The sequence below is a fragment of the Populus nigra genome, chromosome 5 (genome assembly GCF_951802175.1).
Source record: "Populus nigra chromosome 5, ddPopNigr1.1, whole genome shotgun sequence".
Taxonomy (NCBI): domain Eukaryota; kingdom Viridiplantae; phylum Streptophyta; class Magnoliopsida; order Malpighiales; family Salicaceae; genus Populus; species Populus nigra.
The window spans coordinates 3,957,972-4,079,545 of record NC_084856.1 but is presented as its reverse complement, the minus strand read 5'-3'; the positions used below and the strand labels follow the sequence as shown (position 1 = coordinate 4,079,545).

The following is a 121,574-nucleotide window of genomic DNA, read 5'->3' as shown; positions in this document are numbered from 1 at the left end:
CGAGGCTCATAATTATATGGATTACATGTCGGCTGACGCAAAGTGTCACGTGGACATCTCGTAACACATGGTAGTGTTATGAATCGCTTTGTTATGTTCATGTAGAGATCTAAATCAATAGACGGATACAATGATGTAGATACGTGATCTCTCCACGCATGCCACAAATTGACATATTGTGCATGAACCACCAACCAATCGTCTTCCTCTTTTCCTCGATTATTAATATCATACATGTTATCAAGTGTGTCAACATCAACATGTATGTGTTGATGCAATCCAAACTGATGCATTTCATGATCAGGGCAATACACCTTAACTATGGCAAAACAATGCATATGAACCATTACTAGCCATAAATTACTTCCTTTCATGCAAAATGGAGATACGCTTCCAATCAAATCAACAATATACGGTGTTCACATCACCTATGAAACCACAAAACATATATATTTATAACATTCACACAACAAAATAAAGTTAAAAAAATGAATAATTCAATTCACGCATGCCTTGTAAGCCTCATGTGAATCCAACTCGCCCCGATAGAACTCGTGAACATGGGTAGGATTTTATGTATAATGCTTAGACCTTTCTCGAACCCAACTAACATGTTCATGACAATTAAGTTAGACAATTTTTTTATAGAAATTTTAAATTTAACAATGTGTTCATAATTATTATCACTAAACTCTAATTGAAAATCCTCTTCCCGTAACAGTGTTGAGCATATGATTTCTCCAAACATCAGTATGACCAATGTGAAGATGCTCTCATGAACATAACTATATATTTACAATAAAAAAATTAGTAAATATTTAAATTAACTATATTTAATAGAATATAATATCAAATTATACATGTAGAAATAATAAATATCCATCGATTTGTTTCCCATTTGACATGCATTGTGACATGTGATGGTGGGCTTGCATAACCATAGGATTATGACATGTGTGAAGCTCATTCAGTTGTGAAATCTCAATGAATTAGAATTTATGTGATATCCTTTACGTAAATACCATTAACATAATGGTTCATGTTTACACTGTAATTGCACATAAGTTGTGGTTGAACATTGCGCTTTGTATTGAAGAGAATTTTTTACATGTCACCGATTAACTGTCTTTATCAAATCAACCTTGGTTCAGAATATTTATCCAACCTCTAACTCAATATTTAAGACTGAATTCCTACGAATCAAAGCTCATCATATAAGCAAACCCACCAGCATCTTCAACTTCAAGAACAAGGGGTCTCATTGTTTGGATCATTGGCTCACATTGCTCATCTTCCTCAACTATATCATCTGCATAACAATTATCTTCCTCATCACTTGGTTTAGATTCATCATAACAATGTAGAGTTTTTATCATACCCAACTAAGGTTACATATAAACCATTTCTTGAACCGATGTTAGGTTTAATGCATCACCAACTGTCCTAGATAGACATGCTACTTGTGATGATTTTGTGGTCCTTTGACTGTAACTTGGGACTCGAGTCAACTCCAAACTCGAAGAGTTTCCTACTTTAGGTTTTTTACTCAAGTAGAACTCTAATATTTACAACCAACCTGTTTGCGGTAAATAACATAACCATTGTATTAAAACTCATATCTCTAGTAATGGGCACATCGATATAATAATTCAGATGCACCCCACTCAACATCTTCTAAGTAACATCAACATCAAATTCGGCTAAATTTCACCCATTCCTCGACATACTTAGTTCTTTAATTCGTCAAATGAACTATTTAACCTCAAGCTACATAACTCGATACTTTATCCATGATAAATGATATCATTATCACTTTTACCACTATAATAACATAAAATTACCACTATAGAAGACATGTTCTGTGAAAAATCACAATAAAACACAATGTTAATTTGTCAATATATCAAATTATTCAAGTTACGTTAAAAAAATCCAAAATTAAAAATAAAACATAAACTTAACCCTAACACTAACAGAATCAACATAACATAATTCATTGATTTTTCTTAGTAAATAAAACAATATGCACACTTGCTTAACTAATTTCATATCTAATTAATCTTCAATTAGGAAAAATCAATAAAAACCTTAACCTAAACCTTAAAAAAAATTCCTAAAAATTCACAAATTAACAAAGTAAAATAACAAATTAATAGAGAGGAATGTGAATATACGTCAAATAGGTTAAATGGGGAGCTAATGTATGGTGGTGGCATTAGTGGTAATAAAGGTTGGGATCAACCTTTGTTGTCACGGGTTGATGGCTAGAGAAAGAAGCGACAGTTGAAAAAAGAGAGAAAGGTCATGTTTGTCGCAGAGATGAGAGAGAGATGATATTTTTTGGTGTTAAAAGCTAAGATGAGGTTGCTTGAGTTGAGAGCGGTGCTGGAGGGTGGAGAAGCAGTGGAAGATAGAAAAAAAGAAGTAGGGAAAGAAGAAAAGAAAGGGAACTGCAAAACTAATTAACCAAAAGATTATGCTAATGTTAAATGCACCTTGCGCAACCAATAAATCATGCATATAGTATAAGTGTGATAAGTGGTTGCGCATTTAGAGTATGTTTGGTAATGTGGTAGCGGTTGTTTTTTAAATAACTTTTCGTGCCGAAATGCATGCCAATGATTTTTTTTTATTTTTTAAAAATTATTTTTGATATCAGCACATCAAAACAATCCAAAATATACAAATCATATTAAATTTTAGTAAAAATTAATTAAATTATTTAAAAATACAGTTTGCACCGCGTTTCCAAAAAAATTTTTAGTCTAATTATACTAGTTTTCCGCTACGCTAATGGGGAGACCTCCCTCGTGATGTGCTTGTGCTGCTCCAGAGAGTTTTGGCCGTTTAGTTCTTAACTTGTAAGATCATTTGGCGTCATGCTAGAGAGGTATTTGGTACCCCTATAATAAATCTTAGATGTCCCAATATCATGATTCCTTAGAATGTGGTTGCTTTTTAATAACATCATTTTTACTATATTTAAGAATCATAATTTTTTAAAACATTTGTATTATCATTGCTAGAAATAAAGCTATTAGCTGGTGAGTTTTTTTAAAAAAATAAAAAGTTTTAATGTTTTTTTCTGATGATATGTTTTCTTAATTTTAAAGGAATGTTATGTTATGCCTCAGAGAATATGGGATTCCCCATAACATAATATATCATGCATGTATATTTATATTTACCACAAAAAATAATCAACTCCGCAAGTTAGAAAATTTAAATTTGTTTGGCTTTATGATTCAAACTGAGATTTAAAAAAAAAAACACATTATTTTTAGTGTGTGTGTGTGTGTGTTTGTCTCTCTCTCTCTCTCTCTCTCTCTCTCTCTCTCTCTCTCTCTCTCTCTCTCTATATATATATATATATATATATATATATATATATATATATATATATATATATATATATATATATATATAGTTTAAAATGCTCAATACCTGAGATAGTATGATTCGTCGTTTGCAAGGAGGGAAAATTCAGAAGGGAGAAAACCTACGGTGTGATGATCTGTGAGCATGACAAAATTCTGAAATTTCCAAGAACACCCCATCTGTTTGTAACATTCCTGCACTGTCGACAAGTTGTGCTGCAAAAAACAAACTGAGGTGAGAAAAGATTGCTTGCCAAATCTGTAAATAAATGGCTGCTAATTACTCAAAACATTTAACCAAGATTTCTTAATAAGAAAGCGTTAATTTTTTTTTCCGATTAGCACTAACCAAAAGAGAATTAAGAGGTGCAAGTGATCATCCCATCTTTGATCTTTCTGTCGACTGAAGGGGTACTTTGGACGCGGCGTCCGTCACTGCCGATCTGATTCGACAACAACTCGCTCGGGCCACGTAATTTAATTTATCAACTAAAATTAGCCTAAATATAGTATTTTGTTGGACCACAAGATACGTTTTTCTCTCTTGCAAGTGACTTTTCACTGTCCTAAACGTTTGTCGAGATTTATAGTGGTCTTTTGTGTGTCTACTGTTGGTCCAAAATTTATAGTAGTCTTTTCACTGTCTTGAACGTTTGTCAAGATTTATAGTGGTCTTTTGTGTGTGTGGTTGGTCCCTGCTAGTGATGTCGACGGCTAACGTATTCTAATTACAAGAACCAAGAAACCAATCACAGTAAAAATCTAATATATTAATGTGTGCATTGCTAGATGTACATGAAAACTTTTTTGCTTTTCATGTTCTTCCCGTATACGCCTTCCTTCTACCATCTTTAATATGGGGTTTTTTTTTTCTTTTTTTTGTTAGCACCTTTTTATTTTAAATATAGATGAAATAGTATAGTTAAAAAAAAAAATGGTATAGCTTGTGCATGTCATGACTATGAAACACAATGCACATGAGAAACGAGAGAAAGAGAAAAAAAAAATGAAAAAAACTCCTCCAATTACAACATTATTGATACCATCAAAAAATTTGTTGTAATTCATTCTAGAACCTCCATGTAAATATACAAAAAAAAAAAAGAGGAAAAACAACCCAAAAAATCAGAAAAAAAATAAATTTCTTTTTTAAAAAGATGGATATATATATATAAGTGGAGAGAACATGAAAAGCGCTTAGAAAATTGTTAAAGACTAGTTGGGGAGGATCAAAATATACAAAGTTGAAAAAACTAATTATCTAATCTTGATTGATGAGGGCCCTGATGATAAGAGAAAATTGAATTTCAAAAGGTAAATTCAAAAACTGGATGTTTAAGGACTCAATTGAAATTTTTCAGGGTTTAATTAAATTTATTGAGGGCTCAATTGCAAAAAAAAATTATTTTTGAGTTCAATTTGGGCTTTAACTAGAAGAAATTAAAGTCTAAAGGTTAAATTGAATTTTTGAAAAGTTAATTTGATAAAATTAGCGACTTAATTGTATAAATATTGGAGTTTGATGGGCAATTAGAGACTTGATTGAAGAGATTTAAATTTAAGGATCAATTTGTAAAAAGCATGAGACATCAGGTATTGACATTGGTTTAATCAGGAGTCAAATTAAAAAAACTTAAAAGTTTATTAGCCTTAATTTCTCGGTGGCTAAGCTAAATAACAATTCATCCGGTTCATGTTCAAAACGCACCGTTTGAAATAGGAGGTAGACGACATGTCGTCTACCTACTATTCTTCTTTTACTTTAGGGGATTTTAAACTAATTGAGTTGGCATCTTTAAACAAATTAATATGAAGTTAGGGGTGATTATTTTCGGTTCGGTTCGGTTTTTACCTATAAAAACAATCAAACTGAAATTTTGTAAAATTCAAAAAAACAAATTGAAATCGGTTCAAACTGACCTGTTTTGGTTCTATTATATTCGATTTGGTTTGGTTATTTTATATTAGAAATCAAAAACTATATTGTTTTTTTGGTTTTTTTTTACTTTCTAATGGGTTTGGTTTTGGTTTGGTTCAGTTTTTTTTTTATTCAATTTGGTTTTTCGGTTTTAGGTTTATGAAATCAAAACCAAACCGAACCGAATATTTTTTAAAATTTTCTAATCGGTTTTTTTTCATGGTTCGGTTTTTTTGGTTATTTTTTTTATTGTCTCAGTTTAATCGGTTTTTCAGTTTTTTCACTCAACCACATATGAAGTTACAAACCTCCAAATCAAGTAAGCTTGGATCAAAACAAAAGGTGTGCACCTCTTCTACCATCTTTAAGTAGTCTCCAATGATGCTTACATCGGAGTTGCTTCGACGAATTCTCGAAAGTGGTCAACTTAGTCAGTCTTGACTATGACATCTATTTTCTAAAACCACTTATTTTTTTCATATGTTCACACTTCAAACATTCTTAATGAAATCTTATCAATGGTTGAACATGTTTCTTGCAATATCAAAGGCTAAAAATAGCTCTTTGGTCTTCAAGTTTAGCAAAACCATCAAAATCTCAGAAACCAAGTTTGCTACAAAACCACCATTGCAAAACTAGTAAGGTTTAGAGCTTTTAGTTGTTAAAACATACCCAAAACCCTCTTATTTGGACCAGAGGGTGAAGCATTGATCAATCATGATCAAACCTTGATAAAAAAAAAACCTAGCAAAACATCATAAATATCCCCTGAAAAACCAAAGAAATGAAAGAAAACAAGGAAAAAACTTATTCTTTGAGTTCATGAGTAAATAAGTTTATTTCTTGGCATCTAAGAGCTAAAAGAATAAGTTGAACATTGAGCAAAAGATTGAATTTTTGAAGGAAGAAGGGCAATAACTATTATGAGCTTGGAAGGTATGAAACCTTCATTTAGTCTAGTAAATGATGTCCATAAGACACACTTTTTTTAAGTTGGTTGTTGATATTCCTGAATACTTAGATGATGTTTGTTAAATTGATTTTGATGAAACCTTCACTTTATCGAATCGGGTTGAAATTTTACATGGAGTAACTTGACATTTTTTTATCTCAAGTTAAAATGTTGGAGAAATCAAGGTTCATGAAGGCATTGAAAGAATATGGACAGTTGGGTAGAAAAAAATAGGGGTAAGTGAAGGGTAAAACAATCATTTAGAAATAAAATCCAACTTCTTCTTCTCTTTAAAGATGGTATGAGCTACTACAAAATAAGGAAGAGCAAAGAAATTGAGGGTTAGGGTTTTCATGCTTTTTCCATTAAATTCATGAGAGAAAATTGTGAAATTAAGAGAATGAATGCCTTAAAAAGAGTTTTAATGAGTTTAAAGAGATAATTAAGATAAAATAAGGTTTTTAAGCTTGAAGAAAGAAGGAAAGTAGAAGTTAGAAAGATGAGGAAGAGAAGGTAAAGGAAAACTTGATTTCCTTTGCAAATTTCTTAGAATACCTTGTGATTAAAAGATAAGAATCATCTTTCTTATGTTTGATTTTGGTTTTGGCATGAATTGAATTTTAAAATGCTGAAAGAATTATTATGGAATGTTTAATTTTATAGGATTGAGTTGCTGTAATGATAATTTTGGTTTAAAAGCATGTTCTTAGACATGAATAACAAATAGGTCTAATGTGAATTGAGAAAAAAAATGAAAGAAAAATATACCCTCCTTTAGTGGGAAGATTATGGCCAAGATACAAAAAATTAGGGGAATGATTGTGTCGTATAATTGTGTGTGTTTAACATGTAATGATGTATTGATAATGTGTTTGAAAAAGGTTTAATTAAGTAAACTTGTTTGAACATGGATCAATGATGGAATACTTTGGAGTTTGAAATTAAGAAGGATTGATGTTATAAATGATTGTGTTGTGTAATTGTATGTGTTAAACATGTAATGGTGCATTGATAATGTGTTTGGAAAAGTTTAAGCAAACTTGTCTAGTTATAGATGAATGATTTGTATTGTATAATTATGTTGGTTATTGAAAGACTTGTGTAAATGATGCTAAAATATGTATTGAATGGAAATGATTGTCTTGAATGGTGAAGAAATGCATGAAAATACATGGTTATGAATCAAACATGCAAACTGAAAATCTAGACAGTTTTATCACTCGACTCTTAGCTGAAATTAAAATTAGTAAATGAAGGAATTTGAAATATGTTTTTTTATGAAAGTTGAAGCTAAGGATATTAACTTTCAAACGTAACCGACTTTATTTAATTTGGAGTTATAAAACTCTAGATATGGATAAAAAATAGAAAGAAAGTCAAACTGAATCTTGCTAAATAGATTGCATGTGCTACAATAATAAGTTGTTTTGGGTGTGTGGATGGCAAAATTAGGTTTTGTTTCTTGCATCAAAGTTTTAATTTTATGTTTTAGCTTTCCAAATAGATAAAACCAAACTTAAAACCGAGTTCTATAACTCTATTTATGATTAAAACACTGAAAAATATATGGGGTTGGGTGGATTAAACAGGGTAGGACTAATCAATTTCAAATCATTGCTAAGAATTGCTATTGATAGGTCTAATATTTTAATTGATAAGAATATGGATGAAAATTAAAAATGAGTGCATATATGGGTCATGATGACAATTGTGAATATCTATGAATGTGGGTTGTTATGATCGAAAGAATACAAGCATGCGTTGTAGATATTAAATCAATTCTCAAAACATGATGGAATTAAGTTATAATATATAAATGTTTGGTAGTATTAAGGAGGATGAATATGTGAAATATTTATGAAATAAATGGGTTAGACTAATATTTATCATGTGTGGGAGAAAATGCTAGACATTGAAAATTGTAGACGAAAAGGCTAGGATATTAAATTTGATTATAAGGTGAATATATATATATATATATATATATATATGTGTGTGTGTGTGTGTGTGTGTGTGTGTGTTGAGATTAAGAAGTTATATTGTCAAGTTATAAATGATAAAATGAGTATTGGTATGAACTAACAAAACTAGTTGGTCAAAAATAACATAATAAGTATTAGATATGAATGAATATGATTAAAGAACAAAATAATTTATTTCAATCATAAATGATGATTTGAGTGACTATGTGAGTTTTACTATTAATATGAGGAACTCAATGAAATTTAGGAGGGACTTTGAAATAGCCAAACTTGGTGTCAAAGGTTTCTATTCGATGAAGAAAGTTTGATGATAGTGGCTTTTGACCTTTATCTCCCCTGAAAATTTAGATTAGGCTAGAGAGATAAAAAAAAATTGTTTAATTTTTTTATCATTTTGAAGTTGAGAGATTAGTTTATAGATGTTTTTATGGTGTTTATTAAGTGTTTTTATGGCATACTTTAAAAAATAGAATCTTAAACGTAAAAACACACCAATTCGATTTTCCAACCACCTGGTGGTTGGGATATGAAATAGCATACAACGTTTCGTTTATATTTTTTTTTAAAAAATAGATGGATGACATGTTATCTGTCCTTTAGAGAAAAAAAAAAAATTTACTAGGTGTTTAGGCCTGGCACCAAACACATCTATCCTTTTTCTGATTGGGCCAATAGTTTGCCTCGACTCTTCTTTTTTTTTTTCATTCTAAAAAAGTTTTTTATAATGATAATTTGTCTACCCTTTAATTTTGACATGGTTATAAATAATATTATAGATTTTTATTGGAATGGTTATAATTGTTTTTTCAATTATTATGTATATAATATGAAAAAAAATTAATAAAACAATAAATTTCTCGGGGATATTTGTTTGAATTTATTATTTTATTTCTCAAAATTGTATATATATTATTGACATGATTTAATTATATTTATTATATTGTTTGCTTTCAATTACATATATAAAATATTAATATAATATTTTGATATTTTTTAACTTGCGTTGACAATAATAAAATGTTTTTTCTAATAATAATTCTAGTTAAAAAAATACTTTCTCTAAAAAATAATAATTTCTCCTGTCACACATAGCGTGCGGGGATCAAACTAGCATCAACAAAGCTCCATCGCTCGGCAACGATTCTTTCGCGTGTCGCATAGCTGTTCTCTAAAGAAGTCTAAAACTTACTCCTTAGATATATATTCCTTTCCGGTTGTTATTTCGACAAATTAAAGCAAGTGTGCCCTTATCTTCATATTGTTGAAAGCTTCCGCCATCTCATTCTGGGTAGCCGGTGAGCTGGCAGGGAAAAAAAAACACGACTACTTTAGTATCTCCACTTGTTAAAAGCCCAAACCACCTCGGCACCGACTCTTTATTCTTCTTTTTTTTAAAAAAAATAAAATAAATAAAACTAGCTTTGTAATTGTACCAGCATCTATATTTTTCTTCCTTTTTCTTTTGAGCACTAGCCGTTGAAGGGCTTTGACCAAATGATGGAAACCAATCCACAGCTTGAAAACGTCCAAACACTAACGGGCATGATTCAACTAGGTAGCTATACCGTTAGAGACCAATTATTTTCATGGATGTCAATGTCTGTCTCTTCCTCTTTATGACAAGCATGTTGAATTAAAATCCCAAGTGGCAACAACTTTCGGAAAAAGAGAAATGAATATTACGATTTATCTTCTTCTTTTTTTTAAAAAAAAAAGGAGTTATTAAAGTTGAGATCCTAACTAGAAGCAGGTGTGAATTCTATTATTTTTCCAGATACATTAAATCTTTTCGATTCCTCGTTAGACAAAACCGCGTATGAAGTATATGATACTTGCTGTCTTTTGCTAGCTGGAAATACCAAAAACACCCTTTCCCACTAGAAGATTCTTCACCATAACCAGTTTATTCCCCAAACTACCCTCCTCGTTGTGTCCTCGGCCAGCAGAATCCTGCCTTTTTCATTGTGTTTTTCTTTTTTTTTTTTTGCCATCGAACACAACAGACCAAAGCAACCACATTATATAAACACAACAGCAAAGAGACAAACATGGGGCGCATCAAAACCGAGAGAGAGAGGGAGAGGGGCAAGGGTATTGTATTTTCTATTCTTGTAATGGCGAAGAAGACATGGTCGTTGAAGAAGGTTATGATGAAGAAGGATCAGCTGTGGCCATGGAAAATCTCTGGCATCAAATGGAAACGTGGTCTTGATTTTCAGTTGAACATAATAGACAACTTGGTCTTCAAGGTTCTCTATGTAGCTGAAGCTGTTGTTCTTGTTTCCACTCTCTGCTTCTTCTATCTCTGCTGTGGCTGCCACATATGAATACTTGATTACCGGCTGCCTGGTTTTTCTACTCATCTATTCTTTCTTTGTTCTGGTTCTGTATTCACCTTTTTGAGTCTGGGGTTTCCAGATTTGAGGGTTTGTATTGGAATTAAGAGGAAAACTGATATAATATCTAATTTGATTATTTGGTTTTGTAGAGAAAATAAATGTGAACAGCTGTCACTTCTTATTGATTTTCATGGTGAAGTCATCAAAATCTCTGCTTCTAATAGAATCGCAGGGTGTGTGTTGTCTCCTGTTAGCCATAATTTATTTCATCTGAGATGTCCTTCGACTTCCAATGTTACTGTGTAGCTCCTCGGAATGTTACGATCGAGGGCATATGCGCAGATGAACTGAGGACGAAAAATGTATCAGATCAAAAGGGATGAAAACTGTATTTTAGTCCATAAGGTTTTCAGGCCCCGTAAATTCAATGTTTCGTGTCTTTACAATCCGAAAATCTTATCTTTCACATTGTTTGTGGAATTGAATTTCATTGTTTCCATTATCAATATATAAAAGATAATAAAAAATACAGATGATTTATGTGGTTTAATAATTTAGAACTACTTTAAAGGTGATATCTTATGAGAAACTAACGGTAAAAAAATATAAAAAAAATTTATTAGGCGTCACATCAAATTATTTTTTCATTCAAAATTTTAAAGTAACCCTAAAATCTTTTCAGCTACTAAAATGTAAAAATTAGAAAAGACTCATAAATAAATTTTATCACGCTAATAATGCTTCCAACTACACTAATATATGAAACACTTGACATGTGCTCCTTTTCCTTCTCGATTTTTAATAACAAAGCTGAAAATAACCTAAAATGGGAAGTGGAGCCCTTACTAGCTTGCATTCTTGTATACCAAAACACTTATGTACTTTCTCCATGACTCTCCATGTAACAAGTATAACTTACCAATACTTTGATCTTTCTGTATTCTATACCCAAAATGAGTCATTTGAGAGCTTTCTTAAATACACAATTGTCATAGTCACTCATAAAGTAACCATGTCCAAGGATAAAAATATAAAACATTTTATACCACTGCATCAATGACAGTTTCAAACCATACAATGACTTCTTCTATAATACATCTGGTATTCCTTACCTTAAATAATGAAACTTTCTAGTTGATGCACAGAGTTTCTCTTATTCAGCTCACTATATAAAAAAATTATCTTGACATTTAACTGCTCAAACTTTAAGACAAATAAATTAACCATAATAAAACATTACATGGGTGTTACTACACTTCATAATTAGAGAGAACACTTAATTGAACTCAACATGTTTTGTTTTTGTGTAAAGCTCTCAACCACTAGGTGTGTTTTACACTTTGCATTCTCAACCCCTGTGATTCTATCTTTTCTCTTGTAAACCCATTTCTTATCAATAATCTTATGACTTTATGGTGGTTTAACAAAGTGACTTGGTCTTTTTATTCATAGAAAATATCAACTAAGAAGACTTTTTGCAATAAATTATCTTTTTATAAGAACAAGATTCATGTTTATCAAGATTCTTTGCTTTATTCAATGCAAAATCAACCGAATGATTATAACTAAATTTTTTATTAGAAATTGAAAAGAAAAATAATTCCAACAAAAAAAAAGAAATTAAAAGAATAAGAACCAAATTGAAAATAATAACACACTATAGACTTGGATTAAATGGTAAAATTAAAAACTAGTAAAACTTTTATAAAAGAGCCAAGGAAAAAAAATCAAATGAATAAGGACAAAATTTTAAAAAATATATATATATAGATTGAAATTAAAGGACTAAATTGAAAATACAAAAAAAATTTACAAAAAAATCCAAGGACAAAAACTAGAAATTAAAAAAAAGGTCGAAGTAGAAATATAAAAAACAAAGAAGACCAATATGCAATTTATGAAAAATAAGAGGAAAAAGAAGGGGAAAAGGACCCCCTAGTGAAAAGCTGCTCGTTCACCACTGTCACGTGCCATAACTGATGGAGAGGAACGTGACATTGCATCCAACAACAAAGCGAAAGAGTAGGTTTTACCATCGATGTTGCTGCACGTGCTGATCAAATTGCACAAACATCTCGCACGCACCAACATCTTTTTAAAATTTAGTATTATTTAATTTGTGTTAAAAAACTATAATGCCCTCAACAAAACAATAAAAAAAAAACTTAAGAAGCCCTTATAAAAAAGTTTAGAGGACCTTATTACCTCCATCAACTAAGCCGAATGTTATTTGATTCAGAGATAAAATAATCATTTTATTGTTGCAATCCATAATAAAATGTGTTTGGTATTGCAGTAAAAACATTGTTTAAACACATTATTTAAATCCTTTGCTGGCGAGGAGACAAACTCTGTTATGGTTGAGGCTGGCATTACGTTGCTGAGGGAGGATGAAAAAGAAAAAAAAAACCGGGGAGGGGGAAGGTATGGCTGGTTTGAGACCAAGGAAGAAGAGAGTAAAAAGCTAGGGGGAGGGTTTCCAGAAATAGCCTTTTCCTGGGGTTTTCTCCGCCTTTTCTTTTCATACTCTTTGAGATCTATATTTAAAGTGAACAGAATTTCTATATGTGAGAAATCAAGTTTCTATCAAGCTGTTTTTTTTAGTTTGAATTTAATTAAAAATCAAATTTAAAAGTAAATAACTATTATTATATTGAAAATAGAGATTATCTTGAAAATAAAGATAAATGATCAAAGTACATTATAGTTCTTAATTTTCATATAAGTTGATAAATCATACTTTTCATCAAAATAAATCTCTGATATTTTAATTTTATATTTTAAACCTTGTAAAAATTAAAATAAAAATTAATAAACCAAAATTAAATTACAACAAACAACATGAAGCATTAGTTGCCTGCACCAGCAAACAGCCCTAGGATCATCATAAACAATATATTAACTAACTTTTTTTATTTTTGTAATAATCAAAGTTAGTATAAAAATATCCTTTACTGTTCAAAAAAGAAAAATCATTCAAAATAACATATAAGATTAAAAATTCTTCCGTTTAAAAATTGTAGAATTTTTTTAACTTTAAATTAATTATTTTTAAATTGTTTTGATATGTTTTATTAAAGATATATTTTTAAACACATTTTCATGTACTTTTGCAGAGTTACCCTTACCACTTTCTGTATTTTCAGTAGAAGGACGACAATCATGCGACCAAACTTAAGAATCACATAGGACTCGATTAAGAAACGGGTAATACTCTAGGGACCAGATTGTACTCTTCTCTATTTTTTAGTTTTTTTCGGATGAAGCTAGCTCAAGGGTCAAGTCTCCGACGGCAGCAACATCATAATGTATAAACCCAGGAGAAATGCTCTCCATCCCCTAAATCGATTCTAAACCTTAAAACAATTTTTTTTTATATAAGAAAAATGGCAACAGCAGCAGCAGCAGTCCAAAGATCTCAACTCCCCTCGATAAGCACAAACGCCTCTCCCTCTCCCTCCTCCTCTTCTCCTCTCCAACGCCTCTCCACTTTCAAAACCCCTTCTGCTTCTTCTCCTCCACCATCTTCAACCACCGCAACCTCTTCTGCTTCACCTCTAGACTCTTTCTCCAAAGATCCATTCCTCTCCCCATTCCTCTCTCCCTCCTTCTCTTCCACTTCCTTCTCCTCCGCCGCCCTCTCCTCTGGTTCCCCTGCCTCCACCGCCGAACACCTCCACCATGCAATTCGCCTCCTCGAATCCCAACTCCGTTCCGAAGTCCTTTCCCGCCATCCCCACCTCTTCCACCAACTCTCGTCCATTAAAGACGCTGAACTCTCCCTCTCCACCCTCCGATCGGCCATCTCTTCTATGCAGTCTTCTATTCGCCGCGTCAGATCCGAGCTTTCTGATCCCCATAACGCTATTAAATCAAAAACTATCCAGCTCTCCAATTTGCATCGTACCAACCAAGCATTACAACACACTATTCGCGCTCTGAGGTTGTCGAAAAAGCTTCGAGATTTAATTTCTGCATCAGAATCAGAGCCTGAAAAATTGGATCTTGCCAAGGCAGCGCAATTACATTACGAGATCTTGACAATGTGTAATGAGTATGATTTGAGAGGAATTGATATGGTTGACGAAGAGCTGAATTGGGTTAAAGAAATTGGGGAAAAACTGCGCAGCCAAGCGATGAAAGTGTTAGAGAGAGGAATGGAAGGATTGAATCAGGCAGAAGTAGGAACTGGGTTGCAAGTTTTCTATAATTTAGGAGAGCTGAAGGTGACTGTGGAGCAATTGGTGAATAAGTATAAGGGAATGGGAGTGAAGAGTGTGGGCTTGGCATTGGATATGAAGGCGATTTCTGCGAGTGGTGGTGGGTATGGGCCAGGAGGGATAAGAGGGAGTGGGACTCCACAGATTGGAGGAGGGGCAAAAGCAAGGGAAGCACTTTGGCAGAGAATGGGGAATTGTATGGATCGGTTGCATTCTATTGTTGTTGCTGTTTGGCATTTGCAGAGAGTGTTGTCCAAGAAGAGGGATCCATTTACGCATGTTTTGTTGCTTGATGAGGTTATTAAGGTGAGAGGGATTTATGATTTTGGTCAGAATGTTTCTGTTTGTTTGCTGGTTTTATATGAATGCTTCTATATTGGTTATGGATCGTGGTGCCTTGTGAACTGCTAAGCAGAGTTTTAATTGGTTTGTAGTGTTATTCTTCTGTTTTGGGTTGATCCTGTACTAGAAGTTGATAGCACTAGTTTGTAATGTAATAACCTCTGCATATCTCTGTACCACAAAACGAAGTTTTTGATCCCCTGTTGTTGAATATAGTTGAATTTATGTGTCCTTAAATAGCAAATTCGACCACCCTGATGTCTAGATAGAAATATCGTTAAGAGTAGGCAGCAGGTCTATAATGGACTCATGTGAAGCGATGCACTGTCCGCAATCCAGTGATTAGCGATATATAGTCTAAACTCGTTTATTTCTTGGTGTTTTTCATTTCCAATAATCAGATATAGTAATTTTATGTACCTTGTTCTCTTGATTATGCCATATAAAAGCTTCCTAAGTAGTTCAGGTCGTATTGATGGTTTCCTGTTTTTTGATTGATTTTATGGGTCATAAACAAATCCAACAAAGAAAAACTCTGATGCTTGCGCATTTTTGTGGAGAGAGGGAGATTTCTTTGGGCCTTTACCTTGATTGCTGCTTGATTTTCTGCCACATTTCTGTCCGTCTCTTTCTTGCTTACAATAAGCTGATATTCTTGTAGGATGGTGATCCCATGCTAACAGACCGGGTTTGGGAGGCACTTGTGAAGGCTTTTGCTAGCCAAATGAAATCTGCTTTCACTGCATCAAGTTTTGTTAAGGAGATATTTGCTATGGGCTATCCTAAACTCTTCTCCTTGACAGAGAATCTACTTGAAAGAATCTCACATGATACAGATGTCAAAGGGGTTTTACCAGCTATTACTTTGGACGGAAAGGAACAGATGGTTGCTGCCATTGAAATATTCCAGACAGCTTTCTTGGCTATGTGCTTAAGTCGCCTTTCAGATCTTGTGAACACTGTTTTCCCGGTGTCCAGCCGTGGGAGTGTTCCTTCCAAAGAACAAATCTCAAGAATTATCTCCCGTATCCAGGAAGAGGTTGAAGCAGTCCAATTGGATGGGCATTTGACTCTTCTTGTATTTCGTGAAATAGGCAAGGTTTTGCTCCTGCTTTCAGAACGAGTTGAATACCAGGTAATTTGGTAAAACAAATAGTATTTTTTTTGTTAGTTCAGGTTTCTCCATTATGTGTTCTTATTTTCTGGCATATCATATGTTATATTTGTGGAGTTGTTATCTATATGACACATAAAAATAATCCACTTGCATATCCTACTTGAGTGTCACCTTAATCCTGGGCTTGATGTGTTTTTTTTTTCATTTTTTTTTTGCAAATAAAGTTTTTTGGATGATATGTCCATGTAAAATTAGCGCAATTCTAAACAACATAAACCAAACTACACTGAGCACAAGTAGAAGAAATGCAAACCATCATATCATGGTGTCCACAGTGGGTTCCCATCATGCTCCCCACAATCTAATGGTTGGCAAATTTTTCATGTCTTGTTTGTGTAGTTTGGTTGTGTGATAAAGACTTCCTCGTAAAATTATTTTCCTGTTATCGGTTGTGTTATATTGTTATTTGTAATTGCAATTCTTGTTTTATTCAAAGGGTGACACATGGCTAATTTCTGGTACCATCATATTAACTAGCTTTGCATGCTTAAAAATCTCGGTTCAGTCAAAGCAACTGCCATCATAGTTTTATTGAGTGTGCTATCTAAATCTGGTGATTTAATGCTAGTGGTGTCTTCATATCTCATGGTGTTTTCTGTTTGATTTCTGATAAATTCCCAAATGTTGGAACTTAAGGATAGAATAGGTTTTATGCTGTAAACTTTTTTCGCCCTTGTTTTCATTTGATCATCTTGCTGTACTGTGCTGTATATTACTTATGTGGCTGTGCCATTTAAAATAATATAAAGCAATGAAGAATTTTCAAAGTGAATGTAATTGGATTCTTTAAGGGGTAGTTTTCTCATGATTTTTGTGGTGGAGAAGTCCTTTCATATATGAAAAAAATTGCTTTGGAATTTCAGATATCTGCAGGTCATGAGGCACGCCAAATTACAGGTCCTGCAACTGCAGCACAAGTCAGGAACTTTGCTTTATGCCAGCATTTACAAGAAATTCATACACGTATATCATCAATGATTGCTGGGCTGCCCACTATCGCAGTGGATGTGTTGTCTCCTGCACTGGGTGCAATATATGGGGTAGCTCGTGACTCAGTGACTCCCCTGTTCAAAGCAATGATTGACCGTCTTGAGTCATGCATCCTGCAAATTCACGACCAGAACTTTGGTGCTCATGGTATGGATGCTGCAATGGACAACAATGCTTCACCTTACATGGAGGAGTTGCAGAAGTGCATTCTTCACTTTCGTACTGAGTTCTTGTCGAGGCTCTTACCTTCTTCAGCAAGTGCTACAACAGCTGGGACAGAAACTATATGCACCCAGCTTGTGAGAAGTATGGCATCACGGGTTTTGATATTCTTTATCAGACATGCCTCTCTTGTACGACCTCTTTCAGAATCAGGGAAACTGAGGATGGCTAGAGACATGGCTGAGCTGGAGTTAACTGTAGGCCAATATTTGTTTCCTGTACAACAACTTGGACCACCGTACCGGGCACTCCGAGCATTCCGGCCGCTTATTTTCCTGGAGACATCTCAGTTGGGAGCATCTCCTCTACTTCAAGATCTGCCACCAAGTGTCATACTCCACCACCTTTACACCCGAGGCCCTGATGAATTGGAATCACCACTGCAAAGGAACAGGCTTACACCTCTGCAGTATTCACTGTGGCTGGATTCTCAAGGGGAGGATCAGATTTGGAAAGGTATCAAAGCAACTTTAGATGATTATGCTGCAAAGGTTAGATCAAGAGGAGACAAGGAATTTAGCCCTGTATATCCTCTTATGCATCATTTAGGGTCATTGTTGACAGAGAATGCCCCCGTGTCCCAAAGGCATTAATAACAAGTATACACCATGTAAATCAGCAAATTTTAGACCTCTACCTTCATGTGAAGGTTTTCCATGAATCTTTATTGTATGTGTTAGTCGAGGAAGCTTCCTACAGAGTGGTGCTAGTATTGCTCCACAGGTACAGTTTTCTCTTCATATAATTTTCTTCACTTAAATTATAGTCATTTTTGTCGCGTGCTAAGTGCATGTAACCACGGAATTCAATGAATAAATCAATTCTCCTGGAACAATGTCAAACTCCAAGCTAATTGTTCCTGAAATGTCTAATTGTTTTTATTATCAGGGCAGAAATTTCACATTTGCATCTTGAAAAAACTGTCATTTTTCACCTGTAACTTCCGATGTAGGAATTTTGAATTTAGCGTCTTTGATTCTCTTACAATTCTAACTCAACTCTCATCCCGAGTAGCATACCAGCATCTAATCTCACAAGTTGTTTTAACACTTGCGTTCTGGGATTCTAGGAACAATGAAGCCAGTGGTTTATGTATTAATATCAGTCTTATATTCTATGGCTTGATGATTCTTTCAGAGCTTTTAGAACCTCCACGCTTATCAACTCGAATATTGAGTTCTCAAGGCCCAAGGGAACTGGATAGCTCATATGCAGCCTGCTGTCTCTGTCCTCTTTCATATGCGTTTACACTCTAAAGCTATGTTTGGTTAGGGCGATGAAACCGAGGATAGAAAGGGAGAGAAAACAAAGAGGAGTCGGAATCAGGTTTGAATTCCCTTAAATCTTAGTGTTGGATAAGCAAGGAGAGGAAAATATGGAATCCAAATCTGTCTCGCTTGGTTGGAAGGAGAAATGAGAGAAGAAACAAGAGAAAGGTAAAAACAAACACGAACAATATCTTCCCCTTTGCAAATCTCTCCATCTGGAAAGAAGAAAATGACAACCTAATCCTTGGGCTTCTCTTGTTTTCCGTCCCTTCTTGGTCCACCGTCTCCTAGTTCCACAGGAACAAGCATGGTGTAAACACACCACCACCCCTTGTTTTGCTGGAATCCATACCGTCACGAACGCCAATTTTTTACCTTACCCACTACCGACTCGATGGTAAGTTGGAATATTAATCCGTCCAAGCACAGGCATACATACCTGTACCAAGCTCAGCGGTACAGTTCCTCCTGACTATGCTGGTAAAAGAAAGCCATTTTTTTTTTGCTAAAAATTTAACAACAAACGATTACTTGCCACCTTAGTCAGAAAATATATCGGCAGGAAATGCAATGGCTGGAGGCTTTGAACACAGATGAAAATTCTGACTGGTTAATTCAACCATCTACAAATCTATGTCAGTCGTGTTGCTAGGTTTTGGCAATAGGTTATCCAAATCCAAGATTTAACAGAGAAGGAACCTTTGCTTCACCAGATTTCAGTGCCGTATGTTCAGTTCTCCTGCTCAGTTGATCTAACATTGGTTAAAAGTCATCAAAATCAGCTTAATCTTTGCTCTTTGACCAGATTCTTATGCCATAACATGGTTACCTTTTAGTTGTTTGGAATCTAATGCAAGCTTTATTTGATCCAAGCCCAGAAAACACATGATGGTTTCTTTCTAGACTGCGAGTCTTGACCATTGACCATTTGATTATAATTTATGTACAAACTTAAAAGGGCATATCCGAAATCTAAAATTATTCAATTAATCGGCAGGGGATCTTTTGTCATACTGTGTTCCTACTTGGCAGGTTCATGCATGTGTGGTGCTGATCGGATTTGTTTTTTGTCCCAAGGTGGATTTTACTTGAAGTAATCTGTAAAATCATCCCTTGCAATGTAGACTAGTACTAATGCTAATTTATCCAGGAATGGGTGGACTCCATAAATCAAATGATTGAAGTTTTCTGAGCATTTCTTTAGACTCTTGTTTTTTCCTCCTAATCATCGTCTGAGTAGGAATTCCATTATCATGGAAGTGGTGCATAAGTTTCCTCCCACAATTGCTAGAGATGTTAATCCTGTCTGATCAAGGAACAGGAGATGTTACTTTAACAAAGAAAAACTTGGTGATTGCAATTAACAGCAGTAATGATTAAAATACAATTAGAAGCATCCTTTGCTTTCAAGCCCTATCTGACCATATATGATCTGGCTAGGAGTTTATTTATTGCTGACAAGGTAAATGACTCATTTTGCATACTACCCTACTGTGCAGAATTGCAGCTTCTTCTTCCTTCTTTTTGTCACAGGCAGGATACGCCATCTCACATAATCTGTAACTCCTACAACGATCAGCAGGCTTTCAGCATCGAGGAATTTAGGTCTGTATGTGCTACATAGGGCTATCCATCACCATAACTGTAGCGTGTAGGGTTAGGTAATTTATGATGTGTTAATTCTGGAAGCATTGCCTAAAGATAGGCACAGAATGTGACCCGCAGCAGGGTTAACTTCATAATTAAATGGAGGGATTGTCCTCACATTTTCCTTTCACATTGCAAAAAGACAGTGAAAGCCAAAATTTCTGATCTTGATTTGACATTGGATGTTGAAATAAAAAATGACACATTCTATCTCATGGAAAATCTTTCATATCCTTTTCATACTGTTTTAAAGAAATCTAACATCAACATATACTCGCATTTTTCAATATCAAGAACTGATGTGATCACTTCTGTCCCATGACAACTCCTCAATACTTGCATAGAACTTAACAGTAACGAGCTCGGATGGCTGTTAATAATTCCTCCAACTTCTTGGTTTATTTTCCTTTGCAAATGGTGACCACATCATTGCATCGTTTTTTTTTTCCAGATCGAAATTCGCAATATTTTGAGAGAACATTGATTGCTACTTGATAAGAGTTAAGTTATCAGCGCCCGTGTGTCTGATGCAATAATTTAATGTATTTCTTGACAATATAAAACTCAAACTTCAGTTGTTTTTTTCCTTCAAATTTCAACATCCTCCCTGTCTCAAATGGGATGTGACTAGAAGCACAAGCAAAAGAAAACGAGTCCATGAATAGTAGGCTGCGTGCCCTCGATGTCCTTCTAACTCCCACACGGCCCATTGATCTCATACTAGCATTATTTTATCTTTGCTTTCTCTCACCTTAAACCAGCTTCAGGAATTGACCCTCCCTCCATGTAAATACAAACCTTAGCATTCTTTGATTGGTCGAGTCTTACATTTTGACAATGAGAGACGGATAGAGAGACAAAGCGCACAGTATAATATAGGTGGAAGGGTGGATGGAAATTCCTAAAAAGATATTGTATTGAAGGAAGGATATCTACATCATTTTCAGCATCTTTAATTTAATTACGAATAGTGTCTTGTCCTGTCTCCACAATCCCTAAACTTCGCATATATTTATAGCTCTTAGTATTTTCCGCTTAAGCGAAGAAACCTGAGCAGATTCCAAACTAAGGAGCATTGAAATTATGGGAAAGAAAGTAAGTCAAGCATCGATGAAGATTTCTAAGAATGAAAAGAATCAACTCGGCAGTTTGATAAAAGTTCTGCGGCCGAAGGTCTACATCACTGACAGCTCAAGCTTTAAGAGGCTTGTTCAAGAATTAACTGGCAATGGCAAGACAATTCCCTCTCCACCACCTCCCTCTAAACCCCAAACAGTACTTGAGAATGTCGCGGTTGTAAATGTCGAAGCTCACGGAGAGCCTGTGAGTAGCATGGAGACACCCATCGATGCATCCATCGATTCGCTTGAGTTTGGCGATCAGTTGGTCTCTTTTACTGAAGAGCTAAACCAGCCTTACAATCACGGAGAACCCGAGAGCAACATGTATACATCCTTTGATGCATCGGTCGATTCACTTGAGCTTTGCAATCAGTTAGTCTCTTTTACTGGAGAACTAAATCAACCTCACAATCACGGAGGACCTGAGAGTAGCATGGAAACATCCTTCGATTCATCGGTTGATTCATTCGAGTTTTGCAAGCAGCTAGTCTCTTTCACCGAAGAACCAAATCAACCTGACAATCATGGAGAACCTGAGAGTAGCATGGAAACATCCTTTGATGCATCAGTCGATTCATTTGAGTATTGCAATCAGTTAGTCCCTTTTATTGAAGAACTGAATCAACCTTACAACCAGTTACATTTCGATGACGTTACATTAAATCATCTATCAATAAACCAACAGATAGATATGTTAACAGGTCAAGATTTCGAGTCCTTGCTTCTGGATATCGAGCAGTATCCTTTCTCTAGCAGTTATTCTCAGACTCACATGCTGGAGGAGGTCAGCATATAAGACTATGAATTATATGGCTTACGGTGAAGGGCCGCGTTGTTCTTTCACCAGAACAACAGGAGGCAAAACCTGTGCAGGGTTTTACCTTGTGATATATGTCTTTTTGTTCATATTTCTTAGTGTGTGTGTGTGTGTATATATATAGAGAGAGAAGGAGATAATTAATACACAGGGAAACATTCGTGCACAATCAACTCCCTGTGTATTCTTTGTATATATAGAGAGCCAAATATTATGTTCTTAAATTTCTTTGCTTTGTATATCATATGGCCTTCATGCTGTTGTATTAATTATTCCGGTAGACATAGAGTAATATCAAATTAATTTCCTCATTGCTGTGTATATAAATTCAGGATTTAATTTAATTCCGTGAGTTGTTGAGATAATAAACCATTCCTTACCTCTTACAATTGCCCGTGCTATTTCAGACCAATTGCTTTTTCTACCGATCCACAAAAGGTTATTTATTTTCATTCTCAGATGCCTTATTCTAATGGGAAAGGGGTATTTATAGGCTAAGCATGAATAGGTTTAACTCACATACATGCATGAACTCCTTATAATTCATTATATAAATTGAGAAGACTCTTCTGAAATAAATAAGATAAATGCATTACAGATTAACTCAATAATTCATGAATCTTTTTAGGATACAAGTTTAGATTCGGTGTCAGGTTTTTGGATCACGCAACATGGCAGTTATCGAACCGGAAGAGGAATCATGCTGGGCTAAAGCCATTCTAAGAGGACTCCATGTTGTATGGTTATTGTTGCCAAGGTATTTGGCTGCTCGCATGGCTGCCTAGCTATGATACAAGCTTACAACGACTCATTGCACAGCTAGGATCGGTGCTGTAAGCATGCCATGCATCCTTTTCTGACACTCTTCCTTGTACAATATCGATCTCTACCGGGAAGCATAATAGCTGTTTCCTTCCACTGAGGGCTCCCTCATTATCATCAAAAGGCTAAGACTCCTAACCTTGAGAAGTTTTGATGGCTGCACTATCAAGGAAAATTATATCAGCAGAATGATCTTTCTCATTTTCTTTTCAAGTAAATGTTTCTTGCTGTAAGAAATAAAATTACGATTGTTTAGAGTAAACTAAACTATCCAGAATTAATAAGCAGATAATAAATGAAAGGAATAATAGAAATTGCATGTTCATATTTTTCATAAAATAACCAAACTACATGCAACAGAAATAAAGTAAATACTGAAAATCTAGAACAAAGTGTATAGTGTACTTGTTGATAAATTTTAGACAAATAAAAGGAAATAGCAAACTTTATTATAAAAAATTATACCCTTTGTCTTTAAGATTAATTTGGTCGTCAATCGGCGTAAACAATCTTAATTTAAGTAGCCTTGCCTCTCATGAATTTAATAACACCACCTCAAAAAATTGCACAATCTTTGAAGATCTACGTGCTAGAAAATAGACTCGATTGTCTCTCTTCGACGTAAGAACCCAAAGTTAGAACAGGACTATAGATAGGGAAGAAGAAAGTAGAAAATAGGAGACGAAGATAGAAGAAAAGAACAGGTAGAAGAAGACTTTTGCTCAGTTTTCATATACTGCACAATCCCCCATCCCCTATTTTTATAAGGGACTCATCAGCCCGTTTCAGGGAAGGGAGGTCCGACAATTCTTTTTTCTTTCCGAAAAAAAACGCAAAAATGAGAAAACTCAAACTTGCTTAAAAAATTCCCGGGTTTTCGTTCAGACTAGCTGTGGTCCGGAAAATGGAGTCCCCGATGAAACGTGAAAAAATCCCGACCAGAAGAATTTTTCCCAATAGATTCACAGTTAGGGACAAGAGGAAAGCATCTTCAGTACTATCAATCTCACCTTCCCCGGCTTCTCCTTGTTCCAGCGGCGAAGGCTGGATCGGAGCATGTGGCTACATGAATTAAATTTGTTAATTCTCTTCATTTTAATCCTCTACTACTCATCATTTATAAGACTTTAATTCCATATTTCTTTTCACTTTTAAATACACAAAAAAATTATATAAGTGGAATGATCTTTCTCACTTGCTTTTTAAGCAAAGTGTTGCTGTAAGAAATAAAATTGCAACTGTTAGAGTAAAATAAAAAATCCAAATACTTTGCACAAAATACAATGACATTTTGACTAGGCCTGAATGACCAACCCTTTCAGACCATTCAGGCCATGCTCAAAATAGTTTGCACTAAGATGTACCAGTATACCAGTGCATTTAGTCAGCCCAAATGGATTATCCATCTCCGCAACACTCTGAGCCTTTCGACAACCATTATTTAGATCTTGACCTAACACCCTATGAATTCATATGCACGCACCTAGGGGAACCGTTTGCAAGGAAAAATCACAAGCTCTAAAGGAGTCGTTACGAGACTCACATCTACTTGCTCATAAGCTATTAGTTAGGGGGGTGCGCAAAATAATTAATAAATTAATTAAATTAAAAAAATAAAAAAAAAATTAACTGAAAAAACCGAACTAAAAAAAAACCGATTAGAATTTTTAAAAAACTTCCGGTTCAATTTGGTTTTGGTTTTGTAATGTTAAAATTAGTAAATCCAAACCGAACCAAATCTGTTCATGTTAAAAGAAAAGGTACTATAAATAAAAAGAAAATGTTTTATATTCTAACCTAAACCCAATAACCCTAGGAGCCACCCCCTTTAAAGACACACAAACACCTCTTTCCTGTCTTTATTCTTCAATTTGTATCTCCACTCTTCAGATCTAGCATCTCAACAACACTCCCAAACCTTAACACTCAGTAGTAGTCAAACCAGAAGAGGCCATTTCTTCTTCTTCTTCTTCTTCTTCTTCTTAGTAGAATTTTTGAAATCCAAATTATTTCAATTCAAAATTCAAATTATTTAAAAAATAAATGCAAGCAAGATAAAAGGATTGAATTAATATTTTAGTTAAGATATTAGCCAAAGTACAGTAAAAAAAATTAACATAAATTCAGATCATCTTCTAGACATGAAATACATCATATTAACAATCAAAATCCACTTGTTTCAAAGTATACAAAACAAAATCAAACAAATCAATTAATTCATAATTCTTTCATCCAGATTTGATTTCTTTCAAAACATTAGATTTTGAGTACCCTGATCATATGAAATATAATAACGAGCTGCTTCCACCATCGTCAAGGATATATAAAACTCATCTGATTCAATAAATTACTTTGATTATTTTTTTAATTTGGATCGAGTTTTATTAATTTTAAATTAATTTTTTTAATAAATCATGTTGTATCATTTTAGGAGATTAATCAAGCTAATCCACAATCCAAATCTTGGATTAGATATCTTGGATTAGATCGCACAATGGCTTCAACCGGACATTTAATAATTTCAGACACATTGATTAGTAAAGAGAAATAATACCATTTATTATTATGCTGGTATGCTAGTCCAAGTTAGACCTTTGGCATTTTATCCACGGGTGCACATAAAATCCAAACCAGTTGGTCACAATGGAGTGGAGTAGCATGATAGCAAAAATAAAATCCTCAACAACAGCTTATTTCTTTAAAAATACTAGGAAAACTAAAAGATAGAAGTTGTTTAAGCTTTCTTGCTCTCCTATTGTTGCACCAATAAAGAGACACATGCAGCGTAGTAATTAATTAATAAAATCTCTTTCTCTCTAAAACTGCACAGTCTCCGCCTCTCTCTCTCTCCCCTAGTTTCTTGTGCCCAACCACAGCACTTGCGTTTCTCTTTCATGGACGCCTCATCCTCTCATCTCTGGACTGTTCTTGCCAACTCTTCCCTTGCAAACGGTTCCCTTACCAGAGAAGAGTACTTCTCAACCAACAGAGAAGAGGCGGATTCCGGTCCGGCATCCTAGGGCAGGATGGAGCTGTTCTCTTTTTGGAAGAGAGTAGGGCCCTGGATGAGCCTGAGTTTGTTCGTTTTGTGTACGAGGTTGACTTGCTTTGTGGTGCCGTTGATACCCTGCCTAGCTGAATAACTGACCAACGACGGAATGGTAAGCTTCTTCGTTAACCTACACTCGTTCCCGCCAGCCAAGTGACTTAAATGCAGAAAAAAAACCTGGGTCTCAGCCGGGTTTACTTGGGTTCCGGATCGACCGGGTTTCGCCGGGCCAACTCTCAGGCGGGTTTTTACTTAGACCCGGCTAGTTTCAGGCCTGGGTCGGCTGGGTCTCGGGTCGACCCGCTGAGCCGGTCCGAGTTTCAAAACTACGATAAATAGAGAGATAGATAACTTTTTCTGGATTCTTTAATTATTGAAGTATTTAGTAGTTGAGATTTGCTCTCTAATGCCATGTTCAATGTATCAATAGAAAGATCTATAGGATTCGTTATTGTGAGGTGAACTATTTCCACCTTCAAACTTTGGTAAGGAGGACAATAAAATTTTATTTCATATCCTTCACATGAAAGAAAGAAATGAATAAACCACAACAAATAAAATTGGAATTAAACCACACAGTCAAAAACTAATTAAATTAGGATTAAAAGGAAAATCAAGAAGGGATTATATAAAAGAATAATCTCTTTATTAAAATTATCAAATACAAAAAATTTATTGAAAAATAAATTAAACAGTCTTATTTATATTAATTTTAGGCCTAAATCTTAATTCTTAAAGAGAAAAAAAATCCTAATAAATAATTTCAAAATTAATATAGAATCAAATTAACATTAGGATTCTCAACTAAGCAATAAATAAATTAAAATAACTAAGAAAAATATTTATAAAAAAAAAACTCATGCGCCACTCTTTTCATGTTGAAATAAACTCGTCATCGAATTTAAATTGTTTTTACCTCAATCTTATAGATGTCCAATTAAAACTTCATTCCCATTTTATTGAACTTCTTCGATTTATCTTCAGCTTGTTGAGCAACTTAAAGAGTATCAAGTATGCTATACTCAAGCAGTCAAGCTTAATACCAGATTTTCTTCTTTCTAGTAACATCTTGTTCATAGCCTCACTCGTTCCTCCTTTCACCTTTAAGATAATGAGCTCATAAATCTTCTTCAATGCATTCCTTAATATGTCCCCATCGTAACCAAAGAAAAACCACATACTCTAGCATATCATTTCTCATCCAATTAATTAGCTTGAATAGACTTATTATCATTGTCATCATAATTGAACCACTCTATAACTTGCCATAAACAACTTTGGCCTTTTGATACTTAATCCATAAATTTAGCAGATGTATCATCACCAACTTTTCATGCTAAGGTCAATATAGAACTTCATTGTTTTATGGCTGAACCACACATTGGTGATGTTGTAAAGAAAGGTGTGTCTATAAAAGAAAGCATCTTGGTTTAAGTTAGTTGGAGGTTTTTTAAAAGAAAAAACCTTAAAAGTGTTGACTTCACTAACGTACATCTACTACCTTTCATAAGTTTAATAAATTTCTCCTGGTATGAACTACCTTAGCTAGATTTATATCACAAACAAGAAACAATACAAGAAAGATAGTAAACACAAGCAATATATAATTTTATCAAATAGGATCGCTATATAAAAACTCCAATTTAAATTTTTATTATTGAATATTTTTTCTTCGAGTAGTTAGCTTCTCTAAGAGATTTACAACTCCTTGAATAAAAAAAACAACAAAAACATGAGTCTTAATAAAAGCACAATAAAAAGTCATAAACAAACTAGGAATTCTAAAAATAAAGAGAAAAAAAAAACTAGCCTAACCAACACCTTATAAAGCTAATTTTAAGGCCTTCTAAGCCTCAATTGGTTACAACAAGCTAATCCCATCATAAAGTTGGGCCTTTAAATCTCTTGGCTAAATTTAAACATGATTCATTGGTTATATAATAAGTTATGGGTTTTTTTATAAGACCGATCACTTTACACAACTTAGGTTGCTTTTTGGCCTTAACCCTGTCCCTCAGGCCATAAATAGCCTTACTAAGCTATCACATAGTTTAGTCGTGGCAAATTTGCAAACGACTTATTAAAACCACCTACATTAGTCTCTTTAAGTTGGAAAGAACTCATCCTTGAGTTTTAGTCTTCTAGATTGTTCGAGCCTGAATGACCAGCTTCCTCAAGACCATTCAAGCTAAGCCTGAAATGGGTTGTACTATGGTGTACCAATTCATGAGTCCATTTGACTAGCCCAAACAGACTAACCTTGTCTACAACAGTCTAAACCCCTTGAAAACCATCATTTAGACCTCGACCAGCACCTTGTAAATTCATATGCACGCATTTAACATCCCTATAATTTGATACACACACACACACTTAATTGAAAAGTATCAATACTTTCTAACTCGTTAAAATTCTACCAAAATTTCAGCAGAGTTTCCTTTGTATTTTGAATATCCAAAGTGTGGACATCAATTCATATCAAAATCAATCACACTTCTTATCCGTAAACCATATCAAACTCATAACCCCATTTCTGATCCAATCATCTTGGATCTCATCATCATTATATCCAGCATTCCATAATTCATTCTCAATAATTCATAACACTAATAGCATTTATTAGTTTTGTATACACAATAAAAATTAAACATTAAGGCATTTACAAGAAATTTCACATCAATTAACATTTGAATACATATATCTATATTAGTTAGACTAATTATATAATTACTACACAAAAGACAATGTCATGTATAATAAACATGTAAGACTTAAACTATATCAAGATTTAAATAACATGCATATTTACATCACCATAACTAGTCATTGATAATTGCTAATTTAATCTGATAACATCTTAGTTACATAACAATATAAAGTGTCTCAAATTACAATCCACAAACTTGATATTACAACATAATAGGCCATATTTGCCTATATATATACAAAAATAATAAATATTGATCACTCCTAGTGAGTCTATAAGGTACCTATAAAGAAAATCAATAACATTTATTAAGTCTCAAGATAAATAGTTTGTTTAAAACCTTAAGAAAATATTCAAACTTTTCATCTAGACAATATTTGAAATCATTCTATATAATCATTCCAAGTTTCTCTTTACATAAATTTATTCAACCCAAAACAAATCTCATAATATTCATAACGTAATTAATTATCTTGGCATTCCCATATTAAACCCAATAATTTGGTACTCTTTGAATACCAATTTCTCCAGCAAAGCCATCATAGTTGCCTATTGATCTGACATTTCTATTTGAAAGCCAACAATCCAGTATTCCTTAACGAATATCAATATCTCTAGCAAACTCATCTCAATTGCCTATCAATTCGTCATTTTTATTTGAAAGCCAATAATCCAGTATTACTTAATGAATATCAATTTCTCCGGCTAACCCATATTAGTTGCTTATCAATTTGGCATTCCTCTCCAGAAGCTAAAAATCCAGTATTCCTTAACAAATATCAAATAAATCATCATAATTTACATATTCAATGTTATATATATATACTTTCATGAACTTACGATTTCACAAATAAAATCAGCAAAAAAGTTTAAGGAAAATTACTATAAGGTACAAAGTACCTACCTGCAATCTAATTATGAACGGCTCCACCAGCTCGTTGATTCACCCTAACGGTCTCTCCTGCATCAACAGGTTTTAAATTAATTATTATTATCACATAACAACAAACTATTTATTCATTGTAACATTCATTATGATTATATTTAGGTTTTTCATCAATATATTCTGGTCATTAACTGTATAAGAAAATCAACTTAATTATAAACAAATTCATGATTCCTTCAACTCTTTACTCTAACTCTACAATATTCTCATTTCAATTGCTAAAAGTTTTTCATTACTAAAAATCATAGATATTCTTTTAAACCCCACAATCCTTCTTAAATCCCTTATTTATATTTTTCACATTACAATTTGTCAACTAATTCATAAATTTTCAAATTCCTTCCCTTTTTTTCCACCTAGGCCGACACTAGCATTCCCATTACCATAAGATTATTTTTTCCTTGATTATCTATTATTTGGATAATTTTCTTCATCTTATGTTAACCATATCAATTTTACACAATTCAATACAATGTACACATTCTCTAAAATTTTGTAATTTCATCCTTCTGGACCCAACCATTCAATTACTTAATATTTCAACATTTTATAAATTCAACTCAATCAAAATCATTATTCACATTATCATACACACATTTATAACACAATTAATAGACAATATTATAGGTGCACAATTCCCCCTTCTTATTCCCTTTATGGTCGGCCCTATAGTTCTTCAAACCTATCACTTTTCTTCATCATTTTTCCATTATTTCACTCCTACAACAACCTACAAGAATCCTATAAGCTCAATTTCTAAGAATTCCACCCCCCTTCCCCAATTTCATCTCAAAAACTCTAATTCAAATTTGATTAAAATCACTTAACTCTTATTTGAACTGATACAAAAAGGTTCCAAACATCCTATCTGGTTACAAAAATATATTTTGAAAGCCAACTAGCTGCAATTCTTCCAAAACTTCTCTCTCTTCCTCTTCTTTCTTCACTCTTTCTCTCTCTTTAACTCAATCTTCTCTTTCTTTGATCTTTCTTAATTTCTAGTGTGGATGTATTTTTCTTTATCAAAACCTTTTTTTTTCACTCCTAAACCTTACTCTCTAACCCTTCAAGGTGAAAGGAAGGAAGAAGAAATGAAAATGTCATTTTCTCTCTCGTTGCACACCATCGATTTTAAGAGAAGCAGTAGCCAAAACAATCTAATCGTTTTGGAAAATGGTTATTTTTTATTAAATTGATCTAGTCGTTTCTTAAAATGACTAGAACAATTCTAGTTTTGGAAAAATGAATATTTTCGACCATAAACATTTCTTCTGGTGTCTTCTTATCTCTCTTTCCTTAATTTATTCTTTTCATTTATTTATTTCATTTCATCGCACTATAATATCTATCATATCATTACTTTTAATTTATCATAGGGTTTACAAGGCACCTCAAGGCAAAATGATGAGTTCTAAGAAAGTCATTACAACATCATATTCTACTAATAACAATCTTCTACCCACATGTCATCTTAAAGGGTACCTACCAACCATCAACTTCTCCACTAATGACTCAATAAAGCACTATACCTAATAGAAAGAACTAAACTCTCCACCAATAGTACAATGATCAACGACTCATTTTTCTCAACACACCACGAGGTAACTATACATCATTTCTCCACCCTTGCTAAGTAAGCTCACTTCATCGAGGTATATAAATATCTCAGGTCATCAGGTAAGTTAACAATGAATAACTACACAATATAAAATACAGAACTTCATTGAAACTAGAATAGACCACACAAGATCATAAAGCCACATTTCTCTTCCTCGACTCTTGCTTTCTACTCCTTACATTTCTGCTCTACACACTTTTCTCCTCCTACATTTACTAACTTAAACATCTGAGAGTCCTCTATTCTAATAGAGGACTTGTTTTATAGGTGAGTGTGGAAACCACCTCATCAACCCATTGCTCTTCCACGGATCTTGATTTCTACTCCTCACATTTATGCTCTACATACCCCTCTCCTCCTACATTTATTAACTTAAGCATCTGAGGATCTCCTATTCTAGAAGAAGACTTTATTTTATAAATGAGTGTGGAAGTCACCTCATCAACCCACTAACCAGTAGTTAAGCTTAGGCACTCCAAGCAATGGTCACGTTTATCATCCCATTAGCTCATTAACTAGGTCAAGCCTAGTCAATTCACCAACCTAAGATCACAACCGTGGGAAGCCTAATCTAGTCAAAAGTTTTCATGACTTCATCAACCTCCATACGAGTATTGCGTAAGTTTTTACAAAGGATTATTTATTAGTATCTTCAAGGTATACACTGGAAAACTTTATAATGACCATCTATCTAGATGTGTAAAGGACCTTAATGTTTTCTTTGTTTATACCCACAACTTCTTGATCAACCTAAGCTTCATCTTGATCCTCTACATCAATGTCAGCAAGAGACATCAAGATAATACCATCTCCAACGATATCATTATCATAAACAATAAAATCATGGTTGACTTTCCATTTCTACTTTCAGAAAAAAAAAAAAAAAGAGTTAAGTTTTCAACAAGGATATATGTGACTTTTCACTAAATTTTACACATAATTAGTCAATGTCACCAAATATATGAATTCAGTTTCTATTATTATCATCTTTTAGTCTACCCAAGCCAATGAGAGTCATGTTCCGTAACTCTAGCACTAGAGTTATGCATCTCGTGCACCTTGCTTTTCTGTTTATCTCTTAACAAGAATCTTAACATTTTCTCAAGCTCAGTAAAGCCATTCACCTTATTGAAAAAAAAATATGATTCAATCAAAAGCTAGTTCATTCTCTTTCATATTTGTCTTGATAAAAAAAAGCCTTTCTAGCATTTAAGGTAAACTTTAAAAAGGATGATCAAGAATCTTATACAATATTGATGGGGTAAGTTGACTTGCTTCTCATCATGATGAGTAAGAAATGGTGGATTTCTTGAGGTTGAGTTGCAAAAAAATTTTTTCTTTGAAGAAGCCAAGGTTTGAGTATACCTGAAAGGAAGTGTTTCTTCATCTTCCTATTTGTCTTCTCTCATTTACAAAACTTGAGCTTTCTCTACCTCTTATGGGTTTGCTTCAATTGCTCCCACCATATAAAGACACAGTCTTTTAATCTAATAACGATCAACTTTTATCATCTTTATGATCTCTTTGTATCTAAAGATTTGTTCTACCTCACTAATTCAATCAATAAATCCCTTAGCTTCCAGGGTGCCTACAAACTCTAGGAGTTCCACTAGAAAACCTAAGTCATTATAGTGATCATCCTAAGCATGAGGTTATTTTCTTCAATTACACTTATGATACAAGTTCTCAAACCTGGATATAGAGTCGTTCATCCACTTGCAAGCTCTAGGAGTTCCACTCAAAAAAACCTAAGTCGTTATGGTGATCATCCCAAACACTAGGTTGTGTTCTCCAATTACATTTATGGTACGAGTTCTCAAATATAGATGTGGAGTCGCAATCCTTCATATCCTAATTCGTCAAAAGACAAGCTAGATGCTCAATCATCATTAGTACTCGAACGTAAGGTTCTTAGGGCATATCCTCTTCAGTTAGAAATTGCCTCATGTACCATGAACATGTCCTCTATAACCTTCATCCATTGCAATGAAAGAGCTCAAGGAGAGATTTTTGGCTATAATACTATATGTCACAACCGAAAACTAATTAAATTGAGATTAAAAGGAAAATTAGAAAGGAGGTGTACAAAAAGAGCTTGAGATAAACCCTAGACACTGTAAATAATCTCTTACAAGAGAAAAGAGAACAATATATTTATTAAAATTATCATAATGTCAAAGTCTTGTTGAAAAAAATACTAAACAATCCTATTTATAATTTTCCTAGGCCTAAACTCTCATTCTTAAAGAGGAAAAAAAACCCCTAATAAATAATTATTGAGTTAATAAAAAATCCATTTAACATTAGAAATCCATTTAACATTAGAATTCCTTAAAAACTCCTACATCAATTATTGTAAAAAAAAAAAAACACCAGAATATATAATGAAATGCAGATAGCATTTAACTTTCCATGTTTGGATTAGATGATATGCATTTCCAGAAACAAAGTATAACAGGCCATGACTAGCAAGAAGTGTTGAGCAATAAAGAAATGAAAAAAAGAAAAAAGATTAACAACAGATTGAAGAATGAATTAACAATTTGCCGGCAAGACAATCTGTGAATACAGTTTTGCTTTGCCCTTTTTCTTTTTTCCTCAATCTGTTTACTATCAGATACAGAATACAAACACAGAATTGATAGTGTGAAAGAAACAGGATCGAAAACGAGTTATTTAGCAAACAATGAAAGCAACGACCTTATGTCATTGTGGGGTTCGCTGTGTTGGTTGTGAAGCTGGGAAAGTATACAGCGATTTCAGCTGCCTGCTCATGAGCTTGCTGTTATGCAGAGCCTGTTGAAGCTGCACATCATCAGACCACCATTGCTCCAATCCATGAGCCTCAAGAAACTTCTGTTTTCCTTTGGACATCACAAACAGTTTCGCTGCAACTTGCCCATTTCCAGGACCTGCATTCTCCTTGTCAGCTTGTTTATTTTCAGTTCCATCTGGGTCGGTGTAGGAGCAACAGATATAGTCACTATTGTTCACATACAAATTAGGCACCCAATTTTTTAATCCCATAGAAGTTTTATAACCTGAAAGAGGTATCCAGCTCCTCAATCCTACAGTATTAGCCGTCTCCCCCCCGTCACTGGTGGCCTGAGTTTCACTACTAGAAGGAAGCATTGACTTAAATCTATTCCAAGCAAACCCAGCCCTTTCTCCTATGTTTCTTAAGCTCATTGCCATAGAAACAGAAGGCGGGTTAAATAAATGGGCCTCCACATACATACCTTCTTTAGCTAATGCTTTTCCCACCTGGAGAGCAAAACCAGCCCCCAAGGAATGACCAGCTACACATACGTTCCTGCTTCCATACATTTCAGCAACTGATCTTAATGCCTCCAGTGCTACTTTGAATCTGACAGAACCTTTCAAACTTTCCCAGGCTAGAAAACGGAGGTCATCTTCAATATCCCTCAGGATTGTGGGGCCTTTGAGTAATGTTCCTCGAAGTGCTAAAACAGCCTTTGGTGCTCCACTAGGTCTAATAAGAACCATGTCAGCTAATGCTGCAGCTCGATCCCATTCTAGTACTGCACCAAATATAGATCCATCTCTTTCATCAACTAAGGTTTGGGTCAATTTGTATTTGAAGCTTCGCCACCAATTTGGAGCAAGTGCATTTTCCTCAGTTCTGTTCTCTTGTCTGTCAGTTTCAAGCAAGTAAACTGCTTGAATGAAGCAGGAGAATACTGTTCGCTTGTGGTTCTCATTCTTCCTGTATACACAAATCATCTGTGAGAATCAAATCACCAAGGATATTGCTGAAAATTCAGATATTCTAACATTATATTGCAGGAAAATTTCTGTAGGTAAGTATCCCCACTGATTGAAAACCACTAATAAGTATGTACCTACTTAAGTTGTATGTCAATGATGAGTTTTAACCATAAGTCAAGAAGAAAAATAAAATGAAAAGAGGTAAATGAGATACAATAAAATGATGATCCAGTCATAACAAATAAGAAATTTAAACCATTTACCAATCTTCTTCGCAACAAAGAAAAATTTGGCACTTTGTGGATAAGCAGATCAGGGCATAATACTGCCTCACAAAACCAGAAATCACTGATTGATCACAAAATCATCATTGATATGAAATACAATGATCACATGGTACAAATAGCTAGGGCCGTGCTCCTTTTCTAATGTATTCTATCACTCAAAAAGGGCTAGGAATCCAAGATTGAACAAGCTCTCGGAAATCCTAGTCTTTCACTTGCTCGCCGCTCTGCCTTGTACTATTGTTCAAAGAAATTACAAAAAACAATTGTTTAGTTCACTGTTAAATAAACACCATAAGAACAAAGCTAAAAATCTGCAAAGTTTAGTAGCCCATCAATGATCTCCGGAAGAAATTAATCAACCAATTAGTCTCTAGAAGTCCAAGATGCAATGACCTCTACTATTAGAAAACTTATTCTGTCCCAGACAACTACATTCTCAGGCAAAGGAAATTCTGAAAATAATTAAAATAAAATACCCCAACTAAATAGCTACAATCTCCTCATTCAAAAACATACCCCAAATCCCAAATTCCAGCAAAAATTAAAGACTCCCGGTAATTTGGTCACAAATAAATGATTATCAATTTTTTGGGTATTGTTGTAGAATCCCAGTGATGGTGAAGTGTCAACATTCATTATGTGATTGAAGAATTCACAATCTCCGATTAAAAAGAAAAGAATTCACAATCTATACCCCCAGTTAAATGAAACAAAAAAAAATCAACAAAAAGATTTCAGGCCCTTAAATCCAGTAAATTAAATGCAACCAACGATCCACCTGGTTGACAAAACTTACCAAAAATATCCAGAATGAATTATCATCCATGACAACTAGGACACAAACATCACGTCCAAACCTTGAACTTATAATCAGGCAACACAAATAAGGAACTCACCACATCAGTAACTTAAACCCAGTTGCCAATTTATGTCATGTTCTCTGTTTCTGACTATTCAAATCTAAAACTGATCAAGACCCACTGACTATTGATTGATACCCAAAAGAAAAAAGAAACCATTGATCCAAAACAAATAAAGAAAAGATGAAACGGGAAGCGTTAGTGATAATAATAAATAATACTGACCAGCTAGAATTGATAAGGTCTCTCCAATTAGGAGAGGCCACATTTCGAGGCCCGGAAACATGAAATGCATATGGGTGCGCTTCTTCTTCTTGAACCACCACTGTCTGCCCCTCTTGTACTTCACCACTACTGTTCGCCATTTTCGCTTTATATCTTCTCTTCTTCTTTGTAATGTTTGGTTTCTCGAGTCACAGACAGAGTTTGAGAGAGAAGGGAACTGTTTGTGGTTTTTGCCGAGGTTGAAAAGGAGATGCTTGAGCTGCAGTGGCTTTCTTTCTCATCTTTTTAGCTAGTTAGCTTTGCTTACATGGTATCTGATTCTCCCTCTCCATCCCTCCTCTCTTCGATTCAATTTCTATCGCTAATGCTCCTATATAATTCAAATTCTTCTAATGATTTTCCTTTTTTTCAAAAAAAAATATTAAATAATATAATAATCGAAAGACTAACGCCTGTTTTTCTCCGGACTCGCCATCTCCAACGGTCACATCGCCTTTTGCTAAATGACCTCTTTGTCCCTGGAGAATGGAGAGAGAGAGCTCCTCTCAACCCTTGTCACATTTGGTACATTCCGTTTACACTACGTGCCCGTTTGGTATTGGTTTTTTTTTTTTCATTGAAATTTGATTTATTTTTAAATTATAATTTTTTTAGTATTTTTTATAATTTTGATATTTTAATGTTAATTTTTGTTTAAAAATTATTTTTGATAATGATATGAAAATATTAAAAAAATTAATTTAAAGTAAAAAAATAAAAATAAATAAATTTTTTTAAAATTATTTTTAAACACAAAAACAAATAGATATTTATAAATATAGCTTTTCACAAATTGAAAAGAAAAGGGAAAGAAAAAGCCATAATAAAATTATAAAGATACGTCCTTTTCCATCAAAGTGTAGATTCCATTGGACTTTTCACATAAACGACGAAAGTGTAATTAATTAGATGTCAAATCATTTATTTACAAATTATTTTTTAATATTATCCTTCATTTCAATATAAATAAGAGAGAAGTTACATCGAAAAGAACTAAAGTGAATTATAATTAAGGGTATAATGAGAAATTAACAATAATTAATAATTTGATTCTTTAACGATAGACAATATTTTTTAGGCATTGACGAACAAGATTTTTAGGACGGGAGAGTACTTTTTTAATATATTTGTTTTTTATTTTCTTTTTAATTTTAAAGAAAAAAGAATGTACCAAATGTCTTTGTATAAAAGTTAATTACCCATGTTACTGAATGTGTTTTTTTTAATCTATGAAAAACTTTAATTAAGAGTTAAAAAGTTGATAATTATGTTTATTAAATTGAACTGAGAAATATATAGACAGATAAATTATAAAAAGAATTGTTAATATTATTAAAAATTAAAATAGAAACCTAATCTTCCATGTAAACAACAAATGATAGATATACATACAGATATTTTATCTTGTAACATGACATGCTCTTCAAATTTTTTATTTAGTAATACATAAATAAATAAAAAATTGTAATGAAAGTAAAAAAAAAATGTAATTTCTTGTCTAAAATCTCATTTTCTTATAAATGTTTTTTTAATAAAAACATATTTTTTTTAGTGATGTGGTTTAGTGCATAAAAACTTAAAACAATTGGAATAAATATCTAAAAACACTTAAGTGATTTTAAATAAGAAGAAAATAAACGTATCTTTTTAATCAAAACCTTTATCCCTTATTCATGCATTCCTCTCCTACTTCTACAAGAACATGTATTTTTATCTGAAGTATTTTTTCAATAAAAACTTATCATAATATTAAAAGTAAGCTGTTAAAAAAATCACGTAAATATATTTAAAAACATAAAAATAATAAATTTGAAAAAATTTATAAAAATTGACCATAAAAATAACAAAATTAATTCATTAATGGGTAAATATCTTAGAGAACTATGCATATTATATATATATATTAAAAAAGTAATGATTAATATGACGATAAAAACGTTAAATATTATTTGAAAAACAATGGCATATTAGGTTACACACTATTCAAAGAGGATCTTAAAATAAAAAGCAAAAACAAGAACGTGAAGGGTCATCATAAAAAGAAGGGGAAGGCGTGCATGGGTTGGAATAACGGGCACGTGCATCTGGCCCATGGTAAAATAAACCCGAGCGCGTCTAAATTTTTTCTTAAAAGGTCGTCCACACCAAGTTGTTTCCAAATTGAATGGACGATGCGCCGTCCGTCTAGGAAGATAAGATAATAGGTGTCCTTCATTTGTAGCTTTTTCAACCATGTAGGTGGCTTCAATAATTGAAAAATTAGGTCAAGGTTTTGTATCTTACAACTCTAATTTTCAATCATTTTTTCATGAGAAAACAATTTATGAATTCTTAAAATCCTATTTTTAATAATAAAATATATTTTAATTAGTCTAAAAATTCAAAATAAAATCAAAACATCATTAAATGTAAAAATCACTTCCCGGTTTTCTCTCTGGACTAAATTTATAAACATTAAATTTTTCAATAAATATAACGACTCAATCGTGTGAGAAAAAATTCTCTTGCAACTTTATATTAATAAATTTGAATTGAACTCATAATCTATCCAGTTAAATAATGACTCAATATCATCAATTATGGTTTATTCTCTATTTGAATTGAACTTGTAATTTAATTGGAACAAACTGGAAAAGCTTTCCACCTCAGTTGCACTTAACATTCCTAAAAAAAACTTAGTTGAAGTATTTCCTCTCATCAATCAACTAAAATCAAAAACAACAACTAGCCTTGAACTCCGCAGCTTTAGAGTGTGTTTGGTATTGCGGTAGCTATTGTGGTTGTGGTTTGAAAAAAATTGTTTTATAAAAAGTACTTTTAGTTGAGGTTGGTTTGAAAAAATAGATGTTTGGTTAAAACTGTGGTTGAAATTGAGGTTGAACAAAAAGTAGTTTAATGTGTTTGGTTAAGAATGCTTTTGAAATTGAGGTTATAAAATAATTTTAAAAAAATATATATTAATATTGATGGTTTTTAATTTAAATATTAAGATTTAACTACTGCTATTACATCATGAAATAAATAATATTTTATATAAAATATTTATTATTGTTCCATTAAATTATCTACAATTCCTTTATGTATAAAATACATTCGACAAGTACTACAATAATTAATTAATGTTAAACACTAATTTTTTAAATAAAACACAATTAAAAAAATATTTTATTTTATTTGACTGGGTCGGATAGGTTGGTAGTTATGTTTTAAAATATATTAAAATAATATTTTTTTTATTTTATAAAATTTATTTTTGATATTAATATAGATAACAATTTAATTTAATTTTTATTTTTAAAAATTGCAAAATAATTATAATTTAACCATAATCCAAACATGGCCATAAATCATCATTTATAAGAAGAAAGCTAGTGATGACTTGGCAGTGGCATAAATTATTTTATCCGGTCTGGCACCCCATGCATTTTCTGTTAGTTTTAATTTCTTACCATGTAGAGCCCGCAAAGAATGAAAACTTAATTATTTACGGAAACAAGCGGGACGCATGTGAAAGAAGCCTTTTGCTGCTTCTTCCAATCTTGCGTTGCAAACGTAGAAAATAATGGGTTTCATGAACAGTAATTAGTGGGTTTTTTTTACCAAATGTTTGGCTCATGCGTTCTGCTTTAAACGCAATCTCCACCGCGTAAACAAAAACAAACAGCCTCTTAAAGTTTAGTGCTCTATTCTAGTTTTTTTTTTTTGTTGTAAAATGGGAAATGCAGGATTAGTTCTTGACTAAGAAGTTGATCTAAGAGTGTTTGGGAGTTTAGAAGTGTAGTTGTAGTTGTTTTTTAAAGTGTTTTTTATTTAAAAATATATCAAAATAATATTTTTTTATTGTTTAAAAATTATTTTCAATATTAGCGTATCAAAATTATCTAAAAACATAAAAAAATATAAATTTAAAGCAAATAAAAAAATTTAAATTTTTTCAAAAATAATTTTAAAATAAAAAATCAAGAATTTAAATAAAAATAGATGTATTAATGTAACATGATTTTTATAATTTGAAGCCAAGCGCTCTCTATAAATGCTTTACAGAAACCACTTTCGAAGGGCAGGAATTTTTCTCCTTTCTAGGCCCACTCCCTCCATTCCCATCTCTTATTCCTAATCAAGGAATCTCTACGTGTCTGTGAATTATCTATTTGTTAAATATGAAAACAATGTTGTTTCAATACAGAGGATCACCACCTCCTCCCCAAGGCCCCAAACAAGTGATATTTGTGGAAGAGAGTTCTTCTGATCCTGGCCATTTTTATTCTTTTTTTTTAAAATTCAGAGAAAAAAGAAGAAGAAAACAAATAAATATTTCAGGTGGCTATAATACAGGAGAAATTTGAAAGTAGCAACTTACCTTTAAATGCAAAAACAGAAGATTTTTAATAATCCATGGCCTCTTCTTCCCTTTCCCAAGTATCTACTTCCACCACCAGTCTTCCATTTCTAATCCCAAAACACAAGCACTTCTTCAAGCTCCACCCGTCTTCTTTTTCTTGTACTAAAACACTTGCTCAATCAGAAGGTACTGCAAGTGGAGTTACAACAGAACAAGACCCTCCTTCCTTTTCAGGTTTGTCTCTATTTCTTCCCTTTCTAGTATTTCTTGAAGGCAGTTCTGCCTTAAAGAACATAGTACAGTGCCAAAACTCTCAGCGACGAAAACAAGTCCTTAACGGATTCCAAAGCAGGAGAACAACTCAGGGCCCTCGATTATAACATGTTATTTACTGTCAGAGTGCCAGTCCTGGTCCTAAGGATTGTAGACTTTTTGGAAATGGACGAACGATGTATATCAAGAAACCTTCTTCTTATTCCTTTTCTTGTTAAAACTTTTGGAGTTGGATATAAAGGATTTGGTGATTGGCCCTATCGTGTGATTTTGATGTTTTTCCATCTTAGGCTCACTGTCTTCCACACGCACACAGCTCGATCTCTTGGAACAACTCACCTCTACCAGCTCACCCGCTGATGGTATGTGATCTCTATACATATACCACAGAAAATTCGTGCCATTCATTTCAGCTCAGCAACAGTCAGACTAGTAAGCTAAGACCAAATTTACTTTCTTTCATGATCAGGTTATGAGAGTGATGGTAGTTCTGGTAAACTTACAATTCGTGACCAGCTGGCGCGATTGGTTGGAGATAGAGATGATGATTTCAGTATTCCACTGGGTAAAAAAAACCTGAAGAAGGTTAGTGCCAACTTCCTAACTGTTTCGCAGAAGAGAAACATCAGAAGACAAGCTTACTTGAATGAAGTATCACAAAGGAATGATTCAGTTTTCTTTGCCACTATCGGAGCTTTCATTATTCTTCCACCGACTCTAATCTTAGGAATTGCCATAATAATTGGTTATGTGCAGCTTTTCCCATGATATTATAGATAGTTTTTTAAATTGTTGGAGAGAAATTAGATCTGATTCTCCAATATGTATGGTGTTGTTGCTTGTAGCTTGTTAGTTTTTGAGCGTATAATAGCTATCACATCTTAAGAAAAAAGAAGTATACAGAAAACCATGGAATGAACTGCTGTTGACATCAGATTGCTAGTATGTCTGAAGGAAACGAAATTGTTCTGTTTTGAAATACAGTTTTGTTCTTTTGTTTATAGCGCTACTTAAGAGAGACTAGTCTTGCATCTTCAGAAAGGAATGATGATAAAGGTGAAAGAGCAAGTAATTTGTTGAGATAATGTGATATATAATTTTAAATTCTCTGATCAGTGATGGAGTTTAAGATGACTTCTTTAAAACCAACTACTAAATGTCTGTGTCATCAGAAGATTTGGTAGGTGTTAAACCATATCAGACGCAAGATTTGCCATAAATCACTCACAAACTTAGTTTCTTGTCTGCCATAAAGGTGTGATGAACACTATTGATGGGTTGTTGAAAGCTACAAGCTAGCATCATTGGAGAATGTTGACACAAAACTGGAGAGAACTTTCCATTCTCATTCCATGGCTATTATGCATCTTCAGAAAGTTTCTGCATAAAGAAATCGATTTCATAAATATCATTTAAAATTTAGAACAATGTTCAATTCTTAGATTGACAAGGACAATGTTCAATTCTTAGATAGTGAGACTCGCATCTCAAGAGAAATCCACTCCTCTGATTCATCAATCTGCTCCTTGCAACCATGTAGGCTACTCGCCAATGCTGATGGCGTTTCAACTTTTCCTTCATTTCCAATCTCTCCGTCATTCTGTTTTTAACAGAGTACTAGATCAGCTTGTCTTTCAACTTCGGCATTTCAGAGGGTAATTCCTTTCCTTAATCCCTTTTCTCGTATCCCCCAACTCATGCTCCAAACCACTTCTCTGGAAGGACAACGATCTATGGTCTTTGCGTGTGATTTCTTCGTTTCTGGATGAGATCATCAGCTTAAGTTTGAGTTTTTCTTGCACACCATATCAATTATTGCTCGTAATTTTTAAAATAGGAGGTCTTGCTATCATACTAGTGCAGAAACTTTGCAAACTGCTCGCATCATCTTTAACAATAATTATTTTATATGCCTATCAAGACATGCTAAGTTGCCTAGTTGTTCCAAGCAATGATCCTTAATGGCATCAAGCATGCAAGTTGCGGATAGACGTCGCTGTTTCAACACTAACCGGGTGGTGTTTGAAAGTATGGTAGTTATTATGGTTTAAAGTGTTTTTTGTTTGGATATATATTAAAATAATATTTTTTTTATTTTTTTAAAATTATTTTTGATATTAGTATATCAAAATGATCTGAAAATATAAAAAAATAAAAATTAAACTTTTAAGAAACATGATTTCAATGGCTATTCCAGACAATGCCTAAAGATACATTTGATCGCAGTGGGATTGCAAAAGAGGAAAATCACTGACAAGGAGTTAGATGGCTGAGAGTAAAGACGAACTATAGATCTTGATAATTACTGTAAGGTCCTAATTTTCCTTTCTTTTCCCGTGGCCTTCATGGAAACAAAACAGCAACGGCTTTCATCTGAAACAAATTACCATTTACCAGATTAGATTCGTCCTCTGAAAAAACACAGAGTTACAATTTCTGTTCCACAGGATCTTAAATTAGTATTAAAACAGTCAAATATCAGAAATTTGTAATCATAATCCATGAAAGAGCCCGAGTTCACTTGACCATGCATACAACACTAAAATCCCAAAATGGTCAAGAAATTTATGTTCAGAATTACAACTCTTTGAACACCAGTAATTCATCAAAAATAAGAAAACAAAAATAAAAGGAACTCCATAAAAAAATGCACAATCCATTTTATAATACTTGCTAGCAGTCTCTGATCCAATGTTAAATGCTTCCAGATACCAGTCCTCGGTAGTGTAGAATATCCAATGATGGGCTAAGTCAGGGTGAAAATGAGTCTCTGATAGTAATATCTCCAAGTTCTCCCTTCCAAGACTCTATTATAGTCGGACCATAATTGTTTTTAACGGCATTTTATCCATATTTTCAACAAGACTCGGTTGCTGATTCCTTTTTCTTTTCACCTGGACAAATTACTTGATGAGTGGGCCTCACTGGTTCATCACTCAAAATGACTCCTTGCTTTTGTATATAAACCCACTTGTCCTGGAACAGGTAAAAGAAGATAATGAAAGAGACCTCAGTGGTGAAAAGTATAGTCCAAAGATGTATACTTCTTGATGTCTTCTGATGGTAAGCTTGTAATCCTGTATATATGCTGATGATTCCCAGCAGAGATACTGCAGTTCCAGTTATCCAGTGCACAAAAAACCACAAACTTCTTCCTTTAGATCCCCTGTAGATAAAGACATTACATATAAACTCAGATTCTTAGCTAATCGAGGTTTGTAGATTCTATCTAACTTCCCATTACTACTCTTTCAGTATGTCCTTTCGGCACTTTCTATCACTAAGAATCAATATGAGATGCTTAATAAATAGTAAATATAGCGTTCCCTTTATACTATATGGGAAACTGATAGGTCTGCCTCAGGTGATTTCAACTAGAAGGCCTGGAAATGGCCGAGTGTGGTTGAATATCGGTTGGAATACCCTCAAATCTCAATATCAAAATACAATGAATTTTGACAGCTTACCGCCGCGGTCGTAGAAGCCCAGTGAGGGCTTGTAACCATACTATACCATATAGGCCTACGCCTATTCGTTGATGGTGATTGTCGAATGAGTTGTTGAAGTTTTTTATAGACATTACTGCTCCTGCTGTGGAGAGAAGTACAGAAAGCATCTGCTGAAAACAAATTACTCGTTCAATCCAGAAATTCAACAGAATTGTCATGTGGTAAAAAGAAGTAAAGTTGTTATCCTTTCACTTGCATGTAAAGATGGGTTTACCTATTCATTTTTGATTGGCCTAGTGACACCTAATTAATGTCATAATTCTGTACCTTTAATATGCTAAATTAAGACCGTAAAGCTATGAACTGCCAATCAAGCTATTACTTTCTTATCGATGTCTTTACTTCCCTCTCAAGTAATAATGAGATTAACAACAAACTATGGGCTACAGATAATACTTGCAAATCAGGAAACTGTTCCGCTTTATTTCTCTTTCACCATCATTAAAAGCTAAAAAGTGGGGTATCTACCTTAAATAAACAAAGCTCAAAGCTTTATTAATGATATCTTTTTGTAACTCTGTAGAGATATTATTAGGCATATGAAATTAACGTAAAGGAAACTAAAAGGAAAAAATTAACCTTAATTGTGGGAAAATTATTGGAATGTGTGACCATAGTTGCAAAAAAGAAAAAGAAAAGGAACTTGCCTGTGAAATAGAATGAACATAGAAAAGAATCTTAAGCCTTCTTCCGCATGCCTCTCTGTGTGACATTCTGATAGCGAGTATCCCAACAGGCATTAGGAATCCCATTGAGGCCCACAGGAGAAATCCATGGAGTGTAATCTCAAACAGTAGTTTAGGACTTAACTGTTATTGTTACAGGATATCAGTCAGTTCATTGGAATCACAAGACGAAAACTGGTTAATTTGTAAAAACTGAAACGAACATGGCAGAAAATGATACACTTCAATCCTCAAACTTGAGCAGTTAGATAAAAACTAAACGTAAAAACAACTATGAAAAATAATCGAATACCTTGTCCATGATGTTCTCGTTGTTAGTACGAGTGCCTGTGGTTTTCAACTGTTCTTGAGTTGAGTTGACAAATGGTAGAAGAAGAAGAATAACAAGATACGCACAGGTGGTGAAAGAAACCAGTTTCTGCAGAAGTTGCATTGTTCTTCAGAAGCACCGCCAAGATTTTTCTGTTATTCCTTTTCTTCTATTGACACCTTGAACTTCAGTTGGAGACTGAGAGGTCTAGCTAGTGCATTAAAACAATGTAAGGACACAGAAAAATCGGTGCAGTGGCGCGCGTTCTTAATGTAACTATTACAAGAAAGCCGAGCTGCTCAGCCTCATGACTTCTCTCCAAAAACAGCAGTAGTCGTTTGCCTCGGAGAATTATCAGTAATTTCACCTTTCTCTGCCTGCCGCATACCCACCAGACCAGCTTCTAGAATGTTATTTCAAGAAATTACAATGCTCATATGTTGAGTTTAAGCATTTCAGGATGAAAGTTAGTTTTAAACAAGACAAAGGAGGATGTTTTAAATAAAGTATTGCATGGAGGTTGATGCTTTTAGGTGGGTGGATTCGAGTAAGAAAAGGGTAAGTGGGGAATGGGCATGGATTGCAATTTCAACCAAGTGGGGTTCACTTTGACAGACCTTTTGATTTAATGGAAGGTAATGTAGAAATACGGGAGCAAAAGGAAGGTCAGATTTCGATGGAGGACAAAAGTTTGAATTTGTAAAGTGAGTGTTGGCAGGGTACTCTGGCTAGCAGACACTATCTTCTGCTTCCCACTACTGGGTGTATACATACATAGCATAGCATTATGGCATGCTTGAAATAACCAATACACCAACCCACAAAAAGGGAAATAATTTGATTAAAGATAAGATGATTTTGGATTGCATTTTCTGTAAACTTTAGAGCTAGATAATGGTTTTTAGGCATTTAAATAAACAACCTGGCTGGCTGGCTGGCTTTTACTGAAACAGATGATTTCATAGATCACCATCATTTCTTCCCCTTGTTATTTTGGTAGCCTTTTTCTCTTAATTATCATCCCACAGGCCAACCCAACCTGTTATCTAGATACAGTTTAATAAATCCTGATGAGTTTCTGTGGGTATTTTACAAACACGAACACTCGACTAAACAAAGGTATCAGCTCTCAAATCAAGAAAAGATTGACCAAGGCAAGTTAGCCTATCTATACGACTTTTTAGCTGTGACATATCTAGCAGTGATTGCACGTTGCTGAAGGTGGACCTTTCCTTATCACTGCAACTCATTTTCTTCAAGTTCATAATGAAGTTTTGGATTTTACATGGTTGATTCCTAGAAAGAGAAACAGACGGTAGCCTCTAGTCTGTTTTGCATGTGATCCATTCCACCCACCCCACGCCACCATTTCTGGGTGTATGCACCCTCTCTCGCTAGCTAAGATCCGAACCATCGCCATTCAAGTGGTTACTTTATAGATTAGCATGTATTAAACCATCAAACTCAGATTGAAGTCCGATAGACAAGACTTGTGATACATACATATTTTAAAGAGTGTTTTGAATTGATATAGTTATTGTGATTTAAAATGTTTTTTTTAATTTATTAAAACAATATTTTTTATTTTTAAAAATTATTTTTAACATTAATATATCATTGAAAACATAAAACAAATTAATTTTAGAAAAAAATTAAATTCTTAAAAAAACATGATTTTAATAGGATTCTCAGACACTGCTTACACCCTAAACACTACACAACTGGAAGTACAATAATCATGTGGATCACATGCCTATATAAAGTAATAATATTATGAGCTTGCTGCGATAATAAGGATACAATCAAAATCTCCAGCTACAATAATCATCATTATAAATATAATAAGCTAATATATATTATCATTGAAACTGGTTTTGGTTCATGGAATCGCTAGTTAGAATAATTAGTGTCGTTAATTAAATAGTTAGCATTACGATTTTGCTGTTGCTGTTAATCTTCACTAATTATATGGAAGCATGAGAGTCGCAAAAGTTCCATTTTATTACTGGATATCAAGCGGGTCCATGAGATTTAAACTCAACACATGAGTCAATCATACCGTTTTGTGGCACAGTTTGACATGTCACATGCGATTCAACAGCAATGTCCACCCGAATAATCATGGAGTTGAAAGGAATCATAAAGTCTTTTTTTTTTTTTTCAACTTGTATGAGCTCATTCTAGTTGAAAATGGTGAAAGCCATTCACTTGCTTTAATTCTATATATTCGGATTTTGGAATGTAGAGACTGGAGGATATCGGAATACAGGGAAACCCCAGGTCTTGTGAATGGAATATTTCTTTGACAAATTAATTAATTAATGTAATGATATCAAAAATAAATTTTAAAAAATAAAAAATATATTTTTAATATATTTTTAAATATAAAAAATACTTTTAAAAATCCTAATGTGAACATCTAGCTTTAGCGTTTCATGTAACGAGCTTGCAAAGATGCTAAAACGACTAGAATTTCATGGGCTTTGAACAGAATTGGGTAGCTAATAGTGACAATGACAAGGCCATGTAACCAGTGAGAATAATTTCATTTTGTTCTCTCATAACTAATGATTTTGATTCGAATGTTTATTAGAAAAACAAATAAGACTTTGATTAGTGCATCAAATACTGATTTACTAGTATTTAGTTCGATTTTGATTTACTAATGATAATAGTTTTGTCTGATCAAATCCATTTTAGGATTTCCAAAACCGACCAAGTCAGTAAACCACCAACGCTGTCGGATAACTGGTTTGTTAGTCAAACTATGTTCCCCCAATCAAGTTATTATAGACATGTATTGACAAAAACAAATTGCTAGTCCAAGTCCTGGATAGAAGTCTCATGTTTGAGGGCTAGGAACTAAGAATTTTCACTCTTTTTGGCAGAGGTGATATGCCTGATTTAACTAATCCGGTTCAACTGTCTGATAGCTATAAGACCAACTCAAGGTCATCCTACTTAATATTCGGGTCATGATTCAGTAGTTAAATCGGGTTAACTCAACCTTTAACTTTTAATATATATATATATATATATATTCACTTATTTAGACCGGGTTAGACCTTATATTCGCATGTCACTAAATTGATATGTTTGGTTGCTTCAAGTCTTATAACTACATGTGGTTATCATTATTTTGGATAATTTTTCTTGATTTTGAGTGGTTTATTTAGGAAATTGACAATACTCTATTCCTACACTAATCTAATACCCTGTTTTGTTGCTTAAGGACAAAAGGAATAAATTAAGCTCATTTTTCTTTCGTATATATATGATCCAATTATAAGTTGGAATAACTCAAGATTTGAACATGACATAATTGTTTATTGCTTTTATTTGAATTTTTTTTATTTTTTTTTATTAGTTTGTTTCTTTAAGTTAGTTTCTCATCATTTGGTTTCATTTAGTTTTTATATTAAATTTAGTCCTCATTTTTTTAAGTGCTATTTATTTCTTTATTTTCTTTTCCTAATTGAATTTTATTTTCAGTATCACCTCTTAACATTTGATTTCAATTTATTTTTATGTCAAATTTAACTTATGTTCTTTTTATTGTTATTTGTTTTGTTTTGTTTTTTATATTACCTTTTTTCGCAATTTCATCCTTAAGCATTTTGTGGTCAAGAATTTTACTTAGGCTATGTTTATTTCCTGAAAAGTAGTTTTCGGAAAATCATTTTCCAAACTTTCCTATGTTTGTTTGCCATTAGAAAAGTTGGTCAACGGAAAACACTTTCCAGTTAAAAAAAAATTTGGCTTGGTTTCTAGGAAAGTATTTTCCTAGAAAATTTAGGCGGAAAACACTTTCCAGAAGTTGTGAAAAAATTAAAAATATCATATTATTTGCTGATTATATCATCCTCAAACTTTTGAGGATGATATATATATATATATATATATATATATATATATATATATGTTGTTCTAAATATTTTTTTTTCAATTTCTTCTCTTAAAATTTAATTTTTATATTAACTTTGGTCCTTATTTTTATAATTGTTATTTGCTTTTTCCTTATCATTTTTTCATTGAAATTTTTTATCTGTCAAATTTGGTCCTCATTCTTTTGATTGTTACTTATTTTATTTGAAATAATTTATGAAATGTTAATTATTATTATTTTAATTTCTTCATCTTTCATTTTTTTTATTTTTTAGATTTGATTTCTATTATTTTAATTATTATTTATTTTATTTGAGATAATTTATGAAATTATATTTTTTTTCAATTTCATTCTCATCCAACTTTTTAATTTGTAAGATTTGTTCCTCATTATTTTAATAAACTTGAGAAAATAAAATATTAATAAGTTATTTTCCAACTCATTTTCCATGACATAACCAAACACTATAAAGTGATTTGACATGCTAACCCATATGAGCTTGATTTAAGTTATTTACATTTATTTCATTGTCAATTTTTTTGTTCGTTTTTTTTATTTTTGTTGAATATTAATAATTTAATAATATATTATCAACAAATTTTGTGTAATTAATTCCCCAATCTTATATTTTTGCTATTTTGTTTTTGCATGAATAAATTTGACTACCGTCACATTTTCAAATAGAAGTATAAATCATAGTTATAAGATCAAGCATGGTAGGTCAAAGTGACTTAGACTTCAGCCTATAGTTATAAAATCTCACTTGATTTAAAAAGTCATTAACTACCAAGTTAACGGAAAAATTCAGATTTAATTTTTTTTTTATCATTTCAGTTTTGTTTTTTAAAAAAGCTTGGATTGAAATTAGCTGAGTAGCTAAATCCGTTACTTGGATTTGAAGTTGGGCTGATTATCAGAAATCTAATAACTATGTTTAAGTTGGGTCAATTCCTTAATAACTACGGTATAAATCTCATGATCGAGCATGGGCATGTTTGAATACCCGAACTCGACTAAATGTCAAGGAGCCCAATACCCAAGCTTGAGCCCATTAAAATCCTTGAAGGGTGAACCTCGTAAAGAAGTAAAATTAAAATATCTGAAAGAAAATAAATTCGGGTTGGGTTTGTTCTCGCAGAGCGAAACGTAACCCATTTCCATCCGAAGCTACAAATTATTGGGAGAAAATAGTTGTGGCAGATCATGATCAGCAGCATTACATGCTTTTGAAGAAAAGAAAAAGAAAGAAAGACATGATCAGATCATCCTAGCAACACAAAACAGCATCGAGACCTCTGTAAAAAGCCCTAATTTTCCCAAACTCTCCTTCTGCCATGGCAAACGTCTCCGTCGCGGCGGAATGGCAACTACTAATTAACCGATACTACCGAAAACCTGAACTCTACCCGATGCGATGGAAACACATAGACTTAAGCCGCAACAAGGTAGCCTGCGCTCCCTTCGGCGGTCCAATCGCTATAATCCGCGACGATTCCAAAATCGTCCAGCTCTATGCCGAATCCGCACTCCGAAAACTCCGAATTTTTAACTCCGCCGGTATCCTCCTCTCCGAAACCGTCTGGAAGCACCCCGGAGGTCGATTGATCGGCATGTCATGGACCGAAGACCAAACCCTAATTTGCATAGTTCAGGACGGCACGATCTACCGTTACAACGTCCACTGCGAGGTTCTGGAACCTAATTTCTCTATGGGGAAGGAATGCTTTGAACAGAATGTCGTGGATTGCGTGTTTTGGGGGAACGGTGTCGTGTGCTTGACGGAAGCTGGGAAGCTGTTCTGTGTTCCTGATTTTAAGCAGATTAAGCCCTGTAAGCTTGCAGAAGTAGGGATTGGAGCTGAGGAATTGCCACATTGTATGGCGGTTATTGAACCGCAGTATACTGTTTCGGGTAATGTGGAGGTCTTGTTAGGAGTAGGAAGTGGAATTGTGATTGTTGATGAGGATGAGGTGAGGTTTATTGACGAGGAAAAAATTGGTGGTGTTGTGCTGAAAATTGCTGTTTCCCACAACGGGAGATTTTTAGCTTGTTTTATGCATGATGGAAGACTTGTTGTTATGAATACAGAGTTTAGGGATTTTTTTCAGTATCAATGTGAGGTAATTTATGTTGTATTTGGTTTAATTGTAAGGAGTAATTTATGTCGTGTTTGGTTTTTATTAATTTGTTTTGATATGTGCAGTCTGCTCTTCCACCAGAGCAGATGGCTTGGTGTGGATTAGATAGCGTGTTGCTTTATTGGGATGATGTGCTTTTGATGGTGGGACCTTCTGAGGATTCTGTATCATATATTTACGATGAACCTGTGATTTTTATCCCTGAGTGTGATGGAGTGAGGATATTGTCAAATACGAGTATGGAGTTTGTACAAAGGGTGCCTGATTCTACTGTGTCTATATTTAAGATAGGAAGCACGTCACCTGCATCATTGTTGTTCGATGCCTTGGATCATTTTGACAGGCGAAGCGCGAAGGTACTTATCTCATTGCCTTGCAAACATAGATACTTTACTATCTTATTGAAACTTGCAAATTGGTGGATCACTTGCTTGTAATGTTTGCATATATATATTTTAGAGTTACCGCTTACACTTTTGGTCTAGGTATGATGCCCACACAAACCATATGGGTTATGAGTTTCAATAATTTCTTATGTGAAACTTCCATCTTCTGTTGTTTTTACCAGGCTGATGAGAATTTGAGATTGATACGTGCATCCTTGCCTGAGGCTGTTGAAGCATGTATTGATGCTGCTGGTCATGAATTTGATGTTTCCCGGCAGCGGATGCTGCTAAGAGCTGCAAGTTATGGTCAAGCCTTTTGCAGGTGATTTTGATTCAGAAAAAAAGATTATGAGCTTATCATATACTTCAATACTTCTGTGTACCTGTCGTGATGACATGGAATTATATTGTTTGTGTAATTCTTGCCATTTGCAAAATTTAGCGAAATCTCACCAAGTCATGCAAACAAATTATGGTTTCGTTTCTTTCTTGCCCAGATTGATTTCGAATCCAAATTGCATTTTTGTTTACCTATACTCTGCCAGTGACAAAATATGGCAAGAGATGGTTTTGGGAGCCTGACTAGCCAAATTGCTGCCTAAGGCTATTGTGGTAGAAATTTCCATTTGGAAGAGTTGCCTCTTGATGTGAGCCATAGTGGACTTCACTTTTAGCATGACTAACTTGTATTTTTGAAATGGCAACCTGCACCATTACTTTGTGGTCATTTACTTGATTATAATTTGTAGCATATATGAGCTTAAAATAGCATTTTTTTTCTTTTCTAATTTATGTTATCGGCATTGATGTCCAGTTGGCTTTGGCAGCAATTTTCAACGTGACCACATTCAAGAGATGTGCAAAACTTTGCGGGTCTTAAACGCTGTACGCAATCCTGAGATTGGCATCCCTCTAAGTATTGAGCAGTATAAGGTTTCTAATGCTTCATGACTTAAATTTCCAGTTGCAAATCTGAACTTGCTCATAGCTTGTCAATCTGATTCTTAATAAACTTTTTGTGGTCAGTTGCTTTCAGCACCCATTTTGATTGGTCGTTTGATTAATGCTCACCAACATCTTCTTGCACTGCGGATATCAGAATATGTTGGAATGAATCAAGTAAGTTTGAATCATAAATAGTCACTTCATTGTTGTATTCTCTAGGATTCTCGCAACGATGTTCCTCTTCCACTAATGAAACCTTACGACTGAACCTTAACCTAATTTCTTTGACGAAAAGATGTTAAGTGTTTTAATTTTCAGTAACATTCTATTGTGTAAATTTTCATATATCATGGATGCTTCAACCCTTGTTCAACTGATGTAGGAAAGCTTAGGTTTGGTGATCTACAAAAGAGTCATGATGACCCAAGCTCGGAGAATCAGGGATTTTAGGTAGGAATTAGGGTTAGGGTTTGATGTATGTGGAATTAGGAGGATTTGGGATTGTTACTGTAGCAGTAGAAACTAGAAAGTAATTTCGAGATTCCTGTACTAATAAGAAATAGTAGAGAAGATACTTAGAGAAGAGGAGGAAAGAACGCAAGGCCACAACCCTCAAACTAAATCAAATTATACTCATCATTCCATTGTTGAAGTCCTACATCACATAGAACAGGTGCTCTTTTATAGGCACCAAAATCCTAGTAGCCCTATACTTGGAAACGCCCATTTAATAATCCAGTTCCTAATAAGCAAGGTTTCCATAATAGTATTAATATTCATAAATAAATAAAATCCTAAATAGATTGAGTTTACAAGAAATCTGAAAATAAAAGTTAAATTAAAACATTTCATTAATTTCTCTTTCCTCGGTTGCATCATCAGGAAATGTTAGAGACATTTATTGGTGATTGTTTATATGACTGAGTGCTCGTTGCCCCTAGTGTTTGCATGCATTTAGTGACTACCGCCAATGCTTATACTTCCACAATGCTATTAAATATATGCATTCTATTCTCTAACATATTATCAACTTGGTTATTGTATGCAGGAACTAAAACTGCACTGTCCTTCATATAATTGGGATTTTTCTTTTAATAGCTTATTTACATATTATTTATTGTGGTAATTTGGACGGCTGAGATTTAGTTATTTTTAAGGCTAAGATTTCTTTTACTTATGACTTTGCTAGTATTTAAGGGCTGTACTTTTATAATATGAAAGAAGTTTGATATTTTGTTAATTATATCAGAGATTTGCTCTCTTTTTGTGGCTGTTCAGCCCTGACAACCAGCCTTTGGTTGTGTTAGCTATCTTTTGTCTTTTCTCCGTACATCATTATCTTATGATCTTTGTGTGCCTTGCAGATACTAGAAAGCAAATCATTTATATGGGCATTCACCTTTTCTTGATTGGTTTTATATAGGAAGTAGTTATAATGCATTGGTCGTGCACAAAGATAACAGCTTCATTAGCAATTCCTGATGCAGTCCTCCTTGAAATCTTACTTGATAAGGTTTGTGCTTCTTTTGATCGTTGTTAGGTTAACCTCAAAGGCTCTGGAAGTCAACTGTTTGTTCTTTTTCTCTTGTAATGTCAATGCAACATCTGAAATGATGTTTTTCAAGTTGCAGCTGAAATTATGCAAGGGAATATCCTATGCAGCTGTTGCTGCTCATGCAGATAGGAGTGGCCGCCGGAAGTTGGCTGCTATGCTTGTTGATCATGAACCACGCTCCTCAAAACAGGTTTTTTTTTTATATTATAGTAGTTTTCATTATTGTCCTTTTGAAGAGAAATGGCTATTTTTTCTGAGTTATTACTGATATTTTTTTTTATTTCACTTTAGGTTCCTTTATTGTTAAGTATAGCAGAGGAAGATACAGCTCTAATGAAGGCAACTGAAAGTGGTGACGCTGACCTTGTTTACCTTGTCCTTTTTCATATCTGGCAAAAGGTAATTGCTTCCTTTAAATTTTATGAACTAGCTTCTAAATTCGGGGTTATATAAATGAAGCATGAGCAGAAGTACTTGTTGATTCATCAATCACTTGAACCATCTTGGATTATTTTTCTTGTTTATGCAGAGGCCAGCCTTGGAGTTTTTTGGAACAATACAGGCCAGACCTCTGGCTCGTGATTTATTTATAGCTTATGCGCGGTAGGTATAAAATTGTCTAATACAGTTGTTTTCTGAAACTAATTTTAAAACTTTTGCATGTTTTCTAATCTATTATAAGAACTCTAAGTTGCAAAGCTTTTCTCATCCAATAATTCATGTCTTCTATCTATTTAGTGCATGCTGACATGTGACTTTTTTCCAGTTTCTTGTGTAACGTATATGCATTGAAAGACTTTTTTTCAATCTCTTTTTGCTGCATGATTACATTTGGGTTTCTTTTCCAGGTGTTATAAACATGAATTCTTGAAAGACTTCTTCTTATCAACAGGACAACTTCAAGTAGGTTCAAGTTCTTCATGATTGGTTAAGAACCTGTGAATTTTTTCTTTTGTTGTACTTTGAATTGATTGTCATGGAACAGAGTAGCAAGTAATAGGTCAGTTTTCATATGTTGCTTTATGTGAATGTGTGACAGCCAGAAAAAGGAGGGATTCTTTGGTGATGAATTGCCATACTGCAGAGTTAAATATAGTGCAAGTTATAATGGTTCAACTCATTTAGCGTGGTAAATTATTTTTGAAATGTCAAAAAAATCCCTCATACTTTGATGCCTGATCCTTCTACTAAATTATTTGTATCAATGTGATTTTTTAATACTTGTCGGTACTGTGTTACCACATAGAAATCATGCCATCATGACACTGTTCCATAGTTTAAGGATTAGAGTTTGTGAAAACCTCAACCAGCTTTAGTGGGTGCGAGTATGATCCTCTAATTTGCAATATTTTGCAAGTGAGTTGGCTCCATGTGCATTTATGCATGTGCGGTTTTTGTGAGGGAGCAGGATGTTTATGGATGACAGACCACCTTAGCAAATGGTAGTTTAGATTCAAATTCTTAATGTAAATTGACTAAATGAGGTGATCCAATTCCTTCAGGTATTAATGACTAATTAATTGTAATGATAAATGTGAATTTGTAAGGATGGGCCTCTCTCGTGATGCATGCACGCATTTGCAACATAACAAAATGGGGCAGGCTTTATGTGCTCTCGTCAATGATGCCTATCAATTTTGTTTTGTTTGTCAAAGCTAATTTTTTTTCGCATACCAATTACCCATTGACATTGTCAGCATTTGAGTTGGTCTAAAGTTGTGCTGCATATCTGATTAATTTAATGTTAATCACTCCATTTCTGTGTCTTAATATGAAACTTAATTTGGTTTTACAGGATGTGGCTTTTCTCCTGTGGAAAGATTCGTGGGAACTAGGGAAAAATCCAATGGGCAGTAAAGGATCTCCACTTCACGGTCCACGCATAAAACTCATTGAAAAGGCCCACAATCTTTTTTCAGAGACCAAGGAACATACCTTTGAGTCGAAAGCTGCAGAAGAGCATGCAAAGCTACTGAGGTAAGATGCCAGCTAGTTCACTGAATATGTTGTTGACCATCTGTCTATTCCATCTATCTCCAACATAATGTTTGTTACAATAGCTTATGTAGTTCTATTAGAGCAGTTACATGCAAAGATGATGTAATGTGTTCATTCTCTGGAAACTAATATAAAATAGATGCATAATCCAATTAATTAGCAGCGAGCCTTTGCTATTAACAAGTAAAGGTGGTTCTTACTTGTGGGCAATTTTCCAGTCTTGTAGAAAACTAGAAGCACTTGGCAAATGTGTTTATTAAATGCTGTTTTCTTGGAAACTTGTCTTTTTTATTGTCCCTCTCAATTAATGTCCCCCATCAATTGAAAATCTCAATTTGATTCTTACTATCTCAGTGAATATTTGAGCAAGGGTTGGTGGCTTTAATTTCAATCATACACTTATCCTTTGTTAGGATGTTAAAAGCTACCTTGTAAAGAAACACATGGTTATAAATAACTTAACATTGCAAATATCAGATATGCACATACTGGAGTTATTTCTCTTTTTCTCTCTATCAAGTGCTTTCAGCGCACAATTCATTATGCTTAATTTCATGTGTCAAGGGTATCTTCACATGCACTAAGTCATGTAAAATATCAAGACTAATATTTTCCCCCTCCAAATTGAATTTTGGAGTGATTTGGACTGAAAGGGTGTTTAGTGAATAGTAGAAATTTCAAGGTATGAGTTTCTCATAATTACTCAAATGACAATATCATCAATGGTAAAATGTTATTTCTAGATTTATGATATTGTTTTGCCTGTCAGTGCAGTTTTTGTATTTCCCTATACCCCTCTTCCTTGGTCTGTAATTTTCCCTTTTGCTGGTGAAGGATGTGCTAAATTTTGCTGAGTTATAAACTTGTATGAACTCCTTTTCCCTTCTGATTATATCTTTTTTTGCAGAATTCAACATGAGTTAGAAGTCTCTACAAAGCAGCCCATCTTTGTAGATTCAAGCATCAGTGATACAATTCGAACATGTATTGCTTTGGGAAATCATAGAGCTGCAATGAGAGTTAAAACAGAGTTTAAGGTCTGTTAACCTTATTATTTTTGCTCACTGTTTGAAGAGTGAAATTAGGGTTTTACTGGTGCTTCTTGCCATGAGTATAATTTACATACATGCAATTTGTTTGTCTGTCTGTAACTGAATTCTATACACTTAGCTGATGCAATAAAAATATTGTTTGTGTCCATATGTTCGAAGTTTTTTTTTTCAGGCTACAAAATTCATCTTCCCTTTTGTGACATTAACTTTTCTCAGGTTTCTGAGAAGAGATGGTATTGGCTTAAAGTTTTGGCTGTGGTAACCATTAGAGACTGGGAAGCCCTGGAAAAGTTTTCGAAGGAGAAGAGACCACCAATGGGTAAGATCTCTAGGTTGTTTGATCTTGGAGGGCAACAAAAAGAAGTAAATTAATTAATTGTATCTTCCTTGCTTGGCAATTTATTTCTTCCACCTTTGTTTTCCTTAGAATCAGAATGCATGGGATTTAAATTAGAAATCTCAATTATTGGAATGAGTTCTTAATTGGTAAACTGTTACGATGGACATTTCATAGGTCCTGTTATATGACAGCCATATGATATCTTAGATTTTTTTTTTTTGGGTTGGGGGGGTGGGGGACATCTAATAGGTTTCAGGCCATTTGTGGAAGCATGCATTGATGTGGATGAGAAAGCTGAAGCACTGAAATATATTCCAAAACTTGCAGATCCCAGAGAAAGAGCTGAGGTAATCAGACCATGTGTCTTTTTTTCTCCTCCCTTTTTATCTGTTTTTCCAGTCACCTTTGCTCAATGTCCCATCTTTGATTTTTGCAGGCATATGCTCGGATTGGCATGGCAAAGGAAGCTGCTGATGCTGCTTCTCAGGCAAAAGATGGTGAATTGCTTGGTCGATTGAAATTGAGTTTTGCACAAAATACAGCAGGTTCATCAATATTTGACACCCTCCGTGATCGTTTGTCCTTCCCAGGCGTCTCATAGGGACCTTTAGCTTCATTTTCTCCTTTTTTTCTGAGTTTCGAGCTTGATGTATGTGTGTTGTGTGCATGTTCTCTTTTCAATGTAAATGTAGATGAACTGCCTTACAATTTGCTCATTGAAATTAGCCTCAATTGATTTTTTGCTTGCGACCTTTTATTATTTTGTTTAATGGCATCTTCCTCGCTTTTTTTAAACCTTTTTTGACATTCTTAAGAACTTTTCGCAAACTATTGTAGTTGCTTGGGTGCTACAAAGTCAGTCCATCTAAATTTACATTCTTCAGCAAGATGGGCTTTTCCAGTAGAGCTTTGTAGTTGATGATATGATCCTCTAATGATTTGAGTGGTCCGGGACTCTGAGATTGTTACGATAACCTGTACTTTTCCCATCCGAGTCATCTTTATATATATATATATATATATAAACAGCTGGCTGAGATGCGTATTGGTGAGTGTTCATATTTGCTATTCCACCTGGCAATATTATTGTGAAGAAGAAAACATTAGAATTCCACAACTAACCGATGGCTTGGTGATTGAAAATCTGAGAAGGCAGTTCTGAACTAAAACCCCGAAATCATACTGGCCCGTGTTCTTCGTTTTCAGGAATCTGGAGCGCTCCGAATCATCTTTGAAAGGCTGAAATACCAGGTCCGCTTTAGAATCATCCACTTTGTCACTAGTTGGTGGATCCCACTGTATAAGTTGATTGCTAGCAAAAATTAAGGGATATACAAAAAAAAAAAGTACATAAATAGATGGATACTTCCTTTTTTGAACAATTGATTCACACTTCATGCTTGCCAACACATCAGGGAAAGAAAAAGAAGCTAAAAGATTGAATGCGATTAGAAGATGGACAATATTTCTCTGTTCATTCATCTTAAATTATAACTGACCTCCAAAGGGTCAAAACCGTGGTTAAATTGATATGACCTTAACATGTTATAGCAGCGTATGCCCCCCCCCCCCCCCCGCGCGCGCGCACACAAAGGTAAACTACACGAACATCAACCTGTGGTTTTGAAGAAAACTTGTGTCATTCTGCAGTCAGCATGAATCTTTCCCTTGACTTGTATGAAGAAATCCAATTCGAAAAAAGAACAATCTATGAAAAGAGAGAGAATTGCATTCAAACAGAGACATCTTCGCAGGATTCCATCTAGATAACAGAATAGGAATCTCCTCATATTTGGGAGGGTAACCCTGTTTCAAAACCCGGGATCTCCTTCCACGTATCCCAGATTAAAATTTGCATATCTGTTAGTTCAAACATCTAAAAAGGGCTATGTATTTCAAAGATTGATGATAAGATAATTGCAAGCTTTGTATTCCAGAATAAATTCGGGCATACAGTGTTAGAGGAGCATGCCCAACGCACTTGAGCATTTGCTACTATGACTTTGTGAGACCAGAGGATAAGCCTTGCATTTCTAGGAATCAGAAATGTATTTCCACACGGGCGGGATTTTTACATTTCTCTTCTTCCTGCATACTACTCTTTTCCTACTAACGTACTGTTATCTTAATCTTTGATTCTTTGTTCTTACCAACCTTCTCTATTTATTTATTTGTTATTTTCATTTTCAATTTGTACCATCTCTTTTTTTTTTTATCTAAAATATTCATAAAATCTAAGAGTCGATCCCTCTTGATCAGAAATACACTGTCTAGTACATAGGGTGTACATTTATTAGTGATTGATAAATATATTTGCTGAATCATTATTGCCAAAAGCCAAATGTATCTACGGAGAACCACCCACCTGCCAATTACCTTGCAGGAAAGACCACCGGTCAAAAGAGAGCTAGAGCCTGAAAGTGCTCCACCATAATCGAGATCACTACAAGAAGCACCATTTTCCAAGCATGTGATCTTCAAAAGCTTGGTCGAGCATCAATTTCAAAAGCGTAAGAAGGTCCATAATCATTTGACAATGCCAATATAAGGCACCAAAAAGTTTCCATTATAACATCGAAGAAGCACAAAATTCAAGGAGAAAACAACCACGTTAGCAAAACACATGATCTTCAAAACTTGAAAGGGTAACAACAGTAAATGCAGAATGAGCTGCCGGAGCAATAGGTCCAAGAAAGAGATCTAGCTCTAATAAACTCTACTTTAACAAATTCTATTCAGCAAACTGACCAACCAAATTACATAAACAGGTTGGGCCTGGATACCTTGTATGTTGTCTTGAGTTTCCTCGTTGGGGGTCTAACCTTCTTAAACACCAATGGAAACTTGATTTTGGAATTGTGGAATTGCTTGGTGCTCTCTCTCTTGCAAAGCTTAGCGAGGATGGTAGCGGTTTTAATGATCTGGATGCAAGGAAACCTAACCCTGAATTCAACACCAACAACCTGAATCCTTTTTCCAATATTAGAGGGTCAATAATGTGTCGTCAACCTTTATTTATTTTCGATAAAGTAGATGACTTGTCATTTACAGCCAAAAATCAACGATTAGAGGGTCATCAAAAAGTTATCATCAACTCTAAAAATTCATTTTCAATCATTTTAACTTGAAAAACACTTAAGAAAACAATCCAAAAACCTAGATAAATCCTTTTAGGCCTCATATAAGCTAGGAATCGATCAAAAAACAAAGAACTCAACCTGAAATCCAAATTTTTAGGTCAAATCTATTTTTTTATGTAATTTTAAAGTGAAAGAACAACCAAGTTAAACCCCTCTCGTAGAATCAAATGGAACTTATGAACAACAAAATTAATATTTTTTTATTGCTAAGCTTGGTTTCAATTGATAACTTTCTCTCTCGATTATCAAAATTTAGTGACTCACTTTCTATTATTTCAAACCAAAAATTGAAAAAACAAAAAAAAAAACAATAAAGTTTTAGAGCAAAATTGATTCTTTTAAAATCTAAATGGATCGTGATTATCACTTTGAAAGTAGAGGGATCAAGGTGAACTCTTCACTATAATTTTGTAATTGTCATCTATCTTTTTGCTATTTTCACTTTAATCCTCTAGCTTTTAATCATGTCATTTCTTAATAAATTTACATAAATTGGTCTTTATTTTTGTCATAAAAGGCAATTTTTTTTTTAAAAAAATACAGGAATTAAAAAAAAGATAATGTATTTGTGGTGCCCAAGTCAGGCTTTCATCTGTTTAAATAGAAAGCACTCAATACTTAATACTTCTATTTTACTACAATATTAATGTTTTTCTAAATAAATTAGCATATTTTACATTAAAAACTATTATAATTTCTTAACACAATAATGATTGGTACACTAGTACCATACCTTACTATTGTTAGAGCCTCTTTAACCGTGAATTTCATTGTAGAAAATATATATATATAAAAAAGATAAATTCATAGTATATACAGTGAATTTCATTGTAGAAAATACCATCTTGTTTTATCATTTTTTATTAATAATGTTAGTGTTAGTAAAAAACAAAAATCCTTTCAAAAATTATCTTTATTAAAAGAAAATTTTTTTCTAACAACTTGTTTGGAACCAAATCACGTGTAAAAATAAATTCAATTCCACTTGTAATTTGAATTCAATTTTATTATAATTTTTATGTTTGGAATAAAATACCAAATTATATAATTGAATTTGATTATATTATTTGAAATACATGCATATAATTGAATTGAATTAATTATCTTTCATATTTTGCTAATAGATCATAATTACATGGTACATTTTCTCGTTAAATAATTTGTTTTTAAACAAAATATTATGTCGAGCTCCCTCCTGTTGTGCCTTCAACATAGGGTTTTTTTCAAGCCATGCCCCTAGCTTATATTCAACATAACTAAAAGGTTATTTGTTTGTATTTTGTATTGCAGAGGATGTGTTTAACCCCTAGCTTGTATTTGAAATACATGCATATTTAAATGGTGTTTCGTAAAAAATAAAATGTATTACTTCAAATTATTTTTTATATTTTTTAATTATTTTTATGTATTAATAGAAAAATATTTGTTAATATATTTTCAAATAAAAACATTTTAAAAAATTATATTCCCAAACAACCCTTGATATAACACAAAAGGCCCGAAACAAGACAGCGCTACACTGACACTGGACGAGACAGCCCATTTGAAGTATCCATCTAATCTTCCCATCCCTCGGTCGGACTATGCCAATTTATCCATCCCTCGGTCGGACGACACAATCTGACTGCCTATAAAACACACACTCACACACCCAATCTCTCTCCTACACGCAGACTGCTTTCTGCTTTCCCTTGAAAACCCACAGCTCAGATCTCCCTCCCTCCCTATCTTTAATTTTTCTGCCAACAAAACATACGAAAATATAGTTATTTTTTTATTTTTGAGATACCATGAAGATCAATAGAAGAGATCTTGTACCAGACGGACCTGGTAGCGTCAAGGTACAGACAATTTCAATTTCTCTCAATTTACTTTTTCTAGGGTTTGACATGCAACCTTTTTTCTAAAAAAATATATTTTTGTGAATGGAATGTGTAGATGACGCCGGTTGATGCAGATGATCTTTGGTTTGTCTACAATTTGATAGCTCATGGAGATTCTGTTATGGCTGTTACTGTCAGGTATTCCTTTTAAAAAAAGTGTCTTCTTACAAATTTTCTTTTAAAAGTTTTTTAATCAGTTACAAGGTTAAACATAATTGTTATAAACAGGAAAGTTTTGAGAGAGACGTCTACTGGAAGAGATGCGGAGCGTGTTAAGCTTAAGTTAGAAATCAAAGTTGAGGTATTATTATTATTATATAAAATATTGGAATTTTTGCTATTATTTTCTTATTTTCCTCCTGCTGTATGTTGTTTGTTGTTATCAGCATAACTAACAGAATTCTGTATTTCTTTTTATACTGTTTAAGGCTATAGAATATGATAAAGTAGGGTCTGTTTTGCGAATTCGTGGAAAGAATGTATTAGAGAACGAATATGTGAAGGTATGCGAAGCATTATTTTAGCCTGGGTTCTGAAAAGGAAAAAAAACGAATTATCTTGTTTATGTGGGGAGCTCATTGATGTTTTCATTGCAGATTGGAGCATTTCATACGCTAGAAATTGAGCTGCATCGACCTTTTGTATTGAGAAAGGTATGCTTCCTTATGCTCGGTTGAGCTGCTTTGACTTTTTTTAAAATTTATTGATGCTTTGGAATTTTGTAGCTTTTTTTTTTTCTACTATTTATGAAGGAAAAACAGCTATTTCTTTTTTAGTCTTGCATGTAATTTGCTTGCTTACAAGTAATCTCTCAGTTTTTTCAAGCTTTTCTAGCCTGCACTACTACTGAATGAGTGATGTCCAAATGAGCTATGACCATATAAAATTCTGTAATGTAGGTTTTTCGAGCTTCATGTTATCTTATATGCTGTTTGCAGTGTAAATATTTGACGTTGAGCTTTCAAAACTCGGGAACATAAAATCATATTTACGATTTGATATTCTTCCAAAAATATGTGAACCATGTTTCATGGTTAATACAGATAATAATTATCCCAAATGAATGTTATAATAACTTGTTTTCAAGAGATACAATTTGGTAACTTTCCATGCATGTATCCTTGTTTTCTATGTCACTGGCTTATTGACTTGTAGCTTGTGAACTGCAATATATTGTAGGAACTTTGGGACTCGATGGCATTGCATGTACTCAATCAGGCTTCTGGTATGTAGTTTTAACTCACCAATTACTCACTTTCCCTGTTAGTTCTTTCCTTAGGAAAAGGTGTATAATTTGAACTTGTTTGCATGCCAAACACAATTGGGTGATTGAATTTTATTTTTTTTGGTCATGTAGAGAACTATCTCTCAACTTTGTTTGCATTCTTGGCCATATTGCTGTGAATTTCAGAACTCTTGACATGTCAAAAATTTGCAGTTTTAAACTTACATTATTAAGGCTGGGTGCTCATGCAGCATCCTCTGTTTGGAGATCCCTGCCTTTATGTGTGTAGATGCAATTATTCATTTTTTAAATTCCTTTTTAGTCGTTAATATTTCACAAGATTCCATCAAACCTTTCCATTATTTTTCAACTGACCAAGAATATAGCTGCAGATTAATTAGTAGATGTGACTGGTAGAGAATATATGATTACTTTCTAATTATTGTTAGTATTCATTAATGTTTACAAGATTCCATCAAACCTTTCCATTATTTTTCAACTGGTTAAGAATATATCGGCAGATAATTTAGTAGATGTTAGTGTTACTTGTACAGTCAATGGTTCCTATCTGTCATATTCATTGGAATGAGTGGTATTGAAGTTCTTTTTTGCAACTTTAACTGCTAGTCACATGTAAATACCAGGAAGATATCATTCCAGACTTTTTGAAAAAGTCAATTTGGAGCTCCAGTGCAATATGAAATCTTTGTGTTCTGATTATAATTTGTTACTCAAGAAAATTATTACAGAATAGACAAATATGATTAATCACTTTCTAACTAATGGTCTGTGTCTACAATTTCAGATCCTGCTGCAAGTGCTGATCTTGCTGTGGTTTTAATGCAAGAAGGATTAGCACATATCCTGCTTGTTGGTAGAAGGTAAAATAACTTGTTGAGAATATGAGTAATATGTGTCTTAAAGTTTCCGTGATTCATCTTTTGTTGGAAGATATCTATATGGAGCTGAATGCATGAACACTCTGTGGTTAGCAAGCCAACACCTTGAAACCATCCTGTGGGGACCAAGGCTGGAGTGTGCATTCCCATTGGCTAGTCTGTAGAGGTAGGAGAGTCTAGGTGGTTATTTGAGTTAGGGCAGATGCCTCCTGTTTACCTCACCAAAACCAACAGTGATTGAGTTGGACTAATCATACTAAACTCCTCAGATGCTCTTGCACATCAAGTGCTTCAGCATGACAGATTCTTGGCCAACAATGATTACATGGTGCCTCAAACCATTGATAAGAGGTGTGTCATGGATGTATCTTGGCATGAAGTGTCTAATTGTGAATGTGCATAGTCCTTGGCTAGAAAGTGACATCCTCATCTGCTGAAATGTGGCATGTATGTACATTGGCACCCTTAGCATACCTGTACGTGTTCATTTTTTGGTTTCTCATTCAACATCAATATTTAGAAAATCTGAGTTCCTACTTTGGGGCTGGAAAATGGGGAAGTGACTTGAGCAGCTGGCATCCTTTGTATTTAGGGAGCATGCTTAGCAAGGGAATGGTTGAGTTTTGGTTCTCAAGGTCATGATTTATTTGGAAATACATTTTTGAAGCTTGGAAGGGGGTGGGTTTTGGTTCCCAGGATGATGTTTTCTCTAGAAGAATTGTGTGACGGATTTGGATTATAAGGAGATGTATGCGGTAAAAAATCAAGAATTGAATTGTCCCTACCTTTTCTCTTAGAGATTGCCATTGCATCATAATGTGTTTGAATGGTATTTGAATGTGCCATTGTGGGTTAAATGTATTTGCTAATGTTGCTGTGGCCATTTTGTAACAGTTTAACTACTACTCGTGCAAGGATAGAAACTTCAATTCCTCGAAAACATGGGCCTGCAATAGCTGGTTATCAGACGGTATGCTTCTTTACTTATATTATGAATTACAGATCAACTCACTTGAATTTTGAATTTTGGATCTGGTTCTTTCCTCTCCTTTTGGTTTGTCCTTGGACTTAGTAACTAGAACTTAACAATTCGTTTTTTTACTCATTGTCTTTCTATGTCTCACAGGCATTAAATAAGTTCTTTGAGCATTTATTACAGGTGAGTTCTATCCCACTTGTATTGCCATTACCTTATTCCATTCCAAAAAAATTAACTGTGTGCTTCAGTTGTCTTAACTATGGAAGTGCTTGTTTATACAACCACTGATGGGGTTCTATGCATATGTTGTAGGCTTTTCTGAAACATGTTGATTTTAATGTGGTTCGGTGTGCGGTGATTGCAAGTCCTGGTTTCACAAAGGTCTGGATTCTTCATCATTTTTTCCTGCACTTCTAGAATGAAGGATTTCATCTAATACTTATTTTATTTTTTTCCATTTGAAGGACTGCTGCTACTTTATAGCTGTGATGTCTTTTGTGGAGCTTCCTTCTCATTTTTTATAATGTATTGTGTACTATACCTGAAAATTATTTCTTATGTGTTTCAGGACCAGTTTCATCGTCACTTGTTGTTGGAGGCAGAGAGGAGACAGCTGAGGCCTATCATTGAGAACAAGTCACGCATAGTTCTTGTGCATACTAGCTCAGGATACAAGTATGGTCCTCGTAATCTTTGCTTCTAGGCTCACTGTGCTCGGAACAGTGGATAATACTTTGCATAGTAATTAGTGATAAGTTTCTAGAAATCTACCTGACACTTGTTTTAGGATCCATGTCAATATAATTGGTGGAAATAAGTGCATTTCAGCCCCCTTTACTTCGTATGTCCATGCATTACATCATCTATATATAAGATTCTTCCACTCACTGGTGTGTGATTGCTTGAGTCCAGTAAGGCATCTCTATTATAGTGTGTGATTGGCCTGGTCCTTGAACATGTGCCTTTTCTTTTACTGTAGTTTATCGTTTTTTTGGTAGCGCACAAACTCTCTCGATCTTTGTCCATATTTTTCATTTGGTGCATGAAGTGATAATTATTCATGAAAAATTGGGAACAAATATGACACTAGTAACATTTATGGACACAGCTAGTTCAGAGCTACACTTTTGTAGCCCATCACTTTTGGGAGGCACCCAAATTCTCTCTTATTGGCACTGTTTTGCACAAAGGGGTTTTCAAAGTTTAGGTGGTTATGAGCTATCTTTTGGACACACTGCCTATCATGATGTTTTGTTTCTTACATGCAGCTTCTTCTAACTATTTAACATTAAATTTTGGCAGGCATAGTTTGAAAGAGGTTCTTGATGCTCCAAATGCTATGAATATGATAAAAGACACTAAAGCGGCACAAGAGGTAATTTAGATTGCCCAAGTTGACCAACATTTCAGCTTGTCTCACTCTTACCTTGTTCAACAATTATGCTTATCCCAATGCTAGTGCAATGCATAGTTGTGTTTGCAGAAGCATTCTCTGTCCAGTATTTGCTTCAATTGTTTGCAATAATAATTTCTTTTTTGTTATCCCCACTTTGTTTCAGGTCCGAGTTCTGAAGGATTTCTTTGACATGCTTTCAAATGTGAGGCTCTTTCCTTGAAATGCATGATTTTTAGTTTTTGTTGTTTCCAATTATTTTCCTAACCATTCCCAATACGGCTTTTCTTGTTATATTTGCACTCATGATGTATTTCTGAGATCTAAATTTGATTGAAATTGTGGTTTTCTGATAGGATCCAGATCGAGCGTGCTATGGACCAAAGCATGTGGAGGTTGCTCATGAACGCATGGCCGTGCAAACTCTACTCATCACAGATGAGTTATTCAGGTTAGCCTAATAAGAGTAAAATCTAAATATCTGAACAAACAGAATGCCAGAGATGCTAAAACTTTTCTTAACTCTTCTCTGCTAACTGACTTTGTAACTTATGATAGTTTTTATATTAATGTCAAGCAACATTTTAATGCTAAGATCCTCTTCAGCATGATTTAATGTATACGTCACATCGGTCAATAAAAAAAAGTGAGGGAGTGTTAGCATCCCAGCAATACTCTTTGAACAGTAGTGTGTTGGTTAATTCAGAAATATCACATTGCATGCAATTAATTGATTCCATATGGATGTTCCATAATATTTATGAATCTGCATTGAGGAAACAATGTCATGTTTTTCTAGAAGTTTTTCTAACTTGTGGTGATGAGACAGCTTATGGCCGATGCACTAAAGATTAATCTTACTAGAGGCAGACTCAAGTGATATCATCATTTATTCTCTTATTTCAAGAATCTCGCATTAGGCATGGCATAAACCTTATAACCCATGGTTACGGGAGTGTTTTCATTGAGATGATGAATGGAAATTATCTTGTTATGAACTGGTTTCAGGAATGCTGATATACCAATGAGAAAAAAGTACGTCAACCTAGTCAACTCAGTGAAGGGTTCAGGTGGCACTGTTCATATATTTTCATCAATGCATGCATCAGGAGAGCGTGAGTACCATTTTTATTTACTTAAGGGGATGGCGTGAGTATCATATTCATTATCCTGAATCCCTTTTTTTTCCTCTTTTCAATCAAAAACAGAATTGGCTCAGTTGACTGGCATTGCTGCAATTCTGCGATTTCCTCTACCGGAGCTGGAGGACATTGAGATGTGATGGTAAATTGTGGGTAGGAAAGCATTTGTCCGTAATCTCTCGTCCCTTGCAATCAGCATGTTGTATTATTTATGTTTTTCCTTCAATTTTATTTTTGATGTACATTATTATACCCAAAGCATTAATAGGTAAATCTTTGGTAGATTGATTGAGTAATAAACATGGGCGTTTGTATCACGGCCTGCATTCTTTTCTCCTCCCTTTCTTTAAGCGAGTAGCCTCAGAATTGTACATGTATATATCTGTAGCAATAAAGCAGATTGCAATGAATCGATTCTATTATTGGAATTTTGATTTAACTGGCCCGTGTGCGTTCTTGTATCCTTTCCCCTGGTAATACAACGGAAGCCTTGCCTCTGTTCCATGGTCATGATGATGGTCTTTGAAATCGCTAACAAAGCTGCCAAATGGCTATGCATTGCGATCTTTCAGCCTATATAAATTAGCGTGTCCTTCCTTTATTTTTGCTGCTGCTGCCGCAAATCTGAGCACATATAGCATAGTCAAGTGGCTTTGGGTAGCATACGCACTGGAATAGCAGTTTTAATTTTTCCCTCTCCTCTCTGAATTTGAAAGAACATTTAACGTTGTAGAAGCTGAAAAATCTTTGTTTTAATCTTATAAGGATTCAAAAGATTTTTATAGGCCCAGCATTAGAACAAGCATGAAGAATTTGAGTTCAGATCAAATTTCAGATCTGCGAATTCATCAAAGATTAGGCTTCATTTGCAGCTTCCACTATTAATGATCAACGGCGTGTTGTGTTTGACATAGTGTTATTTTAAATTTTGAATTTTTTATTTAAAATAAAATTCTTTTTATATTTTCAATGTTAAAAATTATTTTTAAAAAATTAAAAAATATTTTGATATATTTCTAAACAAAAAAAAATAAAAAATATTTTGATATATTTCTAAACAAAAAGTATTTTAAATTGTCATTAATATCATAATTTCAAATGCACTCAAAATAGTAATGAGATTCCATTATTGCTTGTGAGCCATTTGAAGGTTGATGAAATTATGTTCTTCGTTATAATCAACCATGATAAAAAAAAAATGGATGTTTGTCAAACTTTCCTAGTCATCCTTAGTGAATGAAATCATATAGTTTCTTTTTTCTTCCAGTTCTTCAGGTTCCTTATTTTTATGGATTTGGTGGGTTTGCTGGGTAGTTTTGGGTTAGTTGGTTTGGTGAGCTGGATTGGGGCTGTTTTTGGTAAGAGGCAGACTGGCAGTCATGGGTGTTGGATTTTTGTGATGGTTTTTATATGGAGTAAATCTGGTTTGGTTGGCTGAGTTCATGACAAGGGAGGCGTGTTTATAATAACCCTGGTGATAATGTCTATAAGAAAGCATTCTCTTGTAAACTGGCTACACACACACTTCCTATGTAGTTTTGATGCCAATAGAAAGCCTTACCATCCAAGTAATACATACGAGATCGGTTGAACTTCATCAGAATCATCAATTTCTTCCATCTCAAAGCACTGGTTACATTTGTAAAGGCATTTGTGCTCATCATTAATTACCATCAAGATTAGAGAAATCTTGTTTAGGTTTATGTACACCTTATGAACATGGTACCCTCCCTCCCTTCTAAAGTCCAGCATGTTTTTGCAGTATACTCTCCCCCATGATTAACCTGCTGATTACTTGCATTACTGGTAGTTATAGTTTCTGCAGGATAGAACTTTGTTGATAAGCTAGCTAGCCCACTGATAAGATCTTTCAGCTCTCTAAACTTAGCTTCGTGATTGGATGTTGTATTTTCTAGTTTTTGGCCATACCCTTTTAACATCTTCATCACTTGGTTTGTGGCTCTGATACCTCTTGATGAGAGTTCGAGTTCCAATCAACAAATTCTCCAGTAGAATGAGTAGGAGAAATATCAGTAATTGGACCGAAATCCTCAATAAATAAGGAGATAACAAAAATGGAGGGATAGAAATTATGTTAAAGAAGAGAACTGATTCACCCGAGTCTTCTGCTTCATTCATTCATTCATTATAATTTTTCTCGTATCCTTCTGTGTCCATTCTATTACAAGATATAGCTGTAGTGACAGTAACATTCTTCCAACATCTAAGGAATTCTGAACACTAATATAACCACATGCGGCCATCTTCTAAAGTTCTACTGAAAGTAAATGAAACATAAATGAAAAACGATGTATAGCTAAGGATAAAACGCTGCGTATGACTGAAGATGAAACGTTGCGTATGGCCCTTCAAGAGCCACAATGGTCAGCTTCTGCCCTGTCGATTCTTTACCTCCCTTCTTCATAATTCAAGTCTATTTCCCTCTTCTGGATTAACTCGCAAGTCGCAACGATAGCATATTCAAGTGGCTTCGAGTCGCGTACGCGCTGGAAGAGCAATTTTAATTTTCCCCTCGCGTCTCTAAATTTAAAAGATTATTATAGGCCCAACATTAGAACAAACAAACAAAATGACGAGTGCAGATCAAATTTCAGATCTGCGAATTCTTCAATGATTAGGCTTCTTTTTCTTGCAAGATCATAATAATATTTACAAAAGGTGGGGCTACAGGCACAGGTTTGCGTTAACTAAGCCCCTAAAGTTCCAGATCAGGCTTGCATGGGCTAAGAGACGATTTGAATCCAAGAGCCCTATTTGCTCGTATGCTTTCCGATAACGACTATGAAAGCACACGAAGAGAAGAGATTGGTTAATGGGGCCTGAGTTGCAGCTAGGAAGTAAAAGACGGTGGAAAATATAGAAAACAAATAGCCACCACCCCCTAAAGATTGACTCTTTCTTTCTTTGTATACAGTGGTTTGCGCACCTAACCCTAACAGTTGACCCCCTCTCCATTACAGCGACATGAAAAAGCTAGGAAAACAACCAAGATCTGCCATTCTACTCTACGTCAAAATAATGCCACATCTGATGCGCATTATTATTTATATCAGTGATGAGCCACGTTGCAAAACAAGCAATGAAGGCTAGAATATAAGAAACCTTGGTATCTTGCCGAAGAATGATGCAAGAACCAGCGCCTTTCACAAGGGCAAAGCTCCTGAATTTAAGCTTTTTTTTAGCAGTTATTTTTTAATAATCAATTATAAATTATTCTTTTTGTTGAAGTTCATGTTCATGTCATTAAAAAGGATAATCAGTTTTCAAACAAGATGTTCAAGTCAAAAGAGACAGCAAGCTTGAACATAGTTTTGTCAGCAAATTATTTTCTTCTTTATGGGGAGAATACACACTGGCTTCAATTGTAAGATTAGAATTCTTTTGGTTTACTTTTAGACGAATGTTGTTCACTCTCTCGTGGGGGGAGAGGTCTTGGGTTTGAACCTGGACTTCGGTGAGCCAAGGAAACATGTTCGAGGAAAAACTGAAAAGCAATGAATTTTTAAACGCGAGGTTAAACCTAAAGTTTGCACCTAAAAGCACGGTTATTTCGTTCCAGGAACCTGTTTATTCAACAAAAGCTACCGTCAAGCATTTGGAGACAGGATTAGTGCGCCATTATGAAATAAGGAGACACAGCAAAACATTGACCCTTTCCTCGCATATAGTATTCACTGTTCAAATGACATGCCTAAAAAGGTTGGCGACTTTCTGTTCTTCTTTTATGGCAGAACAACAGGATGAGGAAACAGCCATTGTACCATTCTTCCTTATTTTAATAATATATCTTATACTGGGGTTGGCGGGGAAGAGGGCATTAGTCTTTGAGCAACCAGTGAATAATGAAGTACCAACACAGAATGCCTGATTACAGGGGCAGGATTGCAGGACCGGTGGACATCAAGGCCTCGTTTGAACAAGAATGAGCCACTGATGGTCTTCAGGTGTAAATCACACAAGTCATTTGTCAAGGAAACTTTCTCAGTTAAGTTATACAACTAGGCAAAAAGAAACACTAAATTAACTTCTAAAAGAGATTCGTTAAATTGCAATAATACATTTTTGTAAGGCAGCTTGAGGTCGTGTTCATGATCATAGCGAGTATAATTATCTGAAACTCAAAAGAAAGAAAGAAAAAATGAATCTATACTCTACTTTTAAAGGAAATAAAACAACAAAAAAAATCTCCCTCCCGAGCACCATGTGTACAGTTTGTTTCCTACCATTAGGAGATTCTATTAGGATGTCATACATCTGCACAGTTCATTGGTGCATACCCCAGCCTAGACTTCTTGGTGTCATACAAAACGTGGAAATTTTGCTGCTGATAGTTGCCAATTATTGAAAGAGCGGATCGAGGAGTCCCCAAAATTGCCAGGCAAACAACTTCCTCTGGATCAAGCCGGATGAAGTAGTTCTCGACGGGGAAATTCCAGACTGCGCCATCAGCAAACAGAATGCCGAAATCGGGCAAGTCTACCTTCTCAACACCAGAGACATTGTAGCAAGGATCCAAAATTGGAAAATCTTGTACAATTGGATAGCCCTTCACCTTCTTAACAAATGCATCCTTTATAATCTGATAGGCTGGTTCTGTGAAATAACTAAGTGTGGTGCCGGAATCCACAATTGTACCCCCAACACCATCCGAGGTCATATTCCAAGTGCTCTCTGGGATGTTCAGCACTTCTCCTCCGACCATGATCGATTTTATTTGAACGTAATAAAATGTGTCTACTGGATTTTCTTTGCCCCCAACCAATGTAGTGAAATTCAATTCTGGGTGATTCAAGAGGTCCTTATCCTCGCCAAAAATCAACTTGCTGCTAACATTAGTGTCACTATTTCTGTCAACCAGGCAATACGAAAACGAGTGACCATATAGAGACTGAAGCTGGGACGAGAATGAAAGAGGCCCTCTCCCAAGTCCTAACAATCCTGAGGCCCCATGGAACAAGCCTCTATTCCAATGACCACAGCCAAACATAACATTCTCCACTCTCTTAAATTCTGACTTCCCGGTAGGCGATGTGAGATTAACCGTGAATGTTTCAGTTGCAAAATCACCGGTTGTATTAGAGCTATCACCGTACCAATAGAAATAAGGGCATGTCTGATTTTCAGCCTTGCAAGGCAGAGGAGGATCAGGAGAAGAAACCAAATGACACCGAGGATCATGGCAACCTATATTCCTAAAGGAACTAGACTCCTTAGGATCGTAATAAGGTCCATTTTGCTCAAAACAATCATGACAAGGAACGCATTGAATCCAATTAAGGTCACTACCAGTATCAAGAATCAAAGAGTAGTGTTTAGGAGGGGTACCGATAAACACATCCATGAAATACTCTCCAGAGCCAAGGGTCACCCCTGACTCCAAAGTCGCCATGAGCTGCCCGGAAAGTCCAGTTCCGTAAGATTCAGGCGATGCTGCCGTTGCAACCACCGTCTTGATTTGCTTTTCCGGCCGCTCCTTATCTTTGTTTAGCCTGGAAATGTCATTTTGATTCTTCTTCTCAATGATCCTTGTGTGGAGAGTCTGAATTCTAGCCAAGTCCCGGTTCGTGGATTCCACGAAAGATTCTTTGCCCTCAGATTTTCTATCCTTCGACCTGTGCTTCAAGTGGAGTTTGACCGTCTGTTTAGCCTCCTTTTCCTCTTCCCCTCCTTCATCGTCGTCGTCATCATCTTCAAGAAGATCAAAATCATCTTGTGAGACTGTTGTCTGTGATTGTTTGACTTTCTTTGAAGTATCCAGGTTACAACCTGTGTTTGTTGTTGAAGAAGAAACTGCATTGAAGCTCATATGATCAGGCAATTCGATGCCGGCAAGAGTAGAGATGTTGGATTTAACATTCTTTCCGTGGTCATGGATTCCGGCGATAGCTTCAAAAGCACCAGAGAAGAATAAAAAAAGAACAAGAACAATAAAAGACCTGGACAACATAGCAACAATCCCTTCTTGTTTGGTCCCAGAGGAAATCCCACATCAATCAAACAAGAAGGCAAGAATGCCAAGAAAGCTCAAACAAGAAGAGATATATAGAGCAAAAATCAACTGAAAGCTTGAAAGGTCGTTGGCTTAGGGAAGTGAAAGAAAAAAAAGACAAAACAAATAAATCTACGTCTGGTAATGAAAATGTTGGTTAATGCAAGTATCTATTTATGATACAAAAGAAAGGAAAAGAAAAGGGCTAGGGATTAACGTTGGAGGAGAAGAGAAGTCTTGCTTTGTTTTGGTGGTCTTTGTGAGTTCTAAGTTAGACCGAAAGATTAGACTTTGAATATTACGCAGAGCCTCTGCCTACACGCGGTTTGAATAAGGAAAATCAAAAAGGAAAAGAGAAGGATAGTATCCAATTAATATTATTATTATTATTATCATTATTATTATTTTACCTGGTCTTCTTTTTCTTGTCGGGTTTTTTCCTCTCTGCTTCTTCTTTCATTTCCCCTTCACTATACTTGTAGATTTGTAGTGGATTACAGTTACGCAAGCCGGCAGAGACACTGCTAATATTTTTTGTTTTTAAAAATATATACAAGTTTTTTTATATTTTCAAATACTTTTAATAAGCTAATATTAAAAATAAATTTTAAAAAATTAAAAAAACACTACTTTAATATGTTAATACCTTAAAAAACAACTACCATTTTAATCTTCTTCCTCTGGCGGTGAGTTTTGACTTTCTGAAAGTGAAACCTATAAGTTTGAAAGGAAAGAGATGCAAAAAAATCTGTGTATTCACACATCTTCGTTGTACCGAAGAAAAGGTGAAAAACAGCTTCCATGGGACAAACCATAAAAAGAGAAAAGCATCCTTTTCTTTTATTCCTTATATTTTAATATATTTTATTAACCGACCACAGTATGACATTTATGGTTCAAAAATAATTTTAAATCTAAGCTATTTATTTATTTATTTTATATGTATGTTGTTGCTAGAAAATTCAGAAATTTGCAACGAAAAAAACCGAGCAGATTGTGTATAAAAATTGTTAACAAGGACAGGCACATAAAAAATAAAATAAAATAAAAAAAGTAGTTGAAGTTATTAAACGCTAACAACTCAGAAAAGGAGTGGTCAGTTCTCAGTTAACACGCAGAGAGAGAGAGGTTGCCAAAATCTAACTTGTCTTTTGACAGGACGGATGACTCCGTCGCCGCGTGTAATCGACACTGCGCGTGCGCATACACGTGCCTCAGAGATAAAAATAAAAAATAAATAAAATAGTGCTGTCAGAGGATACCGTCATTTGTCTTGAACTCCGTAGTAAAAGGAGTTCTAACAACGTTAGTAATCTGGCACTTGAACCCAGAGTCAAGCTGGGGTTTGTTCAAAAATAATTTTCTGATACATAAATCTATTTGCTGGCCTACGATTATTTATCTGTCCAAATTAATTAAACTAGTCAGGATTAGTGCTGTGTGGTTGTTTTTTTCAATTTTAAATTTGAATTTTGACACTGAAAATTAATATAGGGACAATTTTGTTTTTCAAATTCTATCTTCATTTTTTAAACTAGAAATTAATCCAAGAATTAATGTCAGGAATTAATTGTGACTAATTCAAATTAATTCTAACATTTGTTTTTATCCCTAATCTCCTAGGGGTGGGTGGGAGGATTCAGTTTTATATGGAGGAAAACATTATGTCCTCTCTTCCCTATTCTTTTGCTTTCTAGTTTTATTTTTATAAATAGTTGCGCATAGTATTATTATATCTATTAAAAAAAACAAAGTTAAACTCTTCAAATATTTAAGAATTACAAAAATAAAGTTTAAAACCAATTCAATAATAATAATAAAAAAAAAAAAGCAACGAAGATCAACCAATTTTTAACTCATGAGAGAAGAAAATTTGGGAGCCTTCTATAACTCATGAGAGAAGAAACTGTCAATTATATATTTCATAAAATACCCCATAAAAAACTAAAAAAGACATTATATGAGTAGCAAAACGTGTCATAATCCATTTTTAAAAATATAATTTCCTTTTCAAAATATATGTCTCAATGAAGATCAACCAATTTTCATAATTTTTTGTATTTTGTTTCATTTTATTTTGTATGATAAAATAGATAAATAAAAATAAAAAATATTAAAATAAAATTTTAGGGAGTGAAATGAGAAGAGAGAAAGAAAAAGGAGCCAATATGGCTAAGGACTAAAATATAATGGAATATCATGCAAATAAGAAAAAAGAAGGAGAAGAATCAAATAAAATTACAAAATTATAGGAAGAGATCCTACACAATTAAGAAAAAAAACTTTTAATTAATTTGGACCACGAGATTTTCTGCTAAAAACATAAATTGTGTAACTAAAGAAAACAAGCCAAGGCTATACTTGGATTCCAAATCACTGTCTTAGGTCCTGTAAACCTTTTACCTCTATAAAATCTCTAAAAAATATTGATATTGTAAGCATTAATAGTTATCAATCACTAGATCCCTAACTTGCTCTGCACGGCTAAAAACACAACATTAAGTTAAGGTAAAAATATTTGTGTATACGTATAATAAATACTTTTTTCATTAAAAATAAATACAAAATAGCCTATCTTTTTCATTAAGTTAAGACAAAAGTATTTATAAGCCTTGATTGAGAGTCCATTCTTTCATGATGTTGTTATTGAAATCTTGAAAGAGTACTTGTATCGACATGATTTGTATCAATTAACATACAATGTAGCCTTAACGATAAAAGATATGGTCCTTGAAAAGAACTTTTTTTTTTTCTTTTTTTGATCCAAAATTACGCAAATAAGTATTTTATATACATTGGTCTATATTTTATACTTATTTCTTATCTAATTTATTTGTATGTTACTCTCTTCTATACATGTTTATAATTCTTCAAAAATAATTGGCTATACTAAACAATTCCAACAATGGAAAATAAGGTGCTAAGTATATACATTTGGCATGACGTTTTCTTTTGAAGAATCTAAAGCAAGATTTCATCCTCGATTTCAACATAAGCTTAAGAAGACAAATTAAGGACTGCATCAGAGATAATCTTATTAAGCGTGCTGGAATTTGGATTAACTGGTCGTTTCAAAAACATGACTTAATTAGGTCCATGCAATGAATTCTCTCTGAATTTTTTTTTCCTGAAACACAGAAACACAAGTGGCAGAATGCTAGTACATGGCGTGCTGCATATATACGAGGGGGGACATCTCTTTTTAATGGTTGCGTCGATGAGAGGACAACACGGATCGACCTCAATTGATTCTTAGCAAGACTTTGAAGAAGAAGAAGAAGAGGATCGACCCTAAAAGAAAAAAATATGTCGAATTACACTGGTCTATTCTCTTGAATTGATGTTCCAAGGAAACCGAGAGGAAATAGAATTATTCTAAGGAGATAAAAGCGACTGTTTATTCGTTATAAATCGGTCAGTCACTTCACGATTTGACACGGTTCATTTTCTATTTGAGGAAGGTAGACTAAAGGACTTGCCTCCCTCGGCACCCAACTTAAGGTTAGAATTTTTCCTGGCCAAATACACGACTTGCATCGCCACACGGCACCCAACTAGATTACGGCTCACTTGTGTGAATGCCTGGGCGATAATTGGCCTCCAAATGCGGGAATTGAAACCTGTGACCTTGAACCTTCAAACACTGTGTCGTGGAACCTGTGCTGGGGTTGTACGAGCTTATAATTTACCTAAAATAATCATTACAAAGCATGAGGAGTTCGGACTTCCATTTATGTGTGCTGGAACAGATGTAGATTTAGTTGGAACGCCGTTGAAACCATATTTCAAAAATTTGATTTGAGCTGCTGTTGTCTAGAATTATTTAAAAAAAATAAAAAAAATTACTTATCATATTGTCAAACACACTGCGGTGGAAAAATAATTACAAGAGCAATGCGAGAGGGGAAAAAAAGATTGGAGAAGAAGCAACAACAATAATGATGTGGTAGGTTTATGACTTAATTATCAGGTAAATTCAATGAAAATACAAAACAAATGCTGAAATGCCAATGCATCAGGCATGACGATATCGAAGTGGAAGTAATTTTCTTAGTATTTGCCGTCCATTGCAAGCTCGTGAAAGGAACCTTTGGTGCTGCCCTGCTCTTCCCTGATTTAGCTAGGCATTGGTGAATACGGATGGACTTACTTTTCTTCTTTTGACTCCATTTGTTTTTATTATTTTATTTTATAAAAATATATCATATAAGTTGTTATTTTATTTGAAGAATTTCTTAAACGATTTTTCTTGTTTTAAGTTGAATATATTATTCATGGTTATAAATGAAATAATATATGATTGTCGAGATTTATTGCAGGAATAAGCCAGCGAAAACAACGATCAACCCATATATATAAGTTCTTTAAGTTAAAACAGTATTTACGGAGCTCATTTGTTGTCTATATTGGTATTTACGATATGCTTGAGTACTGGTGTGTGTGTGTGTGTGTGTGTGTATCGGTATCATATGATTTTTCCTCCATGGTGATTATATTTAATTTCTTAATTTTATCCCTCTTATTAAATAGAAAATAATCTAAAATAAAGGGAATGTTCGCATTAATTTTTCTTTGGAATGTCCAGAGACTCGAAGGCCAATGGCAATGAAATACGGATTTAGAGGAAGAAAAGGACTCCAAGGGAGGTTGGGAGGGAGAGTAGTCTGCGGCAAACATGAATGCCGTAGCAGCCATGAAATTTAGTTTATGCGTATAAAATAATTATCTGGGTGTGAATTTTCAACTATCAAATCTGGTTGCTTAGACCAATGAATTTGCATAATTGTGGACTCCGAAGAATAATAACCACATGGTGTGTGTGCATCGAAAGGGGAAATAGATGGCACCGAAGTACCCATAGGTCGTGTGGCATTGGTACATAGGTTTTGTCTCCTTCACCCCTTGTTTTTCATGACTGCTCTTCTTTTTTTTCATTCTTATATATATTAAAAAAAAAAGGAATTATTTGATATCATATTAGTTTTATGCTGGGAAATTCTACGACGCACAAGAAATAATCTAGAAATGAAAATTGCAAATGATATTGAGCGTCCCGGATCTTATCTCTACATGTAAACAGTGTAGTAGTTGAGAAAAATTCCTGATTTTTTTAGTATAATGTATAATATCGATACATGACTCCTGAAATATACACGTCTTATTCTGTTTGTTCTGCCGTTAGTATGGAATATTATTTAAGAATTTGAAGATTAAGTTATTTGATTCTAACATACCGTGATGGACTTTATATTTCAACATGAGCTGGAAACCCACTTGCGTTGATAATGAATGTAGACTAGACTGCTAGCTGGGTGTGTAACTTGTTCTTGTTCCCTTCCAAGAGTAAACACCAGGGGAGTCTATGAATTGTCAAAGTGAAATAAATACGCACGCTAATGGCCATTGTTTTCATGAGTCGTGAAGTTTACTGTGAAAATCTTAAATCAATTTCTTGGGATTTTAGTCAGGATCAGGACTCCCTACTACTAGTTGCGTAGATAAGTGCAAGGCTACAGTTTATTCCTGGCTTGTGATCAAGAAAAAGATCTCGGATTCTCACCGCCGGGTGAGAAAGTGGACGAAAAAAGAAAAGAACTTCGGCATGCCATTCCGAAGGAGTGGAAGTTTTTGCGAGGTTGCTCTTCCATGGTATACGTGGAATTAGTTTTTTTATGGAATCCCTTGGTTATTCCTGGAAGAGGACGAAGAAAAACCTACGGTCTATCCAATAAATAACCATTTAATAATTCAAGAGGGCTGCGATTTTAGAATATGGCCATCATTACAGAGAAAGGGTGTTTAAAATTAATAGAACTAACGAGTAATTTTAACCTGAAGTTGATACACGACCCAGTCATGCAATTGAAAATACAGTGTATATACCATATTGTATTCCATGAATGATACTGATGCCTTACGAACGACTGGCAAGCAAGAAAAGGACGGAAAGGGTTGTGGACTTCTGGATTCACACACAAAAGTTGGTGGTGTTGTGGGATTCCCAACACGCAATCACGTTTAAGTTTGGCTCAAAGACCCATCAGAAAATTAAGTAATAAAATATTATTCAATCCATGCAAGTAAAGATCGAGGAAGTGCTTGTTTCGAGGTGGAAGCAAAAGATTTTGAAAATTGGAAAATCTGGTGTGGAATTCAATCACACACAGAGACTTGATGCTTTGTCTGGAAAGATTAAACTCTAATATTTGATTTCAAATCTCCTCGTCTTTCCATCCCATCAACATTTCTACTGGTTCGTCGGTTTATCTCAATACGTTTCGGCCGGAAGTGATAGTCAAACAAAAAAAACTGCTCCAAAGTCGTAGCCCTTGAAAGAGAGATGTTCTCTGGGGTCTGCTCTATGTTCTTAGCGTTTTTACCAGAAATTATATGAAAAATAAAAAAATGCCAGTTGTTTGGTTTACCCTTACACGTAGCTGTCAAGTGGTCAGAAGGCAAGCATACCTTGTGGATCAAGCGATGGGAAAATCATCATTACTACCGTTGAAAATCGATCTTGCATTTTTACATTTACGTGCATATCGCATGGTTTTTTTCCTTGTTCTAATAATAACTTCATTTTTCAGCTTATGGATTGAAGACATTTCCGGTCACGCAGGGATGCGCTGTTAATTTCCTCCCAGATTCTTTAACAAAAATAAGTAACGAAAACGAAATCCCCACAAAGTCGTCATCAAAACAATTTCTTTTATTTTTTTATATAAATACATCTAAATAATAATAAAATACTCAAATAAAATATAAATCTAATGTGTTTTCAAGAAAAACAACTCTTTTAAAACACAATACCAAACAAACAACAAAGAAAAAAGCTAACAAAACAAGGAAATTAAAAAAAGAAAAGAAAAGCTGTGCCGAGAGTTATAATCTCATAGATGGCTCCTTGAAAGAAAGAAAAAAGGAAAAGAAAACTACGCTTAGAGATACCATCTTAATTAGAAAGTATTTGAAATTATGGTATAAAGTTTTCTTTTTATTTAAAAATATGTTAAAATAAATATTTTTAGATTTTTTTTAATTTTTAAAATTATCACATTAATATTATCCTAAAATATTAAAAAATATTAATTTAATATATTTTCAAACTAAAAATACAATTAAAAATAGAATGGGAAGTTGTGACTTATACGGTAGGCTACTTAAAAAAAAAAAAAAAAAGAAAGCTCGTACTTGAGTGATTTGATAGTGGGGACTTCGCCATGTTATTTTCAACTCGTTGACTAATATGGCTGGCTTCTTCTTCTTCTTCTTTTTAGTGGTTATCCATTCGAATATAAAAACAAATTTAATTCTGCAAATTTAAGGGATATATATAGCTATAATATTACTACTATGTACAGATTAATTAATATTCTAGAAACAAGTACTAATTACTTTTGTTTTTGCAGCTGCGTGGCTGTGTTTTTTTAAAATATATTTTTAGATGATTTTGATAGACTAATATAAAAAATTAAAAATATATATTATTTTAATATTTTTTAAAATAAAAAATACATTAAAAAAAACTGTTAATAATCACTGTTTAGTATTAACAAATTTAAGGGGTAGAAATAAAATGAGTGTTTGGTTAATATGATAATGAAAATAATTAAAAATTAAATTTTAAAAAATAATTATAAAAGTAAAGAATCGAATTGTGTTTTTCCCTTCTTAACATAATTTCCCCCTTGATTTCATACATTTTAATAATTCGACCTTACAGGCAGATTCTACGGCGTACATGGTAAGTGCCACCCGTGCATGTCCCCGCTCCTTCGTTAGTAGCTGCTGCATCTGGGAGGGCGATGGAGTGGAGTTGCTTCATCAGAGGTCAAGTTATGCCATGGCAGTGTTTCACGCTGCGTTTTAAAAAGATTTCATGAAAAAGTTTGAAGATTTTTTATTTTTTTATTTTAAATTAATTTATTTTTTATATTTTTAAATTATTTAATATATTGATATCAAAAATAATTTTAAAAATAATATAAATATATATTATTTTAATATATTTTAAAATAAAAAACACTTAGAAAAGTAACCGTTACTACATTTTAAAACACGATCTTAATATGTCAGTGCATGTTTATTCAGTATAAATCCAGTTTTAAAAAAAAATAAAAAAATTTAGATTGAAATTAATTTTTTATTTTGAATCATTTTAATATATTAATATAAAAAATTAAAAATATATATTATTTTAATACATTTTTTAATAAAAAATATTTTCAAAAAATTTTATTACTACAATACCAAACAAACACTCCTTCAAATGACGAGCAATGTGGCAATGGTGGTGCAGATTATTTAGCTAATAAAGTTGAGATTATTTTCACGTGTTTCAAGAAAATTTAATTTTTTTTATTTAAAATTATTTTTTTTTTATTTTTGAATTGTTTTAATATGCTAATATTAAAAATAAATTTTAAAAAATAAATTTTTTTAACATATTTTCAAACAAAAAATACTGTAAAACATAATTATTATCGCTCTCAAATACTCCTTTAATTATTTGTATGAATATACTATTTAACCTGGTAATTAGTAATACTTGTATTAATTAGCACATAATAGCAACGATTGCAGCTATAATTCAAAAATGAAGTAGCGAATTAAACCTAAAATCGTTGAGACCAGGTTTTTCTTAAGGTCACCACCCCCCCCCCCCCTAAAGGTATGTTTAAGAATAAGTCCTTGTTCAAAAAACCTCCAGCCAACATCAATCCTCTTTCATTTCAGACCAATACCCTGCAGAGTACAAACAGACACCAACTCAGTGAGTTGGAGTTTGATCTTCTCTTCAAAACATCCATCCTAGCTAGAGAATAAAAACATTGAACTTCATCACTACGAGGGGCAATATGAAACTTTGACCAATCTTAACTCAGCCACGCTTACTTAAACGACACCACGTGGCAGCTAGCCTGTAACTTGACATGGTATCAAGTGACTTGTGATGGGACTTCATACCCGAAATTGTATGATTATGATGACAGAGAATAATTTAATTTTTATTTTAGGTTTATTTATTTAATTTAATTATTATTAAATATTTTATTTAGTTGACTATAAGCTTTATCTCCTAGCTAATATTTTAGTATTTATATGTTAATTTTATCAATGTTAGATAATAATTTTTATGAATTGAATAAAATTTATAAAGTTGTAGGCTTTTCCAACACTCAATCTCTTTTTTTGATTTTTTCTTTCTTGTAGTTTTTTTTTTATTTTTTATTTTTTATTAGGTCCCAATTTTTTTTTCTCACTTAAACTTAGATACTCGAGCATAAATAATAAATAGACTAATTTAAATTCTCAAAATTTAAAATAGATCATAAGATAAACCCCGAATATATGAGAGTTTTCGACCTGTTTAAGATTATGATAGCGATTACAGTTTAAAATGTTTTTTATTTAAAAATATATCAAAATAATATTTTTTTTAAAATTAATTTCTATATTAGTACATTAAAATAATTTAAAAATATAAAAAAAATTAATAAAAAAATTTAAAATTTATACTCGGTCAGTACTGCGTTTCCAAACTGAAACATCATCAGCACATAATCTGAAAAGAAGAAGAAGAACATGCAGTGCATCAAGATCAACAATAATGTGACCTGAGAAAAGAAAGAAAGGCCACGCCCATCAGCCCCCACATCAAAGATCCAACACCACTTCAGCCACCCACAACCACGGCCAGCACAACAGTGCATTAACAGCCCGCATCAACAAGTCAGAGCTGGCACCGGCTTTTTTTGACGATTTCTTCATTTGCATTTACGAAACTCGGGTTTTTATTGCCCGTGGTATGTATTATGGGCGGGAGTCCAAGATTGCTTGTTTGGTGTTGGATGTGACTTGACAGAAGATGACCTGTGTTGACGCCTGTTTCATTGTTTGATGTGAGCACTTGCCATGAACACCAATCTTTCTTCATTGCCGTTGATCGAAGAGACCCAGCACAATGGAGGTGGAGTCATCTTTAGGTAGGAAGTTATGCACGAGTGATTGTACAGTAATTTTTCTTTTTCAGTCTGCATTATTGACAGTACTAGAAGATGGAAAATCAAGGGAGATTCAAATTCTTCAAAAATTAATCAATTGGGCGTTTCAAATAAAAGCCAGGAAGTTGTGACAAAAAGAAGGCCAGCACCACAGTCCCTCACTACCTCGCGTCTCCGCAAAATTCATTTTATTTATTTATTCATTTATTTATTTTTAGTTGTAATTCCTTTTCTTTATTATTGAAAAAAGTTGAAAAAAAGTAAAAATAAAAAAGTGAAAAGTGACAATAGAGAGAAAAGTGGGGAAAAAAATGCAAGTATCAAAAGTTAGTTCTACCTGCATTAACAACATCGATCCAAGTAGTTTATCGTTATTATCAAGCAATTTGTGATCTTAATTTTATCCCTAAGTTAGCATTGCATAAATTTGTGTAATGGCCATCTAGTATCTAACATTAAGTATACATTTACCATAGACCCGACCATTAGTGATTAGTTATACCATTAGGGTCATTTCAAGGGGAATTAAAGCTTACACAAACCAAGATGACCAACATGTCTAAAAAAATTGAATCCATATCGAGTTTTTGAATAAAGTACTCAAAAACTAGTAAAAATTATAATAATAACCATTATAAACAAGTTCACCTTGAGCGTCGCCAGTATGAATACCATCTAGGTTACTCTAGAGACGATGACCTTAATAAACAAGTCATGAGCCCTAATAAAACAGAAACCCCCATTTTTTATGGTCGTCATTAGCCTTGAATTTTAATAGGTGGATTAGTGATATGAATAACTTTTTTTTTATTGTTACAACTTGTTTGATGATAGAAGAGTTAGGTTTGCCAAGATAAAGCTCATTGGAAGAGCTTAATTTTATTCGGAATACGTTGAGGATTATCCATAGAGGAGGGGCAAACCTCTTATCACTTATTGGAATAATATGAAACAAAAATTACAGGAAAAACACCTACATCAATTTTATAAAGAAAAGCTTTTAGACCAATGAAATAATCTTGGGCAATGGAAAAAGGTTTGTCAATGAGTATATAGCACAAGTTAATGATTCCATGATCGATGAGACATGCCATAAAAGAGAATGAAGTCATGATTTTACATAGGTTTTGTAAAAGTTTGGATGGTGATTTTAGGAAAAAGGTTGTGCTTGTAGGTGTTTTCAATCTTGGCTAAGCTTCTACTATAGTGTAAGATTATGAGTTGTTTATAAAGAGTCAATGGATAAAACATTAGGATCCTTGTATTAATGGGTCTTTGTTAAGCACTCCACCCCATAGATCCAATCACAATAGTGCCTAAATTTATAAAAAAAATAAAGGTGAACAAGTCATCAATGAAATGTCCAAGACGAATTCAAAGATTTAGTGCACTAAATGTCAAGGTTTCGATCATATCTTTGTCAATTGTTCCTCTAAACCCTTAGTCATCCAAGAACATAAGGATGTAAATAAGTGAAAAGAAAAACTACTATGTGCAAGTATATGAACTTAATCTTGAGGACTTTAGTGACATGGATGAAGAGAATATACAAGAAAAGAAACTTAACACAACAAGTCCTAATGAGTCTAAAAAAAAAGGTTAATGTAGAATATATTAAGTTTGTTTTAGTAGCAGAGGAAATTTTATGAGACTCTAGTGAAACTGTCTGAAGAGGTAAACGTAGTGTTGGAAGATATTCTAGATACTTATCCACTTGAACTCCTTAATACCTTATGTCCTATACTTGACAATCAGAATGCAATAAATTTTAAGCGACATGTTGAGCTCTCTAATCCTTTACCCCATACATGTGATGAGAAAGATGAAGATAATTCTAATTTATTAGGTTGTATCCAAACCATATTTACTCGGATTTTTGAATAATGTGTCTTATTCCACGCCTTCAGTCATATAATGTTCATTATAAGCCTAAAAAACTTATAGATCTTTTTCTCATGTCTCCTCATGCTAGGATGTTTAATTAAACTGAGTCTTTTGTATGTAGAGTTTACATGTTGAGATAAATGAACAAATTCAAGTAAGTAATGAACAATATAAATTTCAAGATAATTTACACAAGTATCATTATGTATTTAATGTTGGAGATTATTTCATAATACAGATTATACATGAACGGTGTCCTTGAAAACTAGTTATGAATTGCAAGTGAGTAGTGTTGGTCATCTAAAATGTTGCAAATGATTGAATCAAATAGTTATACCATTAAACTTTGATATTAGTTGTACTTTTAACATGAAGAACCTCATTGTATATAAAACACAACCTATCATTAATATTTCTTTTGATATCCCAACCTCATTATCCTTTTCATTTGCACAAAAAAAACATATTAATGCTACTTTGCTAATGAGCATATAGCTCAACTGGCAGTAGCCCCCCTAAGAGGTCTCATGTTCGAGCCTCTCCTTTCTAATCCAAAAAAATATGTTATTTTGGATGCACCAGTTATTTTTGCCATGAATGATGAAGTTCAACAAATCACAGTATATAAGCTAGGTGACCAGATTCATACTATACTAGGAATACTAAAAAGACATCACAACAACTTGATCCTCATCTTTGAAAGTGTTATCAAAGTCGCCTTGAACTATACTTAATGAGGTCAAGTTCTTCTAATACGAGGAGAGTTAATGAGGATATTAAACTTGAAACATAGTTCACATGTCCATGTGGTCTATAATGACAAATAATATATCAATCCTTGTGTTATTGAATTTTATTTAGATTTATTTGTTAGACTTTATTTAGATTCGAACCCAATTATTTATTATTTATTTCAGCTAGGATTTTAGTATTTATATAATATTTTTCTAGATATTAAACAATTTTTTTTATATAAATTGAATAAAATTTATAAATTTACATATTTTTCTAACCCCACTCTTCTTTTCTTAGCTTTTTCTTCTCTCCTTTTTTTTTTACTTTTTTTTAGCTTTACTTTTCTTTTCTATTAGGCTTAAAAAAAAAAAAATTCCCGCCATACTGCTCGCATTAGGAAAGGGTAGTGCTACCCCTATTTTGGAGCCCAATATTAAGAGACCTCCTTTATTAATAGACCTCCTTGTGAACTGGGAAACAAAGAAGTAAATAACAAAGGGGAATTAGTAACAAATACAACAGGACAGGCACGCGTCCAATTTCAAAAACATTAACGCAAATGTCGATGAACCCATATGCTGCTTGAACAAAAGGGTGCAATCAGGTTGAACAGACACGTTCTTGTATTTTTTAAGATGCTTTTAGAAGTTTTCTAATGTAATCCATGTCCGTTTTCTAATAACATCAATACCAGATGGTGATGCTGCATTCATTGTAACAGAACAGCCAGCTTATGTTTTCTTAATTGGTGGTCAAAGACAAAGCTACAAGGAAAACATGCATCTTGAAAAAAGGGTAAAGCCCCCCAGGTTTATCTCTAATAAAATCTCAGGGTGTTTTCCGTTTCTTTTATATATATGATGTTGTGGACGAGTAAAATACACCAGAGCAATCAGTGCAGATTTCTTTTTTTTTATTTTATGAATAAATTATTTATAATCTACACAAAGTTAACCCCTTCACCCAACAATATTATAAGAAAACTGCACCTGCTTATATCTAGTTCGACGAGGCATCAACAGGCTTCACAGACAGATCTTGCAGCCCACAGACCGTATTTGAAAGAACAGCTATGTCAATCATCTTTGGGTATGGAAGATTCAGATCTGTAAAAAAATGAATTATCTTTAAACTCAATCTTCAAAAGATGTAAAAAAACTAGCAGTGTTATTCGAATAGAATATTAAAATAGATGAAGTTACTTCCTTTCCATGATGCTCTTGAACATTTCTGGCAGAAAGAAGAAAAAGGTTATTGCAAGAATTGAATATTAAAATTATGCAAGTTTACTTTTCGACTTGATAACGTTGGAGTCATAGAAGCATAGAATACATTTAAATCATATCTCTTCCGAATTTAGCTTTAATTGTTTGTATAAATATACTAAAACTTAGTAATTGGTAATTGGTAATACTTCTATTAATTGCACATAATAGTAATGATTACAGCTATCATTCAAAAATGTATTAGCTATTACACCTAAAATTGCCGAGAGCAGTTTTTTTCTCAAGGCCTTTTTTCCTTTAAGTTTATATACGAGAATAAGCAATCACTAGAAGAGGAGTAACCAGTAATACAAGTCAACAACTGAGTAGGCACCAAGTCCTTGTTCAAAATCCCGCCAGAAAACCACCAACCAACATCAATTCTCTTTCATTTCAGACCAGGTAGCCCAATCGAGTCCCCAGTCCATTTCAATTAGATAAAGATCATCAATCCCATCCCTCTACAAAGTACAAAAACAAGCATCCATCTCCAAAATCATTGAGCTTCATCACTATGAGGGACACAATAAATTTTGAGGAATGTTAAAACAGCCACACTTATAGTTATATAAATGACAACAGGTGGCAGCTACCCAGCTTCGCCAGTAAAGTCAATTGACATGGTATAAAGTGACTTGGGCTCAAATCCTGCTCGCATTGGGGAATGTGAGGGCTTAACCTCCTTATGAATGGGGAAAAAAAGTAATAACAATGGGGAGTTACTAGCGAATACAACAGGACTGGCATGCATCCAATTTCAATGACTTAACACAAATGTCAAGGAACCCATATGCCGCTTGAACAAAAGGGACCATGATCAGGTTGACTACCCAGTTCTAGTATTTGGGTGCACTGGAGCAATCACAGTGAGCATTGCGAATGAAGCCACATATTTCTCTCATCCTATATTGGCGTCTGGGATTGAATCACAATTCTACTACAGAATTTAGCAATGGAATTATGACTATGTATAATATAGGTCATTTCTTAGTTTTATTTAATGCCTTTTCTTTTTATGGACAACCTATTCTTTTAATTTGAACAAACACATTCTTTTATTTTTTAAGATTATATAAGTTTTGTAATGTAATCCATGTCCATTTTCTAATAACATCAATACCAGATGGTGATGTTGCAGTCATTGCAACAGCCAACTTATGTGTTCTTAATTGGTGGTCAAGGATTCGGGAGGTTGCAAAGCTACAAGGAAAAGTAAAAAAAAAAGGTAATAAGGGAGCCAAAGTTTATCCCTAATAAAATCTCAGGGTGTGTTCTGTCCTTTTATATATATGATATTGTGCAGGAGTAAAACACACCAGAGCAATCGGTGCAGATAACTTATTTATAATCTAGACAAAGTTAACTCCTTTATCCAACAATACTGTAAGAAAACTGCACCTGATTATATCTAGTTTGACGAGGCATCAACAGGCTTCACAGATAGATCTTGCAGCCCGCAGACCATATTTGAAGGAACAGCTATGTCAATCATCTTTGGATATGGAAGATTCAGATCTGTAAACAATGAATTATCTTTAAATTCAATGTTCAAAAGATGTAGAAAAACTAGCAGTATTGAATAGAATATTAAATAGATGAAGTTACTTACTTTCCATGATACTCTTGAACATTTCCTGCAGAAAGAAGAAAAAGGTTATTGCAAGAATTGCATTACTTAGAGAATGACATGACGTCTGCATGCAAAGGAAAAATAAATAAATACAGAAATTTCAAATTTTGGCAGGCTCTGGTAATATTCAAGTAAACTAAGAATCAGCCTCTTCTCATAGCAAATCAGTAGATTAAATGATGATCTGAATTTTGTTTGATATGTTAAAGACTAAATATTACTATGAAATACTAGTAATTTGCAACCTACTAACTAATAATTGGATAAGAACAATGACTTCCACAAGGAAAATACAATCTAAACAGACCGGGCCATGACACAAAGGAACAAAAGAATCACCTCATCTTTGGTCAGTCTGGGATTATATTGCATTTCCTCCCCAACAGTGCTGACCTGGACGTCACACAAAGGTTAAGCATAAGCTTCTGCATGACAGATCTAGTAATCTAAAAAAAGTAAGAGATGGCTCCATACAGTGAATCCCCGGTAATCATGAGCAGGATATATCAAGGTTTCCTTGGGCAATGAAAATATCTGGTTCCATTAAAATGAGGCAAAGGTTAAATATATTGTCTCTCTTTTTTTAAATAGAAAATCATATGTTATTCCTCATCTAATGTCCTTGCCTGTGAATGTACTGACTGGTAGAGTTGATGTGCACTTCCGCCCTGTAAGTAAAATTAATGGGATTGAAAATGCTGCTTAATAATTTCCATAAAATGCCCTCAAATTCCCAGCAAGTTACATTCAAAAAGATAAAACAGGCCAGACCTGAAAATCAGTTCTTCCACATCCACGAATTAGCAATGCATCTCCGGTGAAAGCCATCCTTGGTTGAGGCTGATCTGACCCATCTCCAGTAACATATGTGACACAACCCAGTGTATGACCCGGAGTAGCTCGAACCTGCCGAAACAGGAATATAGAAGAATAGATATGCATGTTGATAAAGACAAACAAATAGATGGATGAGGCTTGAAAAAATAATAAACAATGCATTATTATTTTCCATCCCAATAATTTAATTGGAAAAAAAGAATATGATGATTCTACTACTAGCAGCAAAATCAGATGGTTATTTATTTTTTTCATTCAATCTGCAGGGCACTTCTCTCCCTCATAAATCACGCTCTTCATGCCTCAATTCATTCAAATTTTATGCTTGATTGAAGTCTGATACTTCTAGTGTCTGAAGTGTTAGGAAACTGACATGCAAACCTGACAAGATAAAAGGCAAGGGATAGGATAAAATGAGAAAAGAGACACACAAGAATTTACGTGGTTCACCCAAATTTGGCTAAGTTCATGGGCAAGTATAGAAAGATTTTACTAAGTAATGTGGGAATTACAACCTCTCTCTTCTAATAGAAGAACAACTGAAATCTCTCTATTACTAGGAGAAAACACCTCACTTACTCTCTCACAAATTTATGGGATTACTCTCTCTTCACCTTCTCTCTTCTTGCTCTCTATCTTGGTGTGCTTAAGGCTTGGATGCATTGCCTATTTATAGGCAAGCATCCAGCCTTTGTCTTGCAAAAGACAAGAAGCAAGTGGCACCAATTGGTGCTGCAAGTGGCACCGAATTGGTACCCACGTTTATTGACTTAGGCAATAATGCCTAGCTGGCTTCACATTCAAGTCGTACCACCGGGAAAAATATTTCATTGAAGTCTATTCTTTCTTTCTGAGCATATCCTTTCACCACCAATCTTGCACGATACTGCTGAAAGGATATGCTCAGAAAGAAGGAATAGACTTCAATGAAATATTTTTCCCGGTGGTACGACTTGAATGTGAAGCCAGCTAGACATTATTGCCTAAGTCAATAAATGTGGGTACCAATTCGGTGCCACTTGCAGCACCAATTGGTGCCACTTGCTTCTTGTCTTTTGCAAGACAAAGGCCGGATGCTTGCCTATAAATAGGCAATGCATCTAAGCCTTAAAGCACACCAAGATAGGGAGCAAGAAGAGAGAAGGTGAAGAGAGAGTAATCCCACAAAGTTGTGAAGAGAGAGTAATCTCTATCTTGGTGTGCTTAAGGCTTGAATGCATTGCCTATTTATAGGCAAGCATCCAGCCTTTGTCTTGCAAAAGACAAGAAGCAAGTGGCACCAATTAGTGCTGCAAGTGGCACCGAATTGATGCCCACATTTATTGACCTAGGCAATAATAACTAGCTGGCTTCTCATGAAGAAAATAGCTTCTCTCCACATCCATTCAAATTTCAATAAGAAAAAAAAATGAAAGTATGGGCACTATAGTCCCGTTGTTGCGGTTAAGATAACAACTAAACTTGGTAACTCTAGCCAGTAATTCATTGTTAGTTGTAACCAGATTACAAATTGTTGGGTACATTTCATTGCAGTTATTCTAATAATTAATTAATTAAAAAAATACCCTAGCTCTAAACGCCTGGGACGAACAACAAAATCAAAAGCAATAAAATCATTATTACCTCTAGAAAAAGATCCCCAAAATGAATTTTATCGCCAGCTTCAATGAGAAGATCAGCTTTCGATTTGCTTGCTTTCGAAATAATAGATTTCACAGAAGGAACCTTAGTCTGCAAAATAAGGAAATAGCAGTCAATGACATGAAATGAATTCATATATGCAGAGTAAAAGTAGTGCTGTGACCTTAATCAAGCCAGTTCCAGTCACATGATCAGCATGAACATGGGTGTTTATAGCATAAATTAACTTCAACCCCAGCTCTTTTACAAGGGAAAGGTCCCTGTCTACTGTCTTATCAACTGGGTCAATTAACTGCAGAGGGAGGAGAACCACGATAAATAAATTAATAAATTTTAATTCTAGTTCAAGTTCAATACAAAAAAAAAATTGAATATTTTAATTTAAATAATTAGAAAAGAGAGAGAGAGAGGGTAAATGGCCGAGTCTACTTAACCAGAGCAGGTTTTTCAGGATGAGCAACATCAGCCAACAAATAGGTGTAAGTAGAGGAATCCTTCTCGAAAAGCTGGCGAAACAAGAGTTTCTTGTTGTTGAAGGCCTGAGACGACGCTGCCTTTGTGTAATTCATCATTGTGCGATAGTTGTTGTTGAGTCTGGGTTTTTGGGATTGTGAAGAGAATAATGAGAGATTGGAGAGAGGGAGTCGAAGTGCATATATTCGAAGCATTGTTGATTTTGTTGTTGTTATTGATCAGTTTGACGATCAGATCAATGGTGGTTTGCGAAGCCAGCAAACAATAGAGACTTCAATAATTGATGAATAAAATAACCTAATCAACTCAAACAGTTTTCCGCGCCCACTGTTTATCCTCTTGCAGTCTTGTGCACCCATTGCCTATCTTCTCGCAGTTTTCTGTTGGCTCCCCTGTTCATAGCCCCTTTTTTTCTTCTTTTTTATTTTTGTCTCTTCAATTTTTGCTGTTGTCACTTTGCCCACTGAATTTGTTTATTTTTTTTTTTCAATTCAGACCTTTCAGGAAGTGTTCATTGATAGAAAATGTTTTCCATTTTTCAATTCCAGTTTTCATTCCTTTTCCGGTTTTCATTTTTTAATGGAAAATTCATTCAATTATTAGAGGCTATTTTAAGAATAAAAATAGAGTTGTTAAAATTTTTAGGATATTTTTAAGCTAAAACAAGTTGAAAATAAGTTTGTAAGATATAAAACTTAACTTTTCGATCATCAGATGACGAAGAATAGATGTAGAAGATGATAGATTGTTTGCCATGTACATTTATATATAAATAAATGGAGTAGATTTCAAAAAAAAAAATTAATCAGGTGTTTATTTTTATATTTTAAAAAAAAATTAAAAAAAATTTATTTTTAATTAATATTTTTTTAATATTTTTATATCATTTTGATACGTTAATTTCAAAAATAATTTTTAAAAAATAAAAAAATATTATTTTAATATATTTTTAAATAAAAAACATTTTAAAAAACAATCACAACTATACTCAAAACAGGCCAACCAAACTACAGCTGACTTCTTTTTATATTTGATTAATTTTTCAATTTAAATTTTACTTATTCCCTTCTCTTATTTTTGTTTAAATTGCTTTGTTTAACTTTTTAAATAATAATTAATTTTTTTAAAAAAAATAATTCATAACATTTTTAGGAGATTATTGGAATTTATATTTAAATAAAAATTATTTGTTCTTAACTAGTAGAATTAACTTCTAAGATGAAATAAATAAAAACATATAAAAAATAATAATAGTTAGGGTTAAATATTTGCATGTACTAGAAAAATTAACCTTTTGTTTTAGTATTTAATTATAATTAACAACTCTTTTCTAATTTATCAATTAATATATTTTTAATTTTTTTTATTTATAATTAACAAAATCTTTTTGTTTCTCACTTAAAAAATCATAATATTAAAAAAAAATATACATAATGTTGTGTTCTATTTTTTTTTATTAATTAGTCTCTCTTCTTTTAGCTTTTTTTCATTTTTGTCCTGAGCTTTATTTTATTGATATTTCAATTATTACATCTGGAGAGGAAAGAAAAAATCATTAAAAAAATTTAGAAACGAGAAAGCTTCCTAGTAGCTGAATTTTTACTATCAATAACTTCACTTTTGATATTTTTAAATTTATTTCAAAGAAATTATTGAAATTTACTTTTAAATTTTTCCTTTTATATTTTATATAAAAATAAAAATTGTTTGTTCTTACTGGATTGGCCTCTAAAATAAGATAAATAAAAAGAAAAATTACTTAGGTTGTTATTTTATTTTATCTTTATTTAAAAAAAATTAAAATTTATTTAATAAAGTTTATAAATTCATAACACTTTCTATAAAACCACAAAAAAAAAATTAGATTATTTCTAAAAGTGACATTATATTTCAATTAACGGGTAACACACGTCCACACCCTTTTCCTTTTATCCTCATCGGAATGCGACCACCCAGATTCCTTTTCGGCGTAACTCAAAAAAATTGCAACCAGTAAAGCAGCTCTGATAATTCAGTACTCCCAGCGTATATATCAACAAAGTTCCTTGCTCTGGTAGGCGAAGACAGACCCAAGATATGAATTCTTCACACAATCCTAGTAACCTAATGAAAAAGCTTTTCGCCCACGACTTCTATTACACTGCCGTCTTCCGAACAAAATTGTGGAACACTTCAACATGATCCTCGTGGACCCAATGGTCGTCCCCCGCCACTGGTGGCGGACAAGGCCTCATTTCTTTCCTAGACGCCCTCTCCACAACTGTCCCTTTTGCTTAATACCTCCACTTTCATACATGCCATGATGGCTAAATTAAAATACCAACAAAATTCTACCAACCTGCCATATCAAAAATATCAATTCATAACCATTTAGGTGGTGATTCGATAGTAAAAAGATTTGCTTCTTCTGTGGTCTCAGGTTCGAACCTTGTAGTTGCTCATATGATGGCTACTAGAAACTTATATGGTTATTAATTTAAGAACTCATGAAATTAGTCAAATTATATATAAATTAGCTTGAATAACCACATTAAACAAAAAAAAAAAATATAGATGGCTGCGATTCGAAGATATGTGAAAGCATATTGGTTGGATGTGTTGGTCTCATCGGGGAACGAAATCAGATGGTTGGGTGGGCAAAAAATTTGAGGGGAATGGCGAGGATCTAGATGGTTTCTGTTGGTGATGTGGATATCCGCCACACCATGGAGTCAAATTATTATTATTTTTGTTTAAAAAATGATGACCCAGTGCAGTAAATATATTTTAAAGAATAAAGAAAAATATGTAACTTGGATTATAAATCAGATGAGATCAAATAAGTTGATTTATTTTAATTATATGATAAAAAATAAACAACAACAATAAATAAATTAAATGAAAAAAATGATCATTATAACTGGAAAGAAAAATTTCAAAAAAAAATAACATACCTCGATTCCTAATTAATTAAATATATAATGATAAAATTAGGTAAAAAAAATATTTAAAAAACCCGAGTTAGCATGAAAAGATTGTAAACCATGTAATAAGGGTCAAGTTAACCCATGTTAACTCATTAAACTTATAACTCAGGTCATGAGATCAAAATAATTCAATAAAAAAATAAAAAAAAAATCACAAATCTCATTTTTTTAAAATGAATGATGAAATCTGAAAAGAAAATAGGTAAAAATAAACAATGTCAATTTAACTTTTCAAACTCGTGACCTAGATCATTGGATTGAAAAAACTATATCTAAAAAGATCATAAAGCCCGATTCTTAACCAATCAAATATTAAATGATAAAATTAAAAGAAAAATAACAAAAAAAATTTAAAATAAAAAAAATAACAATTAAGAAAATAAAGTTGATACTGAAATAAAAATATAATTAGAGGACAAGTAAAGATTTTTATTTGAAGAGTGAGATTGAAAAGAAAAATCAATTTAACATAAAGACCTAGAAAATAAAAAAAAATGAGGATCAACTTGGAGAAAAACAACACATCACAAATTGTGATTGAAGTATGAAATTTAAAGCAAATCAAAATTTTACAAAAAGATCAAAAAGAAAAATTAAAAATAAAAAAAATAAGGATAAAAAAAATCAATAAATAAGAGAACAACTCTAAAAATTTAAATGTTCGTTGCGAATTGCGAGGAGATGATAGAGCAAAAAAAGGGAAGAAAGCATCACCCGTGATAAGCCATCTCATCGCCACTGACAAACAAGAAGAAGAAGTTGTGATGATTCTAATGATACGAAGAAAGGGAGTTTTTGATTGCTAGAAGACATTGCATGCCCTGCTAGAAGATTACAAGCTCCTTTTACACGTATGAAACCACTTTCATTTTTTTTAATTATATTTTATTACTAAACATGGGTTTGTGTTGCGCTATAGTTTTATTTTCTTTTTTTATTTTTATAAAAAATGATGTTTATGTGCTGCAAGCGTGTTTTAAAGAAAAAAACACTTAACAATTTAGATTATAGCTCTGATTAGTTAAATAAATTGGTTTTATTTTAATCAAATGATAAAAAAAAAGCAACATTAATTAAAGGACAATTGGATAAAGATTTAAAAAAAAAAACGACCATGAGAACTTTGGATAAAACCCCCTTTTTTTAATAGTGAAAAAACAATGTAGTTTAATTTTCAATTAGTTAAATATACGAAGAAGAGATTCAATAAGAAATAGACAAAAAAGGGCTAGAGTTAACAAAAATTAGCATGATAAACATGTAACTTGTACAATAAAAATCGAGCCATCCTGAGTTAACCAACAAAACCCGCGTTCGAGATAATAAGGTTAAGATAAATGGTTTGTATAAGCTGCAATGTAGCATGTATAGTATAACTTAGTGAAAACTTAAAGAAAATTAAATTTCTTTCCTCGACAATAAATGGTGGTGGTGCAATTTAACCTGTTGGTCAAAATGTTTTTTTGATTGAAAAAAACATGAAAAATAATGTTTTTAAGTGTTTTTTATGTGCTAATACAAAAAAATCAATCTAAAATAATATTATTTTATTATTTTTTTAATTAAAAAATATTTATATAAAAACATATTTCATGTCATTATTAAATCTTGATAGACTTCATCCACATAGTCACGAGCTTCCAGAGCACTTTAAGAATATTTTTTTATATAACTTAAAAGGTATAAATGTGATCTTACTAATCATATGAATGTTTCACTTAGTTTTTATAAAATTCTATCTTTTTTATTTTTAATTTGCATTAAAAATACTCTTTGTAGTGATATTATACAGTGCCATACATGATGAAAATGAATTGTTGCAACAATTCCATTTGTAACGTTAATGCAATCTGGTTTTAGACTTGTTAAAATCTTATGACTATTAAAAAAACTAAAATACTGGATTGGTTGATAAACTCAATATTCTAAGGCATTCTAAATCGAAAATAAGAGGGGTACTTCTGCATAGATATAGAAAATGTAAGCTAAATCGAAAATAAAGATCAAATCGAGGGACTAAAGCATTCTAAATCAGCACCATTATAAATAAACAACTCAAATATTCGCATTTTGCCCTAATCAACGGCTTTGAATGAAAAAAGCGAGGGATTTGCATTTGCTGCTGAAAACTATCCGCAGAAGCTCTACCACTACCACTCCCAAGGCACTATACTCTCTCTCTCTCTCTCTGTGTATATTTCATGTATATACTAGTTGGTAGTAAGAATGTAGGAGTAATTGTTACTTGTCGTGCTCATTTTAACAGATGGATCCATCGGACCGTTACTGTTTCAGTCCGATTTTACGATGGAACCCTGAGGTCGAGAACTACTTTATTAAAGCCTACGGCGCCGATCATTTCTCTATCATTTCTAAAGCCTTAACGTAAACTCTCTATTTCCCTCTTACCTTTTTTATTTTTATCTCTCTATTTACCAAGTAAGTATGCTGCCAAAGAGAATACAAGAGTCACTGATGTGATTATAGTTAAATCTGATTGTGTTTTCATGTTATATTACTTCAATTAGGCGTCCGTCGAGTTATTCTTGTGTTCGTGTAAACACACTAAAGTCAACAAGTGATGCTGTTATTGAGAAGTTGTTGGAAATTATAAAAGAAAAGGGGTTTGATGGTGATTGTCACGGTAAGGAAGGATCAGGACCAAATGAAAATGTAGGCAGTCCACTGGAGGAAAGCTTGAAAAATGGCCCCATTGTTAAGTGTCAGATACCAGGTTTAGAGTATGTTTTGTTTGTTAAGGGCACTGGACCGCACATGATTGATTATGGTTATGTACCTGGTGCACCTCCAAAGGAGGTAATTGTCAGTAGAAAATGTGCCGAAGCTGTTCTCCGAGGTGCTCAGGTAAAGGGTGTTCTGTAATGTTTGTTTTAGATATTCTGTTTGTGAATGCTTTTTAAAAATAATATCGTGGAAGTTAATGAAATATGCAGTAGACTTGGGACTTGGTGATTCCCAGAACCGTTTTCTTTTGTTTTCTGCTGATGATTTACTTGTAGGTATTTGTTCCTGGTGTAATGGCTTGTAGCGCTCATGTTGAAAAAGGTGATACAGTTGCAGTTTCAGCTGCTATAGAGCAACGCAATCCTAATGGTGGATGGGCTATTAGTATAACACGCGGGACTGTTCTACAAGGATTACAAACAGGCAAGACATTTTTTCTTTCATAGTCACTTAAAAATTTGTTTGTGTTAGTTTTTCTGTTTTATTGCTAGGAAATAAGTATTCTTTGAAATGTACATGCTGTCTTTTGTTGTCACCGATCATCTTTGCTAAATCTTTCTTCTTACACTAGGAAGACTAATCTTCGCTAAGATTTTAAACATTAGATCAGAGAATGCTCTCTGGTGGTACTTCTATATTTCTTCAAAGAGCAAATTAAAGTAGGAAATTTAATGTTTAAGGAGATGTAGTTGAAAACACGTCTGGTGTCTTTTGTGAAAAATCTCTGTTTTTGGGTGAAATTTTATATTGGAGGCATTAAAAGAACATAAGCTATTGAATGAAGAGCCAACTTGTTTGGTGTTATTTATGGAAATACACACTCATGTTGATGATGAGCAACCAGCTAGCTCCATGCTTATGTCATACCTTCCTCTGTTTCTCATTCTATTGTAATTTGATTCTGACCAAGTTTAGTCTGTTTGAATCTCGATTTAAACCTGTAATGAAAGTTATATGATCATGACCAAATTGATCATAATGAGCTTTTCTGGACATGCATTAGAAAAATTCTTTTGTAGCTCAAAATAACACTATAGAAGTACCTGGTGGGGGGGGGGGTAATTTCATGGTAGCTTCTTTCTTTATCTTGACTTTTGAGAATTTGATGGAAATGAGTCTGCCTCTCTCACCATGTACAATTGTTTTAGCCATATAATGTTATAAAACAACAGTTTAGAATTTGTATTCTAAATAATTGTGAATTTTTTCCTGTTATCTTATAAATTGCCTATCTGGAAGCCATTATTATTCAGTTTTCATGTGGATAATGTTTTGATGCTCATGCCCTGAAATTTAAAATTTATCATTTCAGTTTAGATATGATTCATCCATGGAACAACAAAAGAATGCACAAGTTGTTGAAGACATTAGTCAGCTAGTCTTTTTTTTTTAGTGAAGCATAGGATACATAGTTGATAGCATTTGCATCCACTGCTGCACCATTGGTTTACTTGATCAAATTGAATCACTTCTTGCCTTAGAATACATGTGTCATGGAAAAAAAAATCAAGAACTCTAAAAAAATGTGTTTTACATGATTGGATGCAGATAGACTTGTCTTACAGCTACATTCATGCATGCTTTAATTCAATTAATGAACAAAGATGCCCTGTCATGTGATAACCTTGTTGGCTTGAGTTCAATGGCTAGACTTGACATGTTTCCTTGAGTGTACATCTTTTATTCATAAATTATTTCACTATTAAAACTCTGTACAATTATCCCTCTACCAACTCCTTGATAGGAGGTTGACACATATTGTTATGTCACTGTAGATCCATATTATTTTGAAAGAAATGGCTTGTATATTGGCCAAGGAAAAGCAATGATGTCAAGAGCTGGCTTATTCCGTGCTTCAGAAGGAATTGCTGTGGATATGAATAATCAAGTATTTAGACTGCCTTCTTTTTATGGTACAATTCACTCCTTACACAGACTTTATTTTCAAGCCTTTTAAGACAATTTAGTGTAAGTGTAACTGCTGCACTAGAAGATGATTTTCCATGGAAAATGATATCTGTTACTTTTATGTGAGCGAATGAAATTTTCCTTCTTTTCTTTCTTTTCTTGGTTACAGATGTGCTTGAAGGAGAAATATTTCTTCAGAACTTGCCAAGCATTGTCACTGCTCATGCCTTAGGTATTTCCCACATATTATCACACTTCTGAAGTACAATTCCTGTTTTTCTCTTATCTAAATGTCTGTACAAACATGATTGTTTAATAAATAATTTGCATCTAAATGTTTGAGCAAACATGTTTGATTTAGCATTTTATTATGAATTTTAATGATACTCTACTGTTTTTCGTGCTTAGATCCTCAAAAAGGTGAAAGGATATTGGACATGTGTGCAGCACCAGGAGGGAAGACAACTGCAATTGCACTCCTTATGAAGGATGAAGGAGAGTTGGTTGCACTTGATAGGTCTCATAATAAGGTGGGACTTTAGTAGATGTCATGATAGAATGCCATTCCCATTCCCATTCCCATTGCATGGCTCTAGCATCACAGACCCTTGCCCTGTTGCATGGCTATAACTAGGTGTCGATGCTTTATTGAATTTAGTATAGAATTTAGCAACTTTTTACTTCTGTAGAATGTGCACCACATTCTCTTTTTTGTAATTTTTTCCCCTTTTCTTTCTAACAAAACTCTTCTTGATCCCAGGAAAAAAAATATGGCAACATTATTTCTTGTTCCTCCTTTTAAATGCATTGCCATGATAATTCAGATTCTCATTACATTTGATGCTATAAAAGTTTTCCTTTGAAGATTTAATATTCGATTTTCCTTCTCATCTTTGTGTTCAGGATTTTAGGTTCTTGCTTTTTTATAGGTACAGGATATTCAGAAATTGGCTGCTGAAATGAGCTTGACTTGTATTACAACTTATAAACTGGATGTTCTCAAAGCTATTCGTCAAAGAAATGAAGCAGATGATATAAACACAAATCAAATTTCTAACTCATTGAGGTTTCACGAGGAGAAAGCATCATCTTCTACTGCTGAAGGGTTTAATCTGGATAAAACATGCGAGGATAATGGTGTGCAAATCCTGCTCTTTTTCATTGTTGTAATACACCTTTTTATCGAAACAAGCAGTAAATTGATTAAAAATAAAAGCAAAGAGAGGTATTTAAGTTAGGTATTTCTAGTGTCTTGAAACTATCTTATAAATATACAGTAGTTATGCCAAAATTGCCCTAGGTAAACTTTACTCCATATTTCTCAACTCTATATTGACCCCTGCTGATTATTTAAGAAACACAAGAACTTCTTCATTTGAAATTACGCCAGTTTTTTCACGGAGCTTGCTAACCGGACAGTTTGAGGTACAATTTATTGCAAATAGTCACTGTCGCATGTATTAAATGCTTTTGGTCATTTTAAGAATTCTTCTCAATGTAAGACCTTGAAATTCCATCCATGATCAGAACTTTTAAGGAACTTTAGGCCATTTTAAGAACTTCCATTGACAAAAATGTCTTTCCCTCTATTTATAAGCTCCTCTTTAATCTTTAATATTTTAGTTAGCAATGCAATAGAGAATGGGGGAACTTATGTTAGCAAAGCTGACATCAGGAAGGCTAAGCGAAGAATGCGGAATGGACCAGGAAGGAATCAGTGCATTGGTGGCAAAGTTGAAAATTCAAAAGGCTTTTACCCTGATAGTTTTGATAGAGTTCTCCTCGATGCTCCCTGCTCTGCTCTTGGTTTGAGACCTAGGCTTTTTGCTGGTGAGGTAGGAGAATCTAAACTACAACTCATTTGCCCTTTTGTTTTCTATAATATTTTCTTGTTTTGATATTTTGAGACTACTGGTAAAAAAAGAACACTTGAAATAGATTTTTATTACTCTCTCATGAGGGGATTTCCCCCTTGGTTTACTACATGTCTAATGGTTGTTTCTTCCATCAACTTATTGAGGTTTACTGTTATGTAGAAATTGATTTTGGTGTCACTTTTTCCAGGTAACAATAGACTCTCTAAAAAAACACGCAACGTATCAAAGGAGAATGTTTGACCAGGCTGTTAAACTAGTTCGCCCTGGTGGTGTGATTGTGTATTCAACGTTAGTATGCATTAATTGCCTCTTTTTTATTTTGTTGTGCATTTGTTGTTATAATTTAAAAGGAATGTAAAAGAAGTTTACCTACAGGATGATAAGGTGCATGCTTGATGCCCACATAAATTATGGATCCACTCAGTTAAAGGATTAGTTGTTTCAATGTTGCCCAATTAGTTGATACAATCGAGTGGGGAGAGCAATAGCAGTGTTTTTGTTTCTCTTTTTTCTAAATTCTCCACATTCACCTTGTGGAAATGCATGTATCACTAAACATGCTTTTGATGACGTGCTAAAAGTTTGTGGCGTAATGGAAAATAAAAAGAACAATTAGTATAAACAATATAAACTATGTATTTATGTTTGGGAATTCTGGCATCACGTGCTTAACTCGCTCTCAATAGCTGTTTTGATATATTATTTCTTACAGTACCTGTTGAGGTATACTCTTCACACCTTTTCGCCCTTGTTTTGCTAGATGTACGATAAACCCTGGTGAGAATGAAGCTTTGGTTCGATATGCTTTGGATACATATAAATTCCTCTCCTTAGCATCACAGGTTTCTTCTTCATTCTTACCATTAACAACAAATTTCACATCTCAAGCTTGAAATTGTGGTTATAAGTTGACCACTAAGTTTCTGGCCTGTGTTTTATGATACTTGAGGTCTTTCATTAACATGCTTGTTTGAAAACCTGTAATTCTTGCTGAGATAACCTTTCAAAGTTCACAGTTCAGATCTTCTTGTTTTTGTATCCTTTGGATTTCCCTAAATTGTATCTGGTCTATTTCGTGTTGCTTGAATGTGTTTGTGAGGAGGTGTAGTTTGTAATTCATTTACGCAATTGTGTGAGCATGGAGTTATTTTTGCATGCAAGATGACATATTAAAGTATGGTTCTTAATGGTCACTGTCATTGCATACTTTATGGTAAATACTAACAAATCCTGTGGTGCTTTCCTAGATTAAAAGATTAAAGTATGACCCCATATTATGTAAACCCAACACCTACATGCGCACACATACTCATGCATCTGTTTGATTGGACATGCACTTGAATAAACTCTTATGATCAATTTCAGAATCCGAGAGTTGGAGGACCTGGCCTTGTTGGCTCTTTTGAATCTCCTAATGGACGCACAGAGTAAGTACTGCTATCCTGCATGTGACTTTTCCGCTGACAAATGATTCCTTTAGATTTTCCTACAAAGACAGGAAATATCGACCACAAATTTTCTTTTATGTACCACATGAGCCATTTTATTTGTTGGAGAATTGGGTGAAAATAGCACTGTTTTTCCTTGGCTGTGAATGCTGCTGTTATTGCACATATTTGCTCTCTCAATTTATTTGTTTATTAATCAATATTGAGTTGCAATAAGCTTTCTGTTTGACCATTGACATTGTTGAACTTAGAAGTAACAACCGCTGCAGACTTTAAAGGTGTTTTAAGATTATTTCTATGCTAGAACTTTAGTGTGCACTCCAAATCTGTCTCTGCATTGTCATTGTGATTTTATACCATTACATTCTGTTATTAAAGTCTTCCTTTGTCCGTGTGGAACTCCATTGCTATCAACCTTTTCTCCTTGTTTGTGTAACACATGGCATGCTGGTTCTTATTTTGACTACCAAAACTTCAAAAGAATATTCTATCCCGTTTCTTTTAATCTTTCCTTTAGAATTTTTATCTTTTCTGTTGCATTGATCCTTTTCTTCTTTGCGGCGCATCTACACAAATCACTATTGGTAAGGAAATGTTCATGCTGAGTAGCTTTCTTTGCCCTATGCAAGTCTCTGTACAAAGCCACATATGTAATTCCTATGTTATTTTTTTTCCCCATGAATAAACTCTGTGGTGCCTGTAACATCAGGGAGTGGTTAAGACCCGGTGAGGAGGAATTTGTTCAGAGGTTCGATCCATCGTCTTCCCTGGATACAATTGGGTTTTTCATAGCCAAGTTTTCTGTTGGCTCCAAAGACGTTTGACTCCGTGAAGAGTGCAACTTCAGCGAGATGGAAACAGACCGGGCAGTCTAGCTTAAAAGAAAACGCTGCAGCTATCAAAGATGTCACCATTTTATTACTGGTTGGTGGTAAATGAAAGCCCAGATACATGTCCTTGATGTAAAACGTGATGTATGGTAAATAATTCTCGAGGCAATCATTTTTCTCTCGCAAGGATTTGTTGGTCCTGAAGAGTGTCGGGAACGGATGTTATTTCATGCATTGCTTTTGTGTAGGACAATTTTGGATTAGAAACACACGAGACCGTAGAACTCTGGAAGAAAAATGAAGAGCAGGCAAGCTGAACGTATTTACTAGCTTACTGTTTTTAAAACACTCAACAATTAGACCTCGCTTCTATCTTTTTTATTCTTCAGAAGAGGTGCTCATTAATAATAATACAAAGGCAATTGTGAAGGATGTAGAAAACCCGCGACTACCCTCCCACCTCCCAATTGCATATATGCGTGCAGTCTACTGGTTAAACTTGGAATTCTCAGTCTTAGGAGCGTTCAGTTTCGAATTTTATAGCGAAGTGCAAATATGCTTTGAGTACAATGTCTTGCATCTAGCTAATCCTGCCACAAGCTCCCATAAAAGAACTCTTCATCGGAGAGCTGTAAAGCGTCTCCAATATCACCGAACTCAACCATCCCAGCAGTGTCATCTACGTACCATGGAGTTATTTCTTCATATGGGAATGCTGGATTCACCTCCATCATAGCCTCAACTTCCTGGAGGAGAGTAGAGTTTTGCTCGAAGAAGGCCTGCATATCTACTCTCACCTCGGAATCATTCTTCACCTCCAACGATTCTTTAATGTCTGCTCCATCACCACCAACCTCAATTTTCGTCTCTTGGAGCAAGTCCCTTAGGAGGGCACCATCATGCTCTGTGATTTCCAATTCTTCAAATTCAAAATCACCTCTAACATTGCTTAAACTGTCTGGAGAATCCATGGACGTATTTTTAGGCACAAAATGAAAGAAAAGAAAGAAAGAAGAAGCTCAGATGACTCGATAGGGGATAGACGGCTATATATAAACACCTCTTTACGTCCTGGCGTCAAGACCTGTAAGTGGGAAGCTAAATCAGTGTCCAAGTCATGTGATTGTGGATAGCTTATGGATATCTCGATACTCTTCGACAATTTGATAGATGTACTTGGCGTGCTGAATATAGTACAACCTCCAAACACGCGTATATGGGGACCATGAAAGACATTAACCTTTGAAAGCTAAGCTTAGAAAGGAGGTTTTTTTTTTTTTTTTTTTTTTGTAATTTAGCACTTGAAAAAAAGAAAGATAAAATAATACAGTACAAAAAAATATTTAGAAAAATAGTAAGATTCTCTTGTATATGATATCAACAACTTTCTTGCATATAACATCGCAAATATCATATGTGATTCTCTCCAATTCTAAAAATAAGCTGATATAATTTTTAATAAATAGAGGGAAGAGAGGAGAGAAAAAAAACAAAGAAACAAAAAAAAAATAAAATCTTGGAGACACCCCAAAACTCTAATGACAACACCATTGATACTGTTGAAAAGATTTTGACGAGGCGAGTCCAATAACACTAAGAAAGGTCACAAGCAGTGACTGTAGTGGACCACACGAGCCATTCAAATATGTCAGGGCTCATTTGCATTTGGACGACTTGTGTGGCACACTCCGATCACCGCTCGACCTTTCTTGATGTTGTTGAATTCGTCTCATCGAGATTTTTTCAATGATACCAATAATGTTATTATTGGAGTTTCGATCTGTATTCAGAGTCTTTTTTTTGTTTCTTTATTTTTTTTTCTCTCATTTCTCCTCCTTGTAATTTGTGAAGAAAGAAGAGAGAAAACAGTAAAAAGATCCCGAAGGCACACCGAAGCTCCGGTGACGATACCACTGGTACCGTTGAAAAGATCTCGACAAGACAAATCCAATGACATCAAGGAAGGTCATGAACGATGACCGGAGTGTGCCACATGAGCCATTCAAAGACAAATGAGCTCTAGCATATTTGGACGGCTCGTGTAACCCAATCCGGTCACCGTTCGTGACCTACCTTAGTGTTATTGGATTCGTCTCGTCGATATCTTTTCAACGGTACTAGTTGTGTTATCATTTAAATTTTGGTGTGTCTCCATGATTTTTTTTTCTTTCCTTGTTTTTCTTTCTATCTTTTTTTTTTAATTGTAAATTGTGTCAGTTTATTATAAAGAAGAAGAAGAAGAAGAAAAAGAAAAAGGAGGAGGAGGGTACATGTCATTTTTCTTCTGTCAAAATAGTCACACAGACTATAGTTTTGATCATTTAAGCTTATAAAATGTATATGCATTTTGATAAAACCAAAAGGTGTTCGAAAATAAAATAAAATAAGATAAAGCACTACTACTTTTGAAATAAATCAAACTTATTTTCAGTCCCACAGGCTGGATAAACTTTAGATTGACAATTTCAATTTAAATTGTACTTGCTGGCTAGCTACCGCACAGAAAGCTTTGTAGTTTGTACTTTTCTATCCCATCAAGCAGCCAGCCAATTGCACTTTGTCTAGAATAGCTAGCCTAGGACCACAGAGCATAACACGGCTTTCAGCAGTATCCGAGTACGAGAAGCAATCTGTGTTAACCATTGCTGCACGACATTACAAAGATGAGCGAAAGAGTTGTCTGTGGATGGGCTATATTTTGGATCGCATATCACTTGCTATTTTATTATACCTGGAGTGCTAGAATTTTTGTTGCCTTCTTGCTTCTTATCCACACCATGTTAGAGGTGGCTCAATCACTGGTGGGTTGTAGAAAATTCTCAGAATGTGGATGCAGCTGTGCCGTTTGCACGCCAAGTTGCCTCGACAGAAAGTCCGGTGACAAGTAAGGCTATTGATGGACCCCCTCTCGCTCTAATCCCAAATATGATTTCTTAAAATCCAAGTTGTTTAGAATTAAGATTCGCGTAGTTGCATAATAAGTTGATAATTTAATTGTTCTCTCTGTTAAAGATGTCTCTATTAGCTTGGAAAACTCATATAGATGTCTACTAAGTTGAGATGACTTGTATTGTAAAAAATATATTTTGATAAATATGAAGACTTTCATGTGTACAGGTTAATAATTTTATAGAGAAAAAAAATACAATGATATTTGAAAGAGATAAATATCTATGAAAATATATATGATAAAATATTGAGAATAAAAAGATTATGAATCTTAAATTTGATGGATTCATGAGATATTTATAACCCACGAGTCTTATTTTTTTTTATAAAGAAAAGGGACTAAACAGTCATTTCAATCCTATAAATAATAAAGTATTTTAAATTATATTCCATTTAAAATAATATATATTAGATCATTATAAAATACCGAGAAACTCACGCATAAGCCTTTTAAAAATTACCAAGAGATTCATGTGGGTCTTGAAAAATTTCTAAATAAATGTTGGTCTAAGATCTAGGAGGTTGAGCTCAATATTATCCTAAAAAAATTAAAAAAACATCGTTTTAGATTGAATAAATTAATCTGTCAAACCCTTAAGTTATATTAGGTTTAATAACTTTGCTGTTTCAATTCGATTAAATCTGGATTGTAATAACCCTTTCCGTAAGAGAACCCTGCGTCCAAAAAAAAAAAAGAGTCATTAAACAGAATCTATGGCCAGATATATAATTGCAAAAGGCAAAATCCAAGCTAAATTGATGATTTCTAATCTTCCTACAGTAATGGTGAGATCATCTTTGAAGTGCTTCAGTATTGCGGGAAAATTTTATATCTTTTATGTTTAAAAAATAATTTAAAAATTTTAATTTTTTTATGTTTTAAATTAATATTTTTTTATAATTTTAGATTATTTTAATAAACTGATATTAAAAAGATATTTTTTAAAAAATTATTATCTTAATACATAACTAATGCAATAACTGCACCACTAATTAAGACCATTTTTGCCGGTTTGGGAAAAAAAACACTGAGAAAAGAAGAAAACGACAACACCATCTTATGGAGATCCAAATTAAGGAAGTATAAATGCTATTTCTTGGATATGAGCTGGAGCATCATCTTTTTAAAGCAACTGGCATCACATGGCATTAATTAATCTTTAGTAATCCATCTTGCCTGTGTTCTTTAGCTGATATTTCGAGCAATTGAACAATGGAAGGATGCTTGACTAGCTTTGCTGGTATCTCTTTTCCTACTAAATTGTCGGTTGAGCTTCTTCTTCCTACATCTTGTCCTCGGCTAATCTCACGCAGGAAGCCGGAGAGATGGGAAGCTTTCATTTTTGCCATGCTCTAGCTCCTGGCGCTCCTTGACTTTCTATATAGCCTGTAGATGGAGTGCTTCCGCTTCCTGGAGGCCATTCAAATTATATACTGATGAGAGATGAAATTTGAGTTTTTTTTTTTTAACTCTATTCAAGGAATGTGAAAGTAATTGGAAACAATATAAGAAAAATAATAAATACAAGAATATATAATTCTATCTAATAGCATTACTACACAGAGTCTTATTCGAATTTTTATTATAAAATCTTCTCCTGCTTCTCTAAAATATTTATAATTTCTTAAATAATCCTAAAAATACCCTTGAACAAATCTAAATTTAAAATAGTAGTAAGCTTGTAATCAAAATGATTAATATAGTTTAAATCAATAATTTTATTTTTGCTAAATATCTTTTATGTTCTCTTTGCACCCGCTCTCTAACTTATCAATGAGGATATCATCACTGTCATCATTGTAATTATTTATGTTATCCTTATCAACATAATTATTATCAAAATAAAAATTAAAAATTAATAGAAAATATAAATCAATATCTATCAAATCATAAATAAGATCACTAAACCCGAGCCCAGGTGTGATGGGCTCAAATATGAGCTTGAGCCCAACCTTAAGGAGCAGATCTTGGTCTCATTTTTAAGTCAAAAGATATACACTAGGTATTTTTTTTTTCTTTATAATACTTGTGTAAGAGATATTTATCCCTGATCAATACTTGTATAAGAAATATCCCTCTCCATTAATACTTATTAATTCTTGTATAAAAGATATTTATCCCTTATAAATATTATTATGATGAAACTACTCTCCAACCTCTGTATCTTAGAAAAAGAAATGGATTAAAGGTTATAAATACCCTTTGAATTATCAGGTAAGAGGTTCAAGTGTTTTTACATTAAAAAGGCATCATTTCAACACAAGAACATCCTAAATTTCATAATGTAAAAGCTCTTTAAGTATATTTATCTTTTTTTTTGTAAATTTATTGACTTTACTATGTGTTTTCAAATATCCAAAAAAAAAATGTTTGCCGGTACCAGAGACATTCTTCAAGAGAATTTTTCTTAATATTGAAGAATAAAGCTATTTGAGGAGGCACTTAACCAATATCATATTCCAATCATAAAAAAACCTTCACTTAACTAATATCATATTCCAACCATCACAAAACCTTGTTACATAAATATATCTGAATTTTACATTTCATTATCGTGGTAGGCAAGGAACTACGTCAAGGAATTTTAAATTTTACCTTTTTACTTGAATTTAATAGCATTATCAAATCCAAATAGAATATGAAAGCTAAACTAAATATAAAATGATTTTTTTTCAAAATATAAACCAATACCTCACTAATGCAGTCGCATGCCCCCTCAGCCTCTTACTCCCACCTCTACTCACCTACTCTCTTGATCTCTCGTGCCTGCAACTCTCTAGTCTATGCTCTCTTTTGCAGCTCTCTTCTTGGTATGTTTCTTCTTTTGTTGCGTTAAATATTCATGTTTTCTTTTGTATGTTCAAGGTTGTTTTTTTTTTCCTAGGTTATGATTATATTGTTTGCTTTTGGTATATGATTTTGATTCACCTTTTCGAGATCATTTTCTTTTAAATGAATTGTTTAAGATTATGTTTCTCCCTAATTTCTGGCCATTACTAGTCCACATAACTCTATATCTTGTTCAATCACCATCTCACTCCACCATACACCATAATCTTTCCTTGTTACAACAACCACCATTGCTCAACAAACATCCAACATAGGTTAATAATGTAAGCAATGGTTTTTTATAAAAAAATTCCTTGATCCATTTGATCTTTATTGCTATTGTGAATATATAATGTAAGCAATGATTTTTTGATAATTTATTTGATCTTTTTGATTTGTATTGCTATCATAGTATTCATGTGTTCTATTCTAGTTCAGGGGTTGAGCCAGCCGTGATGGATTTTCCATGGAGGTATGTCCTTAATTTGTATATATATTCTCTGCTCCTCATGCTTAAAGATTATCTTCTATATATGACTTGGTTTTGCATGGTTTTTCCTGATTTGTATTTTAACGAAAACTAATCTGGAGTTCTTAGGTGATGACTTCAAATTAAAGCCAAGAATCACATGTTCCTTGTAATGTTGTTTATTTCTCCACAGAGGTACGTACGCCCATGAGCCCTGCTAGAGTTGAGAGCATTTTATATGTCATGTAGTATTCTTTTTCTGTAAATTATGCAAACAGAAAAGGAATGTATTATTTTGTCCTTGTTGAAATATTCAGTGAGGTGACAAAGGGCGAAATAATATTTTTTTTCGTAAAAAATAAGCCAGATTTATATAGATAAGTGAAGCTATAACAATATGAGCACAATATCATATAGTAAATAAAGATTAAAAAAAAAGGGATTAAAATCAGCCATTTTAGACGACAATGAACTGTACAGACAAGGATTCCATTTAGAGAAGAGTCCCAGATAAAACATGGTATAATTAATGTCTGAATCGTCATCTTGTTAATGGTTTCTCGAGTTCCCAATCCATGCACTCACTACTATCTACTCAATTGCACGCCAACAAGAATTTTGCAGAATCACGGGCTTGATTCCTCATTCCTTCCTTGTTGGTACACAAACACAGAAAGGAATTCGAAGCAAATAGCACCCGAAATAGGTAGGTCAAATCAGTAAATCAAGAAATCAAGTTAGAGGATAATTAATAAGTTTTTCTTTAATTAATTTGAGTTAAATTTTATAGGTCTGATTTTTCTTTTCTTCAATTTAATGCTCAGATCTTGTGATTTCTTGACTTGTTATATTTGATTTCTGAATTATAAGCAAAATAAGCAAAATTGCTAATTCAATTTATTATAATATATATTAATTTCAAATAGTATAATTGAATTTAATTATATAATTTAATATTTTATTTATGATCATTTTAAAGATACTGGTAGCATCATAAAATTTGCTGGTTTAATACTATCATATGAACATTAAAAAACGATGTAAGATTCGTGAATCCCTTGGCTACAAACAAGAATTTGTTGCGTGTTGGAGGAATTATGATAAGAGACCTCCTTGTGCTGTCGTTCTCGTTCACATGCAAGTGGCGCGCACCTCTCTTAAGAACACTGGAAAATTTATTTTTTTGGTAATAGATTCATCAACTTTTTTTTTTTTTTTTAAACTGGCAGTGGTATTTATATTACATGCAAATTAGTAGGAAGCGACCGCCCGCATGTGGAGCTGACGTCTTCGTAACTCTCCATGCAATGCAATGGTAAGTTACTGTATATTTTAAAAATATTTTTAAAAATTTTAAAAATTTTTATTTTTTTCATTTTAAATTAATATTTTTTTGATATTTTTAGATCATTTTAATATGCTAGTATTAAAAATAATTTTTTTTAAAAAAGTTATTTTAATACATTTATAAATAAAAACACTTTAAAAAGTAACCGCAACCGCTCTCCCAAACAAAAATATCTCAACGAGACCAGTGAAGTCAAGGGGTGTTTCACTCTGGTCAAAACACTAATTATTTAAAATTTGAGTTTTTTTTTAAATTAATATTTTTTTATATTTTTAGATCATTTTGTTATGTTGATGTTAAAAATTAAAAAAATTATTTTAATATATTTTTGAGCGAAAAACACTTTAAAACGCAAGCTTTATTACACTCCTTGTTATAAATAATAAAAAAACTATTTCAAAAGGTTTTTAATTCCATATTGAAAAAACATAATTTACTTCTTGTGAACATAAAGTATATATGGAACTTTTTATCTCACATTAAAAAAAATAAGATTTTTTTTCTAGTGTTTATATAGTGAACTTTGATAAAAATATAATAACTAACAAGGAAAGGACAGTTAGCTCGCGCATATTAGGTTGAGCTGAGCAAGAGGAAAACCTCTAATTACCCCTGCATGCAAGGCAACGCTTGTATTTTCTAAACTTTTTGTTTCCAGTAATAATTTATTTTTGGCTCTTAAATTGAAATTATAATTTTTTAAATACTTGGAATTACAACTCTTTTATATTTTAAATTGCTGTAACAACTCTCTAATTTTTTAATTTATTTTTTACCTAGTTGTTACATGCTAGCCGTTTATATAGCTATATACTTTTATAATTAAGGTGTGCTGAAAGATATAGTATTTTTTGTATTTGCAAAACTTAGTATTTTCATGTGTTTACAAAGCTTACCGACATTTATTTTCAATCTGTTTTTATAACTCGTTTTAGAAAAAAAAAAACTTGTTAAATTCTAAAAAAATAACCTTGTATTAAAAAAATATCTTTAAAAATAATATCTGTATACAACTTAAGTTTATCTTATCCATCGTATTTTATGACAGCACTCCTAAACAGCCCGAAGCCCTATTTATTTGGAGATCTAGGGCCGATCATGGAGTGTGTCCTTTGCTATGCTGTGGCAACTGACAACTGTATAATTGCTTTGCTTAGCTTTGCATATGTCCTTACTCGAAATGGGAGGGCCGGAGGGGTACAGTTTCATTTAATCTCCTTTTCTCCAACCATATGCTAGCCCCGTCCTTCATTTTTTTCCTCGGCGATTCCTAGTTCTCTGCGAATTATGATAAACAATTCCAGTTTCGAGTAAGTTATTACTCTCGCTGTCCATTAAGAAAATCCTATTGTAATTCTTACATAAATTATAATATATATATATATATATTAAATATAGTGTCAATTATATTTTAAAATTAAATATAATTAAGAAATATATAAATTCAATTATTAAGAAGGGATATAAAGTAACGAAATTTGATATTTAATTATTTGACTTTGTGATAAAGGACGTATTTTGAAACATGGGACTCTTTTCAAAAGATGGAGGGAGTAAAATGTAAGGTACATCCGAGCTTTCATTACTCATTTCTTCTCTCTCTCTCCCGCTAGCAACAGAGGAGGAAATAAGTAGAGCTGTTACCAGTAGCCACTGGAGTAGCTAACCATTAAATCTCCCACCAAACTTCGATTCCCACATTAAGTTCTCCTCTCTCGAGCCAATACAGCAAGCCAATTTCCCTATACTGTATTGGCTCGTTCCAAGCTGCTAACAAATTCTGTCATGGCATGCATGTGGATCCCAGGGCTAATTCTCTTCTTAATACAAATCCTAATACTACTAGTTCCTGAATGTAGCGCAAAAGTTCCAGCCATCATAGTGTTCGGGGACTCATCTGTGGATTCAGGGAACAACAATTTTATTTCCACAATTGCGAAGAGCAATTTTGCACCTTACGGCCGTGATTTTCCAGGGGGTAGTGCCACTGGGCGATTCTGCAATGGCCGCCTTCCTCCTGACTTCCTCTCTCAGGCTTTTGGCCTCAAGCCAGCTATACCTGCCTATTTGGATCCAATGTATAACATACAAGATCTTGCTACTGGTGTTTGCTTTGCTTCTGCTGGAAGTGGCTATGACAATGCCACTGCTGATGTGCTAGTAAGCCTTCCAGTTCCATGACATTCTTGATTCTATGACGTGCTAATTTCCATAAGCTCATATACCCTTCTTCCTGGCATTACAAAATGTCGATTTTTTTTGCTAAATCTCATTCTAGAGAAACATGTAGTTTGTATAATTAATTAAATTTTTCTTTGGTCATGCCTCATTCATTTATAGCTAATGTTCCTTTTAAGTGGTTCCCTATTGTTGCTGCCAATGTTGACATTGCAGGGAGTGATCCCTTTATGGCAAGAGCTGGAGAACTACAAGGACTATCAAAGGAGAATGAAAGCCTATCTTGGTGCCAAGAAAGCGAAGGAAATAATAACAGAGGCTTTATATATAATGAGCTTAGGAACAAATGACTTCTTGGAAAACTACTACACCATCCCTGGCCGAAGATCACAATTCACGATCCAGCAATACCAGGATTTCCTCATCGGACTTGCTGAGGGCTTTGTTAAGAAACTTTATGCTCTCGGAGCTCGGAAATTATCCCTTACAGGGCTTTCTCCAATGGGGTGTTTGCCGCTGGAGAGAGCTACAAATTTTATGCATCCTAACAGCTGTGTGAAGGAATACAACGATCTTGCTTTAGAATTTAATGGAAAATTGAATCAATTGGTGGCAAAACTGAATGATGAACTTCCTGGAATGAAAGTGTTGTTTGCAAATCCATACGACTTACTGTTGCAACTCATCACAGCACCCTCACAGTACGGTAAGTTTGATTTTTTTTTTGTTGGTTGGTCAGCATCTGCTATTCTCTGCCACTGCTATTGATGACATTAAACTAACCAAAAAGAGCTGATCCCTCAACTGATTTAAGGAGTAGATCAGTTAACTACAAACGGTTACATCAGACAAAAACAAAACAATGTGATTTGTAATTGACATTTCGGTGATTTCTTCCCTTCCTCCTCCTCCTCCTTCTCATCCGGTGGAACACTAATCTGTTCAAAGTCAAATAATGCTGTGTTTTCATTGCAGGATTTGAGAATGCAGAAGTAGGATGTTGTGGCTCAGGAACATTTGAGATGGGAATTATGTGTACTCGAGACCATCCACTTACATGCACAGATGCCGACAAATATGTATTTTGGGACGCCTTTCATCTCACTGACAGAACAAATCAAATAATTTCGGCTTATTTATTCAAGGATCTTAAGTCAAAATTTCTTTGAGTTGCAGTGTGATTATTGGTGGTTGTCTGGTTGAATTTCGGATAAAAAGGAAGGTAGCTATAATCATGGGTGATGAATGAATACTACGGTGGTATATGTATGGACTATGGTGTTTAGAGATAGCAATGAGTATGGGTCTGGATTTACAAAATTAGATATTCATGGTCTATATGTGTATTTTAAGATGTGGATATATTATGGCTATGTCTGTTTTCTGAAATTTATTTTTTGAGAAATTATTTTTTAAATTTTTCTGTGTTTGTTTGTCATTAAAAAAGTTGATTAACAGAAAACACTTTCCAGTCAAAAAAAAAATTTGGTTTGGTTTTCAGGGAAGTGTTTTCCTAGAAAATTTGAGTGCAAAACACTTTTTGAAAGTTGTGAAAAATTTAGAAATGTCATATTATTTGTTAATTATATCAAATTTAATTTTCAAACTTTTGATTGCTATGTATATTTTGTTTTGAATATTTATTTTTTAATTTTATTTTTTAAAATTTTATTTTTATATTAACTTTGGTCCTCATTTTTATAATTATTATTTGTTTTTTCCTTATCATTTATTTTTTTGAAAATTTTTATGTATCAAATTTGGTTCTCATTCTTTTAATTGTTACTTATTTTATTTGAAATAATTTATGAAATGTTAATTATTATTATTTTAATTTCTTCATTTATTTTTATTTTTATTTTTTAGATTTGATCTCTATTATTTTGATTATTATTTATTTTATTTAAGATAATTTATGAAATTATATTTTTTTTTTCAATTTCAATTTCATTCTCATTCAACTTTTTAATTTGTAAGATTTGTTCCTCATTGTTTTAATAAACTTGAGAAAAATAAAACATTAATAAGTTATTTTCTAGCTCATTTTCCATGACATAACCAAATACTGGAAAGTGTTTTCCAACTTATTTTTCTTTTCTGCCAAACATTAGAAAATAATTCACTTTCTTGAAATTCACTTTCCCGGAATTCACTTTTCAAAAAAAAAAAAAACTTTCCAACAAACAAACGGGATCTATATTGAATTACAAAAAATATAAATATTCTAATACATGATATATATATTAGCAAAATCTATACACTATCCAGTACCAGATAAAATAACTATTTAAAAAAACTCCACCCATTTGAGTCCACGGACATTAAATTCGAAATAATTATCATCCTTGACAATATTCATCCTGGAAAGATAATAATATTAGAAAATAATATAAATCATCTCTTGAAACTCCATTTAATAGTTTAAACTATTGGGTTGAAATGTTTCTTTGACATGATATTATATCCTTGATGACCAAGCAGTCACGAGTTAAAATCTCACCATTCCATTTATTTGATAAAAATTAAGCACAAGGTAATGTGAGTTTGTGTACGTTTGAAGCCCAAAAAGCTTTAATTTGAGGATTGTATTAAAAAATAATATAAAATATATTTTGAAATCTAATCTAATAATTTAAACTATAGAATTGAGATAATTATTTGACAAATAATACTTATAGGATATCCAAAAATTTCAAATTCAAGGAACGCCTTCATAGAAAACATAGTCCAGAAATAAATAGAGTGGTTGTAGTTAAAGACCACTTCAGGCTTGAAAATAAAAACTGCAGGATAAAATTTGTAGTTCGAAATATGGCGCCTGACTCTGAGTTGAAAGAACCGCTACTGATATCTTTCGACAATTTACGTTGTAATTACATAATTCAATAGCTTACAGAACATTAACAAGTTCATTTTCAATAAGCAACATCTGCAAAGATTGTCATGCGTGATTTGTCTCACTTTCACGGTTAAAGGAGAACCTAACCAATCTGGCTTCAGTTGCCAATTTTATAACACAAGATCACTGAAAAATGGCAGAAGTGAAAGCATATTACAACACAAGATCGTTGAAAATTTCCCAAATAGAGCCTCGATCTTTAGGAATTCATCCAATCTAAAAAACAGAAAACCAATCCTTATGAATTCATCGGAATAATGATTTAAGAGCGCTCCCATATCTATGAAAAACACCAAATTCTGTTTCAGCCTAAAGAGGAAGAAGTTTTCCATGTAGTTCATCTCCGTCACAATTTCATTGCAAAACGAAGCAAAGCCGATGAATTTTTTGCTTTAGAATTTGTTTTCTTACTTAGGATTAAGGATAATGTGACTCAACAGAGCTTATCAAGGGAGTGACTTTAGGAGAAAAACTAGACAGAGGTTGTCTGATATTTATGCAATCCACGACCACATTTAGCCTAGATATTCCAATTTCCAACTATAAAGCTAATTGCTCCACATGCTTCAGGGATAAATAAATAAATAACAACTGCGTTGTAAAATTTGAAGTTCAGAATTCTATTTAGCATACAGTAACTTACAGCATGGATCCTGAGTTATTACCACAGTTCACCGGCATATCAACAATTTACGTTGTGATTGGATGGTTCAACAAACTTATTGAGCATTAAAAAGCAAGTTTTCCAGAAAGACCAGCTAAGAGAGGAAGCTTCTCAAGTTCTCATGCTGAAGTTGTTTCTGAAATTCTTTTGGCTTCAAGTGTCTTCTCATATTCCTCAATCGACTTAAAGAGCTCTGAAAAATTTCCTTTCCCGAATCCTCCACGTCCACTCTTCTGGTATTCCCTGCCCTTCTCATCCTTGAGCATGCACCCCACTCTCTGAATTATCTCTATAAAGATTGTTGGCCTGCCAAAACCACAACTAAATAAATCCCCTCGGATCTTCCTAGCCAGAGGCCTAACTAAACCTTGTTCATGATCCAAAACTTATTTTAAAGATGCCCCATTAACATTAAGTTTCCAACACTTAAAAAAAAGGAAACAATTAGCGATCCCATAAGATCAAAGAAAACTTAATAAGATAAAATAAATGAACTCTAAACTATCCATCCTATAAAGCAATAATAAATTCACTCTATCAAAGAAGTTTTGGAAATACCTATCACCAACAGGCTTGGTGAAAATCTGAAGCAAAGTCCCTTGATCATCTCGATCAACCAAAATCCCCAATTCCTCACACTCCTTAATCTGCTCATCGCTCAATACATCCCCAGCTCTACTCTTCAAGTTCTTATAATAAGTGGGCGGTGGCGAAGGCATAAACTCAAATCCCCCAACTGCACTGCACTTCCTCATCTCCCTCAAAGTCCTGAAAATATCCTCACTCACAAGCGCCAAATGTTGCACTCCAACCCCTTCATTGTGCTCCAAATAAGTCTGTATCTGACTCTTCCTTTTAGTCCCAAAAACCGGCTCGTTCATTGGCAACAGCACTGTCTCTTCGTTATTAGCCAAAACAACCGCATTCAACCCACTCTCGCTCGTCCCAACATCCTCCGCCGTGAACTCCGCAAATTCATGAAAACCAGTGAACTCCTTAACGTACGTAATTCAGCGCCGGAGCCAATTCCGGCACGTTTCCAACCGCATGGTCTCATCTCCTGATCCCGTAATCCAAAGGAAACGATGACACTGCCTCGAATTTAGGCAAAAACCAATTGTCAGGGCTAGAATCGTCGTTTTCAGAATTGCTGTAGCTTACGTATCTTAAAACGACGTCCCTGTAGAGGTGAAACTCGGTGATAACGGCACCATTATCAAGGAGGATTGGAGAGGCCGACGGCTTGGCGCCGTGTGCCACGCTGGTGGTGAAGACTAGCTCGGCGTCGTCAACTTCGATGGCGATGGCGCGGACTGCGAGGCCGTGTTTGGCGGAGAAGTTGCGGCAGGTTTCGTGAACCAACATGGAGAAAATGCTCCCATTGGGAGATCTTAAAATGACTGCAACAGCTTTATCAAAAAAAAAAAAAAAAAAGACCGCAGCAGTAATTGCAGAGAAGAACAAAAAGAAAAGGTGCTACAGCAGAGGTGAAGATGTGTTTTTTTTTTTTTGCCGTGACATTCTTTTTATTAACTTCTACTCTCTCTTTTACGAGGAACTAATACCCCCTTCTGGGATATGCTCTTTTGATTAACTTTAATTTTAATTCAAAAAAGAAAAAAGAAAAAGAAAAAAGTAAAGACAGGAACACAACTGGTTGGGTATCACTTCCAGTTATAATTGAATCTATTGATCTGTTTGATAGCCTACAAAAAGAGTGAAAGGGAGTTTTTTCTTGTAGATATGGCCGACAGAGCTTAAACCCGGGATATAATATAGTAGTTTAATTCATATCATCCGGCTGCTGTATCCACCATCGTCTTATAAGGATTAATCAAATAGAAAGTAAACAAATAATAAGGTAGAATCTATATATATATATATATATATATATATAAACCTGGACAAATCTTTTAATTCAAACTCGAAATCCTTGAAATTCTAAATTCAAGTTCAATCAAGAAACTCAATACGCAACAATTTAATGTTTAATGATAAAATTAAAAATAAAATATTAATTTAAAAAATTTATTAAAGTAAAAAAAATAACAATTATAAAAATAAAGATAAAATTTAATAGGAAAAAAATAAAGGGGGATAAATCATAAAAAAAATCAAATTTAAAATTATCTTAAATAAAATAAAAAATAAAAAAAATAAAAAATAAATCTGACAAATAAAAAGATTGATTCTGTTAAATGATGAAAAGATCATTTTATTGTTCTAATTCAAGATAATTTATGTCTTGTTGTTATGTAAAAATTGAGCATTTTTAGTTTTTTATGTAATTATTATTTAGACTTTAAAAAACAAAATATAAATTTTTAATTTAATTTTCAATTTCTCATAAACTGTTGAGAAAATAAATACTACAAAGGGATTTTACAACTACACCATGGTGGAGTGAATTTAGAAAAGAAAAGAAAAACCCAAATAACACCATTTTTTTAGGAATCAATTATCTTTTATATTCACAACGTTTAATTATTTAACCTAGATTAATGATCATTTAATTGATTCAAATTAAAGCAATAGACAATATTTGTCGCAAGGAAAGTCATCAAAAATTGAATCCGATGTCTGAATATTAAGAATTTGTTTTGCCTCCTACTTTTTATAATTTTTACTGTTTTGCATTAATTAAAAACACCATGTAAGTGTTTGATAAAGATTTTAATACTCCATTGTCCATTGCTTAATAGTTATGGTCTTCATAATAATTTTAATTTAAACAACACAGCAATAATAATTACAAAAAATTATTAAACTTGAAAGTGTGTAATTTAATTAGTCAGGTCATGTGTTTGCTTCTTAGAAGTTACTAGTTCGAGTCCTACAAATCTCAGGGTCAATGAAAGTTTATATGGTCGTTAACTTTAAGGTCCGCAAGATTAATTGAGATACGCATAAATTAACCCAGACACCTACATTAATAATAAAAAAATTAAATGATTTCAGTCACTATACAACATAATAATTTATAACCAAATAATTTATGTACATCATAATGCAAAGAGCCATGCATATTTTAAATTATTTTTTTCTTTCTTTACTTTGTTTTGTTATCAAGATGCAGGTGTTGACTTAATTTTGATTATTTAATGAATTTTGATATGAGTTAATTTTGTTTATTTAATGAGTTAGACAAAACCTTCAATTATTCTCCTCATATCATGCGATGCGAGGCAACACTAATACTATCTGGACAATGTGATCCTCCTAGTTAGAAATTAATCGATTTCATATTT

At 33.5% G+C, this 121,574-nt stretch overlaps 11 protein-coding genes and 1 pseudogene across 18 annotated transcripts; 6 read left to right on the top strand and 6 right to left on the bottom strand.

The window, feature by feature from the left end:
* The first annotated feature begins 13,842 nt into the window (after positions 1-13,842).
* Positions 13,843-18,354, top strand: LOC133694709 (conserved oligomeric Golgi complex subunit 5-like). The gene is made up of 3 exons (XM_062116376.1): positions 13,843-15,094; positions 15,792-16,265; positions 17,171-18,354. Exons 1-3 carry the CDS (start codon positions 13,955-13,957, stop codon positions 18,110-18,112), a joined length of 2,556 nt encoding a protein of 851 aa, XP_061972360.1. The 5' UTR covers positions 13,843-13,954; the 3' UTR covers positions 18,113-18,354.
* Positions 18,355-29,047: 10,693 nt separating this feature from the next.
* Positions 29,048-37,025, bottom strand: LOC133694777 (GDSL esterase/lipase At4g10955-like). 3 transcript variants are annotated; one of them, XR_009842337.1, is made up of 4 exons: positions 36,616-37,025; positions 34,215-35,241; positions 29,855-29,911; positions 29,048-29,233 (listed from the first exon to the last, which is right to left on the bottom strand). XR_009842337.1 is itself a non-coding variant. In XM_062116471.1 (2 exons), exons 1-2 carry the CDS (start codon positions 36,753-36,755, stop codon positions 34,221-34,223), a joined length of 1,161 nt encoding a protein of 386 aa, XP_061972455.1. In that variant the 5' UTR covers positions 36,756-37,024; the 3' UTR covers positions 34,009-34,220. The 3 variants fall into 3 exon arrangements, 1 of the variants encoding a protein (XP_061972455.1); XR_009842338.1 differs by having other exon boundaries at positions 29,855-29,898; XM_062116471.1 differs by lacking the exons at positions 29,048-29,233; positions 29,855-29,911 and having other exon boundaries at positions 34,009-35,241; positions 36,616-37,024.
* A 3,808-nt stretch (positions 37,026-40,833) lies between these two features.
* LOC133693883 (uncharacterized) lies at positions 40,834-42,248 on the top strand. The gene is made up of 3 exons (XM_062115244.1): positions 40,834-41,230; positions 41,560-41,631; positions 41,739-42,248. The coding sequence occupies exons 1-3, from the start codon at positions 41,050-41,052 to the stop codon at positions 42,035-42,037; spliced, it is 552 nt and encodes a 183-aa protein (XP_061971228.1). The 5' UTR covers positions 40,834-41,049; the 3' UTR covers positions 42,038-42,248.
* Positions 42,249-43,745: 1,497 nt separating this feature from the next.
* On the bottom strand, positions 43,746-46,288 carry LOC133694139 (cytochrome b561 domain-containing protein At2g30890-like). Of its 2 annotated transcripts, none has more exons than XM_062115592.1 (4): positions 45,757-46,288; positions 45,426-45,587; positions 44,737-44,888; positions 43,746-44,435 (listed from the first exon to the last, which is right to left on the bottom strand). In XM_062115592.1, exons 1-4 carry the CDS (start codon positions 45,895-45,897, stop codon positions 44,126-44,128), a joined length of 765 nt encoding a protein of 254 aa, XP_061971576.1. In that variant the 5' UTR covers positions 45,898-46,288; the 3' UTR covers positions 43,746-44,125. The 2 variants fall into 2 exon arrangements, with proteins under 2 accessions (XP_061971576.1, XP_061971577.1); XM_062115593.1 differs by having other exon boundaries at positions 44,737-44,885; positions 45,757-46,285.
* Positions 46,289-50,764: 4,476 nt separating this feature from the next.
* Positions 50,765-58,869, top strand: LOC133694731 (protein VACUOLELESS1-like). The gene is made up of 15 exons (XM_062116409.1): positions 50,765-51,780; positions 51,864-52,154; positions 52,367-52,506; positions 53,012-53,117; positions 53,211-53,303; positions 54,553-54,642; positions 54,761-54,874; positions 54,976-55,083; positions 55,214-55,287; positions 55,533-55,587; positions 56,480-56,661; positions 57,590-57,719; positions 57,951-58,053; positions 58,324-58,421; positions 58,511-58,869. The coding sequence occupies exons 1-15, from the start codon at positions 50,995-50,997 to the stop codon at positions 58,673-58,675; spliced, it is 2,535 nt and encodes an 844-aa protein (XP_061972393.1). The 5' UTR covers positions 50,765-50,994; the 3' UTR covers positions 58,676-58,869.
* A 3,862-nt stretch (positions 58,870-62,731) lies between these two features.
* On the top strand, positions 62,732-69,174 carry LOC133693275 (protein PELOTA 1). Its single transcript, XM_062114461.1, has 16 exons — positions 62,732-63,055; positions 63,153-63,235; positions 63,326-63,398; positions 63,526-63,600; positions 63,694-63,750; positions 64,277-64,322; positions 65,128-65,203; positions 66,116-66,191; positions 66,348-66,380; positions 66,513-66,581; positions 66,769-66,875; positions 67,503-67,575; positions 67,760-67,798; positions 67,950-68,044; positions 68,602-68,708; positions 68,802-69,174. The coding sequence occupies exons 1-16, from the start codon at positions 63,005-63,007 to the stop codon at positions 68,873-68,875; spliced, it is 1,134 nt and encodes a 377-aa protein (XP_061970445.1). The 5' UTR covers positions 62,732-63,004; the 3' UTR covers positions 68,876-69,174.
* Positions 69,175-72,776: 3,602 nt separating this feature from the next.
* LOC133693602 (aspartyl protease family protein 2-like) lies at positions 72,777-75,081 on the bottom strand. Its single transcript, XM_062114845.1, has one exon. The coding sequence runs from the start codon at positions 74,701-74,703 to the stop codon at positions 73,003-73,005; it is 1,701 nt and encodes a 566-aa protein (XP_061970829.1). The 5' UTR covers positions 74,704-75,081; the 3' UTR covers positions 72,777-73,002.
* Positions 75,082-84,238: 9,157 nt separating this feature from the next.
* On the bottom strand, positions 84,239-93,727 carry LOC133695149 (persulfide dioxygenase ETHE1 homolog, mitochondrial-like). 4 transcript variants are annotated; one of them, XR_009842381.1, is made up of 11 exons: positions 93,176-93,725; positions 92,905-93,033; positions 92,724-92,831; positions 91,035-91,169; positions 90,890-90,931; positions 90,738-90,797; positions 90,603-90,656; positions 90,243-90,267; positions 90,032-90,148; positions 88,358-88,474; positions 84,239-84,779 (listed from the first exon to the last, which is right to left on the bottom strand). XR_009842381.1 is itself a non-coding variant. In XM_062116994.1 (10 exons), exons 1-9 carry the CDS (start codon positions 93,407-93,409, stop codon positions 90,042-90,044), a joined length of 894 nt encoding a protein of 297 aa, XP_061972978.1. In that variant the 5' UTR covers positions 93,410-93,725; the 3' UTR covers positions 88,153-88,474; positions 90,032-90,041. The 4 variants fall into 4 exon arrangements, 2 of the variants coding, with proteins under 2 accessions (XP_061972978.1, XP_061972979.1); XR_009842380.1 differs by lacking the exon at positions 84,239-84,779 and adding an exon at positions 87,576-87,838; XM_062116994.1 differs by lacking the exon at positions 84,239-84,779 and having other exon boundaries at positions 88,153-88,474.
* Positions 93,728-98,234: 4,507 nt separating this feature from the next.
* Positions 98,235-105,337, top strand: LOC133693516 (rRNA (cytosine-C(5))-methyltransferase NOP2C). Of its 2 annotated transcripts, none has more exons than XM_062114739.1 (13): positions 98,235-98,345; positions 98,448-98,566; positions 98,710-99,046; positions 99,202-99,349; positions 100,702-100,839; positions 101,004-101,066; positions 101,243-101,364; positions 101,770-101,971; positions 102,458-102,669; positions 102,899-102,999; positions 103,472-103,553; positions 104,077-104,138; positions 104,869-105,337. In XM_062114739.1, the coding sequence occupies exons 1-13, from the start codon at positions 98,274-98,276 to the stop codon at positions 104,981-104,983; spliced, it is 1,773 nt and encodes a 590-aa protein (XP_061970723.1). In that variant the 5' UTR covers positions 98,235-98,273; the 3' UTR covers positions 104,984-105,337. The 2 variants fall into 2 exon arrangements, with proteins under 2 accessions (XP_061970723.1, XP_061970722.1); XM_062114738.1 differs by having other exon boundaries at positions 101,764-101,971.
* LOC133693517 (uncharacterized) lies at positions 105,288-106,097 on the bottom strand. The gene has a single exon (XM_062114740.1). It carries the CDS (start codon positions 105,958-105,960, stop codon positions 105,574-105,576), a length of 387 nt encoding a protein of 128 aa, XP_061970724.1. The 5' UTR covers positions 105,961-106,097; the 3' UTR covers positions 105,288-105,573.
* An 8,212-nt stretch (positions 106,098-114,309) lies between these two features.
* Positions 114,310-116,083, top strand: LOC133693536 (GDSL esterase/lipase At2g42990). Its single transcript, XM_062114766.1, has 3 exons — positions 114,310-114,745; positions 114,980-115,469; positions 115,739-116,083. The coding sequence occupies exons 1-3, from the start codon at positions 114,371-114,373 to the stop codon at positions 115,930-115,932; spliced, it is 1,059 nt and encodes a 352-aa protein (XP_061970750.1). The 5' UTR covers positions 114,310-114,370; the 3' UTR covers positions 115,933-116,083.
* A 2,175-nt stretch (positions 116,084-118,258) lies between these two features.
* On the bottom strand, positions 118,259-119,753 carry LOC133693406 (4-hydroxyphenylpyruvate dioxygenase-like; annotated as a pseudogene).
* Positions 119,754-121,574: the final 1,821 nt, after the last annotated feature.

What these genes read in the sequence shown, in the direction of transcription:
- LOC133693883 (XM_062115244.1), top strand. Translation starts at nt 41,050, where the DNA reads ATGGCCTCTTCTTCCCTTTCCCAAGTATCTACTTCCACCACCAGTCTT. An exon ending in AGACCCTCCTTCCTTTTCAG is followed by an intron (nt 41,231 to 41,559) that starts GTTTGTCTCTAT and finishes TTTCCATCTTAG; the next exon opens with GCTCACTGTCTTCCACACGC. An exon ending in TACCAGCTCACCCGCTGATG is followed by an intron (nt 41,632 to 41,738) that starts GTATGTGATCTC and finishes TTTCATGATCAG; the next exon opens with GTTATGAGAGTGATGGTAGT.
- LOC133693517 (XM_062114740.1), bottom strand. Translation starts at nt 105,960, where the DNA reads ATGGATTCTCCAGACAGTTTAAGCAATGTTAGAGGTGATTTTGAATTT.
- LOC133694731 (XM_062116409.1), top strand. Translation starts at nt 50,995, where the DNA reads ATGGCAAACGTCTCCGTCGCGGCGGAATGGCAACTACTAATTAACCGA. An exon ending in TAAGTATTGAGCAGTATAAG is followed by an intron (nt 53,118 to 53,210) that starts GTTTCTAATGCT and finishes TTTTGTGGTCAG; the next exon opens with TTGCTTTCAGCACCCATTTT. An exon ending in GGAGAAGAGACCACCAATGG is followed by an intron (nt 58,054 to 58,323) that starts GTAAGATCTCTA and finishes GACATCTAATAG; the next exon opens with GTTTCAGGCCATTTGTGGAA.
- LOC133693275 (XM_062114461.1), top strand. Translation starts at nt 63,005, where the DNA reads ATGAAGATCAATAGAAGAGATCTTGTACCAGACGGACCTGGTAGCGTC. An exon ending in CAATAGCTGGTTATCAGACG is followed by an intron (nt 66,192 to 66,347) that starts GTATGCTTCTTT and finishes TATGTCTCACAG; the next exon opens with GCATTAAATAAGTTCTTTGA. An exon ending in ATCACAGATGAGTTATTCAG is followed by an intron (nt 68,045 to 68,601) that starts GTTAGCCTAATA and finishes AACTGGTTTCAG; the next exon opens with GAATGCTGATATACCAATGA.
- LOC133693602 (XM_062114845.1), bottom strand. Translation starts at nt 74,703, where the DNA reads ATGTTGTCCAGGTCTTTTATTGTTCTTGTTCTTTTTTTATTCTTCTCT.
- LOC133693516 (XM_062114738.1), top strand. Translation starts at nt 98,274, where the DNA reads ATGAAAAAAGCGAGGGATTTGCATTTGCTGCTGAAAACTATCCGCAGA. An exon ending in ATCATTTCTAAAGCCTTAAC is followed by an intron (nt 98,567 to 98,709) that starts GTAAACTCTCTA and finishes TACTTCAATTAG; the next exon opens with GCGTCCGTCGAGTTATTCTT. An exon ending in TCCTCTCCTTAGCATCACAG is followed by an intron (nt 103,554 to 104,076) that starts GTTTCTTCTTCA and finishes GATCAATTTCAG; the next exon opens with AATCCGAGAGTTGGAGGACC.
- LOC133694139 (XM_062115592.1), bottom strand. Translation starts at nt 45,897, where the DNA reads ATGCAACTTCTGCAGAAACTGGTTTCTTTCACCACCTGTGCGTATCTT. An exon ending in ACGAGAACATCATGGACAAG is followed by an intron (nt 45,588 to 45,756) that starts GTATTCGATTAT and finishes TAACAATAACAG; the next exon opens with TTAAGTCCTAAACTACTGTT. An exon ending in GGGCTTCTACGACCGCGGCG is followed by an intron (nt 44,436 to 44,736) that starts GTAAGCTGTCAA and finishes CTTTATCTACAG; the next exon opens with GGGATCTAAAGGAAGAAGTT.
- LOC133693536 (XM_062114766.1), top strand. Translation starts at nt 114,371, where the DNA reads ATGGCATGCATGTGGATCCCAGGGCTAATTCTCTTCTTAATACAAATC. An exon ending in ATGCCACTGCTGATGTGCTA is followed by an intron (nt 114,746 to 114,979) that starts GTAAGCCTTCCA and finishes TTGACATTGCAG; the next exon opens with GGAGTGATCCCTTTATGGCA. An exon ending in CACAGCACCCTCACAGTACG is followed by an intron (nt 115,470 to 115,738) that starts GTAAGTTTGATT and finishes TTTTCATTGCAG; the next exon opens with GATTTGAGAATGCAGAAGTA.
- LOC133694709 (XM_062116376.1), top strand. Translation starts at nt 13,955, where the DNA reads ATGGCAACAGCAGCAGCAGCAGTCCAAAGATCTCAACTCCCCTCGATA. An exon ending in TGCTTGATGAGGTTATTAAG is followed by an intron (nt 15,095 to 15,791) that starts GTGAGAGGGATT and finishes ATATTCTTGTAG; the next exon opens with GATGGTGATCCCATGCTAAC. An exon ending in CAGAACGAGTTGAATACCAG is followed by an intron (nt 16,266 to 17,170) that starts GTAATTTGGTAA and finishes TTGGAATTTCAG; the next exon opens with ATATCTGCAGGTCATGAGGC.
- LOC133694777 (XM_062116471.1), bottom strand. Translation starts at nt 36,755, where the DNA reads ATGGCGAACAGTAGTGGTGAAGTACAAGAGGGGCAGACAGTGGTGGTT. An exon ending in GACCTTATCAATTCTAGCTG is followed by an intron (nt 35,242 to 36,615) that starts GTCAGTATTATT and finishes TTGTGTATACAG; the next exon opens with GAAGAATGAGAACCACAAGC.
- LOC133695149 (XM_062116995.1), bottom strand. Translation starts at nt 93,409, where the DNA reads ATGCTTCGAATATATGCACTTCGACTCCCTCTCTCCAATCTCTCATTA. An exon ending in ATGATTACCGGGGATTCACT is followed by an intron (nt 90,657 to 90,737) that starts GTATGGAGCCAT and finishes TGTGACGTCCAG; the next exon opens with GTCAGCACTGTTGGGGAGGA. An exon ending in GTTCAAGAGTATCATGGAAA is followed by an intron (nt 90,149 to 90,242) that starts GTAAGTAACTTC and finishes CATTGTTTACAG; the next exon opens with ATCTGAATCTTCCATATCCA.